The 135,641-nt window shown below is 40.0% G+C and overlaps 4 protein-coding genes across 21 annotated transcripts; 2 read left to right on the top strand and 2 right to left on the bottom strand.

The window, feature by feature from the left end:
* Positions 1–905: 905 nt before the first annotated feature.
* Positions 906–10,848, bottom strand: sra1 (steroid receptor RNA activator 1). Of its 2 annotated transcripts, none has more exons than XM_079586760.1 (5): positions 10,762–10,848; positions 7,460–7,576; positions 3,690–3,889; positions 2,397–2,505; positions 906–1,659 (listed from the first exon to the last, which is right to left on the bottom strand). In XM_079586760.1, the coding sequence occupies exons 1-5, from the start codon at positions 10,784–10,786 to the stop codon at positions 1,511–1,513; spliced, it is 600 nt and encodes a 199-aa protein (XP_079442886.1). In that variant the 5' UTR covers positions 10,787–10,848; the 3' UTR covers positions 906–1,510. The 2 variants fall into 2 exon arrangements, with proteins under 2 accessions (XP_079442886.1, XP_079442887.1); XM_079586761.1 differs by having other exon boundaries at positions 1,101–1,659; positions 7,482–7,576; positions 10,762–10,844.
* A 3,296-nt stretch (positions 10,849–14,144) lies between these two features.
* hspa4a (heat shock protein 4a) lies at positions 14,145–58,724 on the bottom strand. Of its 3 annotated transcripts, none has more exons than XM_079585618.1 (20): positions 58,575–58,724; positions 55,851–55,962; positions 50,280–50,337; positions 50,050–50,190; positions 47,924–48,046; positions 46,630–46,729; positions 37,009–37,142; positions 35,081–35,325; positions 34,858–34,934; positions 32,670–32,821; positions 28,416–28,522; positions 28,199–28,332; positions 26,500–26,681; positions 25,574–25,666; positions 24,228–24,383; positions 21,906–22,031; positions 21,699–21,806; positions 21,498–21,617; positions 18,892–19,053; positions 14,145–15,190 (listed from the first exon to the last, which is right to left on the bottom strand). In XM_079585618.1, the coding sequence occupies exons 1-20, from the start codon at positions 58,594–58,596 to the stop codon at positions 15,008–15,010; spliced, it is 2,535 nt and encodes an 844-aa protein (XP_079441744.1). In that variant the 5' UTR covers positions 58,597–58,724; the 3' UTR covers positions 14,145–15,007. The 3 variants fall into 3 exon arrangements, with proteins under 3 accessions (XP_079441744.1, XP_079441745.1, XP_079441746.1); XM_079585619.1 differs by lacking the exon at positions 58,575–58,724 and adding an exon at positions 56,112–56,256; XM_079585620.1 differs by lacking the exon at positions 58,575–58,724 and adding an exon at positions 56,112–56,203 and having other exon boundaries at positions 55,851–56,016.
* Positions 58,377–62,482, top strand: zcchc10 (zinc finger, CCHC domain containing 10). The gene is made up of 4 exons (XM_079585621.1): positions 58,377–58,442; positions 58,607–58,768; positions 60,500–60,544; positions 61,610–62,482. Exons 1-4 carry the CDS (start codon positions 58,402–58,404, stop codon positions 61,842–61,844), a joined length of 483 nt encoding a protein of 160 aa, XP_079441747.1. The 5' UTR covers positions 58,377–58,401; the 3' UTR covers positions 61,845–62,482.
* A 721-nt stretch (positions 62,483–63,203) lies between these two features.
* aff4 (AF4/FMR2 family, member 4) lies at positions 63,204–131,263 on the top strand. Of its 15 annotated transcripts, none has more exons than XM_079585068.1 (22): positions 63,212–63,534; positions 80,669–80,846; positions 87,872–87,998; positions 93,769–94,437; positions 104,134–104,178; positions 106,645–106,734; positions 107,381–107,411; positions 107,504–107,570; positions 109,247–109,339; positions 111,689–111,836; positions 112,771–113,595; positions 115,561–115,640; positions 117,834–118,044; positions 121,700–121,788; positions 122,351–122,414; positions 122,504–122,566; positions 122,717–122,853; positions 124,756–124,827; positions 126,043–126,136; positions 126,557–126,600; positions 128,895–129,112; positions 130,949–131,208. In XM_079585068.1, the coding sequence occupies exons 2-22, from the start codon at positions 80,830–80,832 to the stop codon at positions 131,074–131,076; spliced, it is 3,312 nt and encodes a 1,103-aa protein (XP_079441194.1). In that variant the 5' UTR covers positions 63,212–63,534; positions 80,669–80,829; the 3' UTR covers positions 131,077–131,208. The 15 variants fall into 15 exon arrangements, with proteins under 15 accessions (XP_079441187.1, XP_079441195.1, XP_079441192.1 ...); XM_079585067.1 differs by having other exon boundaries at positions 122,351–122,420; XM_079585058.1 differs by lacking the exon at positions 122,504–122,566.
* Positions 131,264–135,641: the final 4,378 nt, after the last annotated feature.

The following is a 135,641-nucleotide window of genomic DNA, read 5'->3' as shown; positions in this document are numbered from 1 at the left end:
AACCATTCAGAGACGTCCTGTTGCTTCTACATGTTGTCACTTCTTCTTGAGTCTCTCCATCATTGTCTGACTCCGGTTTGAACATAAAAGGCTAAAAGTTTTAGAAATGTTCAGTGCATGCAGTGTTGCCAACTATTTTCAAAGGAAAGTCGCCAACGCCCTAATTAGCATATGCATGACGTCATCGCGTCATACTTGCATTATGCCCGCCTAATGTGTTTTCTCTCTAAAAATTCATGCTCACATAGCTACTGTATAATATAATATAACATAATATAATATAGCCGAATGTCCAATAAAGCTGTTCTCATATTGTCAGACAATAGAATGAGTAGCCTAGCTATGATAGTGAATGACTAAATTTTTTTATATGTGTAAAATTATCTGAATTGAGAGAGTTCGGGAACTGGATGAAAGATTTGTGATAGTGAGTATTACAAGTAATAAGCACAAGAAAAGAAAGGAAATTTAAATGGTCAAACTAAATTCTTCACAACAAAAGAGAAGCAGATAAGGAGATCCTCTCCTCTCCGAGTGACAGCAAGGAGAAAGCAAGAGCTCGCGCTCGCAGGACAGTACTGGCAACATTTGGAGGTTACTGAGGTTTGTCCAAAAAGTCGCTAGATTTGTCGCTAGTCGCTTTTTAAAAAAATGTCACTAAAGGGGTCTGAAAAGTCGCTAAAAATAGAGACAAAGGCCCTAAGTTGGCAACACTGTGTGTGTGTGTGTGAGGTAAAAGGACACGAGCTCTTGAAGCTCCGCCCCCTGTGCCAGAGCAGCAGCTCATTTGCATTTAAAGGGACAGACACAAAACGGTATTTTGAGCTAAAACTTCACACACACTCTCTGGGGACATTAGCGACTTATTTTACATCTTGTGAAAAGGGCATTACATCACCCCTTTAAATTATTGTGATCATCAATGTTCCCTGGTTTTCACGGTGTGCATTGTGGGACTTTTAGGGAGTGAACGTTCAGCGCACTGGAGGGATTTTGTGATTGAGAAAGTCCGACTCCCTAATCAGTGCCCTGACTAGTTAACTATAGTGCTGATCGAGACACATATAGCAAAACATACCCTTTGCTAAAAAATGTAAGCTAGGTTTCAACATAATTTTATTGCACATTATAACAGGACTGATCAAATCTGCTTTCATATATATAGTATAAATTCAATACATTCTCAGTTGAGCCTGTGAAACTGAGGGTTTTATTCGGGCTGAAAGACTTGGAAATCAACCCTCTTTTAAAAGCAGATTTTTATATACAGTAGTAAGATACTTAATGCCTACATTTTCACAAAAAATTTTTTTTTTAAATACAAAGCAAAATTTCAATGAGGTATGAAAGAAAGACCTGTTCCCCAGCACCACCCTACAAAAATAGAAGTAATATTAGATGAACTAGATGGAAATGTTTTTTTTTTTTTTTTAAGATGGATTATAGAAAACTTTACATAAGTTAAGACAAACGTGTGGAGTGAAGCATGAGTTTTCAGAGAAGCGCTGGGTCAGTTGTTGACCGGCTGTGGGGTCAGGCTTCGGGCTTCAGCGATGAGACGTTTGACTCCCACCATCCACTGACTGACTTCAGAAACATGATCCACCATCAGGCCTCGGTGGATCTCGTCCGCGCCGTCCCAGTTTCGACTCTTCAGCGCTGAAACACAGCATGTTTTTACTCACTTTGGTCACCTTTTACCAAGCTAGACAACAGCAGTCTAAATAAATGAGTAATTCAAGCTTCAATAAGGTCTTAACTTCTGAACTACTCCATTATAATGTGCAGTAAACTGCTGCATTTCCAGTAGTCCAGAAGAAATGAACAGCTTTACTTTAACTTTACACCATGCAATGTTGAGATGTTGCTATATAACGTGCTGGGATTTGTTTGACTGCTTCATGTTATTTACATTTGAGCAACAAGAAAGATGATGGGAAGTGCGGCAAAAAAGTTAAGAAGTTTAGATATGCATGCAATATATGATGTGTTATTACATGTGTTATAATGTGTCATTATGGTGTTGGTTTCAGAGATAAAATGTTAATAGTTATAGAGTGTATTTGAATGTCTCCCACTTTATATTCGGTGTCTCTTTAACTATGTACTTTTTAAAAATGTTGGGTACAGTGCGTCTCATTTTAAAATCTTCCCAGTCGACAGACATTTGTTATGACATCCACTTAATACATTATGATAATTTCATTGTCAGATGAACACTTCAACCACGTTTTATTAATCCCTCATTTAAATATATAAAATATTTTCTCATAATTTGATGGTTTAATCGAACTTGTAGGGTAATTGAAAGCAAATATCCCCTCCAAACATCAACTGTCCACATTTACAACCCTTGTTCTGGGATGTTTATCACTGTGAACAACACTCAGACTCACCTTGGGACAATCCGTGCATCCGACGTTTAACCAAAGGAGAGAGTTTTCCACTTTTCCACATGTCCTCAAAAAGCTTCAGGCGCCTTTCTACATCATCACAGATCTGTTTCTGAAAAAAAAAGAAATAAAGACAGTCACAAGGGACACCAGGAACATACATGTGCACAGCTCATCACACCCGCCTGAAGTCTTGTTAAAACCCAAACAATAAATGTTCTTGTGTTGAAACTGCGCAGATCAGGGCTTGACATTCACTTTCTTGCAGCGAGTGGTTTTCCAAAGTTACAGCCACTCAGCATTGTCACTGGCCACAATTTTGACATCGATACCACGGGGAAAACTGCCATATAGATATTTTTAATATTATCTCATAATTTGGCAGCAGGTTTATTAGGCTACTGTCACTTTAAGACCTGACGCACGGATCCACTACACTGTGACACGCGTGTTTCTTTCTCAACTGTTTACATTCACTTAAAACATGACTGACTGTGTTTATGTGAATTCTCATCAAGACAGGTATTTTGACATTGTTTTGTGTGTATTTGACTGTTTAAGCGCAATAAGCAGCGGAAAATAACTCAATTTAGTGCTGAGAGGAGGCTTTATGTGCGCAAACTTTGGGTTTGAGAACTAAATCTGCGTGAATGAGTAAAATGATGCGCAATACGTGCGAATACCACGCCAAAATTCAAGCCCTTTAACAGCAACAATATTCATCCAGAGTAAATTAAACGAGTGAGTGAATGGAGGCGGGTTTGTGTGTCACTCGCTGTCGGAGAGAGAGAGAGAGATGAGAGAGAGAGAGAGAGAGATGAGAGAGAGAGAGAGAGAGAGATGAGAGAGAGAGAGAGAGAGAGAGATGAGAGAGAGAGAGAGAGAGAGAGAGAGAGAGAGAGAGAGATGAGAGAGAGAGAGAGAGAGAGAGAGAGAGAGAGAGAGAGAGAGAGAGAGAGAGAGCAGCTGGTGTCGTCTATCCATTCTGTGGATATGAGTATTGGAAGCGGTTTCAGATATTTCAGTATCGATATGCATCGAAAAAATCAATATTTCTGACAACACTGCATTGCACTTAGTTTCATATTTCAGATGCTTTTTTTAAAGACTACAATTGAAGAATGTATATATGATATACAAAGTAGCAATCAGGAGTGACTGCGTTACACACCACTGCAGGAATGTCAAGCCCTGGTGCAGAACCAAAAATATGTCCAAGTCATTTTCCCAGTCTGCCAGTCTCCCAGTGGTTTATGTCCTGAACTATATTTTCAGCATTTCACACAGTGACTTTACCTTCACAGTGTGTCTGCATGCATTCAGCGCCCAGTACAGCGGCTCCTGCACATCCTCGATGCACGGCTCCGTCTCTGCGGTCACGTCTGACGGGCTTCTGGGACTCGTGTCAGGAGCGATGCGGTCCATCGGAGGAGCATTCATTCCCCGGGGAGGCGTAACCCCCGCTACCGGCGCCGACGGCATCTCTGATCCTGGACCTGCAGGCCGTTGATCAATAAAATTACACTTTATTAGGTTAGACAATCCACTAGTTATAAGTAACTTCACAACTACATGTCAACTAACTCTCGTTCGAGTAGACCGGTAGGGTTGGGGTTAGCAGAATAAGTTGACATGTAGTTGTGAAGTTACTTATAGCCAGAAGAACGTCTGTTAAGGAGCATCACAATAAAGAGTTAGCAGATATTATAGATATTAAGCAGACAGTTTACTAATACTCTAATGACTGCTAGTTGACATGTAGTTGCAAAGTTACTTATAGTGAGTATAATCTCTAAAGTGGACCATTGAAATAGTGTTACAATATTTTCAATACAACTTCGTTTTGTGAAGTTGCAGTTGAATTACACTTAAAAACTTGAACTACCTAATTTAATTTCTCAATAAAACACTTGTAAATTTGGAATATAATATGTATTGTCTGTGTTAAAAGTGCTTACAGGTGCGATTTTGTTTTTAAATTCATCCAGAATGAGGCTCTATAATAAACAACTTTACACTTATGCTAATATTTTGAGCTGTAATGGTATGAAAAAATTCCTCTTAATCCCGCAAAGAGTGATACGTGTAACAATTTCCACAAGAAAAAATGAATGTGCCGTTGTAACATGCTCTAGAGAACAGTTTTAGTTTCAAGAGGTGTGCGTAAAAACCTGTATAACCAGCATTTGTTGTGCGCCATGACACAACGACGGCCATTGTGGTTAAACAAAGTCAAATTAAAATAAGAACTGGGAAGAATTTGCAATACCAATACATGGAGGTTTAAAAAAAAAAAAATGTTTCTATTAACTTATTTACATTTTTAAAATATTAATTTAATTATTTATTATACAACCAATGAGATTGACTGACCCTACGGAGTTTAATGTAAGGTGGGATTCATTGAGATTAATAGCACCTAGTATTATTAATCAACATTAATCACACAACTTTGTGGTGAATTAGTTATATTTTTTAATCAAATCAAAGGCCAAGAAAAGATGACACAATCCATACAAGTATAATAGTTTGGCAAAAAATACAATTAAGCCCCTTTCACACAGAGATTCGTGAAATACACGGATAATGTGTCCCAGGATAGTTTGATTTTGGTTCATTCACACTGCCAGTGATTTTGCGGGATGTGTGAGTGCGTTCACACCAAGCGGCAACCTCCCTGTCTCTCTCGTGAAACCAACACGGAAGTGAATTAAACGGCAATTCGTCGACTGGCCGCTTGAGGCTGGCTGCAGAAGTGAGTCAAATCTGTATCTCCCCGATGTTAAAACTTTACAGCAGAACAAAACATGTTTACAGCCTGGTTCTCTATGTGGCTTCGGTCTATACAGCTAATTTTTCCATTCATAACAACTGTGAGGGGGGGGGGATTTTTTTATAACTCACCCGTTTAAAGGTGCTGTATGTAGATTTTATACTAAAACAAATCCCTTTTTTATTGCCTGTGTGTGAAGGGGTTGTAATCTCACATTAAAATGATCCACTTGGCGGGTTTTGCTATTACCTCTGAAAGCAAGTATTCCTATTTCTATGTGAAGGTGCCGGTTCAGATTTACCGCAAAATCCAGTGACGTGACTGAGACCTGCATGCGCTCCCGAGCGTCTCGCCTCGTCTACTGACTTTACACTCAACAGCGACGACACTGCAACTTATGACATGTCTGATAATAACACGAAGAAACGACCTGCTCCCAGCACAACACAGACTCCAACACAGTCTCAGTCTGGGGTGCGTTTCCCGTACACTATATCGCTCGCTGCTTAACTACCATAGTACGATGCATCGTTGGAGAAATCGACTAGCTAGTCACGACTGTTTCCCGAAACCGTATGTCGCAAAGTATCGTTCAACCAAGTTGGTTTATGACGTCTCGCACGTGGTGGACTAATAACTTATTTTAATGAATCTGTTTGAGATCGAATTAACGCTAGATTTTGTCATATAAGTTACAGACATGGCATCTGAAGACCATTTATAATTTTTCTCAGTTATTTTGCTTTATTACCAGACTCAATATTTGGCTCGTTCTTACACAGTTGAGCACGTTCGCACATGCGCAGTCTTCAAAAACGGTGCTTTAAATCTCTTGACAAACTAAAAGACGTAAATTACATTTGTATGTATTCTAACATTCTAAATAAATAACACGGGTTGCACTGAATGTCCGCTTGCTTATTTTGCTAAAGATAAGGATTTATTCAGTCTACATCTCATGTAAACTAGAAACTCTGCTTCTAACCACAGCTCCAGAGCTGTCCAACCACACAAGTCTGCGATGCTGTTTGCGAACATTCGTTGGAACGATGGTTTCGGGAAACACCAAATCGTTGAACTGCTGATAACGACGGAACTTGCGATCATAGTTGGCTAACGATGCTTTCGGGAAACGCACCCCTGGCCGGTACTCGAGCACGCACTTGTAAACTTATTGGTTGCAATCTGAAACATCACCGCTAGAGGCCGCTCAAATCTACATACTGCACCTTTAAATTATATTAAGGCCTGAAAGTCTGCATATTTAAGGGCGTGGCCACTTGAGTGACAGGTTGATTCCCGCTGATGTCAATGCTAGCCATTTGTCTGCTGTTAGCCGTCACTTCACCTCAGCAAATTCCAGCCGCTGAACTTGCCATCTCTGCCGTGTTTGTGCTTTTCTTCATGATTATTTCATACAATTTAATACACCCATTACCTCGCCCACGCCTTTGGATTCCGCCGTTGTCGTCGAGTGTCGTTCGAGAGAACAACCAGCGCTGTATTCCAGTTGTTCTCCTCTGTGAACATGCACTAATGGATGTCTGAGTTTTGCTTTTTGGAGTTTTCCGATTTAAAACCGTCTATAGATATAAGGCTACACTCGTTCTGCGGTGCCGTTGCTCTGGAACAGATTATGACATGCTTATGTACCGTCAGATGAAATCCTGCAGGTGTCTGTGTTTCTCCGTTCATGCAATAAATGCACATCCTTGAATGAGAGCGGATTTCTAGTGCATTTACTTGAACTTCAAAGGTAATATATCTATGTTTTTATCCATTTGAGATGCGGCCAAAATCAGAATTTAAAATGGACTGAATAATAAAGCTCTCTACGAACTTGAGCGATGCCGCGCTGATGGACCATAGACTGTAATAAAAGAGTGACTGAATCACTGTCACACACACTCTCAGAGTAATATTGTAAGTTACTGCATAATACATTTTCAACTAACAGAATAGCTGTACAGTCTCACTTGGTACTGTGAGTAGCGTATAGCATTAGCTCCCAAGCCTGAGCTAACTCGATCACGTCGCGCTAGGTGGGCGTGGTTTCAGATAGCCAGGCTCCTCAGCTCCGCCTCTTTGCCCATATTCTGTTATCCGGGAGTGACGGGCGGTGACGCGAGGCCAAGATGGCGAAGGCCGGCTCCGCCCACTTTAGGCTTCAAAAATGCTCTTCAGAAACCATACGTCACGGACACTACGTCCATATTTTTGGGGCTGAAGTCATTTGTTGCAAACATGTAAAGAGGAGAATCAAGAGAAGGTTTGATCTGGGGATAAGCTTGACCTGTAAGTTGGGGCGCATGTACCCTCTTGTTGAGAAGGTTTCGCTTCGGTCCTCCTGGATCCTTCTGCAGGCCGTAGGAAAACTGCGGTGGGTCGTTCCATCCATGCTCCTGATTGCCTGAGCAGAAAGCAACATTATGAGCAACATCACATGGTTTTCCACAAACAAGACTTATTTGTGTACACTGATCCTGGCGTCTCACAATCATGAACCCTAAGCTCATTTATTCTTCTTCTGCACTGAATAAGCAGGGATCCAGACTGCGCATAAAACAGTCATAACATATTAATTCGCGAGTTATTTTAATTTTTTGCCGAAATACTCAAGTCATCTTCATTTATATAGCGCTTTTAACAATGTAGATTGTTTCAAAGCAGCTTTACAGAGATAAACGTATAATTTAAGGTAACAGATTGTTTTGTCTTTATAGCGGTTCTTGAATAAAGATATTTTCCAGCTAAAGTTAGTTTTGATTGATTCACTTCCGTCGCAACGATCATTAGTTATTAAATTAGGGGCCGCTAAGACGACACCGTTCTCTCTACACAGACTTTAAACGCGAACCTGTGAGAAACGCTGATGGCGCTCACGTGCGCATCAAGAATTAATTCTATAGTTATGTGCGTTTTAATATATGTGCGCAGGTTTGTAATTCCCTACAAACCAAGCCTTAAACTACTTCTGGCCTTAAAATTTTGAAACAGAATTTTATCAGATAGCCACTAGGGACGATATAAATGTACATTTTATGAATGATTAAAAAAAATGGCCTTTTTACCTGTGTGTTCTGTTGTTTCGACTTAATAAATCGAGATGATTATGCGCATCAAAGTTTAAGCAAAAAAACCCTGTTTCAATCACTGAGTTATATACGCACATGGGAAAGCTTTCCGCCTCAGAAAACATGCCAGAGCGAAAAATATCGGACTTTTTCAAACGGTCATCATCTCTGTCGAACGCCAACGCTGACGGCACACCTGCTAATAAAAAACAGCCCCTAGTTTCTAGCATAAGCGAAATGAGAGAGAACATGTGTCACAAGATGATCCAACAGAGACGAGATGCTTTTAATAAACACCAAGAAACTCAATTACACAATGGTAATGCAAGACCAGGAACTGAGGGAAACTGAGGGCTTAAATACGCAAGAGGAAGATCATTAAAGGGGGTGTATAATGCCCTTTTCACAAGATGTAAAATAAGTCTCTGACGTCCCCAGAGTGTGTGTGTGAAGTTTCAGCTCAAAATACCCCACAGATATTTTTATATAGCATGTTAAAGTCACTTTTTGAGGGTGAGTAAAAACACACCGTTTTTGTGTCTGTTCCTTTAAATGCAAATGAGCTGCTGCTCCCGGCACAGGGGGCGGAGCTTCAAGAGTGTGTGTCCTTTTACCTCACACACACACACACATGCACTGAACATTTCAAAAACTTTCAGCCTTTTATGTTAAACCGGAGTCAGACAATGATGGAGAGACTCAAGAAGTGACAACATGTAGAAGCAACAGGACATTTCTGAATGGTTAGTTGATGAATTTATGTAGCTTATGTGTAGTTATCTTCTAGTCATTGATTAGCATATTCTGTCATGATAATATATAAATCGTGTTCCGGGGGCGGAGTTTATGTAAATTTTAGGGTTGGTGATGACACTAACCCGAGAGGAATGTCGTGTAGTTCCTACCAGTCGTTTGTTGTAGTTCTTAAAAATAAATTTCTTTAAAAGCAAATATCTCCCTTTGTTTTGAACTTTGAGCGTGTAACTTTGCAGATGTTGTTTATGATCAAACAGCAACATTACACACTAACTACAGTTAGAAAAGTGAAATCATAATCAACCACGCCTTTAAATAAATAGGGAACAGGTGAGCACTAATCATCAGAAACCATGACAACTAACAATTAACTAGAACAAAGGCAAAACAGTGGCAAAGAAAACCAATATTAGGAACTAAGCATAAGAAGGGCATTTGCAATTTTGTTGTATTTTAAATGCAATGACAATAAAGTTTTCTATTCTAAGACAATGAAGCTAAACATGAAATGATTGTGCCGTTAAACTCAAAGGGAAAGAGCTGAGGGGTCCACCGGCCAAGGCCTGTAAACACAGTCAGTCATGTTTTAAGTGAACGTAAACAGTTGAGAAAGAAACGCATGTGTAACAGTGTCCGGATCCGTGCGTCAGGTAACACGCCCAAGGCCACGCCCACAACAGGGGACAGCTCATGAATATTCATGTAATGAGCTGTCCCCTGTTGTGGGCGTGGCCTTGCGATCACGCGCAAACGAATGGAACTGAAAATATTAGTGCAAGCTCCTCAAATCGCAACTCGTTTAATGGATAAGTTCGAAAAGGGAATGACGTTTATATGTAAGTATGAAGAAATATGTAAGGACACAGAAATAATCTGAAGGCCACGCCCACAACAGGGGACAAATCATGAATATTCATCATGTTTACTCCACCCACTTGGACAGTTTTCCACAGGAGCTAAAAATTGTAATATTACACTCCTGTTCAGACTCTGCGATGTGCGGAAGTCCCTCGCTTTATTTATTTCATTATTTAACCCCTCACACATTTAATTATTTATATGTTTATTTATGCAGGAATATGTGGATTTATGTATTTATTTGCACATGTATATATTTATTTATGTAGAATTTGCGTATTTATTATTTTTTGTTAGGATTTTTTTTTTTAAGTTTTGGGAACCAAAAGTTCTGTAGCTGGGTGTACACACACACACACACACATTAGGGCAGTGTAATCGGGCAAAATTACGTTAATTTTGTTTAACAACAGTGAAAGAAAGAGCAGTAAATAACAACACTATCTTCTATTTTCTGGCTGGGAATCACATTGAACTTTACAATGTTGTGCTGGTTATCTCCCTCAGCTCGGGTTTGTTTTAAAAAAAAGACCAGTTAACACTGCTGTGATTTTATTTATGAATGTAGTTTACAGACTCATCGTGTTTGTACTGTGTCTTTAACTGAGACACACCAGATGCCACGTCACGAGCTGTCACATGGAAACACTCTCGCACAAATGTCTTTAATAGTCAATGAGTATTCAGTTGATTATTGTTTTATCGCAGTTTTCTGCATTAGATTGTTCCTGTCCTTGTTTAACAACTCACAGTAAATGACACGAAAAGTTGAGAGCAATGAATGAGAGTGAAGAAAGACAACATTAACTTCTGCTGATTACTCACACGAATATGTGACACCGACACATCATATGTAAGCTTATAAATTATATGGTTATAAATACATGTACTATTATTTCTTTCTTACCTGGTTTAACAAACCGATCACTCATAGCAGCCTAGAGACTCCAGCACTGTGTGAAGACTCGTGTGAGCTCAGCAACAACTCAGCATTAGCAAGGCAAAATAAAAGTCACCGGTAAAATAAAAAGAAATATATTTATTCACATATATAAATATTCTATATATATATATTTAAACGCACATTGTGAATCCAAATACTCGGGTTACGTTAAAATACATAATTCTACTCTGTTTCATCAGTGTTAGTTTTCATACCTGAATTCACCACTACTGGAGAGATAGTGAAAATAGTGAATCGACATTATTTTTATTTTTATTTTTATTTTTTTGCAATCCCCGCCATGGTTTAATTTCCAAATTATTTTAAAATATTACAAAAATACACCCGCTTCTTATTCTTGTTCTTCTTCGCATGTTACTAGCGGCTTTTATCATTATTATTTTCCCAGTCGTTAAATATATAGAAATAATTAAGTATAAAAAAGAGACATTTCCACACGACTCCTCTTACGTTGAATCCGCAATTATTATATAAATAATTCTGTCCCCATGACCAATGTCATTATAAATACATAGGCTAATACAGGTTATTTTTCACCCATTTTTTTCACCCTTTAAAAAAAAAAGACTTTCTCTGACCCTGGACCACAAAACCAGTCGCATGGATTTATACATCATATGAAAGCTGAATAAATAGTCTTTCCATTGATGTGTGGTTTGTTATGATAGGACAATATTTGGCTGAGACACAACTATTGAAAATCTGGAATCTGAGGGAGCAAAAAATCTAAACATTGAGAAAATCTCCTTTAAAGTTGTGCATTTATGTTCACGATTGTGCTGCATTCACTCACAAAAATACATGTTTTATATATTTACGGTAGGAAATTTACTAAATATCTTCATGGAACATGATCTTAATATCCTAATGATTTTTGGCATAAAAGAAAAATAAATAATTTTGACCCATACAATGTATAGTTGGCTATTGCCACAGATATACCCGTGCGACTCCAGACTGGGTTTGTGATCCAGGGACACATATTCTTTTCAATTAATATATTTCTTTAAGCAATTTAAGTCAAGGTTGTATGCTAGTCCCTCGATTTATTGTCAATCCTGTTATATTTGACTTTCATTTCAAATGAATGTTGGAAAAATTTAATGATATAATATCATAAAGCTGTCATCACATCTTTGCGGAAACCAACTTGGGCAAGCGAGTGACATCCTCTATTATTTTTTATGTCTATTCTTACTAATTTGATGTGGTCAACTTTAGTCCAATTAGTCCATAAATAAAAATCTAATATTTAAATCCAGTTCAGAATAAAGTAATGTAACTGGTTGTATGCGAGAGATGGGAAATCATCCATTCTTTACATCACCTGCCCGCCCTGTTAAGCATTTTTTATTTATTTTACAATACTTTAATAAGATCATGAACAACATGTTGCCTTTGGCTTGCTCAGTTGGGGATATTTAATTTAATGAATCAATCAATATTACTATTGATTAGCATTACCAAACATGGACGTTTTATTATTATTTTAATTTAATACTGTGAAGCTGCTTTGATACAATCTGTATTGTGAAAAGCGCTATACAAATATTCTTGACTTGACTTGACTTAAGATCAGCAAAAAAAACATACTAATAATTCAGTGACAATGAAAATGTAGCCTACTTAAGTAGCCTATCAATAATGCAGTACTTTAAAAAGTAAACAAAAACGTATTTAAGGCATTTGTATCTGAAAATTAAAAAGTATGCGTTTGTGAGAAAGTGCTTACAATTCATACAATGTTTATATTTCCTGATAATATATTAACTGATGTTTTTTAAAGGGACAAAGGTACACGAGTTGTCTAAGATCATGTATAGTGATCGTAACAGTGAAACTGTTGTTCGTTTGTGTCTAACAGGATATTTTTGATCTTCCATTTTATAAATGGTTAAATTGATTTACCCGAGCTTGACAAATGTTTTACATCACCCTATCATGACAACACAATTTATTTTAAAAAGTTGATTTTCTACATTTTATGATGCCAAAGGCACCGAATATCAACTATACGCAACGATTAGTTCACTTTCAAAAAAGTTTTTGCTGATAATTTACTCACCCCGATGTCATCCAAGAAATGTCCGTCTCAATGCAGCTTCAAAGTCTCGACACGATCCCAGTCCAGGAATAAGGCTCTTATCCAGACGAAACCATCGTCATTTTCCAAAAAATTTTTTTACATACTTTTTAACCACAATTGTTCGTCTTGTGCTGGCTTGCGACACACGCAGCACAGTAAGACGAACAATTGTGGTTGAAAAGTATATATATATATATATATATATATATATATATATATATATTTTTTTTTTTTTTAGAAAATGACCGATCGTTTTGCTAGATACGACCCTTATCTCTCCACTGGGATCATGTCGAGACTTTGAAGCTGCATTGAGACGGACATTTGAACCTTCTTTTGAACATTGGGATAGATGGTTGCCATTGATGTCCATTCTGTGTAGAAAAATCCTGGAATGTTTTCCTCAAAAAACAAAATTTATTTTCGACTGAAGAGAGAAAGACTTGGATGACATCGGGGTGAGTAAATTATCAGCAAAAACTTTTTTGAAAGTGAACTAATCCTTTAAATCGGAGAGCAATGTGCATACTTTGTATAAGAAGGACCTATTTCTTACAATGTCTTAAAGTCCCTCTGTGGAGAAAATCCAGCTTTTAATGTTGTTTATATGTCTATATGGTGTTTTTAATCTGCTTTAACACACACCATGTGTAAGTTCACAAGTGGACATTGCTGAGTATTTTCTGCTTAAAACTGCAGTGAACCAAAGACAGTCTCAAAAACACGGTTTGAAATCGCTGGTGTTTCTGACGTCACAAACTACCTTGTAACCAATCAGATCAACGTGTGATCGTCAACCAGTGGATCTCTGAGTGAGTGAGTGAGTGAGTGAGTGGAGGCGGGGCTCATTTAGCATATTCATAGAACCACGTATACTAAATGAGGCAAGGGTGTCCAGTTACATTCAAGATATTTTAAGACAAAATTTTTCTTTTTTGAAGGAAAAAAATATTGAAATGTAATTTTGGTGATCAAAGATGAGTTTTAAGGGATAAAATTATTGATTACAGGGGGACTTTAAAATTCACACAGAATAAATATATATTTGAGTGATTATGCACAACTGCACTACTTCCTGAACTTTAGCCAGCTCCTTTGTTTCCTGTCTGCCATTATTGGACAAACTGATTAATCCAGGTGTGTCTGACCAACCACAATAATCAGACACGCCTGGATTAATCAGTTTGTCCAATAATGGCAGACAGGAAACAAAGGAGCTGGCTAAAGTTCAGGAATTAGTGCAGCTGTGCATAAAGTCCGTTAAGATGCATACTTTTGTACAGAGTTATAAATTGATTATAATTTATTTTAGGTATTTAATGTATTGTATAATTTAGTGATGTGTCATAAGGTTTTTGTACCTTTTGCATTTCCACTTCCGCAAACGGCTCAAAATACCTCCACACGACTTTATTTCTCCTCAGTAAACCGACAGTTACACTAACAGTGAACCAGTATGTACATCCAGTATCTCATAAGAGTTATACATTCCAGTAAATCCTTGTCTGTATACCAAAATGAATGGTTTATTTATATTTCTCATCATTATTTATGACGGGATGGACACCAAATCCTGGTCTCCATCATTCACACAGGTTGCAGAGTAGAAAAGTGACACAAACATGGCTAAACCCAGAAGTGGCCACAGAGTGACGCAGCTTTTACAACCAAATACTGCATAACAGTAACTCTACGTCAGCATACAGCGCCTGGAGAAGTCTTCTGTCCGGGGGTCTGCAGTGCTTCTGTTGGTCGGAAACTTCATCGAGAATCTCACGTTTGAAGTGCAACTAATTTTCAATGCCAATAAACACTCCCAATCGTAGAATTGAACAGAAACATGTTTACACTAAACAAGCTCATCTCACTTTATAATCCCGAAAGACTTTTTTTTTTTTTAAGGAAACGGGGGGAAAAAAGCAACAAAGACTAGTTCTCTTCCTATACATGTTGTGTTCGCAGTTACAAAAAAATATTGGATCTCCGTGTGTCCTGCTTTTAAACAGTGAAACACAAAGAAAGAAACATGCCACCAAGAGCAAGAGAACATTTGCTGGATTGGGTAATGTCCTTTAATCCGAACGCAGAGGCATATGAGAGGAGTTAGTCAATGTCCATCTCGGGGAGTTTGGCGTCTGGCGTTTCCGGGACTCGGCTCTTCTCCGGCTGGGTCTCTGGAGCCTCCTGCCCGTTAACGGGACCGTTCTGTTCGGCTGCCGTCTCCTTTGGAGGCTCCACTTTGGGCTTCGGTTTGCTGACGATATGATTGCAAGAGGAATACAGCTCCTGTGTAACGGAAAAGTTGCAGTTAGAAGTAGCGATGCACTGATTGAGTCAGTCTGACTTATTATGCGGGTCAAATGCACTCTACATCAGCGGTAGCAGTTCAAACTAATATCATCGTCGATGATTGGTTGATTTACCAAGGGAAGCTAGCCTCCTCTTTTTTTGTGTGTGTGTGTGTGTGTGTGTGTTTGTGGGTGGGGTGGGGTGGGGGGTCACCTGTGAGTAGAGGTCTGCTACCCGGGTTTAACTAAGAAAAACTAAATAGGCTATATATAGTTTGCGTGCCATGTGCTTTGCCTGCCTGCTGTGTTGTGGTGACCGGCACGCGCGAGAGAGAAAGTACATACGTGCTATATATATATATATATATATATTAGGGGTGGAGCCGAACCCGAATACGGTATTCGGAAAGGCACAAATAACTTGTTTTTTACAAATACTTATTTTAAACAAATACTTATTTTTACTTATAAAATATTTTTCAATTCGGGAACAAAAAAAAACTTTATATAGAAAAGCTGCTTTTCCTCATGAGACCGCAGTGCGTGCCCGGATGAGTGAGAGAGTGACGGACACAGCCTGCTCCACACAGCAACAGAGAGGGATCAGCTGAGCAAAAAAACACTTAACTCCATCACTATTTTTGTTGAATAGATTGTTGTACCTTAACTGGGTTCCTGCGGCAGTTTATAACTTTCGGGAAGCGGAATTTGATCAAGGAGATTATTCCATTACGCTGCATTATTGACGTCTGCAGTCGGGCGCTCTCATGTTCGCTCTGTTTACGTAGCTCTGTTTAGCGCGGTAATTTAGACAATAGGCTGTTGACAGAGTAATGTTAACGTTCGGTTAAAATTTTTAAAAATGCGTGTGTAGTTGTCGAATTGTATGCACGTGTGGGAGTTATATCGGTACGTTTAAAGGGGTCATGACATGAGAAACCAAATTTGCCTTGATCTTTTGGTATATAAGAGGTCTTTGTACCATTAAAACGTCCTGCAAGTTTCATAGCTTAAGACGTCCTCCCCATTATAAACGAATCATTTATTTAATCAAGCTCTAAATACAGCTCGTTCTGGATCCATGGTAAGAAGTGACGTCACGGTACGAAGTGACGTACCAGCGTTTGCATAATGACCGCCTCCAGCAGAAGACAGTTACGCTTTAAGCGCAAGACAGCTACGCTCATTTCGTATCGTTGTCGCGCCCGCGCGCTGCGCGCCTCACAAGTGTTCAGTCGACGGACAGCGAGTGGGTCTGTGTACAGGGAAATTACGATGCCACGCAGATGTGCTGTTCCTGGATGTGGACAAACAACATCTTTGAATACGCTGCGAAAGATCCAGTCGTCAGGGAAAAATGGATGCACTTTATTTTTTGCGGACGTCTCAGTCACGGCAGTGTTAGTTTAAGCGTGTGTTCTATACATTTGAAGGATGACGGTTTTGAGGGAAAAAATCCCAATATGATGCTTGGCTTTGCCAGAAAACTGTTGCTCAAAGATAAGTCCGTGCCGACTATTCTGGGCTCAACATCGACGACGCAAACTGTAAGTAATGTATTTAAAACTTTAAACTACTTTTTAAATACGCTGAAAGATCCAGTCGTCAGGGAAAAAAATGGATGCACTTTATTTTTTGCGGACGTCCCAGTCACGGCAGTGTTAGTTTAAGCGTTTGTTCTATACATTTAAGGATGACTGTTTTGAGGGAAAAAATCCCAATATGATGCTTGGCTTTGCCAGAAAACTGTTGCTCAAAGATAAGTCCGTGCCGAATATTCTGGGCTCAACAACGACGACGCAAACTTACTTTTTACCATGGCTAATATAAACACATTTGTATAAGAGAATCTTGAAAATATGTCGCCTTTCTAGTAGGCCTACATGTGATAGAAAATTAAAAATGTTGCCTTTATCAATGCTGCATCTTCAAATATGGCCTGTGCATGCATTTTTGTCCGTGGTACACCCTATCATTTCATTGGAATTAGTTAAATAATGTTAAACTGTTAGCTAATCCGTTTTCAAGTGTCTCGGGTTAATTTTTTTTTATTAATTCAAAATAGTTTCACTTTCCATGTGGACACGGGCTGATCCAGTCTTCGTTGTTGTGGTGATCGTTCATTTTCCTCTGATTCCGGCTCAAACATAATAAGGTTTTATCATTGCAAGAGCCATCGCTTGGCATGCATCACCCGCTACTAAACAGTTGCGCCGAATCCGCAAATGTTCTGGCTGGGGGCGTTAATAATTGATGCATAGGCACTGACGTTAGCCAATCATAACAGTGGGCGTTAACACTGAACTCTTAAAGGGGAAACACCCCCAAAACAGACTGTTTGAATCAGAGGATGAGAAACAGGGTGGGAAAAGGTCATAAATCACTACATTTTAAAAGTTTTTTGTAAAAAAAACTATAGTAATACTATATTTGCACCTAAGGGAACATAATAATGAAATAAAAAAAACCATGTCATGACCCCTTTAAGTTACTCTGTCTTTTGCAGACAGCAAGATGTAAGCTTCATAATGTTCACAATGGTATTTTATTAGTTGTTGGTTTAACCATGGATGAGGTAATGGCTGTTATGTTATTTTCTTTTCAATGACGTTCCTTGTTTCATTGCTGGATTTATGGAAAAACATCAACCAATATTGCATATCCATAATTATTATAATGGATATAATTAAAGAATACTTACACTTTAATGTAAATTTGAAGTGTAACGCAAAAAAAAATATTTTTACGCCTCTTTTGAATTTTACTCGAATACAAATACAAATACTTTTCCCTCCTCAACAAATACAAATACAGATACAAATATCGGCTGCTTTGCACACCCCTAATATATATATATATATATATATAAAAATTTTTAATTAGTTTTATTTTATCATATCATTTATATCATGCGCACAGGAAAAGCTGCAATCTGGAAGCATTATGATCTCGTTTCAACCAGTAAAGAGCCCAGTGGTTACGTGCAGTGTAGAGCTTGCTAAGCTGTCTTGGCGTATGACAGCAAAAAGACAGGTACATCTTCAAGTTTTTTCTCTTACTGCTGTGCTGATAGGGCCGCTGCGCCGACATGTATTTGTTTAATATGTCAAGCAATCATTAAATACAACATAGCATATTGCAAAAATGGTATATGCTGTGAGAAACAGAATGGACCTCGGGTTCGGGTTTAATGTGTAAATGTAATTGTCGGGTCGGGTCGGGTTAAATGATCGCGGGTACGGGCCGGGTTCTGGCTTCAGTTTAAAGCCTGTGCAGACCTCTACCTGTGAGTATAAAGGCGTGGTGTGTTACCACCTGTGTGTGAGTATCTTTTGGAGCCAAGGTGTGTCGACTTTTTTTTAACCTTTTTAGCTAGCCTCCTCTGCCATGTTACTTTTCTCAACGCTCCTATTCGCTGAAAGTGAAATACTCGATGGTGATTGGCTAATGTTTTTTTTACCAACGGAGGCACAGGTCTCCGGCTATGGATTTTCCTTTCCTTTCTCGGCCCTCTCAGACTCGCGTTTCGCAGATTCGTGGAAGTAGGTCACGCAGTGTTTACATATTACAGAGGTGAAATTACAAACAAGAAATACACATTCTGAGACATAACATTTTGAGTAGGCTGTGCCTCCCCTGACGAGCCGCCACTGTGGATAACCCATAATCCACATATCAAGCGCTTCGTGAAGTTTGTACCTTGGTTTTGGCCTGAATCTCTTGGGCTTTAACCGCTGGGTCCTGGCTGAGACTCTGTTTGCTCTGCAGGTTCATCTTGTTGTTCATCCAGGTCATGGCTTCATTCACCTGCGTCTCCACCTTCATGATCTCCAGCTCCTCCAGATGATCATACAGCTCGTCCTGCATTTAGAGGATCGGGATCAATACACATCTTACAACAAATGGGTTCTTAAAATACTCAGCAATAGTTTAAGGCGAGACACGGCAGGCAAAAAACATGTTTTTTTTTTACTGGTCAATTTTGAGATTTTGGGATATTTGTCTTCTTTCAGACTTGTGGTGAAAAAAAGTCAGAAATACACATTTAGGTCTTTATTTTACTAACTTTGTCTGTTTGCGTCTGTAGATTTCTCATAAATTCAACAAAAGTTGTCGTTCTAAATCATCCGCTGCTCCGCGATCTCTGTCTGCGATTTCTGTGTTTCTAACACGCACCATTAGAAAGCTCTCTCTCTCTTGTATAATGCTGTCGGATCCAAATATGGTAATTTCCTTTTCATCAGCAACCAATCGTGAAAGTAAAAGGGTGAATGCGCAATCTCATTGGCTGATGATAAATCTTTAAAGCCCGTTTTCTCACAATGTCCTTTTTCTCATTCTCCAAGTCTGAAATCTCCACTTCAGTCGCACCGATATACACCAAACCTTCCAGTCTTGTGCCTAGTTATATTATGAAGACATTTACAGAGGGATTTGTAAATATATTATTCCTAGCCTGATTTATATAACGTTATTCCAAAAAACATAGTGAAAATTATATTTTTAAGGCTATTGACAGTATATTCTGATTTACAGGATAACAAAAGTAGATATCCATAAATCCCTCTGTAATTTTTCCATCTAATATGTGAACACAATGAAAAAATATTTTTTAACCTGGCTTTATCCAATACTCAGATTTAGTTTTTAAAAAGATATGCAAATTAGTGCATATTTAATTAGACATTGGCTAATTTGCATATTTAAACATTAAATTACAGAAAACTTGTAATACATTTTTTTCTCATCTTAATGTAGGGAATCACCTGGGAAAGTTTCATGGTGATATCTGCTAGTTAAAAATGTTACCCTATTCACCTGTAGTGTCTCGCCTTAACTGCACTAACACTAACGGATGAACTGAACTGAATAATGACTCTAACTTTAAAACATCGACACTTTATTAAACTGAACTGAATCAATGTTGAACTAAAATGAGATTAAAGGATTAGTTCACTTCAGAATTGTAATTTCCTGATAATTTACTCTCCCCACGTCATCCAAGATGTTCATGTCTTTCTTTCTTTAGTCGAACAGAAATGAAGGCTTTCTTTGCATGTTGGCTTTGTAAACACTGGGTCTGTTCTTCCGCCTACGTCACGCGCGACCTTTCAACGTGATTACGTAATGTGTGGCGCATCACAGCTAGTGTAAGACGAGCATTTGTGGTTAAAAAGTATATAAAATGTTAGTTTTTTTATAAAATGGCGGATGGTTTGTAAAGATAAGACTCTTATTCCTCGGCTGGGATCGCGTCGAGACTTTTCCACTGAAGAAAGAAAGACATGAATATCTTGGATGACATGGGGGAGAGTAAATTATCAGGAAATTATAATTCTGAACTAATCCTTTAATGACACTATTGTCTACTGTAGAGCTGCTAAGTTTCATAATTGATGAGTCCTGCTACATTAACTGTTATTTTGCTGTTTATTACTGTGAAGCTACTTCGAAACAAAGCACTATAGAAATAAAGGTGACTTGTAGGGGTGTGACGAGATCTTGTGACATTAAAACGTGACGATATTTCTTGTCGAGGTGAAAAACTGACTCACAATATCAAGAAAGTGGAGTTTGTGTTACTGCTAATGATAATTAACACTCAGAAAGTAGAACAAAAGTGACATTCATAGGTAGCATTTTTCGTCAAGACACCTGCAAAATACCGGAAGTGAAGAATCCATGAAGCACATTATTAGACCGTTTATACTAAGAATCACAATAAAGCATAGTGCTATTGTGAAGTCACAAACCTTGCAATTCAATTAAATAAATGCGCTGGTGCAGTCTATATTGTTATACGACTTATAACGTTCATCTCGATACGCATTACACAACACACGCCGTTTCACCAGATGTTTATCGTGATTTCAAAATAAAAGTCTAAACCCACTCTCTGAGTTTGCATGTTTTGATGTCTACTATCGTAAAGAAGGGGCCAAATATGAAAGATTATGTGGAAATTTGAATAAAATGTTTGGCCAATATTAATCAAGGATTTGGTCATGCTGTAAAGTGTAACAACAATCACCAGGTCGTTTGTGCCCCCTGCAGGCTTTTGTTTTAATATGTAATGTAAATATGTATTTTATAGTGTTGTTCAGTAAAACCATATGGTTACCAGCTTTTGATATATGCGTGTATGTATTTTAAGTCATTTAAAAGTCTGTTTTGCATTTAATGACGAAATTTAACTGAAAAAAAAAAAAAAAGTCATGAAATATTTCTTAAAAATAGTGCAAAAATAGCCTTGTCTCGTGATCCAAGTGTATCGTCACACCCCTATTGACTTGACAATTGATTACCTTTGCCTTATAAGCCTCTACAACTTTCATGTACTGCTGGATTTGCCTTCCGAGCTCTTCCAACGCTTTTGGCCGGTCCTCGTTCTCAATGTATCGGTGTTGAATAGGCTCTCCCAGTTTCTAGGAGGAAAGAGTTTTTGTTTGTTCAATTCATTCTTTCCAACAGGTTCAAATTTGAACAAATCAACAATGCACGTTTACCTTCAACTCGGCCAGTTTATCAATGTAGACTTGCTTCTGCTGGTCCTCTCCTTCTTCATACAACCAGTTTTCAGTGTCCTCCAGTTTTAAGGAGAAAGAATCTCGTTCCTAAATTGAAAAAAACAAACATTGCTTAGTTAATAAAAACCATCAGATATAAGTTGCACAGGTGTCTTTATGAATAAACAAACACATGCAGACACTCACAGCCTCACTGACAAAGTTCTCCAGCACTCCATACAGTTTGTCTCTCATTTCATAAACGTACTCCTCCACATAGTTCTTCGCATCGTTCCTTTCCTTCTCCAGCTTATCCTGCATTATCATCTTCCCCTGTAGGCAAGAACACAGAGTCAGAACCTGGGATTTCTCCTACAGAAGATTAATCCGGGGAGCTGATCACAAGGCGCGTTTCCATTACAGATTTGCGCAAAGACTTTTGTGATTTTTTTCTAAATGTCGGAAAAAAAATATTGCGAAATGACGCCGTTTCCATTAAAGGCACACTATGCAGTTTCCGTTTTTTTTGTCAAACAGCGACTCATAGAGTCTTGCATTTAACATTACTGTCGTAAATACAACGCTACTGTCGCAAAAACTTTTGTGATTTTTTTCTAAATGTCGAAAAATATATATTGCGAAATGAAGCGGTTTCATTAAAGGCACACTATGCAGTTTCCGTTTTTTTTGTCAAACAGCGACTCCTAGAGTCTTGCATTTAACGTTACTGTAGTAAATACCACTCACGCAGAGCCGTCTCTGCACTCACTCACTCACTCAGGGCCTGATCCCCTCCCCCTGTATACCGGTATCTTTTCAGTAGGATGGAAGCGCCGGACATTGAACAGGCACAGATAGACTCTCACCAACGAGTGAAAGCCTGACCGAGTGTGGGACTCTTGTCTGGTTCATCACGCGGTCAGTTTCTCATTTTCTTTTCCTTGACTCTTCCAACCGCGCTTTCTTCTTCGCCATGATTCACGTCTGAAATACGTGCTAGTGTCATCCATAGAGAGGCTGCTTCATATGTTGTTGATGTATATGACGTCGTGCCGTAAAGTACGTCAACTACGAGTTGGTTTACCATCGAAATGACTTTGAAGCTGTTATATTAAAAGGTACACTGTGTAGGAATTTTTCCCATCTAGCGGTGAAGTTGTATTTTGCATTCAAACGAATAGTGCTCTCTAGCTCCTCGCTTTTTCAAATGCGTGTTGCAACTACGGTAGCCGTTATGTGCCAAGAAGCTATGACAACAATAGCTCTTCGTCGAATTTACCTATGTTACATGTTCTACTGTTATGCTGCCTATATAATGAATTGCACAACCAAGCAATGAAAAAAAAAAGCTTGTAATTTAGACCGTAACATTGACTTACCCGTCGAGAAGAAAGCAGGAAACTTCAGAGTCCATTTCAAAGTCTTTCTCCTTCATCAGATCTTTCCAACTGGGTAAAGCTATCCCGTTATTTACCCTCGGTTTTTTGAATTCGCCGGTCACGTTTCCTTTTAAATTAAATTTTGGCATTTCTCCTGTGGCTCGGCACCATGTACCGTGCAGTGCAACCTTTCAAATTTACCGGGGCAGTGACGCGCATTACGCCTCTCTCCTCGTCCGCTTCAGTGTCAGTCACGTGACGCCGGCTCTGGACGAACACGCGTTGTGGAAACACGTTGAGGTAGCCTAGTGCTTTTTGTCCCTCTCTGCTATTATAGTTTTTCGAAATGGCGGAACAACATGGAAGCTTCCGTGAGTTACCTGTCCCATGTAAATAAAGATAAGAAATTCTTTGCTTATAAGGATAAGTCAGATCATTGGTAATTGTACACCATTGAGGACATATTTATGAATAACGACATTGATTTAAGCTAATAAAATACTTAAGAACTACACAGTGTACCTTTAAGGTACAAATCTTGCATAGTGTGCCTTTAACCGATGTTATGCAACTAAAACGTAATTTTTTCCTCTCGCGATAAGTCATTCCAAAAATCAAGGCAACAGAGGTTGGGAGGTTTATGTATATCCCTGCCACCGCACTGGCCATTATTATTAATGGAAGGAGACGTGTGTGTGTTATCCAATCATTAATGGCAAGGAAAGACCCTTATAATTATGTGTTTCTGGGTGTTTCTCCCTCATTTCTGCTTCGAGCTCTTGATTGTGTTTCTTTGAGGTTTAGAATCCAGTATTCCTGTAATTCTTTTGTCTTTTATGAATTTAATAAACAACTCGTCTCGTATTCGGTCCAAACACACCGCGTCTTCTACGTCAGGTGACTGTAAATGCGCAAAAACTGTTTCCATTGCAGTTTTGCTAAATATTTCTTGTTCAAATTGCCTGAAAAACCACCTCATGCGAGTATAAAAACTTTTTTTGCAATAGATGGCAGTTTTTGTGAAATTGGTGGGTTTCCATTGGGCGTATTTTCAATTCGCATTTTAAATTCGCAATTTGAAGGGTAATGGAAACGCTGCTACTGTGGTGCAGTTTCAATGCTTTCATATTTCTTGAGCTTTGTGCAATACCTCATTCTCCATGAACAGATTGAGCATGTCGCTGGCCAGCTGCCACTGCAGACTGTTCTCGATGGGCAGATCCACTGTCTTTGTTTTCACTTTGGCTTTCTTGGCCTGCGGAGGCTGATCGTTCTTCTTCTCCTGTTTGTTGTCCTCTGGTGCAGTCTAAAAGTGATTATGGTCACAGTGAGTTTCCAATGGGAACATTAAAGGAGTAGTTCACTTCAGAATTAAAATATCCTGATAATTTACTCACCCCCACATCATCCAAGATGTTCATATCTTTCTTTCTTACTTTCATGATCACGTGTGGCGCATCACAGCTAGTGCAAGACTATCATTTGTGATTAAAAAGTATATATATATATTTTTTTTTTTGAAAATTACAGATAGTTTTGCTAGATATATATATTTTTTTTTTGAAAATTACAGATAGTTTTGCTAGATAAGACTCTTATTCCTCGGCTGGGATCGTGTCGAGACTTTGAAGCTGCACTGAAACTCACATTTGGACCCCATTGAAGTCACTATATAGAGAAAAATCCTGCAATGTTTTCCTCATAAACCTTTATTTCTGTTCGACTGAAGAAAGAAAGACATGAATATCTTGGATGACGTGGGGGAGAGTAAATTAACAGGAAATTTTAATTGTGAGAAAAAGCTTCCACATCTTTGTCATTGACGTGAAAGTGGACCATTTCACATTACTTGGAAAGTTATTATTCATTTTGCAAGATATGACAGACACTGTGTAATGATTATATTTCAAAAATGAATTGGAGTAGAACATTCACTTTATAATTAGATTTAGAAGTTTTTTTTAAATGTTGGTTATCAAATTAAAATTCAAAACACTTAATTATCCATCAACCAGTGATAGAAATTTGTCTTAGGTTAAAAGGCTCACATATACACACACACACAGTACAATCACACACATCACAAAACACAATTAATCCAAAGAAAGTACCTTACAAATGTGTAAATAAACTAAGGCTTAAATACAATATACTAATAAAACTCTTTGATATCGTTTAAAATAGAATTAGCAAGAAATTGCAAATAAATAGCAACTGAATTGAATAATTAAGGGCTCCCTATATAGTTAAAGCTAAGACAGATTTTTTTTTTACCCTTAAGATAATTAATCCTAATAGAATTTATTTACACATATATACACGTTTATTTAAAAAACACAGTTTAATATAAGAAAAAAATAAGCAATTTTGTGTTGAGTTTTTTCCCCCTGCTGTCCCGAACCGTGACTTCAAAGCCGAGGTACGCACCGAAGCGCCATGTTTGTGTACCGCTACACCCCTAATATATGGTGTTGGTGTGCAAGTGTATTCACACACCTCCATGTCTTCAGTGTCTGATTTCTTGTCAGCGTGTTCTTTCTGCTCATCACCGTGAGCCTTCTGTGCCTCTTGATCCACGTGCATCTTGTTCTTAAAGGAGCAAATACAATGAATTTTCTTATGGCTTATGGTTCTTGAGGCAAAAATGTTATCGTTACGCATGTGTACGCAATATAGAGAAGCTTCTAGTTTCTACTAACCCAAACTCACAATGATGGATATTTTGAGAACCTTAGAAACGTTAGTTTTTGCATTTCACGATTGACAGCAAAACACAGCTATGGTTATCACCAGGGTTTGAAATTAACTTTTTCACTCACAGGCCAATTTGGCTACTCAATTTCTAAGTTACCGCCCAATCAGAACTCCTACTAGCCAAAAAATAAAAAATAAAAAAAATCAATGAACCAAATTAACTACGTCACAGCTTTTTTATATATATACACACAGACACAGGTGAAACTCGAAAATTAGAATATCGTGCAAAAGTTAATTTATTTCAGTAATTCAACTTGAAATATCTCACTTTGCATGTAATTAGTCTATATAATATATTAGTTTCACCCTTTAAGCCTTTATTTGTTATAATTTTGATGATTATAGTTTACAGCTTATGAAAACCCCAAATTCAAAATTAGAATATTGTGAAAAGGTTTTCATAAGCTGTAAGCCATAATCATCAAAACTATAACAAATAAAGGCTTGAAATATCTCACTTTGCATGTAATGAGTCTATATAATATATTAGTTTCATCTTTTAAGTTGAATTACTGAAATAAATTAACTTTTGCACCATATTCTAAGTTTTCGAGTTTCACCTGTAATCATGGTGACAAAAGTTAAACTGTTTTTAGAGCTTTTGCTCATTTAAAATCCGGCTGATGTCAGATGTAGGGAGACCGTGAGCACAGTGACGCCGTTACCTCGTCCTCTTTGGCTGGAGTGTCCGTCTCCATGGGTTCTTCCCCCTCTGCAGTTTTCAGGACCTCCACCAGGGAGGCGCTGGACACACTGAACACCCCGTGGACATTCACACGCACCTTCACCTTCACCTTCGAGCTCTCGCCCGACAGCTGGGGAACCACCTTCAGGACGTTGAACTGGCCTGTGGACAGGCACACATTATTCAGTAGGGATGCACAATTAATCAATTTCAGGTTGTCTCAATTCAAGTGCCCCTATTATGCTTTTTTCAAGAGTTCTTAATTTTGTTTTGGAGGTCTCCTAAAAAATAAAAATGTCCCAGTCTGTTGTGATTGGTCTACTCTGCTCTGATTGGTCAGATGGCCCAGTCTGTTGTGATTGGTCTACTCTGCTCTGATTGGTCAGAAGGCCCAGTCTGTTGTGATTGGTCTACTCTGCTCTGATTGGTCAGAAGGCCCAGTCTGTTGTGATTGGTCTACTCTGCTCTGATTGGTATACTCTGCTCTGATTGGTCTGATTGATACTGAATAAAAATGCATGTTTTATTGCTCAATTGATGTTTTATTGTTGTTTAGGGATGTCAATTTTCACAAATTCCCATGATCGATGGATGAATGTTTCAATGTCATTGATTATTTAATTATCAAATATAATGACTACTATACGCGTCACCACCGCCGCCTCAGATGCAGAATGTGTGACTGTGGACGAGCTCTCCCTGAACACCGCACTGAACACGGCAACTAAACCCAATGCATTCACAACCATTTAATACAATAGTGTTCTCATGTTATGTAATATGTCAGTCGCAAATTATTCATCGTTATTATTAGTCGTGCATTTCTGTTTGAGCTGCGCGCGCTGAATGAAGGCTACCGTTAAACTGGAGCACTTTGTTTGCTAGCGCTTTATTTAACTCAAAGAAACGCATCCTATATGAGATTCATCAGATATATTCAAAATAAATATAATATTACAAATTATTTCTGCAGAAAATGTCAGATGCACAAGTCAATTTTAACTAAGTTACGTGCCATTCATTCAGAATGATCATGTTGTGGACGCGCTCTTCCTGGAGCAACGCGACACGGCAACTAAACTCTAATGCACAATGTTTTATTACAATATTGTTCTCTTTATAATGTTATGTAATATGACAGTCCTGTCAATAGTCATTATTAGTCGTGCAGTGCCGTTTGAGCTGAAGCTGATCACGCGCACTACAGCGTTCATTCAAGGTATGCGTCCAATATAAGATAAATAAGATATAGATAGGCATACACAAAATAAAATGAATTTGCGAATGAACACGCAAACTTAGTCATAATGAAGGTGTAAAATGGTCCCAAACAAAACGCGCTCGCTTGGTTTTGCGGTTGAGCAGCAGCACGCGCATGAACCTGCTTAATCGATGATCGAGAAGTTGTATCGATTAAATGTATTATCGACAATTAATCGATCGCCGATTAATCGTTGACATCCCTAGCTACAACACAGAGTCTTTTTAGTTGGTTTAATACAAAAACTATAACATCATTTGGAACTATTGGAATTAATAAAAAATATCTTCATTTGTGTTCTGAAGATGAAGGAAAGTCTTACGGGGTTGAACAACATGAGGGAGAGTCATTACTGACAGAAGTTTCATTTTTGGGTGAACTAACCCTTTGAGCAAAGCAAAGAGCATTCCCAACATACCTATGGCAGGATCGGGATACGGCAACTCTTTAGGATTGTTGTAGTAGGCCTCCAAAGCGAAGGGCTCCCTCCGGTAGAAACTCAGCACTTTAGAGAACGGTGCGGCGTGGTTCTTTGGGAACACTTCGCAATCACTGCAGTGCAAGACAGCATGACTATTACAGTGGTGAACTAACTTAATGAGTTAATCGTGTCACGCAGAGAGCCAAGAACGCACCTGACGCCTTCATCAGCGGCCGAGGTCCACTTCAGAGAGATGGGGTACGGCACCACGTCTGTGATGGAAAACTCACGCACTTTAAAGGCGGGCGACAGGATTGCACACTGAGGAAAAACAAAACAATCAATCAAGTTAGTTGGAATCACTGGGAAACAGGAGCCGCGTTTCCATTACCCTTCAAATTTAAATTGCGAATTGAAAATACGCCCAATGGAAACACGTCAAACTATACGGTTTGAGAATGGACACAGGCCGGGAACCCGCAACAGAACCGTCACGGTGGAAAAGACGGCCGCCTCATAATTCTCTATGCAGGAAAAACCCTGTCATATATACAGTGGGGCAAAAAAGTATTTAGTCAGCCACCAATTGTGCAAGTTCTCCCACTTAAAAAGATGAGAGAGGCCTGTAATTTTCATCATAGGTACACTTCAACTATGAGAGACAAAATGAGAAAAAAAAATTCAGAAAATCACATTGTAGAATTTTTAATGAATTTATTTGCAAATTATGGTGGAAAATAAGTATTTGGTCACCTACAAACAAGCAAGACTTCTGACTCTCACAGACCTGTAACAACTTCTTTAAGAGGCTTCTCTGTCCTCCACTCGTTACCTGTATTAATGGCACCTATTTTAACTTGTTATCAGTATAAAAAACACCTTTCCACAACCTCAAACAGTCACACTCCAAACTCCACTATGGCCAAGACCAAAGAGCTGTCAAAGGACACCAGAAACAAAATTGTAGACTTGCACCAGGCTGGGAAGACTGAATCTGCAATAGGTAAGCAGCTTGGTGTGAAGAAATCAACCGTGGGAGCAATTATTAGGAAATGGAAGACATACAAGACCACTGATAATCTCCCTCAATCTGGGGCTCCACGCAAGAACTCACCCCGTGGGGTCAAAATTATCACAAGAACAGTGAGCAAAAATCCCAGAACCACACGGGGGGACCTAGTGAATGACCTGCAGAGAGCTGGGAGCGAGTAACAAAGGCTACCATCAGTAACACACTACGCTGCCAGGGACTCAAATCCTGCAGTGTCAGACGTGTCCCCCTGCTTAAGCCAGTACATGTCCAGGCCCGTCTGAAGTTTGTTAGAGAGCATTTGGATGATCCAGAAGAGGATTGGGAGAATGTCATATGGTCAGATGAAACCAAAATAGAACTTTTTGGTACCAACTCAACTCGTTGTGTTTGGAGGAGAAAGAATACTGAGTTGCATCCAAAGAACACCATACCTACTGTGAAACATGGGGGTGGAAACATCATGCTTTGGGGCTGTTTTTCTGCAAAGGGACCAGGACGACCGATCCGTGTAAAGGAAAGAATGAATGGGGCCATGTATCGTGAGATTTTGAGTGAAAACCTCCTTCCATCAGCAAGGGCATTGAAGATGAAACATGGCTGGGTCTTTCAACATGACAATGATCCCAAACACACCGCCCGGGCAACGAAGGAGTGGCTTCGTAAGAAGCATTTCAAGGTCCTGGAGTGGCCTAGCCAGTCTCCAGATCTCAACCCCATAGAAAATCTTTGGAGGGAGTTGAAAGTCTGAATTGCCCAGCGACAGCCCCGAAACATCACTGCTCTAGAGGAGATCTGCATGGAGGAATGGGCCAAAATACCAGCAACAGTGTGTGAAAACCTTGTGAAGACTTACAGAAAACGTTTGACCTCTGTCATTGCCAACAAAGGGTATATAACAAAGTAATGAGATAAACTTATGTTATTGACCAAATACTTATTTTCCACCAAAATTTGCAAATAAATTCATTAAAAATTCTACAATGTGATTTTCTGGATTTTTTTTTCTCATTTTGTCTCTCATAGTTGAAGTGTACCTATGATGAAAATTACAGGCCTCTCTCGTCTTTTTAAATGGGAGAACTTGCACAATTGGTGGCTGACTAAATACTTTTTTGCCCCACTGTATATATATATATAAAGTAGAGTCGATGTCGACTAGTCGCTGACACATGACACAAGGCTATTGCTCCTACATAACAGCTTATTTTTATCAGTCCTTTTGTCTTTGGCTTAGGGCTGGGCAATAAAACGATAACGATATTTATCGCGATATAATTTTTCTCGATAAAACGATATCAAGAGTTTGATAAATGTTCGATAATGTTTTTGCGCAAAAAGCGGAACGAATCTCATGTGAACCGCGCGCCACACGGACCGTTTATCCGCTCGGCTCAAAGTCCAAACGGCAGCGCAAGTTCATTAGAGCAGACGCGTTTACTCTGATCGGTCTCGGTCACGAGATACAGTGAGAAGCGCTTGTCTCAGTGATTTAAACCAGTTTAAAGGCAGATGAAGCGGCGCTGACGAACATGAGAAACACTGCGCAACCATACAGTCAGAAGGCTTTTCCGTCTACACATTCCCATCATTTACCACGGATTTAACGTTAGCCTAGTAATATTAACTGCACCATGAAATGTGGGATATATATATTGAATTGTATAATATTATTAATGTAGATAATGTATTAAAGGACTAATGGAATATAATTACAGTTTTTAATAATGTATTTAGGCTACTGGTTTTCATAAATACCATAGAAACCATAAAGTTACATTTTATCTGTGGTTCTCATGATCTAAATGCATGATGCTGGATGACCAATGGTTCATTTTAATAAAACTAAAGAATATTACATTTTACCAAATAAAAATAATGTTGTTACTTTTTTTTAACAGATGTTACTGTTTTTGTTAATGAACATAATTGTATAGTTAAATCTGCATCCTAACTCAAGCTAATACTACTGAATAGATATTTATTTTGTTAAGGAAAAATTACAAATGTTTGAATGTTCTACCTCGGATTTGTGAAAGGTTCCCCTGTTTGGCAAGTGTTTGTCATGATATGTTCTGACAATAAAGAGTAGTTTAAAAACACAACGCTCGGTTTCTACAGCTTTCACTTAGGAGTAAAAATCTGTCTTTAAACTTGAAATAAATAAAGATTTGACATTTATCGATAATTATTGATACCGACTGATATAAAAAAAAAATATCGTGATATTTTTTTTGGGCCATATCGCCCAGCCCTACTTTGGCTCGTTATATTTCTCACAGAATAAAGTAGCACAGTAAATATTACATTTATATGAATGCATTAGTGTATTCAGAGAGCGACTGCGTATGAAGTGCACCTGGCAGCGTCTCTCTACCAATAGTGATGCTGTGGGTTTTAGCTACTAAGAAATATATTTGCTAGAACTTTTCAGTTTCTAAGCGATTTTATTGATAAATCACAGAACAGAGTTTACAATATATTTCTGCGCTACTGAATGTTTCTGTGCGCGCGCGATCTGCACGTTGATATGCGCGCTACTGTCTGTGTGTGTGTGTAATGCAGCGGAAGTTTAGAACGACAGAACAGATTAAATTACCTGTACAATAAGCGGTGTAAAACGTGCATTCACCCGATCAATTCTGAGCATCCAGATGGTATAATCAAACATATCTTGTGAAGCGCTCCGAGTACGCATTTATTTGTCATTTTAACCGAAACGGAGCGTAAAAGTGGACTTCAAAGATTTCTTATCCTGTTTGACCTTTTATGGCACTATAATTTTTCTGTTTTTACATTAGAAGTGGCATCTTACCTGTTAGGAATACATGCACGGTTTTGCCATTTTAAGGTGGGGCAAAATTGACCCTTCGCAGGGAGTTTGATTGACAGGTGATCTGACCAATCATAATGCGCCAACCGCCGAATCCACCATTTTTGTCTGACAAAGCCGTCAGGAGAGTTAGTAGATTACCATTGGAGGATTTGAGCTTGACAAGCGGAGTGTACTGACGCCTTTCCGCGGTTAACACAACATTCCTTCTGATTTTCAGAAGGTTCACGAGCAGCTTTAACTGAGGCGACACAGCGATCTGACACACACATTAAAGAGCCACAAAACTGTATTTATTGTTAAAATTTCTTACAAAAAATTACCAAATTTGAAAGTTGAGACTGTTTAATATCAGAAGTAAGCTGGTCTGTCAGTGTGTTGTCAGGCTCCTCTCTGCTCCGCGATGTGTTTTTCTCTGCGTGAGAACATGGTGTGTGTGAGAACGGCGTAGCTTGTCGGACATAGCAACAGTAACTAAAGGGGGCGGGTCTTTGCGAACGGTCAATTGAATGAATGGCAAAACTCAGCTTTTTCTTTGTTTAACCACTGCCATGAAGAAACAAACGAGTGACAAAAACGGCCAATGAAATGACTGAAGCACGAACCTGCAGTGCACATCCTCTGGCCACGGCCTCATCCGCATTCAGCGTCATGCTCAGCTCCTTTCCGAAAAACTTGCTGATTTTGTCTTTGATGGCTGGAATCCTGGAGGCGCCGCCGACGATCTCCACCGCATAGATGTCCTCTTTCTTCAGCCCTGGATGTAGGAGGGAAAAAAAATGTCTCCACGAACTGCTTTTGAAGAAATATCGTAGTATTGTGCTAAAGTGTATAATTTCTCTCAGTTGCAGTTCTGCCAAAGGGTCAATAACTTATTTTCAACAGAAGAAAGAAACTTATTCAGGTTTAAAACAACTTGAGAGAGTAAATGATGACATTTTTGGGGAAACCCTCCCTTTAACGTTAATAAAACAACAAAAAACTAAGATACCTTTGTGCTTTGAACTTTTCTATGCGGACTCGAAGCGCTAACGCCGTGTTGCTTCAAGCGCATCATTCTGCACTCGGGATGCGCATAAGCGCTGTGTGCCGCACTGTATCGGGGCCTTTCATATCATAATACAGCGACGCAATGAAGGATTATTAATACCAGTGTTGTTTTTGGCAGCCCTTTTAGTTTTAGTCTTAGTCTTATTGACGAAAATGCTTTTTAGTTTTAGTCACATTTTAGTCACTTAAAAACTTGATAGTTTTAGTCGACGAAAACGCAAAAAGGTTTTAGTCAATTTTACAAAAAAAAAGAAAAAAAAAAGTAGTCTTTAACAAATTAATTTAGGTTAAAAAGTATTGGAAATGGGCTTAGGTTTGACAGGTTGCAGCAAGTGTTGCAATTCATAAAACAACAGTTAACCTTAAACCCTTTGCATAATAAACTAGACTTTCTGAAAAATTCGATTGGTTGGGTCCTTGCATGCGCTTCGTGAGACGCACACTAGCACACACACGCAAGGTCTCTCGCTCCCTTTCTCTGCTGTGCGCGCGGCGCGCTACACATGCGCGCTCGATCCAGATTCCGGGAGATTTTAACTAATTTGCGGGCAATTCTGAAATTATCGTACATTATGGGATTTTTTTCATTATTGATCGTACATCGTACAGAGGTCACAATGATCTACAAATACGATAAATATCGTACGTCTGGCAACACTGGTTGTTGTAGTGTGGAATCTGGTGCGCGGCAGCCGGGTGGTGGGCGTAACGTTACCCAAAACAACGATTAGAATGCGGCATTGCTGATACTTTTTTTTAGCTCAAAACAGACCGATTTCACACCAAATAGGCAGAAATGACATGCATTGTGAACGTCAGACTTTTAATCATTTTCATTCCATCTCGTCTCGTCAACGAAAACGTCTCGTCATGTTTTAGTCACCTTAGAGCCATTTTTAGCTAGTCATCGTAACGCTATAGTCATAAAAAAAAAGTGCGTCAACGAAATAATTGCGTTATCGTCATCGTTGCCGAAAACAACATTGATTAATAGCCTTTCTTGTTCTGTCCTATCTATCATGTTGCTGCCTCATTAAACAGCTGTGCTATACATTTAAAACATGTCTCAATTTTATAGTAGGCTGTATATAAAATAATTAATCTTTTTGATTTTTGTTGTCTTGTTTTTCATGAATGTATTTTACAACAATACAAAGAGCAATGTGTAACGTTTTACCAGATACCAGAACGTTAAATTATGATCATATTTTTTTTATTTGTTGTTTTTCTTTATAATGCAGTTGTCTGTATTAAGTAGATTGTGTTTAACACACAAAAGAGTGATTATCAGTTCAACACACAGAGTTATAGAAATTCTACTTGATTAAAAAAAGAAAAGAAAAATGTGCTGGTTTCGGTAGATACTAGGGCTGTCACTTTTGAGAAAAATCGAATTCGAACGGATATCCAATACCAAGCTATGTATTCGAATATGTATTTCTAGTTATAAAGGGTTTAAATGCATATTTTGCCTGTCATTTAACTAAGGTGGAAATGTGATTCCAAATTTTTTTCTCATATCGCAATATAATATCAATATCGTCCGGGCATCGAAAAATATTGTGATATGTATTTTTGCTCATATCGCCCACCCCTATGTCAGCTCCATATTAAGACTTTGGTGCCTTCACTTTTCACCAATGGAAGAGAGTGAAGGTGAATCGTCCATCTTTTTTTTTACAGTGTATGGTTCCACCACTCCGTGGCGAGCGGGAAAGCCCTGGGAAAAGCGTGTGTACTCACTGGTTTGCTCCATGATGCTGCGCAGAGGATTCTCCACCCGGGCCAACAGCCCTGCACACAGCTCCTCAAACTTGGCTCTGGAACAGAATAGTCATCAGGATATTATTAGCCCTGGTATTTGAACAAATTAACCTCTCATTTCCCCTTCACTGCTCAGTTTCTAATTCACTCCGCTGACATCGAGCACCCGATTTAGCTCCTGGCATTGCCTGCGGATGCTAACCTGTTGAGTTTGCCGCTGACGTCGATGTCATTCATGAAGCATTCGATGTTGAGCGGCAAGTCGGAGGAGTTGGCACTCATGAGCTTCTTGAGTTTCTCGCACTCCTGGTAGAGTCGCACCAGAGCGCGTGGCTTCGATCGCACGTCCAGCTTGTACTTCTGAGCAAATTCCTCACAGAAGTATTTGACCAGCACCTCATCGAAGTCTTTCCCTCCCAGCTCAGGGTCAAACGCAGAACCCAGAACCTGCATCAATGAGCCAATGAAGGGACAAAAAGAACAATTAGAGATGTACAAAACTAAACTCTTTAAAAGCCATAAACTGAACAGATTGCAGGGGTCTCAAGTCATTTGTAGTTATTTTGACTTGACGTCATCTTAAAAATGCCGTCGGTCTTAAAGGGTTAAAAGATCATGGTCTCGTTCCTAAATGACAGCGATTCGCCTTTCACAAGTACAACGATTGTATTAATTACTTTTTTTATTTTTTATTAATTTAATTTAAAGGAGTGGTTGATTATGATTTCATTTTAATCATATTTTTTCAATTTTTTAATTTCAACTTTTCTAACTAATCAATGACTAGAAGATAACTACACATAAGCTACATAAATTCATCAACTAATCATTCAGATATGTCCTGTTGCTTCTTGAGTCTCTCCATCTTTCTGACTCCGGTTTGAACATAAAAGGCTATTTAAGTTGTTGAAATTTTTAATGCATGTCTGTATGAGTGCAAGCTGTTGAAGCTCCGCCCCCTGTGCCGGGAACAGCAGCTCATTTGCATTTAAAGAGACAGACACAAAATGGTGCGTTTTTGCTCACCCTCAAAAAGCGACAACTTTAACATGCTATATAAAAAAATCTGTGGGGTATTTCAAGCTAAAACTTCACACACACACACTTTGGGGACATCAGAGACTTATTTCATATCTTGTGAAAAGGGCATTACACCACCCCTTTAAACATTTTAAATATACTGTTATTTTGTCAGAATCATGATGTCTGTTTTAAACCAAAAAAAAAAGTGTGATTCTCAGCGCATCCATAATCGTGCAGCTCTACGAGACATTCCTGTGTAAATTGGCTAACGATCTGGAGTCAGATAATACTTCTTTTTGAAACATATTGCCAAGTTCGTTACAAAACCAGCGCTTTAACGGCTGTAGAAACAGTGGTTTAAAAAATAAAATAAGAAAAAAAGCGCGTTTACATGCACGTTCTTAACCTGATAATGCTTAATAAGCCGACATGTGTGGGCATGTAAACGCGTTAAACCAGTTTCCTTTATCGCCATAAAAGCTAAAGCATGAACCGATTGACCAAGTTTGATTTGTACCCATTAATATACCCCGAGTTCTCGACTTGTAAACATATTAACATGCGTTCTGTCGGCTTATTGAAGTGATATGTGACGGAAAAGCGTCCTTATACGGCAGATTTAAGCGCATCCAGCCACACAGCGAGTGTCTCGCGATAGCGGAGGAGAAAAACATCCCAAACTTGGGGAATATTAAATGTGTTCTCGTATCGTGAAGTTGAAGAAACTTCAAACACGAGAGGAGAATGAGGCTAAGTTTCACGCTGACATTTTGAAATACTCTGGGGTATTAATGCTTTATTTAACATCACAACTGGCATAATAAACAGAGTGAAATACATGATGGATGCAATAGGGAATAATACAGCTAGTAAACGTGGGTACTTGCATTGCCAGGTCTTTGATTTGCATGTAAAGCAGTAAATCAGGTTATTTCAATAAACTGTATTTTGGTAGTTATCAGCGCATTAGTGTGCATGCGTTTAAATCAAACCAAACCTGCCAATAGTGAACACACCCTCAGTTGAAGATAACCCTGCTGTGATCGGTTAAGGACTACCACTAAAATGTGTATTATAATGTATGTGGACCAAAAAAAACACACGTACCTTCAACTTCCCCTTGTTAAAGGCACACGCAGAGACCTGGTAAGTAGCATGACCAACATCCACAAACACCACAGTCCTGGGCTTCTCCTCAGGAGCAGGCAGGTCCTGTTTGTAGATCCCATACGCCAGTGCAACTATGATGACAGTTAGCACATGAACACAATATAAGTACTACAATAAACAACACATGAACGCAGTAATAAACTGTTAGAACGAACAGTACTTTTTTCCTAAACTCTTACGGTCAACTCTTGATAATTCACCTTATGCCTGGTTCAGATTACACGATTTTAGCTCGATCCGTTTGACGTAGGGTGTCGTGGGATTCGTGGGAAACGAATATTACGAATAATACGAAAATTCGTATCCGCCACACTGGCGGGTGAATGTTCATCATACCAAAATAGTAATGTACTAAAATGTTCGGACACTCAGGAGGTCGTGTGATATTGCACACGTTACGAGTCAGTCAGCGGCAATCACGTGAGCTTTCGCGCTAAACACAGAGACCGCAGCTTTCAATGTTGCAGATAGAAAATGACAGAAATGTGTGTGCAAATGATTTGTTGAAAAGCAGAGAACAGTGGCCATTCCTTTCAACATAAAAACGAGAGAGAGAGAGAGAGAGAGAGCAGCTGGTGTGGTCTATCTATTCTGTGGATAATGAGTAATGCGAGTAATTAAAAGTGTGTGTGTGTTAGGGCTGCACAATTAATCTAATTTTAATCACGATCACAATTTTGGCTTCCCACGATAAAATTTGCGTGATCGTGCGAGTTTTAAAATGCGTCAATCCGTTCATATTACTTTTTTTTTTTGCAAAGCCACTCTAGCGCTCCGTAAACCACTGTCTGATCACATAACTCCATGAGCCAATAATCAGAGAGACCGAGTGTGTCAGCGCACGAGCGGTAGTGCGCGAGAGAGACCGAGCGTGTCAGCGCTCGAGCGATAGTGCGCGAGAGAGACCGAGCGTGTCAGCGCGCGAGCGATAGTGCGCAAGAGAGACCGAGCGTGTCAGCGCGCGAGCGATAGTGCGCAAGAGAGACCGAGCGTGTCAGCGCGCGAGCGATAGTGCGCAAGAGAGACCGAGCGTGTCAGCGCGCGAGCGATAGTGCGCTAGAGAGACCGAGTGTGTCAGCGCGCGAGCGATAGTGCGCTAGAGAGACCGAGCGTGTCAGCGCAAGAGAGACCGAGCGTGTCAGCGCAAGAGAGACCGAGCGTGTCAGCGCAAGAGAGACCGAGCGTGTCAGCGCAAGAGAGACCGAGCGTGTCAGCGCAAGAGAGACCGAGCGTGTCAGCGCAAGAGAGACCGAGCGTGTCAGCGCAAGAGAGACCGAGTGTGTCAGCGCAAGAGAGACCGAGCGTGTCAGCGCAAGAGAGACCGAGCGTGTCAGCGCAAGAGAGACCGAGTGTGTCAGCGCAAGAGAGACCGAGCGTGTCAGCGCAAGAGAGACCGAGCGTGTCAGCGCAAGAGAGACCGAGCGTGTCAGCGCAAGAGAGACCGAGCGTGTCAGCGCAAGAGAGACCGAGCGTGTCAGCGCAAGAGAGACCGAGCGTGTCAGCGCAAGAGAGACCGAGCGTGTCAGCGCAAGAGAGACCGAGCGTGTCAGCGCAAGAGAGACCGAGCGTGTCAGCGCAAGAGAGACCGAGCGTGTCAGCGCAAGAGAGACCGAGCGTGTCAGCGCAAGAGAGACCGAGCGTGTCAGCGCAAGAGAGACCGAGCGTGTCAGCGCAAGAGAGACCGAGCGTGTCAGCGCAACAGAGACCGAGCGTGTCAGCGCAAGAGAGACCGAGCGTGTCAGCGCAAGAGAGACCGAGCGTGTCAGCGCAACAGAGACCGAGCGTGTCAGCGCAACAGAGACCGAGCGTGTCAGCGCAACAGAGACCGAGCGTGTCAGCGCAACAGAGACCGAGCGTGTCAGCGCAACAGAGACCGAGGGTGTCAGCGCAACAGAGACCGAGCGTGTCAGCGCAACAGAGACCGAGCGTGTCAGCGCAAGAGAGACCGAGCGTGTCAGCGCAAGAGAGACCGAGCGTGTCAGCGCAAGAGAGACCGAGCGTGTCAGCGCAAGAGAGACCGAGCGTGTCAGCGCAAGAGAGACCGAGCGTGTCAGCGCAAGAGAGACCGAGCGTGTCAGCGCAAGAGAGACCGAGCGTGTCAGCGCAAGAGAGACCGAGCGTGTCAGCGCAAGAGAGACCGAGCGTGTCAGCGCAAGAGAGACCGAGCGTGTCAGCGCAACAGAGACCGAGCGTGTCAGCGCAAGAGAGACCGAGCGTGTCAGCGCAAGAGAGACCGAGCGTGTCAGCGCAAGAGAGACCGAGTGTGTCAGCGCAAGAGAGACCGAGTGTGTCAGCGCAAGAGAGACCGAGTGTGTCAGCGCGCGAGCGATAGTGCGCAAGAGAGACCGAGTGTGTCAGCGCAAGAGAGACCGAGTGTGTCAGCGCAAGAGAGACCGAGTGTGTCAGCGCGCGAGCGATAGTGCGCAAGAGAGACCGAGTGTGTCAGCGCAAGAGAGACCGAGTGTGTCAGCGCAAGAGAGACCGAGTGTGTCAGCGCAAGAGAGACCGAGTGTGTCAGCGCAAGAGAGACCGAGTGTGTCAGCGCAAGAGAGACCGAGCGTGTCAGCGCAAGAGAGACCGAGCGTGTCAGCGCAAGAGAGACGGAGCGTGTCAGCGCAAGAGAGACCGAGTGTGTCAGCGCGCGAGCGATAGTGCGCAAGAGAGACCGAGTGTGTCAGCGCAAGAGAGACCGAGTGTGTCAGCGCAAGAGAGACCGAGTGTGTCAGCGCAAGAGAGACCGAGTGTGTCAGCGCAAGAGAGACCGAGTGTGTCAGCGCAAGAGAGACCGAGCGATAGTGCGCAAGAGAGACCGAGCGTGTCAGCGCAAGAGAGACCGAGCGTGTCAGCGCAAGAGAGACCGAGCGTGTCAGCGCAAGAGAGACCGAGCGTGTCAGCGCAAGAGAGACCGAGCGTGTCAGCGCAAGAGAGACCGAGCGTGTCAGCGCAAGAGAGACCGAGCGTGTCAGCGCAAGAGAGACCGAGCGTGTCAGCGCAAGAGAGACCGAGCGTGTCAGCGCAAGAGAGACCGAGCGTGTCAGCGCAAGAGAGACCGAGCGTGTCAGCGCAAGAGAGACCGAGCGTGTCAGCGCAAGAGAGACCGAGCGTGTCAGCGCAAGAGAGACCGAGCGTGTCAGCGCAAGAGAGACCGAGCGTGTCAGCGCAAGAGAGACCGAGCGTGTCAGCGCAAGAGAGACCGAGTGTGTCAGCGCAAGAGAGACCGAGTGTGTCAGCGCAACAGAGACCGAGTGTGTCAGCGCAACAGAGACCGAGTGTGTCAGCGCAAGAGAGACCGAGTGTGTCAGCGCAAGAGAGACCGAGTGTGTCAGCGCAAGAGAGGCCGAGCGTGTCAGCGCGCGAGCGTTAGTGCGCAAGAGAGACCGAGCGTGTCAGGGCGCGAGCGATAGTGCGCAAGAGAGACCGAGCGTGTCAGGGCGCGAGCGATAGTGCGCAAGAGAGACCGAGTGTGTCAGCGCAAGAGAGACCGAGTGTGTCAGCGCGCGAACGATAGTGCGCAAGAGAGACCGAGTGTGTCAGCGCGCGAGCGATAGTGCGCAAGAGACCGAGTGTGTCAGCGCAAGAGAGACCGAGTGTGTCAGCGCAAGAGAGACCGAGTGTGTCAGCGCAAGAGAGACCGAGTGTGTCAGCGCAAGAGAGACCGAGTGTGTCAGCGCAAGAGAGACCGAGTGTGTCAGCGCAAGAGAGACCGAGTGTGTCAGCGCAAGAGAGACCGAGTGTGTCAGCGCAAGAGAGGCCGAGCGTGTCAGCGCGCGAGCGTTAGTGCGCAAGAGAGACCGAGCGTGTCAGGGCGCGAGCGATAGTGCGCAAGAGAGACCGAGCGTGTCAGGGCGCGAGCGATAGTGCGCAAGAGAGACCGAGTGTGTCAGCGCAAGAGAGACCGAGTGTGTCAGCGCGCGAACGATAGTGCGCAAGAGAGACCGAGTGTGTCAGCGCGCGAGCGATAGTGCGCAAGAGACCGAGTGTGTCAGCGCAAGAGAGACCGAGTGTGTCAGCGCAAGAGAGACCGAGTGTGTCAGCGCAAGAGAGACCGAGCGTGTCAGCGCAAGAGAGACCGAGCGTGTCAGCGCAAGAGAGACCGAGCGTGTCAGCGCAAGAGAGACCGAGCGTGTCAGCGCAAGAGAGACCGAGCGTGTCAGCGCAAGAGAGACCGAGCGTGTCAGCGCAAGAGAGACCGAGCGTGTCAGCGCAAGAGAGACCGAGCGTGTCAGCGCAAGAGAGACCGAGCGTGTCAGCGCAAGAGAGACCGAGTGTGTCAGCGCAACAGAGACCGAGTGTGTCAGCGCAAGAGAGACCGAGTGTGTCAGCGCAAGAGAGACCGAGTGTGTCAGCGCAAGAGAGACCGAGTGTGTCAGCGCGCGAGCGATAGTGCGCAAGAGAGACGGAGCGTGTCAGCGCAAGAGAGACCGAGTGTGTCAGCGCGCGAGCGATAGTGCGCAAGAGAGACCGAGTGTGTCAGCGCAAGAGAGACCGAGTGTGTCAGCGCAAGAGAGACCGAGTGTGTCAGCGCAAGAGAGACCGAGTGTGTCAGCGCAAGAGAGACCGAGTGTGTCAGCGCAAGAGAGACCGAGTGTGTCAGCGCAAGAGAGACCGAGTGTGTCAGCGCAAGAGAGACCGAGTGTGTCAGCGCGCGAGCGATAGTGCGCAAGAGAGACCGAGCGTGTCAGCGCAAGAGAGACCGAGCGTGTCAGCGCAAGAGAGACCGAGCGTGTCAGCGCAAGAGAGACCGAGCGTGTCAGCGCAAGAGAGACCGAGCGTGTCAGCGCAAGAGAGACCGAGCGTGTCAGCGCAAGAGAGACCGAGCGTGTCAGCGCAAGAGAGACCGAGCGTGTCAGCGCAAGAGAGACCGAGCGTGTCAGCGCAAGAGAGACCGAGCGTGTCAGCGCAAGAGAGACCGAGCGTGTCAGCGCAAGAGAGACCGAGCGTGTCAGCGCAAGAGAGACCGAGCGTGTCAGCGCAAGAGAGACCGAGCGTGTCAGCGCAAGAGAGACCGAGCGTGTCAGCGCAAGAGAGACCGAGTGTGTCAGCGCAAGAGAGACCGAGTGTGTCAGCGCAACAGAGACCGAGTGTGTCAGCGCAACAGAGACCGAGTGTGTCAGCGCAAGAGAGACCGAGTGTGTCAGCGCAAGAGAGACCGAGTGTGTCAGCGCAAGAGAGGCCGAGCGTGTCAGCGCGCGAGCGTTAGTGCGCAAGAGAGACCGAGCGTGTCAGGGCGCGAGCGATAGTGCGCAAGAGAGACCGAGCGTGTCAGGGCGCGAGCGATAGTGCGCAAGAGAGACCGAGTGTGTCAGCGCAAGAGAGACCGAGTGTGTCAGCGCGCGAACGATAGTGCGCAAGAGAGACCGAGTGTGTCAGCGCGCGAGCGATAGTGCGCAAGAGACCGAGTGTGTCAGCGCAAGAGAGACCGAGTGTGTCAGCGCAAGAGAGACCGAGTGTGTCAGCGCAAGAGAGACCGAGTGTGTCAGCGCAAGAGAGACCGAGTGTGTCAGCGCAAGAGAGACCGAGTGTGTCAGCGCAAGAGAGACCGAGTGTGTCAGCGCAAGAGAGGCCGAGCGTGTCAGCGCGCGAGCGTTAGTGCGCAAGAGAGACCGAGCGTGTCAGGGCGCGAGCGATAGTGCGCAAGAGAGACCGAGCGTGTCAGGGCGCGAGCGATAGTGCGCAAGAGAGACCGAGTGTGTCAGCGCAAGAGAGACCGAGTGTGTCAGCGCGCGAACGATAGTGCGCAAGAGAGACCGAGTGTGTCAGCGCGCGAGCGATAGTGCGCAAGAGACCGAGTGTGTCAGCGCAAGAGAGACCGAGTGTGTCAGCGCAAGAGAGACCGAGTGTGTCAGCGCAAGAGAGACCGAGCGTGTCAGCGCAAGAGAGACCGAGCGTGTCAGCGCAAGAGAGACCGAGCGTGTCAGCGCAAGAGAGACCGAGCGTGTCAGCGCAAGAGAGACCGAGCGTGTCAGCGCAAGAGAGACCGAGCGTGTCAGCGCAAGAGAGACCGAGCGTGTCAGCGCAAGAGAGACCGAGCGTGTCAGCGCAAGAGAGACCGAGCGTGTCAGCGCAAGAGAGACCGAGCGTGTCAGCGCAAGAGAGACCGAGCGTGTCAGCGCAAGAGAGACCGAGCGTGTCAGCGCAAGAGAGACCGAGCGTGTCAGCGCAAGAGAGACCGAGCGTGTCAGCGCAAGAGAGACCGAGCGTGTCAGCGCAAGAGAGACCGAGCGTGTCAGCGCAAGAGAGACCGAGCGTGTCAGCGCAAGAGAGACCGAGCGTGTCAGCGCAAGAGAGACCGAGCGTGTCAGCGCAAGAGAGACCGAGCGTGTCAGCGCAAGAGAGACCGAGCGTGTCAGCGCAAGAGAGACCGAGCGTGTCAGCGCAAGAGAGACCGAGCGTGTCAGCGCAAGAGAGACCGAGCGTGTCAGCGCAAGAGAGACCGAGCGTGTCAGCGCAAGAGAGACCGAGCGTGTCAGCGCAAGAGAGACCGAGCGTGTCAGCGCAAGAGAGACCGAGCGTGTCAGCGCAAGAGAGACCGAGCGTGTCAGCGCAAGAGAGACCGAGCGTGTCAGCGCAAGAGAGACCGAGCGTGTCAGCGCAAGAGAGACCGAGCGTGTCAGCGCAAGAGAGACCGAGCGTGTCAGCGCAAGAGAGACCGAGCGTGTCAGCGCAAGAGAGACCGAGCGTGTCAGCGCAAGAGAGACCGAGCGTGTCAGCGCAAGAGAGACCGAGCGTGTCAGCGCAAGAGAGACCGAGCGTGTCAGCGCAAGAGAGACCGAGTGTGTCAGCGCAACAGAGACCGAGTGTGTCAGCGCAAGAGAGACCGAGTGTGTCAGCGCAAGAGAGACCGAGTGTGTCAGCGCAACAGAGACCGAGTGTGTCAGCGCAAGAGAGACCGAGTGTGTCAGCGCAAGAGAGACCGAGTGTGTCAGCGCAAGAGAGGCCGAGTGTGTCAGCGCAAGAGAGACCGAGTGTGTCAGCGCAAGAGAGACCGAGTGTGTCAGCGCAAGAGAGACCGAGTGTGTCAGCGCAAGAGAGACCGAGTGTGTCAGCGCAAGAGAGACCGAGTGTGTCAGCGCAAGAGAGACCGAGTGTGTCAGCGCAACAGAGACCGAGTGTGTCAGCGAGTGTGTCAGCGCAAGAGAGACCGAGCGTGTCAGCGCAAGAGAGACCGAGCGTGTCAGCGCAAGAGAGACCGAGCGTGTCAGCGCAAGAGAGACCGAGCGTGTCAGCGCAAGAGAGGCCGAGCGTGTCAGCGCAAGGGAGACCGAGTGTGTCAGCGCAAGAGAGACCGAGTGTGTCAGCGCAACAGAGACCGAGTGTGTCAGCGCAAGAGAGACCGAGTGTGTCAGCGCAAGAGAGACCGAGTGTGTCAGCGCAAGAGAGACCGAGTGTGTCAGCGCAAGAGAGGCCGAGCGTGTCAGCGCGCGAGCGATAGTGCGCAAGAGAGACCGAGCGTGTCAGGGCGCGAGCGATAGTGCGCAAGAGAGACCGAGCGTGTCAGGGCGCGAGCGATAGTGCGCAAGAGAGACCGAGTGTGTCAGCGCGCGAACGATAGTGCGCAAGAGAGACCGAGTGTGTCAGCGCGCGAGCGATAGTGCGCAAGAGAGACCGAGTGTGTCAGCGCAAGAGAGACCGAGTGTGTCAGCGCAAGAGAGGCCGAGCGTGTCAGCGCGCGAGCGATAGTGCGCAAGAGAGACCGAGCGTGTCAGGGCGCGAGCGATAGTGCGCAAGAGAGACCGAGCGTGTCAGGGCGCGAGCGATAGTGCGCAAGAGAGACCGAGCGTGTCAGCGCGCGAGCGATAGTGCGCAAGAGAGACCGAGTGTGTCAGCGCGCGAGCGATAGTGCGCAAGAGAGACCGAGTGTGTCAGCGCAAGAGAGACCGAGTGTGTCAGCGCAAGAGAGACCGAGTGTGTCAGCGCAAGAGAGACCGAGTGTGTCAGCGCAAGAGAGACCGAGTGTGTCAGCGCAAGAGAGACCGAGTGTGTCAGCGCAAGAGAGACCGAGTGTGTCAGCGCAAGAGAGACCGAGTGTGTCAGCGCAAGAGAGACCGAGTGTGTCAGCGCAAGAGAGACCGAGTGTGTCAGCGCAAGAGAGACCGAGTGTGTCAGCGCAAGAGAGACCGAGTGTGTCAGCGCAAGAGAGACCGAGTGTGTCAGCGCAAGAGAGACCGAGTGTGTCAGCGCAAGAGAGACCGAGTGTGTCAGCGCAAGAGAGACCGAGTGTGTCAGCGCAAGAGAGACCGAGTGTGTCAGCGCAAGAGAGACCGAGTGTGTCAGCGCAAGAGAGACCGAGTGTGTCAGCGCAAGAGAGACCGAGTGTGTCAGCGCAAGAGAGACCGAGTGTGTCAGCGCAAGAGAGACCGAGTGTGTCAGCGCAAGAGAGACCGAGTGTGTCAGCGCAAGAGAGACCGAGTGTGTCAGCGCGAGTGATAGTGCGCGAGAGAGACTGAGTGTGTCAGCGCGCGAGCGATAGTGCGCAAGAGAGACCGAGTGTGTCAGCGCGAGTGATAGTGCGCGAGAGAGACCGAGTGTGTCTGCGCACGAGCGATAGTGCGCAAGAGACTTCAAATAACAATGACTCTGAATTTTATTCACCGACATCGGGATGTTGTCAGTTAAGTCATGGTGCCACGAGATCTGTGGAGAGGATAATGGCATCTGTGAGGAATGGTTATGTCTGCAAAGATGCCTTTGAAGAAAATGCAGCAAAAGATCTAACTAGCCTGACTAGGCGATGTGACGGTATTGCTAAAGGAAATGTTAAAGTGTTTTGTTTAGTTTTTTGTCAAAGATGTTATAATCTTTAACAAAATGTTTGACAAGCACACAAAAGACAAATCCCGCGCAGTCGGATAATAGGTAATAATAATTATAAAAGATAATATCTCTAGTCCATCCTAATATTAATTATAAATACAATATAAAATAATAATAAATTATTTATTTTTATTTATTCTTTAAGGATGCACTAAATTTTGGTCAATAAGAGGACCTATTTTATTTTGATGCACATATTGGTACATTAGCAGGAAATGCAGCACAATATGGATGTGAAAGCAGTTATAATTAGCCTATGTGACAATAAAATTAGTTTTGGTTAAAATCAACAAATAATCTCAATATTGATAAAAATAATCGTGATTATCATTTTGGCCATAATCGTGCAGCCCTAGTGTGTGTGAGAGACGGTGTTTGCTCACACTGTGTGGTCTGCCACTGAGCTATGGCCCCATTGATCTAGCCTGTGACGTGGTTGTGTATGACTCGGCAATAGGGGACCGCCTACACGCTGGTGAAAATCGGGCCGACTCCCCAAATTTTTTAAACATTTTAGCTTAAAAACGTAAAATTATTTTTGAGCCTTAAGAATTGCAATCTTTTATTTATTTTTATTTATTACAAAATAGTTTTACTCTCAAACAAAGTATGTTTGATTGAATAAAAAAGTCAAAGGAAACTCCATACTAATGTACCATCCAATATGTAGGTCAGGAGTAATGGGAAGGGGAGCAAGCGGCTCATTTTGGGGTGAAACTGAATCCATTGCCACAAGTACTGTACCTGCTGTAGTGTCGTTCATGAGTCTGAGACAGTTGAGGCCTGCAATCTGCGCCGCATCAATGACGGATCTTCTCTCGGCATCAGTAAAGAAGCTGGGGACCTGTGTGCGGGCGTGGGAGAAACCAGACAACTTTAACTAGTCTGATTATTCACATTCATTACATACTAAATACACCACACACACACACACAAACACACACACACACACACACGGGAAGTGTTACTGGGGCATAAGTTTGAGTAACTAAGAATGGATCAGAGCAAGAATCAGAAAAACTGACTCAACTTACAATCAAATCAGAGGCACAAAACACCCATGTGATCTGCCATTAGTACAGGAGTGTCAGTAAACCTTCAGTAAAGCCAGTTTGTGCACTTTCACTGTGGTTAGGTGTATTACACAGATCCCATGCGATTACTTTTGGTATTTTGGGTCCAACTGCAATCGTGCACACACAGTATATCAGGGCCGCATGATATTGGAGAAAAAAAAAAAGACATTGCGATATTTTGTTTTCGATAAGATTCCTTAACTTTTACAATTTATTTTACACTCCTATGGCCAACTTTCTTTATTAAAAAATGGTGACACTTTATAATAAGGTTTCAATTGGTTAGCATTAGTGAACATGAACAAACAATCAATGAACAATACTTCTACCACATTTAACAATCTTAGTTAATGTTAATCTCAACATTTTTTAAGACATTTTTAAGATCCAAAGTTGTATCTGTTAACATTAGGCTAGTTAGTCACTGTGAACAAGTATTTTATTAACTAACATCAGTGTTTCCCCTAGACATTTTTCCAGCAGCGGTGCTGTTAAATGCACCGCCTCCAGAAGAATTTTTTGTTTGTTTTAATTACCCCTTAAACCAGGGGTCGGCAACCCGCGGCTCTAGAGCCGCATGCGGCTCTTAAGCGCCGCCCTAGTGGCTTCCTGGAGCCTTTTAAAAAATATGAAAATGGAAAAAATATTTTTTGTTTTATCCCTTTCGCACGTACGATCACACCGGTGTGATTAGAACGGTCAGTGCATCACGTGATCAACTGCTAAATTCAAACGTGCTTTGGCGCGTTGGCTGGCGCTGAGCCAGAGACGGACGCGCTCAGTGCTTGTCATATATCACAACTATTCAGTGTTTTCAACCACATAATGGTTATTTTAGGTTTAAGACATTTAAGAATCACATAAGTACTAAAAAAAACAATGAATTTGATGTTGTAAAATAAACACTGATGGCTATGGAAGCGGCAATAATAATTATGCTGTATAAAAGAGGATATACGTACAGAGATGACACAGTCTGCCACAGGTTTTTTGAGTGCAGCTTCGGCGGTCTCCTTCAGCTTGGCCAGAAGCATGGCCGTGACCTGCTCAATGCCGAACACCTTCTCCTCCTCCATGTACATGACCTGTGGAGACGGGCCGCATGAAGCACTGATACAGCAACATCTCACGCAGCTTTTACAACACACTTTACCATTACAGCTCGATTAGGGATGCAGCGATATGAACATTTTGGTTGATACCGATAACCGATATATTGGCCGATTAATCTAAATCCAAAATCCATGTCCCAAACACACAATTATAATGATGTTCTCATTATAATTTTATGTAGCTTATATGACAGAGATTACCTATTTTCCTTTTTTGAAGTGATTACAATCATATTTCAAGCAATTCAAAACCATCATGTTGAACAGTGCGCACCTGAAGGAAATAATACACTATTTATCGGCTTTAAGGCGAGACACTACAGGTGAATAGGGTAAAATGTTTAACTAGCAGAAATCACCATGAAACTTTCCCAGTTGATTCCCTACATTAAGATGAGAAAAAAAAATGACTACAAGTTTTCTGTAATTGAATGTTTAAATATGCAAATTAGGCAATATCTACATTTACATTTATTCATTTAGCAGACGCTTTTATCCAAAGCGACTTACAAATGAGAAACAATAGAAGCAATTAAACTAGCAGTAGGAAAACAGTATGTAAGTGCTATGACCCTTCACAGTACAATCAACGTACAGTATTTTTTTATTTTTTTTTATTTTTTTTGTTAGAATAGAGAAGAGAGTGTTAGTATTACTGGATTAAATGCTGCCGAAAAAGATACGTCTTCAGCAATTTCTTAAAAATGGGTACGGACTCAGCGGCTCTGGCCGAGTTAGGCAGATCATCACCAGCAGGGAACAGTTATGGTAAAGGTCCGAGAAAGAGATTTTGTGCCTCTTTGAGATGGCACCACAAGACGGCGCTCGCTTGCAGAGCGCAAGTTTCTGGATGGCACATAAGTCTGAAGTAATGAGTTCAGGTACAGGGGAGCAGAGCCAGTGGTTGTTCTGTAGGCAAACGTCAGTGAATTGGATTTGATGCGAGCGGCAACCGGCAACCAGTGCAGTTTAGTGAGGAGAGGAGTGACTTGTGCTCTCTTCGGCTCGTTGAAGACCACTCTAGCTGCAGCTTCTGGATCAGTTGCAGAGGTTTGACAGTGCAAGCTGGGAGACCAGCCAGGAGAGCATTACAATAGTCCAGTCTGGATAGAACAAGCGCCTGAACAAGCAGTTGTGTAGCATGCTCTGATAGGAAGGGCCTGATCCTTCTGATGTTGTCTAACTAAATATGCGCTAATTTGCATATATTTTGTCTGAGTATTGGATAAAGCCAGATTAAAAATTATTTTTCATTGTGTTCACATATTAGATGGGAAAATATTACAGAGGGATTTATGGATATCTACTTTTGTTATCCTGTAAATCAGAATATACTGTCAATAGCCTTAAAAAAATTATTTTCGCCATGTTTTTTGGAATAAAATGTTATATAAATCAGGCTAGGAATAATATATTTACAAATCCCTCGGTAAATGTCTTCATAATATAACTGGGTACAAGACTGGAAGGTTTGGTGTATATCGGTGCGACTGAAGTGGAGATTTCAGACTTGGAGAATGAGAGAAAAGTCATTTTGAGAAAACGGGCTTTGAAGATTTATCATCAGCCAATGAGATTGTCACGATTGATGATTAAAAAGGAAATGACCATATTTGGATCCGACAGCATTGTACAGGAGAGAGAGAGCTTTCTAACAGTGTGTGTGATGACAGGGAGCAGACAGAGATCGCGGATCATGATGATTAAAAACGACAACTTTTGTTGAATTTAGGAGAAATCTACAGACGCAAACAGACAAAGCTAGTAAAATAAATACCTAAATCTCTGCCAAATAATGTCCTAACAAACCATACATCAATGGAAAGCTTAAAGATGTATAAATCTCAATTTCAAAAATAATGAACCCATGTGACTGGTTTTGTGGTCCAGGGTCACATATGGGCCGATACCGATACATCGTGCATCCCTAATCTCGATGTGTGATGACATTATCACTGCGGTTTCATTAGTCTTACCTTAATGCCGGTGGTTCCCGTCGGCATCTGAGCGAGATCAAACACCAGGCCGGACTTCGCCGCCTGGACGTACGGGTCACTGAACGCCCTGCCATGGAATCGCTTAAAACCCTGCACGGTGTTCTGGCAGTTTGTGACCACCTTGTTTGTGAGAGCAGAAATTATAATCACAACTACCATCCATCCATGCAATGTGTTATCCTGCTTATTCAAACTAAACAGATGTTTACCTGGCTTTTGGCGGCTGCTCCAATCGAACGATTCCGAGGACCGAACGATACAAATGACCTGAAAAGAGCAAATCATTAGATATTACACTACCAATTCACCTTTGGCTAAGCCACGCCCCCCTTAGTTACTGTTGCTACGTCCGTCAACTTCATCTGGGCTCTGGTTTGGTATCAATATGGCTTATGCAGTGACGGCTCTTCCTGATGACATTTTATCAAACTTTTATAAAGCAGCAAATAAAGTGTCCAATAGAAGTAGGCAGAAGGGGCTCAGTGTGCGTTCGAAGGCTATATTCAAGACATACGGTGAAACGCAAGCAACTACAAGGCATCCAAATAGAGGCAAAAGCATAACGGTCACAGTCAAAAAATGAACACAGCATATCCTAATGGAGACGGAGGCTGGGACTCACAATATCAGGAGCAACACTGTTCATGCAAAGCTGGGTCTCTATTCACTTCTATAATCGTTATTACAAAGCAAACGGACTACGCGAGTATAAAGTTGTATTTATTAGCAGCGTGTGCTAGCGTATCAACAATTAGGGTAGAGAACCGAAATCATAACCTAAACCAGCATAAAACTGTCTAACTAGTATACCGTAAAACTTCAAATAATAGCCCGGGCTTTTATCTTCCCAAATCGCCGAACTGCACCGGCTTGTATTGGAGACAGGCGTCTATATGAGACAGGCCTTTACTTTAGTGTTGAGACTTCACCCTGCGCTGCAATATACATTTAGCTTTACATTCATTTACAGAAATCAGCTGGTTGAATGAAAATTGCTGCTGCTATCGGATTTTCAGATGATATTCTCAATTCAGTTAACGGACGCTCTGAGGTAAAGTGAATTCAGACTGTAGTGTAGACTAAGCAACGATTGTATTTAATTGTACAGTACAATCATAACATAGACATGATCTTAATTCCATAATGTCCTTAAACATAACAATATTGCTGGCCATAAACTGACAAAGTGCGCGTCCGATAACTCGAGTTGTCATAAACTCCGCACGCGCGCGCTTCTCGTCCGGTGTGCGATAACTCGAGTTATCACAGACGTGGCGCGGTGCTTCTCGTCCGGTGTGCGATAACGCGAGTTGTCACAGGCGCGGCGCGGTGCTTCTCGTCCGGTGTGCGATAACGCGAGTTGTCACAGGCGCGGCGCGGTGCTTCTCGTCCGGTGTGCGATAACGCGAGTTGTCACAGGCGCGGCGCGGTGCTTCTCGTCCGGTGTGCGATAACGCGAGTTATCACAGACGTGGCGCGGTGCTTCTCGTCCGGTGTGCGATAACGTGAGTTGTCACAGGCGCGGCGCGGTGCTTCTCGTCCGGTGTGCGATAACGCGAGTTGTCACAGACGTGGCGCGGTGCTTCTCGTCCGGTGTGCGATAACGCGAGTTGTCACAGGCGCGGCGCGGTGCTTCTCGTCCGGTGTGCGATAACGCGAGTTATCACAGACGTGGCGCGGTGCTTCTCGTCCGGTGTGCGATAACGCGAGTTGTCACAGACGTGGCGCGGTGCTTCTCGTCCGGTGTGCGATAACGCGAGTTATCACAGACGTGGCACGGTGCTTCTCGTCCGGTGTGTGATAACTCGAGTTGTCACAGACGTGGCGCGGTGCTTCTCGTCCGGTGTGCGATAACGCGAGTTGTCACAGACGTGGCGCGGTGCTTCTCGTCCGGTGTGCGATAACGCGAGTTGTCACAGACGCGGCGCGGTGCTTCTCATCCGGTGTGTGATAACTCGAGTTGTCACAGACGTGGCGCGGTGCTTCTCGTCCGGTGTGCGATAACGCGAGTTATCACAGACGCGGCGCGGTGCTTCTCGTCCGGTGTGCGATAACGCGAGTTGTCACAGACGCGGCGCGGTGCTTCTCGTCCGGTGTGTGATAACTCGAGTTGTCACAGACGCGGCGCGGTGATTCTCGTCCGGTGTGTGATAACTCGAGTTGTCACAGACGCGGCGCGGTGCTTCTCGTCCGGTGTGTGATAACTCGAGTTGTCACAGACGCGGCGCGGTGATTCTCGTCCGGTGTGTGATAACTCGTCAAAGACGCGGCGCGGCGCTTCTCGTCCGGTGTGTGATACATAGACGCGGCGCGGTGCTTCTCGTCCGGTGTGCGGCGCGGCGCTTCTCGTCCGGTGTGCGATACATAGACGCGGCGCTTCTCGTCCGGTGTGCGATACACGCGGCGCGGCGCATCTCGTCCGGTGTGCGATACCTCCTGCCTTGCTTGCGCTAACAGCTCCCGCCCAAATGCGCAGGGCTCTCTTGCGTGCCCAATCTACACCATAGAACTGGCTTAAACAGACGATCTGACGGGTTTTAGAAGATTAAATACAACCCGAAACTAAAAAAAGACCCGGCCTCTATTTGAGACCGGCCTTTATTTATCCAAACCTGTAGCCACACCAGGCGTGTAAAAGAGACAGGCGTCTATTTGGGACTCGGCTATTATTTGAAGTTTTACGGTAACTTCACAGTAAGGTTAAAAGCTAAATGTATCTTAGAGCACAAAAGTGTGTTGTTGATCTTGAGGGGTTTCGCTGACTGAGGACATCCACACAGTTTAATCCAAAGACGACACTTGTCAGGATTTGACTTTGGTTTTGGGAAGGGAAAAAAACGGACACCCCCCTCCAACCTCTCTGGGAAACACGTATGTGTTACAAATGCCCCAGGCACAACGTTTAACCATATTTTTGATAAAACTACGACGGTAATAGCCTGCCGAGACCAACAATATGAGACGCCTGTGTTAAAGTCAATGGAGCGCTGTGAAAAAGTGTCGGACCGCTGTGGAGCTCGTTCTTGGTTGCGCTGTGATTGGTCAATCTACATTATAGGGCGTGGCTTAGCCAAAGGCGAATTACTATGCTCACATTTCTTCTTCTTCTTCTTTTTTTTGGGAGCACCTTCGGATCAATGACAGAAATGAACCTTCCCATTATGAGGTGATATTTGTCTCTTTAAAATGACTTGCAGGGGCATTTTTTAAACCTTAGAAAATGTGGCATGTTTTATGTCAAATTCATACATTTATATTTATAAATTAAGTTAGAATAATAGGACACAATCAGGAAGAATAAGTTGAAATAATCAGTATCAACAATATTCATCTTTGCACTGCATAGACGAACAAAAAGCTGGCATTTAGGTATTTTTACAGAATGTTTAATGAGGCTCAAAAGTGGCATGAATGCATTTCAATTCATGATAACAATGTTCTGAGATTAATGTTTTAAATAGAAGGTTTTGAATATATAAATATAAAATTATTTAAATAACTGAAATGATACTCTAAAAATTAAACTAAAAAAACCAGTAGGGGGCGTCATTCATTCAATCGATTCATTCAGTAACAAAGCAAGCGACTGTCTTTATGAATGGGTCATTGAAGCATTGACTCACTAGATTCGTTTGAAAACGCAGTTCACACAAGCACCACTACACGTGAGTGATGCTGACCCAGGAGCCGGCCAATAACGAGCCGGGGTTCTGACGTAGAGCCAGGAAGCATTGCACCGTTTACACTACGTCAACAGCATATGAGAATGAGGTGCAAGAGAAGAGATTGTGGAATAAAGTATTCTCGTGGCTTCATAATATTAAGGTTGAACCACTGGAGCCACAGACTATTTTAACGAGGTCTTTACTACCTTTCTGGGCCTTGAAAGTTGCAATAACGTTGCAGTCTACTATGGCTGGTTCAAAAATCTCTCAATTTCTTAAAAAAAATATCTTCATTTTTGTTTTGACGATGAACGAAAATCTTACGGGTTTGGAACGATATGAGGGTGAGTAACTAATGACAGAATTAACATTTTTGGGTGAACTATCCCTTTAAAGCAGCACTCGGTAACTCCAGCCACCGCTTTTTCACATCACTGTCGTAAAGTCACTTGCGGTGCGCCGGCGCACTCCTCCCCCTTTCTACCGCTGCTCATGTGCTTTTGTTATGGTCGGAGCCGGTGTGGTGAACAAATGAGTCCCAGACGCACCAACTTTATTGTGTGGAGCATGTCTACCGAGGTGGGTGATAAATCATACACAGTATCATTTAACATTGACATGTACATTTTGTATTCCGTAAAGCAGTTCGTGTTTCTCGTTCTTTCTCGCTCGTTCTCGCTTCTCATGAGACTTCCTATTTTCAACTTACCGGGACGTCAGTCCCAATGTTGCAAGGCTGGTTTTCCGCCTGGGAACGCTGGGGGGAGCGGGGAAAGTAACTATTCTCACCAGAACAGATTATTTAACCATCCAAATGATTTCTAAACGGATTTATTAAGTTGAAAAAGTTACCAAGTGCACCTTTAACGCAGATCCATGCATTATTCATTAGCAGATTTAAAACATAGCCTAGACAACAAAACAGCATTTTATAAAGTACACTACTACCGTACTTGTTTCATATCGTTGTAAAGTATAGAAAGTATAACTGTATAACTGAAAGCATTAGTAGAGAAAGAACATGTCTGCCAAGGTAACATTAGTAGTACCTCAAGTCAAGAGGTTAAAACAATGTGAAAGCAAGCCCGAACAGAATGTTTAATGTCACAATTGTTATTTGTTTCCATCTATTGCATTAGGTTATATCCAGCTGGTTGCTTTAATGCATTTTTCAGCAAAACGCTCATCTTTCCGTGGCATTAATATAGACGGTATGCTTCATATAGAGATTAATATTGTAAATTTAATTTAAAAATATAGATTGTAGTGTGAAGTTCAATAAATTTCAGCACTATTGTATCTGCTATGTTTGTTTTCATTTAGTATCCAGTTAAAAAAACTATTGGTTGAATATCGTTAAACCAAATTATCGTTATCGGTAAAATCCACTATCGATCGACAGTGTAGATATTTGAGGAAATTCAATCATTTTAGGTAAAGTAAAATATATGATGTGTCATGGATACACCCCAATTGACTATCAGTGGAGAGAAAATTATTTATTTACGCGTTAATTTCTACTTTGTAACGTTATCCCGCAAATCTGACGTTATAACTCGCAAATACGACTTTATATCTCACATTTCAACAGGGGAAAAAGTCGCAATTATTTTTTTCCGATTGTTTTATTCCGTGGCGGAAACCATTCAGTGAGAAATGTATAATAAATAATAGTTTGAGAGATAAAAAGGAAATAAATGACAGTTTTTTCCGCGCGGCCTTAAATGTGCTAGAATGTTCCTGCGGGCGTGACGTCACGGCAGCAGCGCGAGCCACGCTGTAGCATCTCCGGCTAACAGACCCGTTCATCACTAACGTTACACTCGCTCATCTAATACACTCATATATACTCTAAAGACGTCGGCATCATACTAGTCTGCCATGCAGAATAGATCGTCACGATATTAACTGTCAACATCAAGGCAACGCTCATGTTGTTAACTAATTATACATTATTTAGATCTAATGAAATGAGATAATGAAAGAAAACATGCTCCGGTCACGTTCCACGCTTCTTAATGTGGCTGTCATTGCGTGAATGGGGTGTGACATGTCAAAGAGAAATACACGCAGGGTCTAAACACAGTGTATAAGCCGATTTAGAGCTTGACTTACGGTGTGCATCGATCGCTGTACTCGTTGGCTACGGTCTCGATTCCACCGGCGCGAGCGACAGCAACATAACAGCTCTGGAAGCCCACGTCAAATCCCACAACTGACATCTTCACTGGAAATCACGAGCACAGCCCAGCTAAAACACTCAATACCCCGCAAGAAAGTCCTTTTAAAACATATATATAACAGTCACAGAGAGGTTTAATTCATAAAACTCAGGTTTAACGCGATTTCATAGTTCTCTAATGTCCATTGACTGACTTGATGCAGACCGGCTGACTGCTGAATGTAAATGGGTAAGCCGGAGTTCACGCCGAAGTCAACGCCGGTTTTATCGCGAGAGTTTGAATTCTAGATGGCTCTGGAGCTTTCCTTGTATGACGTGATCATGACGACAAATCCAACCAATCGATGGATAGATAGAGCTAATAATATAAAAAATGTTAAAATAAAATAAAAAATGTTAAAATAAAATACAAAATAGAGCGATAGATATATCTACTAATATATATATATATATTTGTTAAAATAGAATAAAAATTGACCAAATAATATATATAAAATTCGAAAAATAAAATCGATGGATAGATAGAGCGATAGAGCTAATAATATAAAAATTGTTAAAATAAAATAAAAAATAGAGCGATAGATATATCTACTAATAGCCTATATATATATATATATATATATATATATATATATATATATATATATATATATATTGTTAAAATAGAATAAAAATTGACCTAATAATATATATAAAATTCGAGAAATAAAATAAATGGATAGATAGAGCGATAGAGCTAATAATATATATATTTTTTAAATAAAATACAAAATAGAGCGATAGATATATCTACTAATATATATATATATATATATATATATATATATATTGTTAAAATAGAATAAAAATTTACCTAATAATATATATAATATTCGAGAAATAAAATCAATGGATAGATAGAGCGATAGAGCTAAAAATATTTTAAAAAAAATTAATAAAATAAAAAATAGAGCGATAGATATATCTACTAATATACATATATTGTTAAAATAGAATAAAAATTGACCTAATAATAAATATAAAATTCGAAAAAAATAAAATCGATGGATAGAGCGATAGAGCTATAATAATATAAAAATTATTAAAATAAAAAATAGAGCGATAGATATATCTACTAATATATATATATATATATATTGTTAAAATAGAATAATTTACCTAATAATACACATAAAATTCAAAAAATAAAATCGATGGATAGATAGAGCGATAGAGCTAATAATATATATATTTTTTTTAATAAAATAAAAAATAGAGCGATAGATATATCTACTAATATATATATATAAATTGTTAAAATATAATAAAAAAATAGACCGATAGATATATCTAATAATATATATAAATTTGAAAAATAAAATTATATAATAATATATATATATATATAAAATATTTTTTTACAAATATAACAAGACATCCAAAAAGATAACAACTAAAATAATTGGGTTTACAATACAGGAGAAAAAAATTATTATATATATATAAAATAAACTATTTACCGATTTTACTGAGAAAATAATTTTAGAATAATTCTCTATTCACACGATTAAAGTAGCTGCTCTGATTTTTTTTCTTTTTACCTTCAACAATTATAAAAGCAAAGCAAATTTTTTTCCGACTATTTAATTCTAAAAAGACATCTTGTCTAGTTTGTTTTTATTGCTCTGTCTGGACGATTTTATTCAAGGAAATGGTCTCTCTATATGGCTCTGGATATATCTAATAATATATATATATATAAATTGTTAAAATAAAATAAAAAATAGACCGATAGATATATCTAATAATATATATATATAAATAGTTCAAATAAAATAAAAATATTACAAATATAACAAGACATCCAAAAAGATAACACAACTAAAATAATTGGGTTTACAATACAGGAGAAAATTATTATATATAAATAAAATGTACTTTAATGAGAATATAATTTTAGAATAATTCTCTATTCACACGATTAAAGTAGTTGCTCTGTTTTTTGTTTTTTTTTACCTTCAACAATTAGAAAAGCAAAGCAAATTGTTTTCCGACTATTTAATTCTAAAAAGACATATGATATATGACATATAATAAGATATCTTGTCTAGTTTGTTTCAAGGAAATGGTGATAAATGTATTTATTTAACACACCTGTGGTTTTATTTCACCTCTACTTCACTCAAATTAGAATAATGTTTGTGAATTCCGTCCTAAAATTCACAAACATTATTCTAATTTGAGTGAAGTAGAGGTGAAATAAAACCACAGGTGTGTTAAATAAATAAATAAACAAACCAATAAATCAAATCAGGTGTGTGAAAAAAACAAGCGTTTGTGTATATTTCGTATATATTGGCGTAATAAATGCGGTAATAATTCACATGAATAGATCAATAAATAGACAAACAAATGAAACTGAATAAAATAGAAAGCTGAAGCCTCTCCTGAGCTTTAGATGGCGCACTTTATTTTTTCAGGCTCGCGCACAAGATCGCATCCAAAATGGCGACTCCCATGCATAGATTGATCGCTCGACGACAAGCGTGAGTTATTTGACACATTATACGATTTTGGAGTTGTATATTATATATTTTAATATATTATTTGTGTTTCTGTTTATCTTTATCTCATTAGTCGTCTTTTTGAGTTTTTGTTGTTTTAACACCAGGTTTTACCTTTTACTGCGCGGCTTCTCATATTTCCACAGGGAGGCAAACAAACAACATGTTCGCTGTCAGAAATGTCTGGAACATGGACACTGGTCCTTTGAATGCACCGGGAAAAGAAAGTATCTTTATAGACCTTCCAGGACAGCGGAGTTAAAAAAGAAGCTGAAAGACAAGGAGAACAACCCTTCAGAGGATTTGGGGTAAGAAACACAACGCATTCACATACTTGAGTAGTAGTAATATTGAATGAATGGATTACTAGTTTACTCGTTTATCAGTCAACATCTTTCGATAGAAACTCGCTTGTATATTACGGATATTTAAAGTTCAGTAATCTCCCGTAGTTCTAATATTAAAGGGGTAGTTCACTCAAAAATGAAAAGTCTGTCATACTTACTCACCCTAGTGTCCTTCCAAACCCATAAAACTTTCGTTCATCTTTAGAACACAAATTAACATCTTTTTTTGATGAAATCTGAGAGCTTTCTGTCCCTCCATTGACCGCTACGCAACTACTACCACTTTAAAGCTTCATAAAGTGATCGCAAAACTAATCCATAGGATTTGAGCGGTTTAGACTAGTCTAACATTTCTGAAGAGACATCAACACACACATCAGTTATGGTAAACCGAAGCTCAAGTATGTTGCTTGATGTGTGAGAACCAGTGATGTTCATTCTTGTTACGCATCACGTTTGAGCTTCAGCAAGAACCAATGAGGTTCATTCTCTGTTACGCATCACGTTTGAGCTTCAGCGAGAACCAATGAGGTTCATTCTCTGTTACTCAGCGAGAACCAATGAGGTTAATTCTCGTGTTACGCATCACATTTGAGCTTCAGCAAGAACCAATGAGGTTCATTCTCTGTTACGCATCACATTTGAGCTTCAGCAAGAACCAATGAGGTTCATTCTCGTGTTACGCATCACATTTGAGCTTCAGCAAGAACCAATGAGGTTCATTCTCTGTTACGCATCACGTTTGAGCTTCAGCAAGAACCAATGAGGTTCATTCTCTGTTACGCATCACATTTGAGCTTCAGCAAGAACCAATGAGATTCATTCTCTGTTACTCAGCGAGAACCAATGAGGTTAATTCTCGTGTTACGCATCACATTTGAGCTTCAGCAAGAACCAATGAGGTTCATTCTCGTGTTACGCATCACGTTTGAGCTTCAGCAAGAACCAATGAGGTTCATTCTCTGTTACGCATCACGTTTGAGCTTCAGCGACAACCAATGAGGTTCATTCTGTTACGCATCACGTTTGAGCTTCAGCGAGAACCAATGAGGTTCATTCTCTGTTACGCATCACGTTTGAGCTTCAGCGAGAACCAATGAGGTTCATTCTCGTGTTACGCATCACGTTTGAGCTTCAGCGAGAACCAATGAGGTTCATTCTCTGTTACGCATCACGTTTGAGCTTCAGCGAGAACCAATGAGGTTCATTCTCTGTTACGCATCACGTTTGAGCTTCAGCGAGAACCAATGAGGTTCATTCTCTGTTACGCATCACGTTTGAGCTTCAGCGAGAACCAATGAGGTTCATTCTCTGTTACGCATCACGTTTGAGCTTCAGCGAGAACCAATGAGGTTCATTCTCTGTTACGCATCGCGTTTGAGCTTCAGCGACAATTTTAATGTCAAAATGTTAGTTGTAAAAAAAGTATGAACAGAAAGCTCTCAGATTATTTTTAAAAGATCATTTGTTTTCTGAAGATGAACTAAAGTCTTACAGGTTTAGAACGGCATAATGGCGAGTAATTAATGACAGAATTTTAATTTGAGTGAACACAAAAATATCCTTTTTAGGCAGAAAAAAAATAGACTTCTCCATTATGTCCATTTGTTGTGTTTTTCAATCATTCATATTTCATTTCTCATGATAAATACCGGTACTGCATTTCAACTGTACTTTCTTGACACTTTTTAGACCTGGAATAACAGCGCGCAGTGAGAAAAAAACAAAGAAAAAAAGGTGAGTCATTGCCAGTGTTACCAGTATAAACATGTTATGCACTTTATAAAGTGAAATATTAAGATGTTTTATCTCATATATAATTACTTTGAGGGAACCAATTAACTTTTTTTTGCCCCATGCTAGGTCTGGTATGAGTTTAATTTAATTGCACTTGTATCTCACGGTTTTGCATAACGATCTATAAAATTAGTGTATAGTATATGAGTAAACTTATGTCCAAAACAATAAATGAGTCAAAAAAACAATCTGAGCCCTATGTTATAATAAATATATGGATGAATGGTGCATAAAATTGATTGTGTGTGTGTGTGTGTATATGTGTGTGTATATATATATATATATATATATATGTTAAAAATGAGAAATAAAAAAATAAAAAATATATAAATATATCATCATTATCAAAGTATATACATGCATACACGTGTGTGTGTGTGTGTACAGGTGAAACTCAAAAAATTAGAATATGGTGCAAAAGGTTTTCATAATCTGTAAGCCATAATCATCACAATTATAACAAATAAAGGCTTGAAATATCTCACTTTGCATGTAATGAGTCTATATAATATATTAATGTCACCTTTTAAGTTGAATTACTGAAATAAATGAACTTTTGCACCATATTCTAATTTTTCAAGTTTCACCTGTATATATGTGTGTGTATATATATATATATATATATACCATTATATTATATAAAGGTTGTAATACACAATATTATATGTGATGTGATACACACACACACACACACACAGTCAACATTGGAAGTGGATCATCAAAGACAAGAACGGGTATTGTTAAAAATGCATGCTTAACTTTGATTAAAGGTTTTGATCCACTTCAAATGTTGACTACACTAGGTATATATAGATATATGGCCATATACCTCTGGTATACCAACACAATTATGTATTATATATATTTACACACAAAAGCGGCCCAGATCACAAGGGGAAAATGTAATATTTCAGGTTGCTGTTGTTCACACTGCCATCATAAGGAACAAACACCGGTTGGATGTAAGCACAGCACTTGATATGCAGATCTGCTGTTTTCTTTCAGGTCCTCCTCCAGCTCCGGCAGCAGTGATTCGTCGAGCTCTTCTGGCGACTCTTCCTCAGACAGCAGCGACTCCTCCAGCTCCTCGTCCTCGTCTGAAGACAGTAGCAGCGACAGCGAGGACAGCTCCAGCCCGTCCTCGTCCTCCTCCTCCTCCTCGTCTTCCTCCAGCTCCGACTCCGAGTCCTCAAGCAGTTCGGATCAGGGTCCTCCAAAAAAGAGGAAAAAAAAGAAATGATTTGATTCGGACGCAGAACTGTCATGCGGTGACTGTTCGGTGACTGAACATGTGAGAGGAGGCTGGGGGAAGTGATGTAAAGTTTTGTAAAATGTAAAAATCTACGATCACATTCTCTTTTTTTTTTTTACTTTGAGACAAATGCAACTTTGTTTTTCCTTCTTGCCAGAAAGTAGTGGTATCTCAAACCTATAAATTAAAATGCTGTAATGATCTCCTCATTCATACTACAGATACTATTTTGCATATTTTTTAACATAAATGTTCCGTTCATGCTTCTTTTTAGTTAGGTTTTGAACTATTGTTGCTATAAAAAAAAAGGCGGGGGTGTTTTAACATGCTCTTCATTTTAAGATGAAATAAACTGATTTGTTACATGAAGAAATGTTTTCTTTTGTTAGTAATATTGCATTTAAATCACAAGTAATCTTTCTCATCAGAAAGATGAGTCAAAATGTTTGATTCGCAGACATGTTTGTACAGATTGCTTCATAAAATATTTATAAAGCATATCATGTTTGTATTGCAGTCTTTATTTGTGTTGAAAATAAATCATATTTGAGAAATCGCTAAATATATTATTATTTAGATGCACTACTGGTCATTGTGAAATTGCTAATTGTAATATTAAATATTTTAATAATATTTGATTATATGTTAAAATAATTTCTTCTGAGGAATTTTCAGCATCATTACTTCTGTCTTCAGTGTCACATGATCCTTCAGAAATCAGTATAATATGATGATTTGCTGCTCAATTATTAATAATTGTTAATGTTGAAAATTATTTTTGCTCCTTGATATATATTTTTTGGGCCAATGGATTTTTCAGGATTATTTGATAAATATAACCTTCAAAAGAACAGCATTTATGTCAAATATAAATATTTTAGGACATTATAAATGTCTTTACTGTCACGTTGGATCAGTGCGTCACTGAATAATAAAAGTATTTCATTTATTTTTTTTAAACCCTCTTTTATTTACCTTGCTGGTAATGTATCACGGTTACAAAGATGAACTATTCAAAATTATAATTATCAATCATAAATGTTTCTTGAACCGCAAATCATCATATTAGAATGATTTCTGAAGGATCATGTGACACTGAAGATGAGTAACGTTTTTTTTTTTAACGAAATTATTCCAAACTTTTGACCGGTAATGTAATATAAAATAATCTGCAGTTTAATAATTGAATAAAACATTGACTTACAAATACTGCTTCGTAGTAATAAATAATTAATAATAAATATAAATAATTAAATTAGTTATTACGAATCGGTTATATTAGACACATAATCCGAAACGTCACATCGTACAAAAATATAAAAATAAAATAAAAAAGAGTCTGCTTTTGAGGTGTCTAGTTTGAGGCTGTTCGCTGGCGTTGAGACGGACGCGCGCGTCACGTGACCACGTTAGTTTACCAAGCCGACATCAGCCAGCCAGAGACGCGATGATCTCCTGAAAATATGATCGTGATCTGCTGGAAAAAGCTGTCCGACACAATCATGACGAGCAGACGAGCCTCGGCGGCACGGCTCACTGAAGCGAGCGCTGTCTTTTAGAGCAGTTACGCGTTTCTTGCTGGTGTGTGACACATTTATTGGGACGATACAGCAGATCAGTGTGAACAAAGGGAAAGGCTTCATAGCTAGAATGCTTCGGGCCTAAAAGAAGCCAAGAGGTAAGTGGGCCATAATTCGGGCGATTACATAATTAAAATGATCTATGTATAGTAACATTTGATCATTTATTCATGAGATAGATTGTAACTAGAGTTGTTAATGAAGGAGAGCTAGCTTTATAGCTCGTTCAACGAGTGTGTTGTTGAAGTGTTTAGCTAACATGCGAACTGTCCAATCCTGATCTCACACTCGCATGCCATCATCGACTCGGAATTAATTATCAATTTTATACTTTCGATCGTGGACAGTTGCTAATGTGTCATTGGATACATATCAAGCGCTTTCGGATCAAGCGTTTATATTTGATGCCATTTTTTGGCACGTTTATTACTAGAAATGGACATTTCTGCTGATCGATAATTTAACGACGTTCAAACTAAATTGGCGTTTGAGTTTTAACTTCCACACATCGTTAAATGCTAATGGGAGAGTCACGTGAACACCCCCTTACTGACTGATTCAGGAGCTCAGCTGCTTGTTTGTTAGTGATATTGTTGTTATTATTGTTATAATAATCTGGTAACTTTTCTACTGTGACGTCAGTGCTTCGGACGACGGACGTCATGACGTAAAATGTTTGCGTCACCAACTTGACAATAATGTAAACACGGTCAAAATCATAGACAGTATATGGTCAAAATGGCAGTTTAAAAATAACAGTTAAAATGGCAGTTGTTTGCGGAGTTAAATTCGGTTCAGACCGGTTTCTGTTGAGAATACTTCGCATATTTTGTTGTAATTAGACATTTTAATTGTGATTACCTGCAGAGAAAAAAAAGAAAACAAGTTGTTTACTAAGAAGTATGATATTTTTGTAAGATTAATTCAACAGTGGTTGTTTTGTGCTTGACAGTTGTCAGCATTCTTGTTTTAGATTCACGTTTATTGAGGGATCATAGTGCTTACTCCATACATGTAGGTCTAATTTTAGGGCAAATCTACTGTTCAAAGTCAGAATTTACTGATTAACATCATTGATTGAACCACCATATCTTGCAAAAATGTAAAATAATAATTGTATTAGCCTACCAATGTTTGCTTGGAGGCCATTTTAAAATGCCAGTAGCTACAGCAGGAACTAGGGTTTGTTTGGAGTTGTATACTACTAATACCACTCTTACTATTACCTACTGTGGTATGTAGTATGCTTAGTGGCTTGTGTTAACCTGTGAAGTGGACTTCATAGGGTGTTTGTCTATCTTAAGTGATTAGGGAGTGTGTATTCTCAGTCCGAAGGGCAATGCAAATGTCATGGAAACAAGTGTGTATCAGTATATCCCTTTTTCAGGAAGTAGAGAGAGGCACGAGTGCTACACGAAGTTGTCATGGTGGACAACATGTTAAAAAAAATTGGATGAGAATTTTCCACTCTGTAGGGACTACTAGGCTGTTGTGTGTGAGTATAAAGTGCACACAAGACATGTGACTGTTATCTCTGTGAGTTGTAGGAATTGTTTTTTTAAGTATGATGGAAGTAAAGAAAACTTTTGCACTCAAGTGTAGGGTTCCCATAATGCAATATTTCAATCTCACCTTCCAAAGAGTGCAACAGTAAAAAAATCCCATGTATTTTCTCCAGAGGTCCTGCTTTTTAACTTGTAAACCTTTAAAGGTGAACCCACTGTGAGCTATGAAGATTTGCTTATTTCCAAAAAATAAGCATGTTTCACAAAAACTGCAAAGAAATCGCCTACAATTGAGATTCAAAACAAGCTAATCGCATCGCACTAGCGCACTCGAATGAAGCGCTGTGAATGAGGCTTTCAAACTACAGAAAGTCAGCATGAAACTAAAGTTGTGCTAGTCTTTTAGGGCGGGGCTTGATTTTGTCTTAGTGTATTGATTGGATGGTTGTGGTTTGCTATTGGTGGATCTCATGTGATTGACAGGGTGCCCCGCCCTCGTCATCAGAGAAGAGATGGAGGTAGTGGTGGGCGGTATACCGGTTCATACCGAAAACCGGTGTATATTTTCGTTACGATATACATTTTTAATATACCGCCATACCGATGTATTTAATTACACAACGTCTTCGGAGCGAACGTTACGCTGCGCGACATTGTTTCAGACGGACCCTTTACAATGTTGCGAGGCGTGGTGAGGGTAAACACAGCAGTGCTCTGGTGTTACGTTACAGGGAAGATGGATGCTGCAGAACTAGAACATGACACAGAAGAACTTGTGCCAAAAAGAGGAGCCGGGGCTGTTGTTTGGAGGTTTTTTGGTTTCCAAAAAGAAAAAAAAGGTTTCGAGAACCGTTCATCCAATCGACTTCACAAGGGAGTGCAGTGTCTCATTTGGTGCAATATAGATGGACATGCGAGACGCAACATTCAGAATTATTTCAGAATTCAGACACATTCAGAATTAATAAACTTTAGTAAACTAGGCTACAGAACAGCGCGAGCGGGAAGCGGCGCACCTCAAGCGGGCAGGGCTTATATGCTCCGAGAACGGACACTGGCTATAGTGATATAAAACGTAATCTAATATTTTTTTGACTAACAAATTACTGACACAGTAAAGGGTAGATTTAAATAAATAAAAACGAAATTTAAATAAATAAAAACGAAATTTAAATAAAGAAAAACGAAATTTAAATAAAGAAAAACCGAAATTTAAATAAAGAAAAACGAAATTTAAATAAAGAAAAACCGAAATTTAAATAAAGAAAAACGAAATTTTAATAAAGAAAAACGAAATTTAAATAAAGAAAAAACGAAATTTAAATAAAGATTATTTATACAAATATTTTTAATTTTTTTGTGTTTAATCAAATTTTCATAAAAAATATTTTTGTGAAATTTGCACAGTAAAAGCTCTGTATTTTGACTGCAATTGTCTTTGCATTCTGATTCCTCACTTCATTAGAATCATGACTGGCTCTTATTTGTAAACAACAGCATCATTTTCTGGGGCCATGCAAACCTGTATTACTAGTGTGGAATTATTCTACAATATTCACTAATGACAGTAAAATAGACCATCCTACGTCGATTTACTGCAGTAATTCCTCTCTCAACCAGTAGAAAATGCATTGAACAACACCTTATGCATGAAAAAAAAAAAAACGTCATAAACCGGAAAACCGGCATAATTTTGAAAAAAACCGTGATATACATTTTTGGTCAAACCGCCCAGCACTAGATGGAGGGAGGGGAAGTTATTCTGATTCAAGATTACGAGACACATGAATTTAAAACCATTATGACGTGCACGGCGGGTAAATCATTTATAATAAACACTGCAATATTCCATAAAAAAAAAACATAAACTGTCCATTTTGATTTCATGGTGACTTTATTTGTGTGTGTGTATAAATGTATGTATGCACATTTTGCAATACATTGAAAAAATGATGTTTGTTTCTGTATTAGGGGTGTAACGGTACGCAAAAATCTCGGTTCGGTACGTACCTCGGTTTTAAAGTCACGGTTCGGTTCATTTTCGGTACAGTAAGGGAAAGAAATGCAAAACATTAAACTGCTGGTTGTTTACTATAAACTTTTTTTAACAATTTGTTTACACTTTTTTTAAACGCACTTTTTAATAAAATATAATTAATAAAAAATATATAAAAATAAAAAAAGAATAAGAAATAAAATACTGCTGCAAAGTTCTCCACTAAATAAAATATAAAACCAATACTGGCCATGACGCTAGCTAGCGAGAGGCTGGGCTAAAGCTGTGTATGTGGTGATCGGGCCGAATTTTAGGCAGTAGATTTTAGACAGCAGTAACCGAACCCGACCCAAGCCCGACAGGCATAAAGATATTTATGTCCGAGCCCGACCCGAGAGTTAAAATCCCTTTTTTTTTTTCTCATACTAATGACACATGTACGTTTGTTTGTGTGGAAAGCCGCTTTTATTAAGCAACTGAAAGGCATTTGGAAATGTCCACAGATGAGCACATCAGCGCGCATGGAGCAACAAGCGCTCTTAACACAGGCGCGCATGCACGCGTTTCGTTGTCACAGCAACATAAACAAATTTCCGCACACAGGAAGACCGATGTTATGGTAATATTGTACATGTATTTGAATCACAAAAACGATTAATCAGATTTAATCAGTGCAACGCGGAGACTTCCGACACTTAATATGTTCGTGTGGAAACTCGGAACTGACGCATGTTCCTCACACAAAACTAGCCTAATTTACGTGAATGCATTCGGTGCACATGTGCACCGTACCCAAAGTCCTGTACCGAAACGGTCCGGTACGAATACATGTACCGTTACACCCCTATTCTGTATAGTATATAGATAATCAACATCTATTAATTAATGTTTATATGTAGGCCTAGCTGTCGTTTTTAATTCAATTTTCAGATTGCAGTTCTGTCTGATTTTCAAATGCTCTTTTGCTTCAAATCAAAGATTGTAATGTTGTGATTCACCTTGTAGCTGATTGGTTTTTTGTTTTATAACTCTTTAAAGTCACCATGAAATCAAAAATGAAGTTTTTTCGGCTTTTAGTATGAATATGTTAATTTTACTGTAATCTATAAGCTTGTGTGCTCCAAAACAATAACAAAATTCACAGTGAGAAGATATAAGTGTTCAAAACTTAGTCTCTCACTTCCGCCAATATGAATCAATGATTTTGATGACATCAGATTTTCTGTCCAATCAAATGCTCTCTAGAATGTGAAGCTCCGCCCCCTACATTATAAACACGTGCGTAAGCAGCGGCTAAAAAAAAATCAGTCGCTTGTTCACACGTGTACTGTTTGGTGAATGGCACGTTGTGCACTAGCATATATATGGGATAGGGAGGGACCGATTCAATTAGCGTGCATATGCTTTCCATTGGGCCGAGTGAAGTCCAGTCCAGAGACACGACACACAGAGCGGATCATATGATCGAGTCGCCGCGCACCACAGAACGTATCGGACATATTTGTATTGTGAATGCTGTATTTTAAAGTGATATGGAGAAACATTTAGAGATGAGGAGGAAACTGCAGCTTTAATGAGCTCAACAGCCGAGCTGTGATATAAACGGAACGCTATTGGCTGTTTAAAAAAGAGGAGGAGCTGTGTGATATGCCCCGCCCTGTCTTCCTGTTTCAGTGGAAATGACGTCAACACACTGAATAACGCTGTGTGTTTCAAGGCACTTCAGTGGGCCTTTAATGAAGACTTTTTAAAAATCCCTATGGGAAAAATATCTCCGAAACCATGCTCTACTTTGAGAGCCTCTGACTTTTTCTTGACTTAGGCTATTATTTAATCGGACAGTCTAAAGTCAGCTCATTTTTGTACAAACCTGGATTAAGAGTGAAAAATATTCCATTTTCATAAATGCTATTTTTACACAAATGTTGTATTGGTTGTAGTAGGCAGTTTATAAAGATTAGTTTATAGCCATAAAATGTCATCCTGCTGTATTGCATAAATGAAATGAATAATTACCCAGCGAACTCATGCATGCCTTCAGGCTCCTGGCACAGATGTAAATCCTGAGCCGGGACAGACCTTGTGCTGCTTATGTAACCAAACTAAACACACACACACACACCGTCTCTGACCCGTACACTGGGATCAGAAGACGTGCGCACTAGCGGTGTAACGCGACCCTCATGTCACGATTCGATACATATCACTGAACTCACGAACGATCCCATATTATTGCGATACTCCAAGACATGGTAAAATGTTAACTAAAAATTTAGTGTGTGTGTAAATGAAGTCAATAGAGACACCAGAATAACAATATTCATGATTCTGAAGCTGAAAACAGAATTATTATAGATGAATATGCTTGATCTCTGTCACTCACTAGATATATTTAAAATAATGTAGGACACTTTTTACTGCTAACATCAGACATTTGGCATTATCAGGACCACAAATATCCCCTCATTGCATTATTATTATGAAATTTTATTTGAGGTAAATATCCATTTTTTGCATTTTTGTATTGCGATATATTGTAACACCCGAGTCTGTGATGCTAGAGCCCGACACAACCTCTGTGTAAATAACATCATAGGTCTTCCTGTTTTAGTTGAGATGTGTGGCTTAAGTTGACCATTTCCTCTCTCTGTGTTTATGACTAGAAAGAATGTGGCTGACGCTTGTTTGCCATTGTCAGTTTATAAAAGCTTCTACAGTTGTTGGCAAGGGATCTATCAGGCCATGCTACATGTTCTTCTCTTGTATTTTTGAGGATCGCTGTTGTTGTACTTGCGACTTCAGCTGGCTGTGTTCTAGGCAGTGTTGGGGAAATGCATTACAAGTAACTCGAGTTACGTAATCAGATTACTTTTTCAAGTAACTAGTAAAGTAGCGCATTACTTTTAAAATTTACAACAAAATATCTGAGTTACTTTTTCAAATAAGTAATGCTTTGTTTTCCCATTTATTGACTGACAGCTCTCCTGTCCTCATGTTGAGACAAATCAAAGTGCAGAGGCGTGTGTGTGTGTGTGTGAGAACATGTTTATGTAGTTCTAGACTAAATGTGAGCATTTACTCATCTCACTTGCACAAAAAAATATTCAATATTTTTCAAAATGAATAAAATCAGTGAAATGCAGAATCAGAAAACTATGCAAACCTCCAAATAACTAAATATGTTACATAAAACATACATTTTATTCATTTAATCTCACTTTATAGACCAATGTACTTGCTTCTGACCTTCGATGATGCAGTTAAATAAGCAGAAATGACTATAGATGGATAGAAAGGTTTGCTTGTTTGCTTTCCTCTACTGTACACATTTCCTTCAGCCTGAGGATTATTATTTCACTTTCGGTGTGAAAGGATCTTTACATTTGCCCAAAAATAGAACTTTTGTGTTATAAAAAAACAAGCCCAGGTGGGAACAAAAGTAACGCAACGCATTACATTTCTAAAAAAGTACCTAAGTAATGCAATTAGTTACTTTTTAAGGGAGTAACGCAATATTGTAATACATTACTTTTAAAAGTAACTTTCCCCAACACTGGTTCTAGGGCTGGCACTTTTGTGAAAAAATCCTGTTCGATTTGAGACATAAGTGTTCATTGAATCGATTGTAAAATACATTTTCTATGTCTAAAGACGTTTCCATTTTCAATGCCAAATATAGGCAAATCCACGGACAACTAAAGTTGTAGTCTTTGGCGTGAAGTTTCGTGCACAATGACAAACAGGAGTGCAACATTATCGAAAAACAATAAGCAGAGTGGACTGCCATAACATCAGTGAACAACATTATTACTGCACGCTTCAACATGCATGTTTACTATTAGAAATGTCAAACAAATTTCGCCTACGTAGGCGATTGTAGCCCGAATCTGTATGCATGCGACTGTCTGAATACCGGCAGAATTCACATTTTTGTTGTAAAAAGAGACATATTATGCAGAAGTATGATTTGCTGTTATTGTAACGTCTGTCCGAGAGTTTGACGTCTGCCCAGATGAAGAATAGGAAAGACAGCGCAAACGAACTGGTAGTTCCACGAGTCTTTTATAGATGTTCCTCTCAGCTAGGCACACTCTTCACATACGTCAAAGAGAAAATGTTAACAGGGAAAAGAAAACGCTCTCAAACACGCCACAAATCAATGTGTAAGTAAACACAGTATAATAAAACAGCAGTCAGCAGAAGAGCGGCCATCTTCCTCTTCTCACGCTCACTGCTCACATAAGAACAGCGCGCATACCATAACGTTCGCCATAGAAGTCGTCATCTTAAACGCATATAAAAATTCATGTCATGAACACTTATTAACACTAGGTGGCCGTTACATTATGTATGTTTGTCAGAGCCTGCAGTTGCTGTGTGTGTGACGAGCGTTCGCCGCGGCGTCGCCTCCGAGAGAAGGCCGTTAAAATCGATTACATATTTTCTTTTTCGAAGCTTGTGTTTCATGACCGTAGGTGAGAGTAGGAACGTAGATTGACCGGTAAATGGTCAATCTTTTTTTGCCATAAGAAAAAACAAACTATCGGTATCGACCGATATCATTCTGAATAATCGGCTGTCAGTATCGGCTGAGACCTTTAATATCGATGCATCTTTAATATATGTGACCCTGGACCACAGAACCGGTCACATGGGTCAGTTTGTTTAAAGCATCAACTGGAAGCTGAATAAATAATCTCTCCATTGATGTGTGGTTTGTTAGGACAATATTTGGTCGAGATACAACTATTGAAAATCTGGAATCTGAGGATGCAAAAAAATGTAAACATTGAGAAAATCTCCTTTAAAGTTGTGCATTTATGTTCACGATTGTGCTGCATTCACTCACAAAAATACATGTTTTATATATTTACGGTAGGAAATTTACTAAATATCTTCATGGAACATGATCTTAATATCCTAATGATTTTTGGCATAAAAGTAAAATGGATAATTTTGACCCATGCAATGTATAGTTGCTATTGCCACAGATATACCCGTACGGCTCCAGACTGGGTTTGGGATCCAGGGTCACATATACGACTATGGCCCGCATGTGCTGAACACCTCTGGAGTAAACTAACACTATGTTCAGAGAGTAACTGCTGTGGCTCCTTACAAACTTAGAAAGTTGAGGTTATTTGCTTACTTGCCGTCCCTTAAACACACGGGATATGTCACATAACCTGCTCTCTGGAATCCCTCCCTGTGTGAGGTCAGGACAGCCGGAGGCGTTCATCTACTGCAGCAAATTGCCAGTCACTTAAAGGATAAAAAAGCCTGTTTTCCCAGATACTATTGAGCATTTGTGTTGCTGTGTCTAAAGGCTGCTAGTGTCCCGTGCCAAATATGGAAAGTGTTTCAAAAACCTGCATTTACTTGACTTATTTCTCCCCAAAAATCAAAAATGCTCACCCTCAAGCCATCCTAGCTGTATATGATTTTTTCTGAAATGTAAAATAAATATCTATAGTGAAAGAAACAGCAATGTAAAAAAAAAAAAAAAAACTAATATAAAGCATCTATTTGTAAATGCATTTTTTAAGCCGTGCAGGAACCTAATTTTGTTGTTATATCATCATCCAATTTGAAACCATTTCTTTACATATAATTATTTGGCGTCAACGCCTGGTAAATCCAGATATTACTCTTTATTACTGGAGGTAATCCTCTCAGAGTGACCGCTTCTCGCTCGCAGCACAAGCTCAGACGTGTGTGTGTGTGTGTGTGTGTGAACGTGACTGGGGCTCGGCTGAGGCTCAGTCACGTTCGTTACACACAACCATTCAGACATGATTATTCCTACATTAAGTTTCATGAGCCTTCAGTACACCAGAAGGGCCGTCACTGAAAGGACACGAACTTGCTTTTCAGTCAGTGAGTCAGATTTTGATTCAGTGAAGAAATCATCATCTTGCTGATCCAACCCAATAACTTAAATACTGTGTGTGTGTGTGTGTGTGTGTGTGTGTGTGTGTGTGTGTGTGTGTGTGTGTGTGTGTGTGTGTGTGTGTGTGTGTGTGTGTGTGTGTGTGTGTGTGTGTGTGTGTGTGTGTGTGTGTGTGTGTGTGTGTGTGTGTGTGTGTGTGTGTGTGTGTGTGTGTGTGTGTGTGTGTGTGTGTGTGTGTGTGTGTGTGTGTGTGTGTGTGTGTGTGTGTGTGTGTGTGTGTGTGTGTGTGTGTGTGTGTGTGTGTGTGTGTGTGTGTGTGTGTGTGTGTGTGTGTGTGTGTGTGTGTGTGTGTGTGTGTGTGTGTGTGTGTGTGTGTGTGTGTGTGTGTGTGTGTGTGTGTGTGTGTGTGTCAACTCAATCGAAGGACGGCTATTATTTGTATAAAGTAATTCAGTATTTTCAGCTTCAGAATCATGAATATTCTTATTCTGGTATACAACATTTTATCATGTCTTGGAGTATCGAAATAATATGGTATTGTGAGTTCAGTATCGTGATATGGATGATTTTTTTTTAAAATAATTTGAAAAGTGGTCGATTTGATATGGTTTCTAAAAAGCCACAAATCTATCTTTTTCCGCATTAACTTCCGCAAACATTGGACGTTAATCTTATGACTAGTCTTCTCCACTAGATGCTAGGGGTGTGCTAAAAAATCGATACAGCCATACATCGCGATTTTTAAATTCATGATACACAACATCGATTTCCAGCTCAAAAAATCGATTTTAAAAAAAATAATAAAAAAAATAAATTAAATCACGTTTTAAACGGGGTGTGACCTGGTGAACTACAACCTCCGTTCCTGCAACGTTAGATGTCGCAGTATGGCGGCTTTATGTTCTTGTCGTGGACAACATATCAGACTACACACGTTGCTTTCCGACCAGTCATCGCGTGCCGTCTCACACACACATTCACTCGCACACATACACACACTCGCTCGCGCTCACTCACACACTCTCTCACACACACGCACTCTCTAACGCTCACTCACTCACACAAACAGCGCGCGCGCACACACACACACACTCTCGCGCTCACTCGCACACACACTCTCTCGCTCACTCACTCACACAAACGCACATTCACTCACACACGCACTCTCTCGCGCTCACTCACTCACACAAACAGCGCTCACACACTCTCACACACACGCACTCTCTAACGCTCACTCACTCACACAAACAGCGCTCACACACTCTCACACACTCTCGCGCTCACTCACACACACAAACGCACGCTCACTCAGTAGCGCACACACACTCTCTCGCTCACTCACACAAACGCACATTCATTCACTCACACCGCACTCTCTCGCGCTCACTCACTCACACAAACGCACATTCACTCACACACACAAACGCACGCTCACTCAGTAGCGCACACACACTCTCAATTTCGGTAGTGAAAGCTGCATATTTCACTTCATTGTTTACATGGACAGTACCTGAGTATCTGCACTTTATTTCCATGTTTTTTTTTTTAATTCAAGCTCAGCCCCACATAACCTCAGTGAGTTAACTTACCGTAACTGTGCACTACACTTTAATTTAGTTTAAAATATCTAATGCACTTTATTTTAACGTTTTTAATGTGTCCATTGTTAAAAGTTCATGTCTATTTTGTTATGGCAGCTAAAAAAATAAATTGGAAAGGAAATTTTGTAATATATTGCTTTGACTCAATTCTTCTGCTGATTTATCAATGTGATCTGATGTAGGACTACTCAGATGGCACACACCGTAACTTGTATTTTATTTTGGTTTTACATTTTTAGTTAACTGTGTGGAATATCGCAATATTTATCGTATCGTGATGTATCGTGATGAAATCGTATCGTGATCCATGTATCGTGATGCGTATCGTACCGTGAAGTCCTTGCCAATACCCACCCCTACTAGATGCTGAACATGGCGGAGCTGGGTCCGAGATTAAAGACGATCCAGACAGTGGAAGCAACCGCCAGTGTCCCGATCGGGCCAGAGCTCATCACAGTTATCAGGCGCGCACGAGAACTCGCGGGCACTATGTGAGGATTGTTGTGTGCGCACGCCAGGGGCGGAGCCAGAGTTTCATTTTTGGAGGAGTCCCATCTTAAAATGAGCGTGCAACTAATATATATGTATATATATAGCTTAATATCTATAAATAAAACGGCTTAAAGGAGCAATTCACCCGTGGGAACATCAATCTTTATTGAAAGTGGGTCATATATGTAGTCGAAATGTAACATAAATTTTGAATTTGGTGCCTTGATCAAGGCACATTTGTATGGAAAACAACAACTCCCACAATGCACCACATTGCACAGCTCCGCAAGCCACTCCCACTAATCCAGAGCACCACGAAACTAGGATGGTTCCCAGAACAAACGTCCGTGTCCTCGTATGATTCAGAGATTTCGTATCATTCTCCTGTCTCAGGGAAAAATGAGGGAGACCATTCAAAAATATGACTGGGTTTCTAACGATACAAAGTCCAGATAATCCAGCGATTCACGTACGAAAAACAGCAGGGAAAGATTTAAAAGCAAATATGTACAGCATAAAATGACAGCATTTGTACTTCCCTGTTTCAGCAGCATAACAGCGTTCAGCTTAGCTCCGCGGCCATAACTCACGGGATTACCGTGTCAGTCTACGGGGCGATTATTAAAAATATCAATGATGTCGTAGTCCAAAGAATCGTCCAGTTTCTCCTTCTCGCTCATCTTTCCGTGCTTTTCTGAAAAAGCGTAATATTGTACTTTGCGCACCTGCCATTGTCACCGCATATTAACCCTTAAAGACCCATACAGCCGCCGGCAGCTAAAAATAACTCTTGTTCTTTAAATGTTTAATAACTTTTAAACCGCTAATCCAATCCGTATGCTTTGAAAAGTCCCGTAAAGAGGAGATCCGCGGCTTTTATGTGGTACTGGCTTACCGATTAATCGGGTTAATCACGTTAGGACATTCAGAGGCTCCGTAGTGAATGTGATTGCGTCATCAGGCCAGTGAAAATTTTATCATTCAATTTATTGAATCAAATCGGGACATCGGTTTCGATATCCAGCCCTAATCAGTATTCATATAACTGAAGTAAAAGTGCTTTTATTTAATACCGTGGCACTGTAGCTTTGAAATAAACACTGGCACAACTACCATAGAAGTGTATGCTTTTGATGCATTTCTGCCGGATTGTCGTTTTAATATATTGCCCTCCCCTATTTTAACCCCTACCGCGGCACCCCCCCTTTTTTAATAGACATGAAAATGCACATTCCCAACTTGAATGGTTGTAACTCAAGAATGCTTTGGAATATAGATGTAAGATTGGTCTATTAAGAAATAAATCAATTAAAAAAGTTAAACAGAAAAAAAGTTATAGAAGTTTGAGTTTATGAAAATGTACAATGTTAAAAATGTAATTATTAATATTTTATATAAAATGTATATTTTCAAAACCTGGTGGACTCTAAAAAAAGAAAAGAAAAAACAAAGCCAAAAATTTGAACAAGTTGTTTCAAATTGTAGGTTGATATCTCAGAAAATCTGCGTTCAGTGAGATTTAGTTTGGGCGCAGTACCACACTTCTCCACTAGTGGACATTACTGCCCATATAAGGGCGCCTCCATTTCCATATGTTGTTTGAGTGATCTGAACCATTATTTTTACAATTTTTATACAATTTATGAAGTAGACATCCTATTCAGAAGTAGTATTGGAAGTTTGGCAGATTTTGAAATGAATTCAACCTCTAAGAAACACAAAAGATCACGTATGTGCATTATAGCTCGCCGCCACATCACAAATGCTGAATCTATTATTATTTTCTTTATATTTAAAACATTTTCAGACCTTTTTTTCTAAAATAATTGAACGGATGCTATCTTTTGAACTCTTGGCATGAAAACAAACTGAGGTTTCTACCATTCTTTCATGATTTTTCATGTTCATCACTATTTCAAAATAAAGGTCTGAACACCTTAGGAGTATGAACATATTCTTGTTGCAAATTGATAAATTACGGCTCCTCTGTCATATATTTAGAAAATCAGTAAACAAATATGTAAACTAGAGATTGTAAGCTTTCAAATGATATATAGTTTGTCAAGATTAGTTTAGGATATTACGGTTTTAAATATGTAATGCCAATATAAGGAGTTTCTTCATGTTATGGTTTTACTATCAACATTTGATTGAGTTTGCTCTGGAAAATGAGCAGTTCACAGATTTCCTTTTCCTTGTACTATGTGACAAACGACAATTGTAAATAATAATGTGAAGAAATCCCTTGCAGTGTTTTTACCTAACACTAATTCACAAATACAGTGTGGAATAAACATGGAAGCGCCCGTGCCTTCTGAAAAATGGTGTTAATTTTTTACTGTTGATGACATTTTGAGTTCAAAGTGCTTCTTTAAAGAAGTTAATATTGCACAGAGGCAAGCTTGGGTTTGACACGTTGCGTCTCTGTGTGTGTTAGAGATGAAAAGTCATCTCATATCATGATTATAGTGACAAAAAAAGATCATGTTATGGTCTGGAAATGTTCAAAAAGTGCTGATACACGCACTGAAATTATTTAAACAAATCTTGTTAGCACAAACATTAAAATAATGACATTAGCAATGATGGCTAGACTTTAAATGAACAAAAACATGTTGGTTTTGTGACTTACAACATCGACTAGCATGTTCAAATAAAGTTTGACGACATATATATATCAATATTTCAACCATTTAAAAAAAAAAGGGATGCATCACAATAAGGTATTTTATTTGCTCCATGGATAATTCTAGATGCATTATTATTCAAGTTTAGAATTAAAAGCTGATGGATTTTAGGATGCACATTATATTATTACCCATTAACTGGTTAAAATATATAACGATGCATAAGTTTCGCATTGGTCTGACGGGCTGAATGAAAACGTAAATCCACTCTCTGACAGTAGGTGGCGCTTATGCAGGTGCAGAAATAGAGCGGTTTTTACTCATCGAAACTTTAGACAGTCGGTTTCCTTCAGAGATTCATTAATATAATCCATTCATAAATAATTCTTCATTTAAAAATAATCATGTGGAAATCCTGATAAAAAACTACATTACCCATGATGCTCTACAGAAAATTACACCAATCAGAGAGTCGAAAAAAAGCAAAACGCACCAATAGCTCATAAGCTCCGCCCACTCCCATGCACACTCTCAAAATACTTAAATGTTTATATATATGCATATTTTGCTATATATATTTTTAAAAATATAATCATCATTTGTAAATGAGTAGTTTTAGGTTTCTCCATCGTTTTTAATTTGATTATGATGTTCGCAATGCTTCATGGGATCTTCTTTCGCTCACTAAAGCCGAAGTTTTGTACCTTTTGTCTTTTTGTATGATTTTTAAGTGTATTTTTTGCTTCAAATCAAAGTTTGTAATGTTGTGATTCTCCAGCTGGTTCGTCTGGTTCATGGCTTATAGCTTATAAATCTTTAATGAAGACCTTTTAAAAATCCCCATGGGAAAAATGAATGGATAAAATACTTGCACTCCATGGTTCATACATTGAAAAAACAAAACAAATAAAAAAAAAAACAGTGCCAGCTTCAGATTAAAGTGAAGTTTTATGTCCTCTCTCAAATCTTCATGTATTTTAAGGTCATCAAATGGCATCTAGTCTAAAACTCAGTCTTAATAATGTACCGTCATCTATAGTAGTACAATAGATCTCAAAAACACTGTGTGCTATAAAGTCTGTACACTTTAAACTTTACAAATGAAGACAATAGATTAGCCCACTTCTTCCGGGCATAATAATAATAATGCACATAAAATGTGGGCCAGAATCTTTCCCAGTGTAAGAGAATATTGCTTTACAACTAAAACACACACAACTTCTCTCATCTATTGGATGCATTTGCATTTTAACAAAGAAATGAAAATACATACAAATTGGTTATACCCGGCCTTAACCCTTTATTTGCATGTTATATAGCCATGCATGTCCCAATTTAAAAGCTCAAGGAGCCGGTTAACCTTGAAGCGTTTTGATTTTATATAGTAAAGTCATTAGGGATCTCATGTATGGCCTCAGATTGACTGACTGGACATGATGTACATGATTCGCTGAATCCAAAACACACTTTTTTTGTAGTTTAAATCGAGACGATGGGGGTGTAGTTTTCAAAAGTTTGCATTTTAATGCCCCAAAACACAGTTGTTGTGTAAATGAACGGCCAAAACGCATACGTTTAGTTTAAAACGAGTTTCTAAAGACATTACATTAGTCTAATTAGACCGTTTCCATGTCTCATGACGAGTAAGAAATTCAGATATGAATATTTTAACATCTCTGATTCAGTGCTAGTCTTGATTCAGTGCTAGTCTTGATTCAGTGCTAGTCTTGATTCAGTGCTAGTCTTGATTCAGTGCTAGTCTTGATTCAGTGCTAGTCTTGATTCAGTGCTAGTCTTGATTCAGTGCTAGTCTTGATTCAGTGCTAGTCTTGATTCAGTGCTAGTCTTGATTCAGTGCTAGTCTTGATTCAGTTCTAGTCTTGATTCAGTGCTAGTCTTGATAAGCTTAATTCATTCAAACTTTTGATTCAGAGATTGGTTTGAGATTCATCGAAGTACATGATTATTTTATTTTTAAGCAAATGTTTTAGTTAAAAAAAACAGCCATGTTCAGTTTGTTGTCTTAAAATAAAAACACAATCATATAGAATTATGTGGAAGGGTCAAAGGTTATGGTTGATTCAGTGTGACATCACATCACATGCTTGAAAACCCAGAAATATCAGGGCGATATTAAAATTGTGATTTTTTTTTAAGGCCTGAAAAAGTCATTGATTTATTTGTGTAGTAAATATAATTTTATTTTTTATTCTCCGTCCATCCTACAATGATTTGATTGGTTGTTCTGTTGCACTGAATAAAAAAAAAACGTGTTTAAGAGTTGAAATAAAAAAAATAGTGCTATTTATCATATTGATCCCTGCCGCTAATCCCTGCTTATTTTAGGATACAGGCTAATTGCTAATTGTTAATTCACCCACATCACTCTATTAAATTGTATTATTTTTTCTAATCATAATGTTTTATATATATATATATATACACAGTATATAAAACACCAGGATGGTTAGTCAGTTGTTTTTGGTGATTCCCATATTGCATCTAATTGCCTCATGGCCACCTGGGTGCACTAATGTTTCTGACACGCTTTCCCTCTAGACTCGGAGAAAAGCTGTGTCTGGCCCTTTAAGGAAACTGACGCTGCTAGTGTTGGCTCAGGCCCAAGTGGGGGAGGGCACGTGTTTACTGAGAGACAGCAGCTGATTGGCTGCTGCAAGTCTTCACATCATAGAGAGGAGGGGCCAACTGGCATAAAATAACATGTCCTTATAAGGGCGTTGGTGGACTGCACCATTCTCCACAGCACACGAGGGGTGTCCTCCTTTAGAGAAGCAGGGTTTATAAGGATTTGTATAGATAAACTTCACATTACGTGACTTCACATTGGAGGTGTTATTGATAAAAATGCAGAAGGATGAGTTTTATCATTATCATTGGTTTTGTGTAACTTATTTTTGTTTTTCTTCTTGATGGGCAAATGTGTCTCTATCAAACTGTGAATTTGTTCCAGAGCGTCTGATACGGCACACTTCAGTGTTTTACTGTGATGTCCTCACCTCTGTGTGTTTGAGCTGTGCCTCCTCTCTTCAGCTGGAGTGGTTCGCTCGGTAGACAGACTATAACCTCCCCTCCCTAAAGTCAGATTTATCTCAACTCCCAGGAAATACAGCAGTGACGATTGAAGCGTGAAAGCTGCCGATCAAGAAAACTGTGCCTCAAAAGTGGACGGTACTAAAGCAGAGGGAGCCGTAGCTGGAAAGAGCCATCGAGTTGTCTGGAATTTTCTCTCAATCCTCTTCCAATGGTTCATTGGTTGAGGCCATGGCCTCTCAGTCAGGGTAAGCTAAAGCACCAGCCATGTTTTCAGTGAGTAACTCCTATAGTAGTCACGGCAAAGTTTGAGGCCTTCTCTCAGCAATCTACATACCGTTCTCCTGTTATTTCTTTATTTCATAGACTTTATTGTGTCTTGTCTGTTTTAAAGTTGGTCTTAAAATGAGCAGTGCACTGACTAAGAGTCAGAATATTCTAGATAGGGCCGGATGGATAATAATCTGGATTATATTACGGTTTGGAAATATTGATATTAAGACACTTTAGTTTGCTCTGTCCTGAAACTGATTTTTCTTGGGCATGTGGAGACATCTATACCTGGCTAGACGTATATCATTCAGGATACTTTACTTCAATTGACATGGACATTTAAGCAATCCAGTCAGAAGACATGTCAATTTCCCAGCAATACTTTCTGATCGTCATAGAATCACTCAACTTGCATCATAGGATGTCAACGCCATCGTGTCATATGAGAGATCTTGGGAAATTTCGGATGAATAAAAGCACGTTCACGCTAAGGACGCAAAACATAAAGATACAGTTCTAACAATCGTTCTAAATATAAAAGAAAAGCAGAGTTCACACCACAACTATAACGATATCGTTAGAAATCACTTTCAGATCGTTTCTTCCCGGATTAACAGTAAAAACATTGACAGCCAATCAGAATCCACCCTGTTTTAAAGAGCTCGAGCGTTTAAAGAGCCGTATCGTGCGCTGGTGTGGACGCTATTATAGTTATTAGTTCTCGTTCTTGGTGTGAACGGGCCTTCATTGGAATCACTTTCAGATCGCTTCTTTCTGGATTAAAGCAACACTAAATAAAATGTTTTACGTAAGGGTTAATGCCCGACGAGGTGTCCAGTGTCAGGTATTTATGGACTTATAATGGACATCCGCTGGGCGTCAGACGGTTCACGCCTCGCCGTCGTCCATTAATACCTGACAATGGACACCATTCATCCGCTTATACCATGTTCACTTGCCAAATAACACATTTTTAAAACATTAGTTTAGAGGTCGACCGATAGTGGATTTTACCGATAACGATAGCTAGGTTGGGCCATACTTGCCGATAACCGATTAATGAACCGATAGTTTTTAAAATTGATACTGGATAAAAACAAACATAACACTCCAAGTAAAACAGTGCTGAACTTTATTATATATAAAAAAAAAAAACTGTATTGAACCATGAAAACATGCTAAATTAAATAAATATATAAATGTGAATAAATATTTAAGTCAATAAAAGACATTCATTCAAACTGAAACAAAAAGTAATACTCTAAATAACGAATAAAACCAGTTACATTCAAAATTTTACTATTTAACTGTTCTTTTCAAGCCAACTTAATTAATAAAAAAGTAACAAAATTTGTATTAAAGTGAAGATGAAAAAAAATAAATAACCGAAATCGAATGCTTTTCTTATTCGTAATGTTTCTGTCGGCTGTATGAACATCAGTTTGCTTACGTCTCTAGCTTTAAATATGCAACTTCTCTGCATATTTAATGCATAAAAGTGACCAGCTGGATATGAACTAATGCAAATATAGAGGTAACAATTGTGACATTAAACATTCGGGTCGGACTTACGTTTATGTTTGTCAGTGTTTTAACCGCTTGAGGTACTACTAATGTTAGCGTCCTCTCAGCCTCGAAGGCAAACAAACATACTGTTGTGCTGTTCTCTACTAATGCAGCATTTAGTCAACAAATTAATCACTTTATAATGATATGACAATGTACTGTATACATACATTTGAGCTGTCGGTGCTTTAACCGCGCATCTGATGTCAGCGCTCTCCACGCAGCATGTGCTCTCAGTGCAGCACGCAGGATCACGTGTCGAAATAAACAACACGAGGCACCAGTGATAGTTTTTATTACACCTCTAGAGGCCGCTCTTGTACTGCATCATGCCAGCAGACCCTTCTCAGCTCTTACACTGTGTAATGAATGACAGCGCGCGCTTCTCAGCCGCTCCAGCAATGGACGCAACCAGGAAAAACTATCGGTATATATTTTTGCCGATAACGATAGTTCCACCAGTCAACAATCGGTGCCGATTAATCGGCAAAACCGATGAATCGGTCGACCTCTACATTAGTTTATATTTTAATTAGTTTTACAATCGAAATCGAACGGTTTTAGAACTCCTTTACTAGGTGTCCTACATCACTTTTTAATGGACATCCTGCAGCCAATCAGAATCGAGTATTCACCCAGACCATGGTATAACTTAAAATAATGTTTCCAAAACCGTATCAGCAGTTCATCAAGTCGTAACGGTGAATGGCACTTCTGGATTCGCTTTGCGGTCCTTTATCTGCTATAACCACACACTGTAAGATTGCCGGACCGGGTCGCGTTTCTGTAGTTCGAATGAGACGTAAGAAAACTACAAACTCGACTTGCTTTACGCCAAGCGTTAATAGTCATTATTTAGTTTTTCTTCGATTCTGATGTCGCAATACATCATATTTTCATGAAATCATGCATTATACTCTACCTTGCCTGTGGACATCGTTCACTCCAGAGCCGGCGCTGGATAAACAGTGAGTGTGTGTGTGTGACAGCAGCGGCGCTAGGCTAAGTTAATTACGACAGCGGTAATGGATAATTCCACTTCCAACCTGTAGGGCGACCGCAGAGGAAAAGTTATTTAGTGTTGCTTTAACAGTAAAAATATTGACAGCCAATCAGAATCCATCTTGATTTAAAGAACCGTATCGTGCGCTGGTGTGGACGCTATTGTAGTTCTGATTAGTTCTCGTTCTTGGTGTGAACGGGCCTTAAATCAAAAGTAGGACTGGACACTTAAATCGAGATATGGTCTCTATATTTCCTTCCCAGCCAAGATCCGGACAATGCTTTTTTTTTTGGATAGTTATACATTTCCGGAGTACTTTGTAAAATAAAAAATCCTAAACACTCAAAATAGTCAAAGATGAGAATCTTGGGATTTCCAGAGAGCCGAAGTCTAAGAATTTTTACCAATATTTACCAAAAAAAGTTAATATTTCTCCCAACTGGATATGAATATAAAAAGGTTAGATCAGATGTTTTATCAGGCTATTTATTCGACATTGCACACTGGAGGTGCAGGTTTACCTCGTAAAGTATGGCAAAGTAATAAACTACTAAAAACAAACAACGTACATAATCTAATAATCAAAACTCTCATCATGAGGACAAAGCAGAATTAACTAACGGAATTAAGTTTTTTGGTTTTCCCTTGCCATCTCTGAATAATTTTCCAAACTCTCTAACATTGTTTATTATGAAATCCTCTTAATATGATTAATAAAGCTAAATGTATGGGAGGGGGGAGGGAGGGGACGAAACGTCTAAAGACATTAAAGCGTAAACTTGTCACAAACCTGGTTTGTCAAACGTTCAGAGTCATCAGTATGACAGATCAAAATAATTGTATTCACATCTATTTCTCTGCTCACTGCGTCTCTGCAACTGTTGTTAAAATAACCGCTTCACCTGCAGCTCTTAAAGGGATAGTTCACCCAAAAATTTAAATTAGCCCATGATTCACTCACCCTGAAGCCATCCCAGCTGTATATGACTTTCTTCTATCAGACGAACACAATCTGAGTTATATTAAAACATGTCCTGACTCTTCCAAGCTTTAATGGCTGTATGTCTTTGAAAGTCCATTAAAGCGCATCTATTCATGATAAAAGACGATTATAATCGGTTTACGGCGAAAGAGTAACACTTGACCCGACACACAGCGTAATGGAGGCAATTGTCGCGGCTCAAACGCCATAAATCGATGTGTACGGCCGTCTGCCGGAAGCGTTATTTTAGCCGATAAAGTTTTAAATATGGATATTTTTCTTACACACACACACACCGCTTCACTTCAGAAGGCCTTTATTAACCCCCGCAGAGCCGTGTCGAGGACTTTAATCATGAATGGAGGCACTTTTATGGACTTCCAAAGACATACACCCATTCACTGCCATTATAAAGCTTGGAAGAGTCAGAACATTTTTTTAATATAGCTCAGATTGTATTCGTCTGATAGAAGAAAGTCATATACACCTAGGATGACTTCAGGGTGAGTATATCATGGGGTAATTTTCATTTTTGGGTGAACTATCCCTTTAATGTGGCGCTTTACATCTTTATCGGGAGAGAGAAGCATGGAGCGGAAAGGGCTTGAAGCACGATTGGCTCCAGATATAAAAGTATTAGAGTATGTAGCGCTAGCGATTAGCGTAAACGAGTGACAGGTGTTAAGTGAACCGCTCGCTGTTTTGTTCACTTTAAATTGTAGGAATGGTCAAATGCCACAATTATTTCCCGCGGTCCGGTTCTTCGTCCAACGTTTTAATACCATTGGACTAGCGTTTTGAATATTAAAGCTGCTAATTAAATATGTCTGCATGTTCTCCGTGTCAATGAGTGTTGCCTTTTTTCTACTACAGATTCTCAAGTAATTGTAGTTAAGATGCGTTTCATGAGTTCAAGATATGCTTTTTGATCACTGAAATTTAATTTAACCATTAAAACGGAATCTATGGGGAAAATATTAAATTGGGAGGAGGAGAGGAGGGGGGGTGTGTACTTTAAAAGCTCTTGAGCCACTCAACTAAACTAAACTAGTACATTATGATCCAACCCTTGTGCTGTTCGGCAAGTGAGCTGCATTGCTGAGGCTTCAGACACTCACTGTTATTGACACTGCCTGTTGACCGACTGGACTGTTCACACTTTTAATGAGAGAGAGAGAGAGAGAGAGAGAGAGAGGTTCAGGTGTACACACCAGCTCATCAGCAAAGACCATTAATGGTTTGACTAATTGGATTTGGTGTGTGTGTGTGTGTGTGTGTGTGTGTGTGTGTGTGTGTGTGTGTGTGTGTGTGTGTGTGTGTGTGTGTGTGTGTGTGTGTGTGTGTGTGTGTGTGTGTGTGTGTGTGTGTGTGTGTGTGTGTGTGTGTGTGTGTGTGTGTGTGTGTGTGTGTGTGTGTGTGTGTGTGTGTGTGTGTGTGTGTGTGTGTGTGTGTGTGTGTGTGTGTGTGTGTGTGTGTGTGTGTGTGTGTGTGTGTGTGTGTGTGTGTGTGTGTGTGTGTGTGTGTGTGTGTGTGTGTGTGTGTGTGTGTGTGTGTGTGTGTGTGTGTGTGTGTGTGTGTGTGTGTGTGTGTGTGTGTGTGTGTGTGTGTGTGTGTGTGTGTGTGTGTGTGTGTGTGTGTGTGTGTGTGTGTGTGTGTGTGTGTGTGTGTGTGTGTGTGTGTGTGTGTGTGTGTGTGTGTGTGTGTCAAGCGGCTGCACGTCGCACCGGTCGTCGGAGTGGTTTTGTCGTGCAAACGCTCTCCCATTAGCACATCGCTCGTTGAGCTTTCTCGACGCGGCCATCGACTCCACCGAACCGTCCGGTCACCTTCACATGATCTGATGCTGTCACACACGTCACCGCTTAGGCCGGTGACACACTGGATGCGTGGCGTTTCTGTTGTGTGTCAGCTGCGTGGCGGATGCGTCGCGTTTTCTGTGTCTTTACACACCAGACCCGTGCCTGACGCGGCGCTGGCGCTGCTGTAGGTGACAGAGGGAGGCCGCCGACAGGCTCTGGTCTTCACGACAACAGTTTCAACTTTTTTCACACACCTACACCTTCCAAAATCAGATTTTCAAAAATAGACTATGTTTGACAGCTGTAATATTTGAAAATCGATATTTTTTTAATTTTTTTTTATTACATTTATATCTGAATTTATGTCAATCTATAGACTTTCAAACATTAAAATGTCATTAATTAATATGTAATTGTGTACAAAATGACATATAAACATATTTTCCTATTCAATTTTGCCTGGAAACGCTTCCAACACGCTTAATGCAAAATAGGCGTCGGTTCTATTTCTAGCATGCACGCGTTTTCCGCGCGTCTCACGCAGGCAGTCTGCAAGCTCTAACCTGTTAACATGGGAGTCGAAATAAAAACGGACACGCCACGCCACCGGCCTTACTGGTCTGATCTCGGAGGACTTCTGTGTGGATGTCTCAGACGGGCCTGTTTAACTCGCACTGTTTAATTAGTGATTTGTGAGAATAATAGGTTTTGTAAAGACTTATAATGCATTAACTCTTTCTCTCCTTTCTCTCGCTTTCTTTCATCCATCTTTTGTTTGTTGGCTCTTTGCTGCACCCTGTCTTTCATTCTCTCTCTCCTCACATTTGTTTTTGTTTTTTTTTGCTCTCTCCTGCTGTTTTTGCACCCCCCCCCCATTACTTTTCATCCGTTCACTGTTTTGCCCCCCCCCCTTTTTTTTTTTTTGCTCACTTAATTCCGTTTGATTTAGAAACGAACCCTAGGCAAACTGAGCCTGTAGTTTTGCCATTGTTATGGAGGTACAGTGAGTATAACTAATTAATTGCCAGCTTTCAGTGCCTTTTACCTGAGAAACCAGTTGAAACCTGTATGTTATGATCCAGCGTTCATTAATACGCCTCTATACAACACTACCAATGTTTCATCGAGAGAGTAGATTTCACCCTGTTGTGGTTTCCAATGACGATCTGAACCGATAAGAATATAATAATTAATAGTAAAAATCTGCCTTTTTGAATGTCTTACTGACACATGCACATCAAAGCCGGACAGATTTCAGGAAGTTTCATTGGCTGTTAGCTTTCATCAGAGTTTCCACCGTGGTTATTATTAACGTTGGCCGATCTTTTGCAAGTAGTTATGTACAGAGAGGATAATGATGGCGTGTGTGTGAAACATTACGTAACGTTTGGTTAGCCGAAGCACACAGCGTAAAACATAGATGGACAGACTCAAAGTTTGTGTGACTTTAATCCTAACATCGAGCTCTTCTTCTGTGAACAGCCCAGTTTAGTTAGCCGAACGCGAGCAGGGAACGCAACATCTCTGCTTGACTCCTGTTTATTTTTCCATTTGTTGTTCAAATGTGTAACTTTAAATGTAGCTGAAGGTGTCAGGAAGCTATTTTCTCTTTGATTCCTCACTGCTTGGTGACTCTGTCTCTGTTGTTAGCAACATGAACCGTGAAGACCGGAATGTGCTCCGTATGAAAGAAAGGGAAAGGAGAAATCAAGAAATCCAGCAGGGAGGAGAGGCCTTTCCAGCTAACTCCCCCCTCTTTCCTGAACCTATTAAAGTTGTAAGTTCATTTTGTTTCTTCTTTTTTTCTTTTTCTTTATTTACTCATTTATTTTTCGCCCTGTTGTAGACCTCATTTAATCTTGGGTGGTTGTTCCTTTTTGGGTTTTTTACATTCTGATATATTATGCTCCATTAATCTCTTTCTCCTTTAGAGGAGAACCCACTACTGATAAAAGCTTTGTGGCGATACAGTTGTATACAGTGACGGTAATTACAGAATGATTTCAAAATGTGTGCACTGTGCTGATTGGTGTATATTAACCAGAGCTACACAATTTTTATTATATTAACCAGAGCTACACAATTCTAGATAATTCTAGATTTTTCGTTTTTTAAATAGAGATCTAGATTATTCCACAAACTAAACAAAATAACATGTCATTTACTAGAGGTTCTGACAAAATTTAAAATATCTATTTAAAATGTGAATTAATATGAGTTAATGTTTAAAATGCATGCTTTAAATGAATGATTCAATGACTCACTCATACAGACTTCACTTTTTTTCTGGATGAATGTTTCGAATTAATGATTCAATGACTCACTCATACAGACTTCACTTTTTTCTGGATGAATCTTTCGAATGAATGATTCAATGACTCACTCATACAGACTTCACTTTTCTGGATGAATCTTTTGAATGAATGATTCAATGACTCACTCATACAGACTTCACTTTTTTCTAGATGAATCTTCTGAATGAATGATTCAATGACTCACTCATACAGACTTCACTTGTTTCTGAATAAATCTTTCGAATGAATGATTCAATGACTCATACAGACTTCACTTGTTTCTGGATAAATCTTTCGAATGAATGATTCAATGACTCACTCATACAGACTTCACTTGTTTCTGGATAAATCTTTCGAATGAATGATTCAATGACTCACTCATACAGACTTCACTTGTTTCTGGATAAATCTTTCGAATGAATGATTCAATGACTCATACAGACTTCACTTGTTTCTGAATGATTCAATGACTCACTCATACAGACTTCACTTGTTTCTGGATAAATCTTTCGAATTAATGATTCAATGACTCATTCATACAGACTTCACTTGTTTCTGGATGAATCTTGAATGAATGATTCAATGACTCACTCATACAGACTTCACTTGTTTCTGGATGAATCTTGAATGAATGATTCAATGACTCACTCATACAGACTTCACTTGTTTCTGGATGAATCTTGAATGAATGATTCAATGACTCACTCATACAGACTTCACTTGTTTCTGAATGATTCAATGACTCACTCATAAATACTTGTCCCATTTCTTGATGAATCCGCATATTTAAACTAATCTCTTGAGTGAACGATTCAATGACAAATACATATTTTGACAGTCACTTGTCGCCACCTACTGGTGTAACGATGTAATCGATACAATCTTTATTTCAAGCGTCAAGTTACTTTCTAAAGCTGATTTGCTCTATTTTGATCGCTTCTGTCGACATCAGTGTTTGTATCTGAACTATAAACTTTTATCACAGTACTTCTGTGATGATTTGAATTATTGCACAACAGAAATAATGCTACTGTGACGCTGTCTCATGTACATGACAACCGCCGTCTCCGGATCGTACTTGTCAAAGGCGAATCCTTGTCATTTAGGAACGAGATCACACTCTTTTAACGATTAATCATGCAACTCTTAATAACCTCAACATTAACTCTTATTAAGCTCAATATTAACCGTCAATATTTAGCCTCTATATATAAATATGTAATGTAAATGTGATTTAAACACCATGTAGGCTACTTTATGCAATATTAGCTTAGTCTTAATTCATTAAGTATTTTGAAAACTGAAAATGTGCTGTATCCAGAGACAACTATCTGTAGATTTCCTCTCTCTCTCTCTCTATATATATATATATATATATATACATACATACACATCACTAATGGTGTTTACATGCTGCTCCTTTGTGCTTCAAACAATACGATGGTATATGTCCCAGAAACCATGCTTTGTACTGTTTTATAGGCGTCAGGTTTCATTTGATATTTCAACCCTTATGGTTATTGCTGGGCAGTTTATGGGTAAGTAATTGCATTGTTAGATGTTCTCGGCTGGTATAAAATGTCTGTTGGTTAATGGCCGGATAACTTCTGTTCCTAAATATGTGGTTTTAAGTCCTCAGCAAATTGTGTCCCACTTTCTAGTTATACACGGATAAACATTGTGTACTGTAGTTTACTCTGCCAGGTGTGAAGTAAAGAGCATTCCCAGTTAGTGCCGGTCATTGAGAACACTTTTTCATCGCCGTGCTCGAAGAAATGTCATAATTTTTCATCAGATGATATAATTTGAGCTGTGAGTTTACAGTCTGCGAGATGAGAGCGATGTGAGATATAGTACGGAGACAATAGCATTTATTTTGTCTAGTGCTTCAACGGATCACAAAACCCACGCTTCGGATCATATTGCAGTTTTTAAGTCACAGATAGGATCATTTTCCGGATCGGCAAGAAAAAGTCATATTTTGATGGTGGGGTTAAATTTGCTGTAGTACTCCGATACTAACGCCTAACTAATAAAGTTCATACATTAGTAAAGGCAAGCTAGTGAACAACAGTCAGTAAAAAAATTCCAAGCATAGATGAATACAATATAGCAAAGTTTCAAATAAAGTAAGGTCTAACTAGTATTTATTTTAGGTTCAGAAATGTAGTAATTAAGTGTAAAGTTTTCACTGTATACATTTAATATAGATTAATCGTTGCTGTTTTGTTGTTTAAATAACATTAATGACATTATTTATAGGCTGCTGTCACTTTAAGACCTAAAGCACAATATAAAGATACACATCTGATTTCTTTCTTAACTGTTTATGCTCAATTTAAGATCTAAATGTGTTTAAGATACGATCCGGCTGTGTTTACGAGAACACTTGGGTATTTTGATTACGTATTCTGATTCTGACATAACCAAAAAGTTAGTTTGTGCATTAAAATGTCCGTCAAAACCACTCGCGTTAAAGGATGTTCACTAACCCGGGGAAGTTTTACAATCAAATTGGCGTTTGTTTTCTTTAGCACGCAGTGTGAAGTATTTCACTCCGTTCCCTGATCACTCCCGTCACATGTCAGTGAGTGAAGAACACATTTATACTCTAGTCATTATGTGTTAGGTACGTTATCATCTTTGACGGACAGCATGTTGAGGCCGCCATTTTCTCTTCTCGGAAAGCGATGACTTGTTCAAAACATCCGGTAGTTTGTGTTTTCCAGGAGATGCATGCTTGTGCTTTTCGTACATAATACCGTGTATTGTGCACGTTATTTTTTGCCAGACATCAATGTCGTGGTATGGATTTGAAACCGATGGACTGTAAGGTAATAATTGAAGTGATGATGCACATGAATGCATGTCAATGCTTCAGCCAGACTAAGGTTTTGACGAACGGGAGAACATGTAAGGGGTGAACAGTTTGATTTTTGTTTTTGTGTGTTATAATTATAAAACATGCTGGAGACATTCAAATTGCTTTTTGCGTAGTTCATTATACTTATTTTACAGAATGACGTTTATTTAGTGGCTTATTACTCAGAAGAATGTAACATTTTTGACAGTCTATCGCAAATTCGTTGACTTTTGAAAACCAAGTTCCTTTTTATACCAGAAAAGGATCCATAGTTTTTTTTATTATTATTATTAATATTATTATTGGCTCGTTTAACTAAAATCTTTATGCTGTTGCAAATATAGCGAAAAATCACTTTTCAGAACTGCTACCCCTTAGCAGACCTTGACTCATATCTATTTTGTTGTACATCTCACCAGATTTGAATATCTACAAACCTCATGAAATTGCCCGACGACCACAGTGTCTTTGCTGTTGACACATTTCCCTTTGAAACAGGAAGTTTTGTCTTTATTTGTTTTTGTTTTGTAGCGTGTTCTGTTTTTTTGGACTAAAGGTTGAAAAGTGTAAGATGTGTTTTTAACATTCTTAGTTAAATATAAATTTTAAACTGCTGCGTACATTTTTTAGGAAATACACTAGTGTGTGTGTGTGTGTGTGTGTGTGTGTGTGTGTGTGTGTGTGTGTGGGCCTCAAAGCTAGCAGACATGGACTAAAACCCTACGTTTATCACAGAAAGGCTGAAAAGGACAGAGATGTTATAGTCACATATGTTACTCTAAAGAAGATTACAGTCTCCCGGTCTAATCTTTGCTGCTAACCTGCTTTGCTCAGCATTAAGTGCTTCATTGTTGGTGAACCTGTCATAGGATGTAAGAAATGCAACCTGTCAGGTAGAGAATACGTCTTTCATATTCCCTGAAGGATCCGGCTAACAGTGGAAAGCCCCGGCTTTGACATTTCCTCCGGGTGTAGTGTGTAAGGTTGGAAGTATTTCACATCACGATCTGCTCCGGTGTGCTTGACTCGAACATTCTGGACAGATCAAGTTATAAAACACGATGAGCAATATTGAGTCCTAGTGTCTTATATTTGTCATATGATTCTGCGTTGTGTCTCTAAATCATGATGCAGAGATCAAACAGCAAATGTCCAGAGTGTCTCTTACAATGACATTACTAGCTTTACACAAACACTTTACAATTATTTATGAATTGTTACTTTGGCCTGGAGTTATGTTTTTCTGAAGCACCTTTTCATTTTCTTCACATTTGAAATCTATACATTTTGATATTTACAAAAAGAAGGGAGTGGGCTGGGATTTATAAAATATTTAGGCAAATAAATTAATAATAATAATTGCTTGTTGAGACTATTAGAAATAGACAGATTTTTCACAGAAGGAAATACTTATATCTAGATAGCCTTTTCTAATGATTCTACTTTGATAAAAAAAAAGAGTATTAGGGAAAATACATAGTAACTTTCATAGTATGCTTGGTTTTACCTGTGCTTTCCATGTTCTTAATACAAATACCACTGTTAAAACTACGTCTGACTCTTCACTGCCATGGTTAGATGTGTGGTTTCTAACCAGGGTCATTACCAGTTAACTAAAACATAATATATTTATGTTTAAAATAAACTTTATATCAGCTAGTTGCTAAGGAAACATGCGTACTAATTAAGTATAATTCAATTTAACTTGATGTACTAAAAAAAACTGAAATAAAAATTTGTAAAAGATGGAAAAAAAACCGCACAACAAAATTGCTAAAACTTGATCTAAAATTATTGCACAATTCAGAAACGGCAATATTTCCTCACTCCTCCCCTAATATATTTAACTCTTTCCCTGCCGGCATTTTTGATAATTTTCACACAACTTTCATGGCCCCCAGAATATTGTTTTGTATAAATATCTGAACATGCAATATGTCAAAAGAAAGAACAGAGCCTCAACTTTAAAAAAAGCTTTTGAACCAAAAACGGAGATTAGTTTTCTTCTTCTTCTAGTGACTATAACGTGCATAAGCAATGCCTTTACCGCATGTTTTTTTTCCGCTTGAGTTTTGATCCAAAGCTTCTGTACTCCTTCAGAAGATGCGTAATGGCGCCCCCTACCGTAAACACGGAAAGCAGGAAAACTCTGTCAATGACGGGGAAAGAGTTCATAATAACCATGTAATAACATATTAATTTATTTCTGCCAAAATACCATATTTAATGGATTTGTATTACAGTATTAAGTATTAAGTATTTGTATTAAGAGAGCTGGCAAACTTTGTTGTGGCACCAGTTCAACAAACAAAGTTATAATGCGACCATTAACTTAATTTTTGTATTGCCGTTCTCATACTAATCTCAACACTCCTTTTTTCTCCCAACAGGCCAAGGAAGATAAACTCTCAAGTCGCATCCAGAGCATGCTGGGAAATTACGACGAGATGAAGGAGACCCTCGGTGAACCCCCAATGTCCAAGCTCATTCCCAAAGCCTCCAGCTCGTCCTCGGAAGATAAATCTGGCCAGTACGGTGACCAGCGCGGAGGCACACAGAGTCAGAACAGTAAATGGACTCCGGTCGGCCCGGCTCCTCCTGGCATCTCTTCCACGTCCTCGTCCTCCTCCTCGTCGCAGAAGCGCTCATCAGTGCAGGGAAGCCGTAGCGGAAAGAAGTCCAGCAAACACGGATCCGAACACAAGTCCCACTCCACCTCCAGCCCGGCCAAGGGCTCCATGAGCTCCGGCTCACACTCGCGCTGTCGCACCAAATCTCCCCGAGACCGAGAAGCCAACTGGGACTCGCCCTCCAGAGTTCATTCCTTCTCCAGCGGACAGCATCCCAGCCAGACCTTCCCGCCCTCACTCATCAAGCCCAGCTCCATGCTCCAGAAACCCACCGCGTATGTGCGGCCCATGGACGGCCTGGAGACGGCCGAGCCCAAGAGCTCCTCGGACTCGTACGGTGGCCAGTCGCACAGCAGTGCCGTGGGAGAAATGAAGCCCAATGGAAAGGCGTCTCTCACCAAGCTCAAGATCCCCACGCAGCCTGTGGACGTAAGTCATGCATGCTTTTTTCTTTCACACGTTATCATTAGGAATCACATTTTCCTTGATCTTTTTGGGATAACACAGTCTGAGCTTAAAGGTAAATATTTTTGATAGGACATGCCTTCAGAAAAGTTTCAGACTGATAACGTACATACCGTATTTTCCGGACTATAAGTCGCATCAGTCAAAAATTGCGTCATGAAGAGGAAAAAAACATAAGTCGCACTGGACTATTAGTCGCATTTATTTAGAAATTTATTTCACAAAATCCAAGACCAACAACAGACATTTAATCTGGAAAGGCAAGTTATTCAGCTCCACAACAGCACACAGAACAACAGCTGAAGGTGTCCGGTGTGTTAGCGTAACACATTAACAGTTATTCAGCTGCACAATAGCACACAGAACAACAGCTGAAGGTGTCCGGTGTGTTAGCGTAACACATTAACAGTTATTCAGCTCCACAACAGCACACAGAACAACAGCTGGAGGTGTCCGGTGTGTTAGCGTAACACATTAACAGTTATTCAGCTCCACAACAGCACACAGAACAACAGCTGAAGGTGTCCGGTGTGTTAGCGTAACACATTAACAGTTATTCAGCTCCACAACAGCACACAGAACAACAGCTGAAGGTGTGCGGTGTGTTAGCGTAACACATTAACAGTTATTCAGCTCCACAACAGCACACAGAACAACAGCTGAAGGTGTCCGGTGTGTTAGCGTAACACATTAACAGTTATTCAGCTACACAACAGCACACAGAACAACAGGCTGAAGGTGTCCGGTGTGTTAGCGTAACACATTAACAGTTATTCAGCTGCACAACAGCACACAGAACAACAGGCTGAAGGTGTCCGGTGTGTTAGCGTAACACATTAACAGTTATTCAGCTCCACAACAGCACACAGAACAACAGCTGGAGGTGTCCGGTGTGTTAGCGTAACACATTAACAGTTATTCAGCTCCACAACAGCACACAGAACAACAGCTGAAGGTGTCCGGTGTGTTAGCGTAACACATTAACAGTTATTCAGCTCCACAACAGCACACAGAACAACAGCTGAAGGTGTCCGGTGTGTTAGCGTAACACATTAACAGTTATTCAGCTCCACAACAGCACACAGAACAACAGCTGAAGGTGTCCGGTGTGTTAGCGTAACACATTAACAGTTATTCAGCTCCACAACAGCACACAGAACAACAGCTGAAGGTGTGCGGTGTGTTAGCGTAACACATTAACAGTTATTCAGCTACACAACAGCACACAGAACAACAGCTGAAGGTGTGCGGTGTGTTAGCGTAACACATTAACAGTTATTCAGCTCCACAACAGCACACAGAACAACAGCTGAAGGTGTGCGGTGTGTTAGCGTAACACATTAACAGTTATTCAGCTCCACAATAGCACACAGAACAACAGCTGAATAGCGTCCGGTGTGTTAGCGTAACACATTAACAGTTATTCAGCTGCACAATAGCACACAGAACAACAGCTGAAGGTGTGCGGTGTGTTAGCGTAACACATTAACAGTTATTCAGCTCCACAACAGCACACAGAACAACAGCTGAAGGTGTCCGGTGTGTTAGCGTAACACATTAACAGTTATTCAGCTACACAATAGCACACAGAACAACAGCTGAAGGTGTCCGGTGTGTTAGCGTAACACATTAACAGTTATTCAGCTACACAACAGCACACAGAACAACAGCTGAAGGTGTCCGGTGTGTTAGCGTAACACATTAACAGTTAATATAAATCTATGGTGTCCCCAGAATGTGCCTGTGAAATTTTAGCTCAAAATACCCCACAGATCATTTATTAGAGCTTGTCAAATGTGTCCCTTTTTGGGCGTGAGCAAAAACGCGCTTTTTGTGCGAGTGTCCCTTTAAATGCAAATGAGCTGCTGCTCCGCCTCCGTTCAGAAGAGGCCGATCCTTTAAGCCCGAGACACACCAAACCGTCGCCAAAGAACTAGCGCTGATGAAAGCCGACTGTGTTGTCGCCTCGCGTGGGGCGGGAAAGCTGCACTACAGCCGACTGTCAGCTAGCGTGCGCGTAAATGTGACAACTGTTTATTTCTGCAGATATATTAATCTATATTCGTCATTCAAAAAGGGAAACCGACGCTGCAAGCTGCAGATACACAAACCATAAACAATATCAATACTGCTAAACACTTTCTTCATTCCACTCCGCTCATGTTAATATTTAAATATTTGCCAAGGAACACTCGGGTAAGATGACGTAACACTAGAACAGCTTCTATCTGTACCGTTTTGACTTCTTTGCTCGCTGTTCTGCTATTATTCTCATGCACTGACTCTTCACTAAGCTGAACAGCCAATCAGAGTTCCCTCTTTCACCGTCGGCCCGATCCCATAAACCCCGACGGCGTTAGGCTAGAGGCTAACTGGCTAGTGGCTGTTTCTGTTTTGTCATAAAAGTGTCTCTATCCATGATAAAAGTGCATCTATCCATGATAAGTGCATCTATCCATCATAAAAGTGCATCTATCCATCATAAAAGTGCATCTAAAAGTGCATCTATCCATGATAAGTGCATCTATCCATGATAAAAGTGCATCTCTCCATGATAAAAGTGCATCTCTCCATGATAAAAGTGCATCTATCCATGATAAAAGTGCATCTATCCATGATAAAAGTGCATCTATCCATGATAAAAGTGCATCTATCCATGATAAAAGTGCATCTATCCATGATAAAAGTGCATCTATCCATCATAAAAGTGCATCTATCCATGATAAGTGCATCTATCCATCATAAAAGTGCATCTATCCATCATAAAAGTGCATCTAAAAGTGCATCTATCCATGATAAAAGTGCATCTATCCATGATAAAAGTGCATCTATCCATGATAAAAGTGCATCTATCCATGATAAAAGTGCATCTATCCATGATAAAAGTGCATCTATCCATCATAAAAGTGCATCTAAAAGTGCATCTATCCATGATAAAAGTGCATCTATCCATGATAAAAGTGCATCTATCCATGATAAAAGTGCTCCACACGCTCTAGGGTTAATAAAGGCCTTCTGAAGTGATGTTTGTGTAAGGAAAATACCCATATTTATAACTTTATAATCTAAAATAACTAGCTTCCGCCAGACGAATATAACTATTTGTTATTATACTGTTCGCCAAAACTATACAAAATGGAGTCTTCAAGCAGTGAGGATGATTTTGTGGTTCTCTCTCTTCTTAAAAAGAGACAAAAAGAGGAAATATTGAGTCTATCATCCAATCCTGAGATTGCGTAGAGAGGAAGGAGAGTTCGCTGCGGGATTATCCCGAGAGTTTCACAGACCTTAATTTCACTGAAAGCCTTTGGGATGTGCTGGAGGAGACTTTACAGAGTGCTGGACTCTTGCATTGGCAATAATACAAGATCTTGACCAGAAATTGATGCACCTCTTGATGGAAATATCATCACATTTATTTCTGTCAAGAGATGCATCAAATGTTGGTCAGGATCATGTGTGTGTGAGTCAAGCACTCGGTAAAGTCTCCTCCAGCACATCCCAAAGACTTTCAGGGAATTTGAATGCATTTGCCTATTTAATTTTTTTTTTTTTTTTCAAACCATTATGGTTTTAGCTTTTTTTTTTTTTTTTTTTTATACAGTTTAGCTTGTTACCATAGTCAACAACATTGCAGTCTAAACCATGTTCAGGTTGCAACTACTAGAAAAAATAAGGTCAAACTAATATTCCATGTTTTTTGTGTATAGGTCTTGTAGGACTTTCTTCTTGCTATCAGCGATATATATTATCAATAATCCATGTGTATACTTTACACCATCAGATTATGCATGCAGAAAGCAGTTGCTCTGCAAGTAACGTATGTTTCAACCGCAGATGAGCCCAGAATACTTTACTGCACCCAAGTCGAAACTAACCTGAAAAAACATCCATTTCTGAATTTCTGATGTCGGACAGATGACCGATGAACACTTCACTGTTTCCGATGCCTATTGAATGGTCGTACTTTTGGCCTACTTAGTCCCTGTTAAGTAATAATAAATAAGTAGGATAGGTAATAGTATTCTTAAAAATCAGCTATAAATACAGAAAGTGTGGAAATCCACTGAACCTTGAGTTGTTTCTGACTTATCCTTCATTAATGCTTAAAATAATTAATTGGTTTGAGTAGGCCGAACTTAAATTAAACAAATTGGTTCAATCAAATGAACTTTAATGAGTATTTATAACTTTCTTTTTCTTTATATCATCTGAATTGTTTTGAGTTTCATGAACTTGTTTTTTTTTTTTTTTTTAGACAAACTTAAATGAAACTCAAACTGGGCTTGGATGTGTATTTCCCAGCATGCTTTGCCATGACACTCAACAGGGCGAGTAAATGCTAAAGTTTAAATAAGTTTTTTTGTGTGGGAGATTTAGTTGTTTGATGTTTTGCTATGTTAATTTAGAAGAGTTTCTGTAATGTTTTTTTTTTTTTTTGAGGATTACCATAGTTTAGTTTAAGAACAGATATATGTTAAATGTTCTATATTGTTGTAGTTATTCAGCAAGTGCTATGCTATGCTAAGCTATGCTAGGCCAAGTTTCCACTACTAAAATTATTTAAGTTGAGTTTACATGATTTCAAGTAGGGCTGTAAACGATTAATCGCAATTAATCAAATCCAAAATAAAAGTTTGTGTTTACATAATATATGTGTGTGTATTGTGTATAATTATTTTGTATATATAAATACACACACATGCATTTATATACTGCATACATATTTTTATATGATTTATATTATATATAAATAGAACTATTTCATATATAAATAACACATTTTTCTTTAATTATTTTGTGCATATAAATACACACATGCATGTATATATTTTACACAATACACACACATTTATTATGTAAACACAAACTTTTATTTTGGATTCGATTAATTGCGATTAATCGCTTACAGCCCTAATTTCAAGATAAATGTATGAATTCACTTACTCAAATATTTCAAGTTAATAGTAATTCAATTGTATCAGTTCAAAATAAAAATCTGCAAATTCTGCTTACTAAAACTTAAAATTTGTTTGATGTAACTGATAACCTCAAACTTTGAGTTTTGCCAACTTATTTGGGTTTACTTGTGTTCCCATAGGTTCTTAACATAAAGAAGCTTAAATATTTTAACTATGGATGCATGATATATCGGCCACTATATCGGTATCGGCCAATATATGTAATTTTTTTATGTTATCGTTATCGGCCCGATAAGAAATTCTGGCCGATATATGAAAGCCGATAAATAATAGATTATTTCCTCCAGCTGAGACGCTTCAGATGCGCACTGTTCAACATGATGGCTTTGAATTGCTTGAAATATGATTGGAATCACTTCAAAAAAGGAAAATGCAGTAAAGTTCAACATGCACAGCACAAGTCTGTCATATAAGTAGGGCTGCAACTAACGATTATTTTAATAATCTATTAATCTGTCTATTCTTTTTTCGATTAATTTACAACCCTTTATTCAAAAACAGAACTGACAGTGCAAATTCACAGTGCAAAAACATCTTCAGAAAGTGCACAAACAGGTCGCTCCTTGAACATCCCTGAGCTGTTAAAGTAATAATATTTTTTATTTTTTATTGACTAACACAAAAAACATACACATGTATGCTTTACATCTGCCAAATATATAAGATTTTAAGTGCACAAAAAGATGTATATTTTTGTTTAAGGGACCTGAGCTGTCAGAACAATAAATAATTTTTAAAGAAAAAGCAGAAAACTTAACAGGATTTGTTTAAACGTCAGAACTTGTTCTCTACACTACACTCACAGACGCACAAACTCTCACACTCCCAGACGCACAGATTCACAAAAAAATACAATGGATTGACCACCTCGTATGGTGTGTATTTTGCAGCTCATCCTTTCCGAGCATATAGTGAAGTTTAGAGTCATTTAGAGTAAAGAATGAAAAATTCAGTGCTGCAAATTGTGGAAAAAATATTCCCCTTGTAATTAGGGACAGACAAGAAAGTGTTTGCATCTTCTGTCTATCTGATTCAAATCAGTCTGCTAATTTAATGGTAGGATTTTGTATTTATTTGTATATATAGGTCCTTCTCAAAAATTAGCATATTGTGATAAAGTTCATTATTGTCCATAATGTAATGATAAAAATTAAACTTTCATATATTTTAGATTCATTGCACACCAACTGAAATATTTCAGGTCTTTTATTGTTTTAATACTGATGATTTTGGCATACAGCTCATGAAAACCCCAAATTCCTATCTCAAAAAATTAGCATATCATGAAAAGGTTCTCTACACGAGCTATTAACCTAATCATCTGAATCAACTAATTAACTCTAAACACCTGCAAAAGATTCCTGAGGCTTTTAAAAACTCCCAGCCTGGTTCATTACTCAAAACCGCAATCATGGGTAAGACTGCCGACCTGACTGCTGTCCAGAAGGCCATCATTGACACCCTCAAGCAAGAGGGTAAGACACAGAAAGACATTTCTGAACGAATAGGCTGTTCCCAGAGTGCCGTATCAAAGCTCCTCAGTGGGAAGTCTGTGGGAAGGAAAAAGTGTGGCAAAAAACGCTGCACAACGAGAAGAGGTGACCGGACCCTGAGGAAGATTGTGGAGAAGGACCGCTTCCAGACCTTGGGGGACCTGCGGAAGCAGTGGACTGAGTCTGGAGTAGAAACATCCAGAGCCCCCGTGCACAGGCGTGTGCAGGACATGGCCTACATTCCCCAGGTCAAGCCACTGTTTAACCAGAAACCGCGAAGAGAAGCAGCACTGGACTGTTGCTCAGTGGTCCAAAGTACTTTTTTCGGCTGAAAGCAAATTTTGCATGTCATTCGGAAATCAAGGTGCCCGAGTCTGGAGGAAGACTGGGGAGAAGGAAATGCCAAAATGCCTGAAGTCCAGTGTCAAGTACCCACAGTCAGTGATGGTCTGGGGTGCCATGTCAGCTGCTGGTGTTGGTCCACTGTGTTTGATCAAGGGCAGGGTCAATGCAGCAAGCTATCAGGAGATTTTGGAGCACTTCATGCTTCCATCTGCTGAAAAGCTTTATGGAGATGATTTCATTTTTCACCACGACCTGGCACCTACTCACAGTGCCAAAACCACTGGTAAATGGTTTACTGACCATGGTATTACTGTGCTCAATTGGCCTGCCAACTCTCTTGACCTGAACCCCATAGAGAATCTGTGGGATATTATGAAGAGAAAGTTGAGAGACGCAAGACCCAACACTCTAGATTAGCTTAAAGGGTTAGTTCACCCAAAAATGAAAATAATGTCATTAATGACTCACCCTCATGTCGTTCTAAGCCCGTAAGACCTCCGTTCATCTTCGGAACACAGTTTAAGATATTTTACCATACCATTAAAAAAATGATATCCACGCAAACAATGTAGAATAGCTTGAATATAGCGTGCGTCTCCCTCAGACTGTAAACGAAGCTCGGGCGCACCAGATAACACGTCAGCAGCGTCTTACGTCAGCAGCGTCACTGCGGAGTCCTGAACGCAGATTCACAACAGACCCGGGAGAGAATACAATGCTGAATAAAGTCTTATTTTGTGTTATTTTTGGACCAAAAAGTATTTTCGATGCTTCAAAAACTTCTAACTAACCCACTGATGTCACATGGACTACTGTGATGATGTTTATATTACCTTTATGGACATGGACAGTATACTGTATATACAGCTTCAATGGAGGGACAGAAAGCTCTCGGACTAAATCTAAAATATCTTAAACTGTGTTCCGAAGATGAACGGAGGTCTTACGGGCTTAGAACGACATGAGGGTGAGTCATTAATGACATTATTTTCATTTTTGGGTGAACTAACCCTTTAAGGCCGCTATCGAAGCGTCCTGGGCCTCCAGAACACCTCAGCAGTGCCACAGGCTGATCGCCTCCATGCCACGCCGCAGTGAAGCAGTCATTTCTGCAAAAGGATTCCCGACCAAGAATTGAGTGCATAACTGAACATAATTATTTGAAGGTTGACTATTTTTGTATGAAAAACCCTTTTCTTTTATTGGTCGGATGAAATATGCAAATTTTTTGAGATAGGAATTTGGGGTTTTCATGAGCTGTATGCCAAAATCATCAGTATTAAAACAATAAAAGACCTGAAATATTTCAGTTGGTGTGCAATGAATCTAAAATATATGAAAGTTTAATTTTTATCATTACATTATGGACAATAATGAACTATCACAATATGCAAATTTTTTGAGAAGGACCTGTATATATTAGGGATGTCAACGATTAATCGACGATCGATTAATTGTCGATAATACATTTAATCGATACAACTTCTCGATCATGATTAAGCAGGTCATGCGCGTGCGCTGCTCAACCGCGAAACAAAGCGAGCGCGTTTTGTTTGGGACCATTTTACACCTTCATTATGACTAAGTTTGTGTGTTCATTCGCAGCCTTTGTTTTGTGCAAATGTAGGCAATATTTAGCTTTTTATGTTATAGACACTATTGATACCGTGAGAAATTTACATTCTCAGGAAAATAGCCGCTTATCAGTTAATCGTTAATCGATCGATAAGGTCAATCAACTAATGATTAATGAATTAATCGATAATTTGCATCCCTAATATATATATATTGTTGTCCATTTATCAAACTTCCATGTCTCTTATATAGTAATTATATATTACTATGTACCAATTTACAAATGCTCGGACACACTCTGTCTCTCCGCGCGCACTGTCGCTCGCGCGCAAACACACTCGCGCGCAGACACACTCTATCGTGCGCTCTCGGACACACTTGGTCTCTCTCGTGCAGTGTGTGGCTCGCGGAGTTTGCTTCACTTTTGTCCAGTCCTGCGAGGCGCTAAAAAAATTATAAAAGAATTATCGTCATCGGCCAAAATTTTCATATCTGTGCATCCCTAAGTTTTAAGAAGTATTTATTTAAAGGTTAAAAGTTTAAAGTTATTACTTTAGAAATGTCTTTTACGTGTTTGTGGAGGTGCACTACATGACATTTCTCAACCTGAACTGCCCTCTCCTTGTCATTGAAAGGTCATTGTATGAAAAAACAAATATTTTAAAATATTTTTGGTCTTAAAATATTAGTTCTGGACAAAAAAAAACACACATTGCTCTATTGTACCTCCGAATACGATACCCAGAAGGCACACAAATGTTTGTATGACATGTCATAAGACACTCCAGATGTGCCCATAAATAACATAATTACAAGTATTGAGACTTTTACGCCTTCAGATTTTGTGTTTTGTGTGTGTATATGCAGGGAATTAGTTGTATAAATGTGGCACCGCTCAGTTGCATCACACACACACACACACACACACACACACACGCTTGCAGCATGCAAGGGAAAAATGTAATCAAGCAGTTTTGTTTAGTCAGACCGAGTTTCTTCAGGATTCATGGTAGCGTTTTGGCTCGCTAGCATAAAACACAGCAAGACTTTAGCATGAACCATTGAGGAAATAAGGACCTGTTATTAGAATAATAATATTATTAATTAAATCAATCAATTATATGACCCATTTAAAATGACACTGGCTGGAAGCATGTATGGGTTTTACACATTATAAGTTACACTTGAGCCGTAGTCATAAACAACCCTGTATGTTTGATGATTGTGTTGCTCAACGATCTGTGTGGTTGTGTTCACTCTCGCAGGGTTCAATGGGAGGAGATGCGAGCTGTGTTGATGAGATTTTAAAGGTAAGAACCATTTTATTATTTGCTGTCAATAGTAAAAGAACACTGAAATCTTAACGTTGTTATAATTTACTCAACTTAGCTTGTTTTACGCGTGTTTATTGCTAACAGTGCCTAGCAGCATGTTAAAAAATGCTGACGACGGACTAGCAGTGTTTAGTAACATGTTAGCAATGCTTAACAGCGTTAAAACATGATAAATATGACTAGCTATGTGTTAAAATATGCTGACAACAAACTAATAATGCCTTGCAACATGTTTCAACATGGAGCAATGTTAAATACTAACAACATGCTAACCATGCCTAGCAGTGCTTAGCAATATGCTACATGTTAACAACATGTTAAAACATGCTGACAACAGACTAGCAGTGCTTAGCAACGCTTAGCAAAATGCTAACTGTTAAAAACGTGCTAAAACATGTTAACAATGCCTAGCAGCATGTTAAAAATGCTGAAAACAGATCAACAATGCTTGGCAACATGTTAGAAACATGTAGCAATAGGCTAAATGTTAACAACATGCTAACAATGCCCAGCAGTATGTTGAAATATTGACGACAGACTAGCAGTATTTAGCAGTGCGTGTTAGCAAACGCTTAGCTGTATGCTACATGTTAACATGTTAAAGTGTTTTAGCATTGCCTGGCAACATGTTTAAATATGGTGACAACAGACTAGCGATGCCTAACAACACAATATGCCAAATGTTAAAACATGTTAACAATGCCTAACAACATGTTAAAATATGCTGACAATAAACTAACAATGCCTTGCAATATGTTAAATGCTAAAAATAGCTAGCAGCATTTTTAAATGTTGACAACGGACTAGCGGGGTTTAGTAACATGTTAGCAACGCTTATCAATGTGCTACATGTTAACAACATAAAAAAATGCAGACTAGCAGTACTTAGCATAATGTTAAAACATGCTAACAATGCCTAGCAGCATGTTAAAAATGCTGAATGGATTAACAATGCTTGGCAACATGTTAGAAACATGTAGCAATATGTTAAATGTTGACGACATGCTAACAATGCCCTGCAGTATTTTGAAATGTTGACGACAGACTAGCAGTGTTTTGTAGCCCGTGTTCGCAAACGCTTAGCTGTATGTTACATGTTAAAATGTGCTAGCAATGTCTAGCAACATGTTATCAACACTTAACAATATGGTTAATGTTAACAAGCTAACAGTGCCTAACAACATGTAGCAATAAATTAAATGTTAAAAATGCCTAGCATTATGTTGAAATGTTGATTATGAACTAGCAGTGTTTAGTAACATGTTAGCAACGCTTAGCAATGTGCTACATATTAACAATGTTAAAACATGGTAAAAATGACTAGCTACTTGTTAAAATATGCTGACAATAAACTAACAATGCCTTGCAACACGTAGCAATATGTTAAATGCTAAAAATGCCTAGCAGTAGCCTATGTTGAAATGTTGACTATGGACTAGCAGTGTTTAGAAACTCTTAGCAAAATGTTTAAAACATGCAAACAATGCATACGGGTATGATAAAACATGCTTGGAGCAAATGAAAACATGCTAATGTGTTTTTTTAGTCGTCTGATGGGATCTAGAATAGTCTTAATATGGTCTGTTTTTTTTACCTTAAAACTTCAAGATTTAAAACCTATTTCAAACTTTTCGACTAGCCAACCTCAAAGTTTGTCAGCTACCCAGTTTCTCTCGTTACTCTAAGATAAGAACTCTAAAACTTTTTCCCGTTTTCTTCACTTCTAATCCGTTCGTAAAGAAAGGAACCGCAAGAAATTCTGGAAAGCACTTTTATTTAAATATCAATATTTTTAACACATGTGACCCTGGACCACAAAACATGGGTACATTTTTTGAAATTGAGATGTATACATCATCTGAAAGCTGAATAAATAATCTCTCCATTGATGTGTGGTTTGTTAGGATAGGACAATATTTGGTCGAGACACAACTATTGAAAATCTAGAATCTGAGGGAGCAAAAAATCTAAACATTGAGAAAATCTCCTTTAAATTTGTGCATTTATGTTCACGATTGTGCTGCATTCACTCACAAAAATACATGTTTTATATATTTACGGTAGGACATGTACTAAATATCTTCATGGATCATGATCTTTACTTAATATCCTCATGATTTTTGGCATAAAAGAAAAATCTATTATTTTGACCCATACAATGTATAGTTGGCTATTGCCACAGATATACCCGTGCGGCTCCAGACTGGGTTTGTGATCCAGGGTCACATATGCTAAGTCTTGGACATGTTTCAGTTAGCTCTCATGCTAAGTGGTGCTGAGATCGCTGTCCACTGGAGACGCATTAGACTGAAGGTCTAAATGCAATCCGGCTATAAAAAGGCAGATAGAAGAAATGACGATGTCAAAGTGCAGAAGGGAAGATTAGTTTTAAAACCAGCTTGATCTCTGGTTTCTGCAATTGAACTGTGTTTTCTTCTCCAGGAAATGACTCAGGTCTGGCCTCCTCCGCTGACAGCCATTCACACGCCCTGCAAGACTGAACCTTCGAAATTTCCTTTCTCCACCGCCAAGGTCAGAAACGAACGGGTCTCTGTGGTCACAAACACCTGAGACACACACACACACACACACACACACACACACACACTTAATCATGTTTGCAGGATAGTATAAACATAGTCGTTCAATGTAGGGCTGTCAAAATGGCTGGAAAGCTAAATTTCTTGTAATGGGAATTATATTCAGATTCTAAAGGCAATATTTACTAATGTTAGAGGAAAACAGTGCTGTATTGTCTCCAATGTCCACAAGAGGGCGCAAGCGAGCGCAAGAAGCAGATATAAGCCAAATCAATTGAAATGAAATAACATTCACTTTTTAAAGTGCATTAACTTTTGAAAAAAAAAACTTAAATAAAATATAATTTCCTTAATGTGCATGCAAGGAACATTAGGTTACAATAGTGCATAAAACTGTGTAAGTGCATCAGTAATCTGAGAAAACACTAATGTACTACATGAACACCACATTTTTATTTGACTAGTTCGATGCAGAAAGTATGGATTTGTACCCATAAGCTGCACTACAAAATGCATGATTGTCATTGCGTTTCTTCATTCCACGGTGTATCTACCGGTTTATCATTTGAAACCAGTCAAACTTTTTGTTGCGATGTATATGTGTATTCAGTTTGTAATTGTTAGCTTCTTTGTTGTAGGATGCCCAGCACCTGTCTTTTGGGGCACAAAGTAAGTTCTAGCAGTCATTTAATGAGACTTAAGTGTTTCTTTAGCCTTTTAAATTGATGCATTTGTTTGTGTGCTGATTCTCCCTCGCTCAGAAAAAATCTCAGGGAAGAGCGCCTCCACCAGTCACCCGTCAAAGCCCAGCGACAGCGACCAGTCCAAGTGAGTCTCCGATAGGCTGAAGGACATCCACCCGGAGCTCGTTCTGTTTACCAAATATATTGATATTTGATCAGTTGAATATTTCAACCCAATGCAATCTAATTCAGACTGTACATCAATATGGCTACGTTCAGACTGTCAGTCCAAATCCAATTTTTGTGCATTTCCGATTGAAATCTGATCGGAGTTAACTAATGTGAACAGCAATAAATCACATGAAATGCAATTTAATACAAATCTGTTTCAAGCTACATTCATATGTGGTTTGAAATCCTATTCAAATCGAGTTTCAGTCTGACCGCACGGATCGGATTTCACGTGTTTTGTGACTTTCTAATGTAAACGTCAGGCGTTTTTTGCTGCAAGTCGCTGCCAAAACAAGCCAGTGTTATTACAAAGTGCCGGATAAGCAGAAAATGTCAATATAACGTAAACATGTTTGTAAACCGACAGAGAAGTGGTTCAGCTCGGCGGATGCACATCGTCATGTTGTAAAATGTAAATAAGACAACATCTCTATTGCAATCCCCTCCTTTTGTGGTTGTGGTTGTTGTTGTATTCCTACCAACGCAACGCTATTGAAACAATGCAGATATTCAAGAAAACGAAAGCGCTGCATGGACACACATCGGATCTGAACAGTTGCGATACGCCGTGTGGACATCAATCATTTTAGATCCGATTCCAATCGGATGCGCAAATATTCGGATTTGGACTGACAGTGTGAACGTAGGCTATGAGAATCATTTTAGATGTGCAATTCTTTTAAAGGGTTAGTTCACCCAAAAATGTCAATTCTGTCATGTTGTTCCAACCCCGCAAGACTTTCGTTCATCTTCGGAACACAAATTATAAGTTATAACAAATTATAAACGCAACCATAAGTTTATCAAGCGACGAGAATACTTTTTGTGCGCAAAAAAAAACACAAAAATAACGCAGCGCTCCTGTGTTGTACGTCACACGCGTCACACACGTCACACACATGACCAGCGTCGGCCAATAGTGAGCCTCCGTTCTGACGTACGACCCAGAAGTGCTGCGCTTGTCACACTACGTGAACTCACTCAGAGGAACACACGGAAGAACATCAAGAGTTCAGTATTTTTTGGGGTGTTTTTGCGCACAAAAAGTATTCTCGTCGCTTGATAAACTCAAGGTTGAGCCGCTGTAGTCACTCTGACTATTTTAAACATTGTCTTTACTAACTTTCTGGGTCTGCAAGTTTCAATTACAACAGAAGCCTATGGAGGAGTGAGACCGCTCTCAGATTTAATCACAAATATCTTCATTTGTGTTCTGAAGATGACAAAGTCTTACGGGGAACATGGAACAACATGAGGGAGAGTAATTGCGTATAAAAGAACATTTCCGAGTGCTATTCAAGTTAGGCTTTGTGGACTGCATCTTCAGTTTATAATGATAACAGACAATCATTTTATTATTATTCTTGTTATTATTATTATTACTATTATTTTCGTTCTGATCTGTAGCATAACACAGATTCTGTCCTCCGATAACTTGCATTTATCTTTATTTCTTTTAATAGAAATTGGAAATGTCCTAATGGAATATATCCTATATTGTTTTTACAGTAGTTTTAAAAGTTTTTTATCTTGGGGAAATCCACACGTCTCAGTATCTCAGTAAGTCCTGTTGTCCTGCTGTTGTTGTAGCACACTGCAGGACGATCTGAAGCTCAGCACCAGCGAAGACAGTGACGGAGAGCAAGATCCTGCCAAAAACACGTCCCGAAACACCTCAGCAAGGTGACACACTCATGTTTGTTCTCACTCAAAACTGCAGCTGATATTTAGAGAGGTAGAAGACTTCATTTGTTTGATTCCATGGGAGAGGGTGACGAAATAAAACACTTCTCCCATGCACTGGTAGTTTAGCCTTAATGGGGTTGTTCACCGAAAAAAGGTTTCATTAATTGCTCACCATCATGTCGTTCCAAACCCGTAAGACTTTCGTTCATCTTCAAAACACAAATGAAGATACTTGTAATGAAATCTGAGAGCTTTCTTATCCCTCCATTGACAGTTATGCAACTACCCCTTTGACGCTTCAAAATATTCATAAAGAGATCTTAAGACTAATCCATATGAATTGCGTGGTTTAGTAATTTTTCTGATCGCTTTATATGTTGAACAGATTTACTCAAACGTGATGCGTAACAGAGAATGAACCTCATTGGTTCTTGCTAAAGCTCAATCGTGATGCGTAGCACGAAAATGAACCTCATTGGTTCTTGCTGAAGCTCAAACGTGATGCATAACAGAGAATGAATCTGATTGGTTCTTGCTAAAGCTCAAACGTGATGCGTAACACGAGAATGAACCTCATTGGTTCTTGCAGAAGCTCAAACGTGATGCGTAACATGAAAATGAACCTCATTGGTTCTTGCAGAAGCTCAAACGTGATGCGTAACACGAGAATGAACCTCATTGGTTATTGTAGAAACTCAAACGTGATGCGTAACACGAGAATGAACCTCATTGGTTCTTGCAGAAGCTCAAACGTGATGCGTAACACGAAAATGAACCTCATTGGTTCTTGCTGAAGCTCAAACGTGATGCGTAACACGAGAATGAACCTCATTGGTTCTTGAAGAAGCTCAAACGTGATGCGTAACACGAGAATGAACCTCATTGGTTCTTGAAGAAGCTCAAACGTGATGCGTAACACGAGAATGAACCTCATTGGTTCTTGCTGAAGCTCAAACGTGATGCGTAACAGAGAATGAACCTCATTGGTTCTTGCAGAAGCTCAAACGTGATGCGTAACAGAGAATTAACCTCATTGGTTCTTGCAGAAGCTCAAACGTGATGCGTAACAGAGAATTAACCTCATTGGTTCTTGCAGAAGCTCAAACGTGATGCGTAACAGAGAATTAACCTCATTGGTTCTTGCAGAAGCTCAAACGTGATGTGTAACAGAGAATGAACCTCATTGGTTCTTGCTGAAGCTCAAACGTGATGCGTAACAGAGAATGAACCTCATTGGTTCTTGCTGAAGCTCAAACGTGATGCGTAACATGAAAACGAACCTCATTGGTTCTTGCTAAAGCTCAAACGTGATGCGTAACACGAGAATTAACCTCATTGGTTCTTGCTAAAGCTCAAACGTGATGCGTAACATGAAAACGAACCTCATTGGTTCTTGCTGAAGCTCAAACGTGATGCGTAACACGAAAATGAACCAAATTGGTTCTTGCTGAAGCTCAAACGTGATGCGTAACAGAGAATGAATCTCATTGGTTCTCGCACGTCAAGCATATCATATCTTCCGTTTACCATATCAGATTTGTGCTTTGAATGTGAATAAAAGCCTAAATTAAGTCTCTTCAGGAAGTTTTTACTTGACTGCCTGATTCATATGGATCAGTTTTACGATCTCGTGTGGACTCTCAGTGGAGAGACAGAAATCTCTCAGATTTCATTAAAATATCTCATTAATAATAATAAAATATCTTCCACTAAAAAAACTCCTACAGATTTGGAACAACATGAGGGCGAGTAATAAGTGACAGAATTTTCATTTTTGGGTGAACTATCGCTTAAATGGTGCAACGTAAAGTTTTGTTTTGTAACTGCACCCCTTAACGTCAAAACCGAGCCAAGTTGTAACTTTCGCACAAGTAGTGCAACTGACCAAAGCTGAGTCTTGCTTTAGGTGAATTAACTTGCTTTTTTGGCATAGTCTCATTGTTATATGTGCCTTTGCAATGTTGCATGCTTGGTAGGTGATCCATCAGGAAGCATGTAGCCGACAAGAAGATACTCGGCTACACTTTATTTTAATGTGTCATTGTTACAGTGTAATTTATATATTTAAGCACTGAGTAATATTAAGCAACTACATGTACTTACTATAGGGTTAGGGTTTGGTTGAGGGTTAGTTGCATGTAATTATGCATAATTTACTGTTATTACTATAGTACTAAGTACACGTAACAAGGACACTGTAAAATAAAGTATTACCCATTTTTCTTAATATAAATTATGAAAGCACCGTTTCTATATGGTGTTGTCAATGCATCTGATTATTTGAGTAATTGCTAATGCATATGCGTAGCTGCTATTTGATGTCAATCTTCTGTGTTCATAATACAGTAACAACAGTAATAACAGCGGGGGTGCTGAGCAAGAGGACACCAGCAGTCGCAGCGGGTCGGAGAGCAGCTCCAGTTCTGACAGCGAGAGCGAGACCAGCTCTTCAGAGAGCGAGACCAACGAACCGCCTCGTGCTGCCACTCCTGAGGTGAAGCACCGGCACAACTCTCATGAACACGCTCCTCTAGTAGACTGCTTTTCAGTTAGTGAACATGGTGGCGATTTTTGTGGGCGGAGCTTAGGTGGAGGCGGAGCGATCCCTCTGGCCACTTCACTAACGCTAGTTAGCCAGTTTTGTTAGCAATGACTGGACAAAATCAGATTTGATCTTAATGTGCAAGCTCACTCACTGTCCAGGACCGCGATTGTTATTTGCAAAAGTTAATTTTAACAGACTGAACCAGATTGGCCGACCCGTACACGCTCAGCCAATGATGGACGATCTGACAGGATTAACGTTAGCGCTGCCTCCGGTCGAGTGGCCTGACTTCTACACCGACCCGATAGAGAAACTGAGCGTAAAGAGAAACTTAGGGCGTATTAATCTTCAGATAACTGTGTGCTGAATGGTCACAAGACTTGTGTGTTGCAATCCGAAGTTCATGTCTAGCCACATTTTAATGATGTGAATATTTTCTAGAAATTAAACATTTTCATCGATTCTTGTACCCAACAACACAACAAGATGACATTTTAATAATAATAATTTAAGCTCCTTATTATGTAGCCGAATCTGTGCTGGTTTGTATTGGCAGCTTTGCCTCCAGCTAACGTCGTGACGTCGGCTCGAAATTGGTCTATACAGACAGAGTAGCACTGCATGATCATGAAGGACCCCTTATATAAGTACTGATACCAGTTGCAACCTAAAACTTACATTTGTGAATGAATGCATTTATGTTGCTCAATAATGACCAGTTATGGAATGCAGTGTATGCTAATATTGCGCTTTATACAATACAGTTTGATTCAAAGCAGCTTAATAGCGTTAAAATAATGATCAATGATGGAACATTTGAATTGTTTTATGCTTATCCGAGTTTGATGTCGCACTCAATGCAAGTTTCCCCGTTTGACCGCAGCGGGAACAGTCCACTGCTAACAAATGGGGGCTGGAAAACTGGATCAAGAAGGACAACAAGTTGTCCCCGGCTTCTCCGGTGGAGAACAGCAGCACGACGCCAACAAAGTATAAGAAAGAGAGCCGAGAAACCAGCTCGAGCCGAGTCTACAGTGGCCCGGGATCTAAAGACCCGACGCCGTCCTCGGGACGAGACCTTCGGCCCAATCAGAAGAGCTCAGAGAGCTGGCAAAGGCGAAGTCAGAAGTCTCCCGCTCAAAGTGAGGGCGCAAGTCAGGGTGGGCGACGAGTTGTGGGTAAAAAACAGCCTAAAAAGCCTGAGAAGCCGCCAGTGGTGGAGGAACCCAAAGGTGGGTTGAAAGTAGAGACCGAACCCTCGCCTGAGATCCCCTCACACCGCGCCCGCGCCGCCAACAAGGGCCCTCGCAAACCCAACATCAAGAAGGAGCCCAAAACCTCCTCTCCTCGACCAGCATCATCAGACAAACGCAAAAAAGCCCCCAAGAAATCCCGTGAGATCGTGGAGTCGTCCTCGTCGGACTCCGAGGGCAACGTGAGCGTGCCGTCGTCCTCGCAGACGCCGAGAGAGTATCCCGAGAACCCGTCCGCCCTGTTCTCGCCCATGCTCTCCCCACTGAGCGACCCGGAGAACAGGCTGCCCCCCCGACTGCTGGTGCAGATCGACCTGAACCTGCTGTCCAGAGTCCCGGGACGCCTGTTCAAGGACACGGAGGTGAAGGTGGAGAGGAGCTCGCCTGGGGAAGCCAAGGAGTTGCAGAAGCAGCCGGGAGAAAAGGGAGCCAGCAAGGCCAAGAGAAAACACAAGGTTGGTTGGAGCCGATTTCATTTAAAATACACGTTCATAATAAAACATTTTGGGGGTCTGCTAATACATTTACATGATTTAAAGTTCAAAAAATACATTATTTTTCTCATACTGTGACTGACTCTACACAAAATGCTCAGTCTGTTTAAAACCTGCCCAGTCTGCTCTGATTGATAAGCTAAATTATTAAATATTAGCAAAATTCAAAGTATATTTTATTTCAAATTTTAAAGGCGATACTTAATGTTAGAGGCAAAACTGCTGCATTGTCTCCTATGCCCACAAGAGGGCGCAATAAGTAAATCTAAACCAAATCAAGCATGGCATCATTTATTGAAATGAAATAACATGCACTTTTGCTTATTTACATGTTCATAATTTATTTTTTTTGGCGTCTGCTAATACATTTACATGATTTAAAGTTAAAAAAAGGACATCTTTCTAAATAGGATTCTCATTGGCTGCCAATGTTTTTATCGTTCATCAGCTGGAAAAAAAATCGTTATGGAAGTGATTCCAACTATATTGTTCCTCTGTGCCATTATCGCCATTTTTTGAATTGTATCTTACTATCTTTATCATTATTTATATTTTAGATCATGTGTCAGAAATGTAACACCCCTTACCATAATTAGCCGCGTTTCCACCGAAATTACCCGGAACAATTTGTCCCAGGAACTTTTTTCCCAGGAACTTTTTTTGCCCCAGACCGGTTGCTTTCTGCGTTTACACCGCGGTCTACAGTACAGGGAAGATTATAAACTGCGCGCGTCTGCTCCTCCCAGTCTGCGACGGACAGTAATCAGTTTTGAGCGCCACATTTATAAGTATGGAGGAGATTAAAATTGTGCTGTAGTTGTGTTTTTGATGTATTGCGGACATGGCTAGGACGAACGCGCAGAAAATGTCCTGTTACAATACGCTTAATAAAGCCTGAACCTCGTCGTCTGTCCAGTCCAGCTGTGTTTTTTTTTTTATTTTTAATTAAATTCCATATTTGCAGACAGACAACTCTTAATGCATGAAGCCACGAACCGCAATAGATTTTTTAAAAATGCTTGTTAAAATAGAATGCTGCGTGGAGTCATCCAGTCAAAATGCGGCGTGAACACAACCAATCCGCATGTTCAGTACACAAGTCCCGCCCCCGAAAGTTCCTGAACTTTTAAAAAGTACTACCTCGCCAGCAGGGACTTTCTGAGGAGGAAATATTTACCCGGAACTTCGTTTAGACCCTGATTCCTGCGGTGTAAACACACCGAGTACCAGCCCAAAGTTCCTAGTTCCTGGGGAAAGTTCCCGCGGTGGAAACGCGGCTATAGAGTTTCAATTCATGAGTAGTATTATATCTAGGGTAATTATAGTGACCACACAATGTTTTTTGCCCTCACGGTGGAAGAAAAACACGTAATTTAAATGCAAATAATGGCAGAACTACAGACGATGAGTCTGAGACTTGAGATTCACTCCCTTTGCTGTGGACGTTGTGCTTTTTAACTTTGCAGATCATTTGCATTCACAAACAGCAATATTACACACTGAAGGAGAGATGAAATAAACATGTCACCTTTAAACACGATATTAGGTCCGTTTCAAATCCTAGCACACTGCCTTTTAAAGGGCAGCATGAGTTCCTGAGACCAAACGATTGCAAAATTTAGACGCCACGATCTTATGAAAAATCTTTTGAAATGCTATCCCATATGGCATTGCGACAAGCTCTGTGAAAAATTCATCTGAGATTGCGGATAAGTGCATTTGTTTGATTGTAACGTTGCTTTTACAAATCAAAATTGGGTAACAGTTTATTTTAGTGTCCTTTTATAACGGTAAATTATGCATAATTACATCTAACCCTAAACCAAACCCTAATCTTTGCTGAAAAAGTACTAAACAATGTTTTACTGATCCCAAACTTTTGAAAGGTAGTGTACCTTATTATTGAATCTTATGTTTCTCCCACAGAATGATGACGACGGTATCAAACCAGACAATAAGAAGTCCAAGGTGGATGAGAAGTCCTCACACAAATCGAGCAGTAAAGAGTGAGTCCATTCTGCTTTAATCCTTCAGTTCCCACATAAAGTTTGTAAAGTAGTTTTGCAATAAACCTTGTGAGCTAGGTAAAATGGGTCATGTAAAAATGCCAATAGCACATATTAGCGGTGAACATTGTCAGTGCTTTATTTTAAATTTCCTCCGGGTTAACAATTACTCCTGTGTATTCATAAGCTGACGCAAACGTACACTGAGTTTACGTCCTTGTTTGCGGTGTCAGTGTTACTGCTATTGTTTATACAAAGTGCAATGTTTCCGTGACTGTCCGAATCACATGAATATGAGGCACGCAATTGACCGTTCGCAAAGACCCGCCCCTTTAGTTACTGTTGCTATGTCCGACATCTGACAGACAGGACAGACCAGGTTACTTTTGGGTTACTTTTTATATGAATTAAAGTCTCAACTTTCAAATTTGGTCTTTTAAAAAAAAGAAATTTAAACCATAAATAGTGTTTTGTGGCTCTTTAATGTGTGTGTCAGATCGCTGTGTCGCCTCAGTTAAAGCCGCTCGTGAACCGATCATCTCTTCCTTCTAGTTCATTTATAGCATCAAATAAACATGAATGAACATCAGAAGGAATGTTGTTTTAACCGCGGAAAGACGTCAGTACACTCCGCTTCTCAAGCTCAAATCCTCCAACGTTAATCTACTAACTCTCCTGACTGCTTTGTAGGTCAAAAATGGTGGATTCGGTGGATTATGATTGGTCAGATCACCTGTCAATCAAACTCCCTGCGAAGGGTCAATTAGTTGTTGGTTGCAAAACATCTAGTCATGACATTCTAGCACCGCATCATTCATTAATTGAGTGATAAATACATCCCTTCCCGCACCCAGAACAAGTCGCCTGTGGATGAAAGTCTGAAACCAGGACTGATGGGTCGTTGTCCTGCTCCACTTCACAGACCGAAGGAAGGAGTGTTTTAAAATGACGCTTCATTCAACACAAACAACAGCTTGTTCCTCGTGTCATACGTCATTACGCCATTATGTCTACGTCATTGCACATGCGCAGTACTCTCCAGTTTCGGTTTTTACTCCGATCATCAAGAGTTTACATGTCCTCTCGATCGCATTTGAAATGGTTTAAACCATTCCTTACAATCCGAATGACGGATTTGGCCAATTCCTTCCAATTGACCCTTCGCATGGAGTTTGATTGACAGGTAATCTGACCAATCATACTTCGCCATACGCCATTTCTGTCGGACAAAGCAGTCAGGAGAGTTAGTAGATTAACATGGGAGGATTTGAGCTTGAGAAGCGGAGTGTACTGACGCCTTTCCACGGTTAAAACAATATTCCTTCTGATGTTCATTCATGTTTATTTGATGCTATAAATGAACTAGAAGGAAGAGATGATCGGTTCACGAGCGGCTTTAACTGAGGCGACACAGCGATCTGTCACACACATTAAAGAGCCACAAAACGCTATTTATTGTTTACATTTCTTTTTAAAAATGACCAAATTTGAAAGGTGAGACTTTGTTTAATATCAAAAGTAAGCTGGTCTGTCCTGTCTGTCAGTGTCCTCTCTGCTCCGCAATGTATTTTTCACTGTGTGAGAACATGGTGTGTGTGAGAGCGGCGTAGCTTGTCGGACATAGCGACAGTAACTAAAGGGGGCGGGTCTTTGCGAATGGTCAATTGACGCGTTACATGTGACTTTTTGGCAGTTTCTGACTGCTAGTAGCAGGGTTCGTACTCGGTGCTTGAAGTACTCATATTGGACTTTTTGACATTTAAGTCCTGAAAAACCCATGAAAAAGGTACTTGAAAAATGCTTGAATTATTGAAAGACAATATATGTGAAATTAGTGTTTAATTTTATCGATAAAACAAACTTTTCACGCAAAATTAACGCTGCAGCACGTCTGATATAGATATAGAGCTGTGTCACATGACTATGAGCGTAAGAATCCTCATATCCAAGTATAAGTCCTGGAATTTCATTTTACAGTGTCTACAAACCCTGTAGTGATTAGGGTCCATGTAAACGCAGCTAGCGTGAAACACTCCCTAACTCTGGGTTAAAAGCGGGGTTTAGAACGACGATAACCTGCTGTGAAAAACCCTATTGTGTATAGTTGAACCGCAGACCGGTAACGTCTCACATTAGTGAGATCAGATTGTAATTGTGTTGATTAATCACGATCTCCCCAACTGTTCTCTGCAGCTCGTCGAAGCGCGCTCAGGATAAAGACAAGGAGTCTGCGCCCTCTCCCTCCATCACGCTGCAGCCGACGGCTAAACCCGAGCACCCGCGCAAGCGCACGCTGAGCCAGTCCTCCGCCTCGGTGCCCAGCAGCGCCAGCAGCAAAGACAGCAGCAAGAGCGGATCCAGACACCGCAAGGGCGACGACAAGCCCGTCCGCAGGGAGGCCAAGGTGCGTTTGCCTTCTCCAGAGGTGGCCTTACTTACAGATACTACTGGTCAAATATTACTCCGTTACACGCAAACGTTGTAAATACTTAAAGGTATAGTGGAAGATTTTCCTGAATTTTAGAAAAGAACCGCCCTTCCCACTTTTTATAAAAATGCACATGCGCAACACTACCTGCTCCCGAGAGGGAACGCCTGTTAAAGGGATAGTTCACTTTGAAATGAAATGTTGGTATGTTTTATCTTACCTGAAGTGCATCCAAGATGTCGGTGTCTTTGTCTCCACAGTAGTTTCAATTTTTATATTTTTAGGTCAAACCGTTCTTGTCTGTCAGTCATATAATGCAGGTCTATAGGCACTGTCTCCAAAAGCATGCAGAGAAAAGTCCAAATTAAACAATTCCCCATCGTAAGTGCACATTGATGGCCTAAGCTCGCGCGAACTCATCCGGGAGTGTTGAGTTTTCACTTATTCCCAATTTGTAAGCCTTCTATCTTGACACACGACTCGCTTCATTGTTCAGGTCAATCAAAGGCACACGTTGAGCCGTACAGCCAATCACACGCGTTTCTGCTGAGTTTAAAAATGCAACGTCCAATCGAAGGCGGTTAGATTAGTTCCGGGGGAAGAAATCCGGTGTAAACAGATCGCCTGGACGTGGTTGTGTAAAAGAGATAAAAACTATATAAATACTGTTGGTTTTATCACACAAACCGCTTGTTTCGTGTCTTAGGCCATCAATGTGCACTTACGATGGGGAATGTTTTAATTTGGACTTTTCTCTGCATGCTTTTGGAGACAGTGCCTATAGACCTGCATTATATGACTGACAGACAAGAACGGGTTGACCTAAAAATATCAAAATTTAAAAACTACTGCGGAGACAAAGACACCTACATCTTGGATGCACTTCAGGTAAGATAAAACACACCAACATTTCATTTCAAAGTGAACTATCCCTTTAAACGTGTGCACGAGAGAGCGTGCACGAGCCTAGTTCTCCTCGTGCACGCTCTGTTTACAAGTTGCTGTCGGCATGCCTCATACAAGCCTACTTTCAAAAGTAATAAATACTATGGTGAACACATTGGAATTATCAAAAATGAACACAGGGATTTATAACATTTCAGCGTGATACCTTTTACCATTTGGTCATAAGGCTACTTTAGACAAATGAGATGTTCACCGTGTCTGCGTGGTGCGTGACTTGTGCCAGGGCTAGCATCGCTAATCACAGCTTACATTAACTTTTACTAGCAGTGATTTTACATGGATTTCTCTAGATAGCATGCCACACTTTACCTGTCGAGTAGAAACTTTGCGACTGAGGCATCAACCTGTGCTTGTAGCGCACGCCAGCGAGTGAAATATTCTCCCAAAAACACTCTGGTCTCGTTTCTTTCTTCAGACGCCTTTCTCTTCTTGTCATACAATACGTAGACACTTTTTCTCTTGCGATCCTCAGACATTTTGAAAAACCCGGTGAGCACGTCGAGCTTCAATGAATGGCTGAAACCGTAGCTCACCACACATATACACACATATACACACATATACACACATACACACATATACACACATATACACACATACACACATATACAACTGAGAGTGCGCATGCGCAGAAAGCTAAAAACTACCTAGGGACGAGCACGTACAACGGCCTTACGTAAACATATCTCCAGAATGATTGACAACTAGGAGGACCAATAGTCTTGATGATCCACCCGGAAAAAGAAAATCTTCCACTATACCTTTAATTAAAGTACAGAAGTAAAAAGTAAATGTCAATGCATTGTTTTATTGTTGTATGTAATACTTACAGTACCGTATGCCTCTGAGTGTATGCCTGCCCTCATATCAATATCACATGTATCTCTAGAACACAGTTCCAGTCGTGGGATTGAATAAGTCACTCAATAACGTCCACAATGGTTCCCTCAAATAGTGCCCTATTTAAAGTTGTTTGTTTTTTTGTATGAATATGTTAGCCTTACTGTTATCTATAAGCTAGTGCGCTCCAAAACAATGACAAAATCCGCATTTAGAAGTCCAATCCCAACGCTGAAAATGAAAATCCGGTTGATGCCAGAATCCAACGTCACATTGACGTCAATCCAACTTTCATTTCCAACCAAAATCATCCCCTGACTGACGTCACTACTTTCTACTCATGAACCTTGACAGAATTTTTTTTATGATATTTGTCTTTCAAATGCAGTGAAGTTAAAGTAAAGAGTTTCCAGAAAAAAATAATAAAAAGTGTACTTGAGTAAATGTACTTTGTTACTGTCCACACACACACGCAAACACTGGCATGATGACCGTGAGAAAACCTCAGGCTGGTCCGGAGGCTCGTCGCTTCACACACACTGTTTACCGTCTCCACCTTTTATGTAACCCTTCCTGTATTGTGTACATACTAACACCGTTTACGACCACTCTGTGTAATAACAAACAGCGCTGCAGAAAAGCATACTGAGCTCTGCTAGTTCTGGCCAAAGCGATGTACACGGGGATTGCGTTTGCAGAATATCAAAAACCCTTGAAGATTCAAAGCCTCAAAGGGAAAGTTAATATTTTTCATTCATTCATGGTTTTATATTCTGCAAATGCAATTCCTGTGTACATGCATTACTGCCACCTTTGCTTTGCATATATAAAGCTTCAGATTCAGCTTCTGTCCTGTCATCATAATACAGATTCTGAAGTGTGCATCTGATGGACACTTTCCTATCCCACGAGGCCACGGGAGAGGGTTTATAGGTCACATGACTATATTTACATCCACCAATGGACTTTATGCACAGCTGCACTACTTCCTGAACTTTAGCCAGCTCCTTTGTTTCCTGTCTGCCATTATTGGACAAACTGATTAATCCAGGTGTGCCTGACCAACAACAATAATCAGACACACCTGGATTAATCAGTTTGTCCAATAATGGCAGACAGGAAACAAAGGAGCTGGCTAAAGTTCAGGAAGTAGTGCAGCTGTTCATAAAGCCCATTGTATGCAATTTTGGGTTCTCACATTAAAAACATTGCTGGGTGTAAACGGCAAGATGGCATCAATTCTATAAACGTGCGTGATCTATTGCACTCGATTGAGGTAAAGTTTTACCTGATAAGAAGACGTGCATAAAATACGATAACGCATTTAAATCCCTAGATGTGCAACAAAAAGCTCGACAGAGGATATTCTCTGCGTGTTTATGGCGTTTCTCTCATTTATGATGATGTACGAATGCAGCAACTTTCATTTTTATTACAGATATTTTGCGGCAAATTTCTCTTGGGATGAAAAAGGTGCTTCATTCGCTAATGTTTTATGCAATACTCCATTTTTGTGAAAAGTTAAATTCGTAACTTTGGACTGAAACATGACTAGTGACAACATGGCAAATGTAATGCATCCGGATTATAATCTATATAGTATGAATGTACTTTTTTTAATGGTCACAAAGGAATTACTTATTCAAAAGAAGTTCCTACACATCGTCTAACTCGCTCTGTGAGATTGTTGTCGTTTCGGTGAGACGCGTTTCTGAACTCACTAAACGTGGTTTATGTTCTTGTATAGAGTTTATTTCAGTCCAAAATCAGAGTTGGTCTTGTTTCAAAGTTTCTAATTTCTCAATGTCATTTTTGTTTTAACCAGGAGAAAAGCTCGAAAACGGAAAATCCCGTCTCAGTGCCGCACATCTCCGACGGCTCCAAATCCAGATCCAAACTCCTGTTTGAGGACAGGTACGAAGTCTTGATCTTTGGTCTGACTTATTCATTCATTCCATTAGATTTATTATTGTAAGAAGCAACTATATATATATATATATAAATGAGAATATGGTGCAAAAAGTTCATTTATTTCAGTAATTCAACTTAAAAGGTGAAACTAATATATTATATAGACTCATTACATGCAAAGTGAGATATTTCAAGCCTTTATTTGTTATAATTGTGATGATCATGGCTTACAGCTTATGAAAACCTTTTCACAATATTTCAATTTTGGGGTTTTCATAAACTGTAAGCCAAAATCATCAAAATAATAACAAATAAAGGCTTGAAATATCTCACTTTGCATGTAATGAGTCTATATAATATATTAGTTTCACCTTTTAAGTTGAATTACTAATTTAACATTTTTCGAGTTTCACCTGTATATATAAATTCATATATTTTTTTTAACACTACATAGTGAGATCTCATTGGTTTCCTAAAATCCGGATCCGCATAGTGGGACGTTAGGCATCATTAATGTCCTCTCGTGATTTGTTGTGTGTAATAACCGCCAGTCCTCCGTCTGCAGGATTCACTCGGCTGATCATTACCTTCAGGAGGCGAAGAAACTGAAGCACAACGCGGATGCTCTGGTGAGGGTTAGTTTTACTGGCCTACGGTTCTCACATCTGTGTCAGATAATCTGCTTGATATTTCTGTGACCCCTGACCTTTTGTGTTAGTCCTCCATTGAGAGCGACACAACAGGTGCTCTCTTCACACGGAGCCAGTGTTTAAAACTCGGGGTCAGTGATGTTTGTGCCAATGGCAAGATTGTTTTGAGTTTGTGCCTTAGTGCCAAATTCAAATCAAATGCGCCCCATAATATCACATTTTATGTTACGGTGTCCGTGTGGAATCTGTTTTCCTCCTCACATGCGTTGTGTTTTCCACAGATGGACAGGTTTGAGAAGGCTGTGTATTACCTGGACGCGGTGGTGTCGTTCATCGAGTGTGGAAACGCTCTGGAGAAAAGCGCCCAGGAGGCCAAATCCCCCTTTCCCATGTATGCCGAAACCGTGGAGCTCATCAAGTAAGACTCGAGCACTGATCCTCAGTGAGGTGCGCAGGCTCCCTCTAGTGGTGCGCTGAGGGATCACTGAATTTCACACGCGATCACACCGGTGTGACCAGTCTTGGCTGGTCCCTGGAGTGTACGATCACACCGGTGTGAGTGGAGCGGTCACTTGATCAACTGCTAAATACAAACGTGCTTTCGCAGTTGGCTGGCGCTGAGCCAGAGACGGACGCGCTCAACGCTGTCATACATCACAACAGCGGCAATAATCCTTTCCATTATAATTAGACGACACGTTTTATTCATATCAGATACACACATTGGGTCTCATTCATGAAACATTCGTAAATATACGAGTAAATATGTGAGTGATTTGCGCGTAAAGAGACCTTCCCGAAAACTCTTCTCCTGATTCACAAATATTTCGTAAACGTCAGATGTGATAGTGAAACGTGTGTGTGTGTTAATGAATTCCAATCAGTCGTAAATGGGACGCGCGCGCACGCTCATTCTCAATTACCATAAATCCCGCCCGTTAAATCCGACTGACAACCATATATGGGCATCATATTATGACACCAAACGAAGGATTTCAACATGTCTTCTCAAAAGCGAATGAAAAAGAAAAATGTCTCATTATCAGATAATATTTTATTATCAGAAGTTCATTCAAAACGCCACATTTTATTTTCAAGCGTACATAGTGGCGTATCAGGTCCTAAAAAAAATGAAGCTTGGCAGATATCACAGATGCAGTTCCTGGAGTTTCATCTGTTAATCGAACAGTCCCAGTGGTGAAGAGAAAATGGTTCGACATGAAGCTCGACTGCAAAAAACTAATTAGTTCACTTCGAAAAAATATATCCAGCCCTATTGAAAGCAATTAATTATTTGATTAAAGTGTACCGTTTGCAGATGCTATCACTGGCTCTCATAATAAAAGTAAAAAGAAAAAACTTATGTAATTACTATATAATATTTTTTCAAAATGCTGTGTAAATATGTACCCGATTAAGGGGAATTAAAATGCAGCCTTTTTAATGAGCAAAACGTTCGGATGTTAAACGCATATATACGCGTGGCTGGGAGCAGGTGCAGATTTCTTTCGTACCAACTAACATTTGGAAAATACGAACATTTTAATGAATCCGAAAATTTACGCCAGAACCACTTTACACACGATTTACACAAACATTCGTTCTGCTCGTGTTTCATGAATGAAGACCCATTGTGTAAGTAACTTTAAAGTGAACTCTATTCTTCTCCCAGTTCGATTCTCTGAACAGTGGCACAAACTAACATGGCGGCGCACATACAGATCAACTCACGCGACCGTTATAAAGACGTTTAAACAACAAAACACTTCCACTTGCACATATTTGACAGTCGGATGATCAGATATGTCATGCTATAGCTAACAAATGTGTGAATATTTTGAATAAAAAAGGAAATAAAAGCAGATCATCAGTCATTCAGCTGCGGTGTGTCACGTGACAAGCAATGCGCGGAAACAAAGTGATAAGTTCTAAGTAACAGTCGCTAGGAAAAACTCACGGGGTCAGCCAGGATATTTTAAATGTACGTGTAAAAAGGTTAAATATTAATACACAGCATGTTAATTTTTTTTAACTTCATATTTTAAGGACAGGGCCGTTTTTATAAAAAAATTTAAGCACAAAACATTTTAATAATATAATCTTTTAACTAGGCTACAGTTTTTATTTGCCTGTGTGTAAGCAGTGCAGTGTTAATATTCACTGTGTTTTTACCATGTTTAAAGTGGCTGGCAATAATAAATATTCTTACTAGAAATAAAACTGCCATTGTGGTGGTACTTGGAGAGACGCATATTTTCTGAGGTGTTGTGAGAAGCTTTCATATCTCTTCATATAATGTGTGTGTTTGCTTGTTCGGTAGGTACACGATGAAGCTGAAGAGCTACATGGCACCGGATGCGACATCTGCAGACAAAAGGCTAGCGGTGCTGTGGTACGTAGCGGAGACGCCGTGATTCTGCATGTTCACTTCACCAACTGTCTGGTTCACAGTTGAGAAATCATCGCTTTCATTGTTGACGCTCTTGAATCATCTTTTTAAATGGTCGTGAGAACTGAATCAATGTTTGGTAATACTTTATTCTAATACGTTTACACATGTCAAGGCAGCTTTATTTATAGCGCTTTTCACAATACAGAGTGTTTCAAAGCAGCTTTACAGAGATAACAGGAAAATAATGCAACACAGTTTGTTTCTAGAAGAAATAGCGTCACAGTCCAGCTTAAGGAAGTTCAGCGATGGTTCATTTTTGTTGTAAGAAAGTTATTAATTTAGTTAATTTATATATACAGCCGCTCTGGAGAAAACCCTGATGTCATCGTCCAGCTCAATTCTCATATAATGGTGTCCGTGCAGGAGATCAATAATATTGTTGAATATTAAATGTCCCCAACTAAGCAAGCCAAAAGCGCCAAACATTACAGTATTATAGTGATTACAGTAAATTATGCATAATTACAAATAACCCCAATCATACCCAAGTCATTTTTGCTTAGTATGGTTGAATTGGATCATCAAACGCCAGAAGCAAAGACATTGGTTAATAAAGTGAGATTAAGTGTATTAGTGTAATTTAACACATGTAAACACTGCATGTTCGCATAATATTCTCAGTTTGCGTTTCACTGTCATTTTGAGCAACACTGAATCTGTGTTTGTGCAAGTGAGATGAGTAAATGCATATTCACATTAACAGCAATCATCATGTTCACACACACACACACACACACACACAACATTAGGACAGGAGAGCTGTCAGTCAATACACAGGGAAACAAAATAACTTGTGTTATTTGAAAAAAGTAGCTCAGATATTTTGTTGTACATTAAAGCAATGCGTTACTTTACTAGAAACTTGAAAAAGCAATCTGATCACGTAACTCAATATTTGTATCCCCAACACTGCTAGTGTACGTTAACAGTTATTATTAAACGTAATGCCTCTGAAAACAATCAATGCAATTGTTCACACTAAAGACAATGTTGTATTTCCTGCAGAATGTGTTAAATGTGTTGTTTGTGTTTGATATCAACCATCTTTATTTGACTCTTCATCAGTGAAGTCAATGGTGTTAACGCTGTTAGTGTGTACTCAGTGTTTGGTAAAGCCGTGGCTAATGTAACGTGTGTGTGTGTGTGTGTGTGCAGTCTGAGGTGCCAGGCGCTCCTGTATTTGAGGCTTTTCAAGCTACGGAAAGAAAGCGCACTGAAATACTCTAAAACGCTCACTGAACACTTGAAGGTAACATCATTTTCTGTCCTTTGTGTGTTTATTCCATGCAAAAACTATAAAAACAGTAATATTGAAAATACAGTTTACAATAAGTTTTCTTTTTTAATATATTTTTAACTGTATTTTCAGCATCATTACTCCAGTCTTCAGTGTCACATTCTCCTTCAGAAATTCATAATTTATGATTATTATCAATGTTGAAAACAGTTGTGCTGCTTCATATTTTTGTGGAAACTGCTAACAATTATTTTATTTTTTAATAGAAATCATAATGAATGTCTTTACTGTCACGTACTGATCAATCTTATGTGTCCTTGCTGAATACAAGCGAAAGTTTGTCACATGAAAGTAGTTTGTCGGAGATGTGAAATGCATGTTAATGTTTCTTTAAACAGAAGAACGTGACGTATGTTTTACTGTTTTTTCCAGAATTCGTTGAGTAATACCCAAGCTCCGTCTCCTGGAGTAGCAAAGTAAGTTCCTCGTATTGTTTTATATATTGTAAGTGGAGAAACTCCTTGACAACCACATGTTTAAAACCATTATAGTTACAAAAATGCACCAATAGGTTACATCTCGTTTTTATATACCGATCACACGTACAGTCAAACCAGAAGTTATTGAGACACCAGATAGATTAATATTAGGGGTGTAACGGTTCACAAAATTCACGGTTCGGTTCGATACGACACAGTTGTGTCACGGTTCGGTATGTTTTCGATACAGTAAAAAGAAAGAAATGCCAGAGAAATTTCCTTGATTTTTTTATTTATCATCAAATATATATTATTTTTAAATTTTCCTACATCTTGAAACTTTTAGTTTTATAAATGTGGGTAATCTTTGAAGGATGAACAAATAATGTTTTGGTCATCACATTAAAAATAAATAACATTATATGGTAATATTTGAGTTTTGAAGTGCTGGAAAAAGACGTGACGTACTTGAAAGCATTATTCCTGCCACACTTCCACGGTCACAGTGAGTGTCTCTACAGTAAAGCCACGGTGAATGCTGCAGATCGGTGGACTTAAAGCCTGTAACTAGTTCATTCACGGCTCAGTGTGTCTCCTGGTTTCCACGCCAGCGCTGTTTGATCTAATAGATCTACGGTTAATAACGGAGACATTTGAATGTTTCTCACTTGATCTCTCAGCGATGTTAATACTTCAGTGATGAATTCAAATGCTTTCTTCACTGGATCTCTCAGCGCTGTGTAACAGTGTCGCTTGATCACGATCGGCTCGCGCTGCGCTGACATTGGTCCGAACTGATAAACGGCTTGTGAAGCACACAATAATGAGTAGCGCAGTTTCGTTCCACTTGTTGGGCAACGCTGTGGCGTCAGCGCGACTGCTAACAACATTTTGGTCGCACCGAATCGTTCGGTTTGTAATGCGTACTGAACCGAAAGCCTCGTACCGAACGGCTCAATGCGAATACGTGTATCGTTACACCACTAATATATATATATATATATAAGCTGTGACGTAGTTAATCTGGTTTATTTCTTCTTCTTTTTTTGGCTAGTAGGAGTTCTGATTGGCCGGTTACTTAAAAATTTAGTAGCCAAATTGGCCGGTGTGTGAAAAAGTTAATTTCAAACCCTGTATGCGCATTATGGGTGGAACGGTACATGTATTCGTATTGAATCGGTACGGGCGTCACGGTTTGGTGCATGAATTTACACGCAGAATACACGGTATAAAAATAAATAAAACTTGCGTGCAAATTAATTAATGCAGAACTACTGTTAGGAACGCTGGGTCTTTAGGGACACCTGATCTGTAGCCCTGCCTTAAGCCAGGTTTGCGCTGTCTATCAGATTATTCCTTGTGACATTAGAAAAAAAAATTGATATAAGAACGTAACCTACAACTAAATTAACATTATCTTACATAATTTCTCAACATTTTTATTTAGTTTTGTGAACCTTTTTATAAAACATGGCCATTTATTTTTATTTAAAGGGCTTATGTCTGCTACTGTAGGCTCATTTAGTTAGCGTAAGCAACTCATTTAGACGCAAGAACTGGGTGCCGGTGCGGTGAGATGGACATGCTCGGCCAGATTCGGCTCGAAGTCGTGCATCTTCGGATGCGGAGCCGCGAGCGCTAAAAAGCCGTGCACTGCACACCCAACGTGCACGACCGCACACACCGCAATGATGACTTTTTGCTGCACGCACCTTCGCGCTCGTGCGTCTGCACATAAGAGATGCTGTATTATTTTGTTTACATCTTACTTTACACACTTCAGGCCAGGCTGTCAGCTAGCTCAGCGGAGAGACTGTATAGGTGCTACAGCCTGAGACTTGCACAATAAAAATAATTGCCAACTGTATTTTTGATTTGCTTTTCCCTCCATTGTACCGAACTCGTACCGAACCGTGACTTCAGTGTACCGTTCACCCTCTAATGCGCATAAACTCAGATGGAAACACATTTACAAAAATAATGTGAAAACTCTGTGTGTCCTCCAGTAAAACTAAACTAAACCTCTGTGTGTGTGTGTGTCCTCCAGTAAAACTAAACTAAACCTCTCTGTGTGTGTGTGTGTGTGTGTGTGTGTGTGTGTGTGTGTGTGTGTGTCCTCCAGTAAAACTAAACTAAACCTCTGTGTGTGTGTGTCCTCCAGTAAAACTAAACTAAACCTCTGTGTGTGTGTGTGTGTGTGTCCTCCAGTAAAACTAAACCTCTCTCTGTGTGTGTGTGTGTCCTCTAGTAAAACTAAACTAAACCTCTCCCTCTGTGTGTGTGTCCTCCAGTAAGAGCGCAGGCATGCCGTCTCCGGTGTCCCCCAAGCTCTCTCCGGGCAGCGCGGCCAGCTTCTCCTCCAGCAGCTCCAGTGTGAGCGCCAGCTCCTCCGTCACCATCCCTCAGCGCATACACCAGATGGCCGCCAGCTACGTGCAGGTCACCTCCAACTTCCTCTACGCCACCGAGGTGTGGGACCAGGCGGAGCAGCTCGCCAAAGAGCAGAGAGGTATCGATGCCCTCCTCAAACTGGGCTTCTGACGGCCTGCGTTCTGCTCCTGTAACGGGGCATGCGCTCGTCCAAGAGCTCTTCAGCCGCCAGACCCTAATAGAGCGTGAGAAATAATGCACAGTAATGAGTATGCGAAATAACCCAGACAGCAACATAGTGTTGGCCAGTGATGCGCGGGTCAATGTATAAACAACCCGCACCCGACCGACGTTTTCAACTAACCCGCCCGCAACTCGGACCGCAAAAAAAAAGAAAGAAAATATTGTACCCGACCCGCTTCCTGACCCGCGTTTTTTTTAAAGTAGCTAGTAAATGCTCATCGCGTCATTGGGCCATAGACGGAGGAACTAGGGGTGCGCATTTTTCTGAATGCTGTATGATATCGCCTAGTTTTTGTAATAAAGGCTTGATTTAGGCTATTCATTTATTTCGTTTCATTTTCTTAACAATTAAGATGCTGCATGTGTTTATCCAGTCTAATCGACGTGTGCGTCTCTCCCCGGACTTTCCCAACAAAAACCCCGCCCCCTCTCAGCAAATACATAAAACTGACATTACTGAGCTATATGCGTTTAAAAGTAGCCTATTAAAATGGCACAATGGCATTGCTCAGTTCAACGTGTTGGGAAATCGGGCATTACATAGACCTATGTATTTCATAGAACATTGTGTCTAGTAGGCTACTATATAAATTACAAAGGTTTAATTGCCATTTTTATTTCAAACGACCCGACCGACCGCGACCCGAATATCATTAAAAATATTTTTGGATGACTCGTAACCGCAGGCACCCGCTCACTTTGGATCAACCCGCGCATCACTGGTGTTGGCCCAGATCCGTGTAGATTCAACGTGTACCAGATGTGGTACCGACACTGTTGCGGTTTTGGAAATGCACAATAATAATAATACAAAACACACCATAGAGAAGAAGTCGAGATAAACGCAGGAACCCTTAGTGAGAAAGGAGTGAGTTAAAGGTGCAGTGTGTGATTTTTAGCGGCATCTAGTGGTGAGGTTGCGAATTGCACTCAACAGAAGTTACGGTGGCCGACAGGAAGTGATGTCGTCAGAGAGTAGCCAGTTAAAGCAATGAGGTTTCTTTACAAAGATAAATGAAGATATTAGGTTTACTTGATTATTCAGTAAAACGATATTGCGAATATTATTGTCACTTGTTCATCATTGTGTCAGTGTTTTATTCGCTGACTTTAGCTTTGCACGTAGAACAACATAGTGATTTGTCCGCTCAGGGCCACCGTAGAAACATGTCGATGTAAGCGGACCCGCGGTGTGTTTAGATAGATATGCTCATTCTAAGATGATAAAAACATAACGGTTCATTAAGAAGGTCTTTATACGCCACTGAAAACATAGTTATGTATATGATATTGCATTTCTGTCAACAGATCCTCCTAAATATTACACAGTGCACCTTTAACTCTGCACCGCTTTTCTGCAGTCGTTCTGTTTCTAGCTTTTGAAATTAAGTTCATACCAAGCATGAATTTCCATGGAATTCATTGCATTGACGCACTTAATGACTGCAAGGCCCATTTTAATACTTATGACTGATCATATCAGAGTCAGAGACGGGTGCGTTCAGTCGTGTTTGGAAACAAGTTTGTCTACATTATTTCACACACGTACGGTACACTCATAAAGGGGGATGTGTAATGTATAGCAGATTTCAGCTGTGCTATATGAATGTGTCTACAAGGCATGGAGATATTATAATCATGATATATTGAATGGTCTTCTTGTCGCACGAGTCTGAAATGCCTGTCGATCCTGACTTCTTCTTCTTCTTCTCTTGTGTCTGGTGTCCTGCAGAGTTCTTCATCGACCTGGACAAGGCGATGGGCGCGCTGATCTTCAACACCAGTAGCATGACTGAACTGGTGCGCTTCACACGGCAAGGCCTGCACTGGCTCCGGCTCGACGCCAAGCTCGTCCAGTAGAGCGTCCCCAACACTCACACACTCGATCTGCCTCAGACATCTGTGACACTGTGTTCGTTTCACACCAGCTTTGCCCAGAACGAAAACACTCCTCCTCCACAGACCCTATACACGAGGAGATCGCATGTCCGTCTGCAGAGCCGTCACACACTGCATCGTCCCGCTCATATCAGTGGCTCGTTTCCGGAAGAAGAAGAAGAAGAAGAAAAGCCTCTTTTTTAACTTACTTTGACTAATGGGGTTTTTTTTTTTTTTTTTTTTTTTTGGCTGTTGTTTTGCTAGCTGTAAGCAAACATGAATAATAATTGGATGTTTATAGCTTTTTAATTTCAACCAAAGTACCTCCCTTTAACCAAAGGTGCTTTACAATTCCTCCTTTTATCATTTTATTGTGCCTTGTATTTGATATACAGGAAACTAAGAGACACAATATCTTGAGCTCCACTTCTGGAAAGCTTGCGGTGCGAGCGGCGTCTCGGCTGACTCCTCTTGCATACCAGACCAAAAGACTGTTCGGCATCATATCAAGGCATTATTACTAATGTGTTGTGTTGTGTTTCTGTTCGGCCTGGCTCATGCACACATCAGAGGAAGTCCGCTCTAGCCCGTCGGGTTCGTGTATACGTCACTACTGCAAATGCCCAGGTTTATTTCTCTCTCTTTTTTTTTCTTTTTTTTATACGAAAAAATGTAGCGCTCGCATCTCACCGCCGTGGGTTCTCTGGTATTAAACGCAGGAGTATTTTATTACCGGGGCTAATATAGATTTTATTTAGATAACAACTTGGATTTCACTCTTGGATTTTCGGCATGGATACAGGGTTGCAATACGAGATGAGAGACGTATTTCTATTGTATATGAAAATATCATATTTAAATATTTAATGTGAGTCTTGAGGTTGCCTTTATAGTGTCATAGTCACCTGTGTGTTGCAGTTCTTTTAAAAGAAATCAGTCATGTAAGGATATATTTATGATGTGTTCTGTTGAGAATAGCAGTTTATATATATATATATATATTCATATATATATATATGTATAACTATGTACATATTACATAGTTTTCTCAGCGCAGACCGGCTCCTGCTGTCCATACGCGTAGGAAATCAGATCGGATCACAAAACAAGGTGAAAAGTCAATCCACAATGTATGAAATGCTGGAAACATATCGTCTCTTGCACTATTGAAGCTTTCCTCTGATTGGCTCCCGAACACTTTTTATTTCATTTGTCGTCCGTCTATGCAGATGTTTGTCGATCGCGGCTCCTCGAATGGAAACTTCTACGTTTTAACGGCTTGCATTTGTTCTAGCAGAAGAAATCCTGTCTGAGATTTGGTCAATAAGGGTTGTTAATCGTGCTTTTATGTAAATGAACTCATGCACTAATGTGGTTTGTGTACCAGAGTCACGAGAAGAAAGAATATGGTTGGCTAAAGTGATATTCCCATGGCCTTTTTTGCTTCTCGAGACATGAAGTTGTTGTGCTGTGTCCTTTCCCTCCTCCTGTTTTTACTGGTTTTATCTTTTCTACTAGACTTCACGATAGTGCTTTTAGAGGATTAGATTGATTTGATTTTAAATTCGTCTTTAATTGTCTTGGCGATCATAACTTTTCCCAGGGTGAGATACTTTTTTTATTTTTTATTATTATTATTATTATTATTCTTTCATCCAATTGAAAAATAACACTCGCATGTTTCTATTTAAATACTAAGCTGTACAGATGTACATAAAAATCTCTTTTAGGGTAAATTTTTACAACGATTTAACATTTGTATTAATTGTACATAGAATGTGAATATATTAAATGCACATTTTTTTTTTTTTTTGGTTTTTCAACAGAACACTGTATGTTGGTAATGTCAGTACGATTGTTCGCGTTTCCTGTGCTCTCTGTCATTCAGATGTGATGTTGGTCAGGTTGAAACGGGCCAGAATCGGACGAGGATGAGGAAGATCTGTCTAAACTTCATCAGATCTTCTCGCTCGAGGCTTGTCTCAAAGCATTCATTGGCAAACAGTATAAGATCGATTTAGTTTTAAAAAGTATTGAGAAGAGATTGACGAAAAGAAATCTACATATATATTCGTATATGGATGCAATATGATCTATGATTTAAAGGTACTCCTATGAGCCTCGATTATCCAAACTTGTAATAACTTGTAATTTAAACATTTTTTTTTTTTTGGTGAAGTATTACTAATGGATTTTCTGAGTCTGTTGCGAATCATCTTTGTATTTTGCTGTATTGAGAATAAAACGTATATGATTAAAAATGTTTTACCTGTTTTGCATTACTTTGAAATGGTGCTGTCAAATCAGTTAATCGCAATTAATCCCATCCAACAGTTTAGAAATTGTGTGTGTATATATATTATATATATATAGCCTACAGACACACATTAGTGCTGTCAAATTGATGAGTCGCATCTAACAAAAGTTTGTAAATATATATTGTGTAGGCTATATACACACAGTGCTGTCAAAACGATTAATCGCATCTAACAAGTTTGTGAATATGTGTGCATATATGTATGTGTAGGCCTATACACACACACACACACACTAGTGCTGTCAAATCGATGAATCATGATTAGTCGCATCTAACATAAACGTTTGTAAATATGCGTGTGTGTATATATACATAAACAGTGCTGTCAAATCACTTAATCACATCCAACAGTTTGGAAATATGTGTGTATATACTGTGTGTGTGTGTGTGTGTGTGTGTATGTATATATGTTTATATGTGCCTACAGACACACATTAGTGCTGGCAAATTGATGAATCGCATCTAACATAAAAGTTTGTAAATATATATTGTGTGTAGGCTATATATATATATATATATATATATATATATATTCACACACATTAGTGCTGTCAAAACGATTAATCGCATCTAACAAGTTTGTAAATATGTGTGCATATATGTATGTGTGTAGGCTATATATACACACACATTAGTGCTATCAAATTGATTAATCGTGATTAATCGCATCTAAACATAAAAGTTTGTAAATATACATGTGTATAAATGCATGTGTGTGAATATATACACAAACATAGTGCTGTCAAATCGGTTAATCGCATGTAACATAAAAGTGTGTGCGTGTAAACATTTGTTAATGCGATTAATCGATTTGACAGCACTACTTGTAAACCCAGCTAACACAGTTACGTTGTGAAGACGTAACCGGACCGGACCATATTCGTCATAGCGGTACCACATAACGTTCCAGCGACGTAACTTTGTGATTCCCATAATCGTCGTGGCGAAAAAATGGAACTTTACCACGACGTCCTCACAACGCTCTCCATGGGATAAACTAGCGACGTCTTTTGAGGACATGCCCACGACGTTTCTGGAACGTTAACCAAGATTATAAAAAATGGAACTTTACCACGACGTCCTCTCAACGTTGTCATAAAGTAATGTCACGCTGACCAAATGACGACTAACTGACGACGTCGTCACAACGTACTGTGTTAGCTGGGAAAGTGTTTTTCGAGTATTATAGTTTTAGTGTTTTATATAAACGCACTCTAAATTTTAAGCATACGGTGGGCTAGATAGTGAAAGACATGCAGCAACAAGAGGCATGGGAACTCCAGGGAATATTCACCATTAATTCAGCTTTTTTTCAGCTTGCTTAAAACATGACTCTCAAGTAGACTACAAGTGTTCTGTGCAGTATGTAATATTATTGACAAATAGCAGTGGCTACTGCAGTCAAATTAAAAATATTGGAGAGGGTTAATTGTTTCTCCCGCCCTTTCTCCTCAGACTCCAAGCTCACGCGGGTTATTGCCAGATTGTCACGTGACCTAACAGGAACGAGCGTGACAGCCTCAAGTTGATCTGTAGAAGTATCCGCGTTTGTATTCTTCTTGTCATAGAGCTTTTAAAATGGATTCCGATGATTTTTTAAAGGTCGGGTAGAAGAATCTTCGATCTTTGAGTCTGACCCTTCCATTGTTGTAATACGCAGAGTTTCCCGCCAACTGGCAACCCGGGTGTCTAATATATTAGGTAAATTGGCAGTGGGCGGAGTCACACAGATCAAAACAAGAACAGACATTCCGACACGGAACGCTCATTTCAAAGTAGAATAACTGCTGTAGTAGTGTTTTTCATATAAATAAGTATGTGAACTTTAGAACTTAGTTTCCTGAATATCTGCACAAATATTATAGTATTGTAATAATTTAGTTCAAACAACAGCAAAAAAATAAAATAAAACTACAATCAGCACCCTTAAAGGAGATGTTTCAAATAGTTCTGGAACCATTTGCAAAGTTAACCTTATTTAGGTTTACAAAAGCATGAGAGTACAGTTTAAATATCACATTTACAAAGTTACAAAATCTACAATTATCTATTATTAACTAATAGTTGAATTATTATCTCAATCCCGTTGGCATTCTGATCTCGCATAGCTGGGTCATGCATAGCATTACTGAAAGCACTTAAATCAGATTACAAAAAAAACACACAATAAGGTAGTTTCAGCTCACATTGTGCCCATTGAACTGTTAACACATTTTCATTTATTAAGCCA

This window comes from Phoxinus phoxinus, assembly GCF_949152265.1.
Source record: "Phoxinus phoxinus genome assembly, chromosome: 17".
In the NCBI taxonomy this organism is placed as follows: Eukaryota; Metazoa; Chordata; class Actinopteri; order Cypriniformes; family Leuciscidae; genus Phoxinus; species Phoxinus phoxinus.
Note: the sequence above shows the minus strand (reverse complement) of the source record. Positions and strands in the feature narration are given on the sequence as shown.

Bases quoted from the DNA above. Each gene is read 5' to 3' on its own strand.
- sra1 (XM_079586760.1), bottom strand. From the start codon at position 10,786: ATGAGTGATCGGTTTGTTAAACCAG. The intron at 7,577-10,761 runs GTAAGAAAGAAA...CTTTCTGCTCAG, and splicing joins TGATCGGTTTGTTAAACCAG to GCAATCAGGAGCATGGATGG. The intron at 1,660-2,396 runs GTGAGTCTGAGT...GCTGTGTTTCAG, and splicing joins GATGCACGGATTGTCCCAAG to CGCTGAAGAGTCGAAACTGG.
- zcchc10 (XM_079585621.1), top strand. From the start codon at position 58,402: ATGGCGACTCCCATGCATAGATTGATCGCTCGACGACAAGC. The intron at 58,443-58,606 runs GTGAGTTATTTG...ATATTTCCACAG, and splicing joins TTGATCGCTCGACGACAAGC to GGAGGCAAACAAACAACATG. The intron at 58,769-60,499 runs GTAAGAAACACA...GACACTTTTTAG, and splicing joins AACCCTTCAGAGGATTTGGG to ACCTGGAATAACAGCGCGCA.
- hspa4a (XM_079585618.1), bottom strand. From the start codon at position 58,596: ATGAGAAGCCGCGCAGTAAAAG. The intron at 28,523-32,669 runs GTTCGTGCTTCA...GTTTTTCCTCAG, and splicing joins CCAGAGGATGTGCACTGCAG to TGTGCAATCCTGTCGCCCGC. The intron at 26,682-28,198 runs GTATGTTGGGAA...GCCTGTCCACAG, and splicing joins GTATCCCGATCCTGCCATAG to GCCAGTTCAACGTCCTGAAG.
- aff4 (XM_079585056.1), top strand. The intron at 87,999-93,768 runs GTAAGTTCATTT...TTCTCCCAACAG, and splicing joins TTCCTGAACCTATTAAAGTT to GCCAAGGAAGATAAACTCTC. The intron at 118,045-121,699 runs GTGCGTTTGCCT...TGTTTTAACCAG, and splicing joins CCGTCCGCAGGGAGGCCAAG to GAGAAAAGCTCGAAAACGGA.